At 33.2% G+C, this 140796-nt stretch overlaps 15 protein-coding genes, 3 long non-coding RNA genes and 2 pseudogenes across 34 annotated transcripts; 12 read left to right on the forward strand and 8 right to left on the reverse strand.

Annotated features, from left to right (window-relative positions):
• The first annotated feature begins 711 nt into the window (after positions 1–711).
• LOC118051254 (probable sucrose-phosphate synthase 1) lies at positions 712–7397 on the forward strand. Its single transcript, XM_035061880.2, has 13 exons — positions 712–1211; positions 1314–1403; positions 2529–2770; positions 2956–3019; positions 3145–3843; positions 3999–4115; positions 4253–4384; positions 4531–4707; positions 4890–4943; positions 5028–5090; positions 5209–6150; positions 6292–6419; positions 6701–7397. Exons 1-13 carry the CDS (start codon positions 1029–1031, stop codon positions 6972–6974), a joined length of 3165 nt encoding a protein of 1054 aa, XP_034917771.1. The 5' UTR covers positions 712–1028; the 3' UTR covers positions 6975–7397.
• Positions 7398–8997: 1600 nt separating this feature from the next.
• Positions 8998–12001, forward strand: LOC118051253 (probable glycosyltransferase At5g11130). Its single transcript, XM_035061879.2, has 4 exons — positions 8998–9304; positions 9399–9568; positions 10462–10816; positions 11176–12001. Exons 1-4 carry the CDS (start codon positions 9101–9103, stop codon positions 11839–11841), a joined length of 1395 nt encoding a protein of 464 aa, XP_034917770.1. The 5' UTR covers positions 8998–9100; the 3' UTR covers positions 11842–12001.
• Positions 12002–14507: 2506 nt separating this feature from the next.
• On the forward strand, positions 14508–18569 carry LOC118051251 (probable glycosyltransferase At5g25310). The gene is made up of 4 exons (XM_035061877.2): positions 14508–14945; positions 15024–15217; positions 17291–17642; positions 17754–18569. The coding sequence occupies exons 1-4, from the start codon at positions 14682–14684 to the stop codon at positions 18417–18419; spliced, it is 1476 nt and encodes a 491-aa protein (XP_034917768.1). The 5' UTR covers positions 14508–14681; the 3' UTR covers positions 18420–18569.
• A 375-nt stretch (positions 18570–18944) lies between these two features.
• LOC118051252 (ACT domain-containing protein ACR2) lies at positions 18945–21890 on the reverse strand. Its single transcript, XM_035061878.2, has 7 exons — positions 21653–21890; positions 20913–20984; positions 20634–20800; positions 20476–20543; positions 19698–20381; positions 19501–19605; positions 18945–19396 (listed from the first exon to the last, which is right to left on the reverse strand). The coding sequence occupies exons 2-7, from the start codon at positions 20981–20983 to the stop codon at positions 19031–19033; spliced, it is 1461 nt and encodes a 486-aa protein (XP_034917769.1). The 5' UTR covers position 20984; positions 21653–21890; the 3' UTR covers positions 18945–19030.
• A 1365-nt stretch (positions 21891–23255) lies between these two features.
• LOC118051250 (uncharacterized) lies at positions 23256–31955 on the reverse strand. 3 transcript variants are annotated; one of them, XM_035061876.2, is made up of 10 exons: positions 30338–31955; positions 29289–29762; positions 28894–29195; positions 27528–28253; positions 27164–27442; positions 26873–27034; positions 25846–26784; positions 25545–25760; positions 24451–24711; positions 23256–23888 (listed from the first exon to the last, which is right to left on the reverse strand). In XM_035061876.2, exons 1-10 carry the CDS (start codon positions 31752–31754, stop codon positions 23550–23552), a joined length of 5115 nt encoding a protein of 1704 aa, XP_034917767.1. In that variant the 5' UTR covers positions 31755–31955; the 3' UTR covers positions 23256–23549. The 3 variants fall into 3 exon arrangements, with proteins under 3 accessions (XP_034917767.1, XP_034917766.1, XP_034917765.1); XM_035061875.2 differs by having other exon boundaries at positions 27164–27454; XM_035061874.2 differs by having other exon boundaries at positions 28894–29762.
• Positions 31956–39080: 7125 nt separating this feature from the next.
• Positions 39081–41019, forward strand: LOC118051249 (uncharacterized). Its single transcript, XR_004688011.2, has 2 exons — positions 39081–39275; positions 40162–41019. It is a non-coding gene; the product is annotated as an uncharacterized lncRNA (long non-coding RNA).
• A 1180-nt stretch (positions 41020–42199) lies between these two features.
• On the reverse strand, positions 42200–44497 carry LOC118051248 (vesicle-associated membrane protein 711). The gene is made up of 4 exons (XM_035061873.2): positions 44124–44497; positions 43251–43441; positions 42702–42865; positions 42200–42562 (listed from the first exon to the last, which is right to left on the reverse strand). Exons 1-4 carry the CDS (start codon positions 44338–44340, stop codon positions 42472–42474), a joined length of 663 nt encoding a protein of 220 aa, XP_034917764.1. The 5' UTR covers positions 44341–44497; the 3' UTR covers positions 42200–42471.
• Positions 44498–52696: 8199 nt separating this feature from the next.
• LOC118051247 (14 kDa proline-rich protein DC2.15) lies at positions 52697–53497 on the forward strand. The gene has a single exon (XM_035061872.2). It carries the CDS (start codon positions 52854–52856, stop codon positions 53223–53225), a length of 372 nt encoding a protein of 123 aa, XP_034917763.1. The 5' UTR covers positions 52697–52853; the 3' UTR covers positions 53226–53497.
• An 8636-nt stretch (positions 53498–62133) lies between these two features.
• LOC118051245 (PX domain-containing protein EREL1) lies at positions 62134–68185 on the forward strand. Of its 3 annotated transcripts, XM_035061866.2 has the most exons (10): positions 62134–62617; positions 63581–63691; positions 64233–64331; positions 64495–64581; positions 65051–65159; positions 65295–66097; positions 66315–66479; positions 66624–66866; positions 67297–67506; positions 67760–68185. In XM_035061866.2, exons 1-10 carry the CDS (start codon positions 62525–62527, stop codon positions 67976–67978), a joined length of 2139 nt encoding a protein of 712 aa, XP_034917757.1. In that variant the 5' UTR covers positions 62134–62524; the 3' UTR covers positions 67979–68185. The 3 variants fall into 3 exon arrangements, with proteins under 3 accessions (XP_034917757.1, XP_034917759.1, XP_034917758.1); XM_035061868.2 differs by lacking the exon at positions 62134–62617 and having other exon boundaries at positions 64241–64331; XM_035061867.2 differs by lacking the exon at positions 62134–62617 and having other exon boundaries at positions 63595–63734.
• Positions 68186–68908: 723 nt separating this feature from the next.
• Positions 68909–71538, reverse strand: LOC118051246 (adenine phosphoribosyltransferase 5). The gene is made up of 7 exons (XM_035061871.2): positions 71173–71538; positions 70978–71088; positions 70453–70545; positions 69925–70074; positions 69748–69806; positions 69529–69606; positions 68909–69190 (listed from the first exon to the last, which is right to left on the reverse strand). Exons 1-6 carry the CDS (start codon positions 71324–71326, stop codon positions 69535–69537), a joined length of 639 nt encoding a protein of 212 aa, XP_034917762.1. The 5' UTR covers positions 71327–71538; the 3' UTR covers positions 68909–69190; positions 69529–69534.
• A 12557-nt stretch (positions 71539–84095) lies between these two features.
• LOC118051286 (uncharacterized) lies at positions 84096–85489 on the forward strand (annotated as a pseudogene).
• Positions 85490–86013: 524 nt separating this feature from the next.
• Positions 86014–90079, reverse strand: LOC118051243 (protein KINASE OF THE OUTER CHLOROPLAST MEMBRANE 1). Of its 9 annotated transcripts, none has more exons than XM_035061859.2 (7): positions 89942–90079; positions 89767–89851; positions 89564–89604; positions 88828–89198; positions 88638–88729; positions 88083–88556; positions 86014–87156 (listed from the first exon to the last, which is right to left on the reverse strand). In XM_035061859.2, exons 4-7 carry the CDS (start codon positions 89188–89190, stop codon positions 86193–86195), a joined length of 1893 nt encoding a protein of 630 aa, XP_034917750.1. In that variant the 5' UTR covers positions 89191–89198; positions 89564–89604; positions 89767–89851; positions 89942–90079; the 3' UTR covers positions 86014–86192. The 9 variants fall into 9 exon arrangements, with proteins under 9 accessions (XP_034917750.1, XP_034917753.1, XP_034917751.1 ...); XM_035061862.2 differs by having other exon boundaries at positions 89767–89825; positions 89942–90024; XM_035061860.2 differs by having other exon boundaries at positions 89959–90018.
• A 7632-nt stretch (positions 90080–97711) lies between these two features.
• Positions 97712–98669, reverse strand: LOC118051242 (ATP synthase subunit b', chloroplastic). Its single transcript, XM_035061856.2, has one exon. It carries the CDS (start codon positions 98512–98514, stop codon positions 97852–97854), a length of 663 nt encoding a protein of 220 aa, XP_034917747.1. The 5' UTR covers positions 98515–98669; the 3' UTR covers positions 97712–97851.
• A 1199-nt stretch (positions 98670–99868) lies between these two features.
• LOC118051241 (UDP-N-acetylglucosamine transporter UGNT1) lies at positions 99869–104903 on the reverse strand. The gene is made up of 10 exons (XM_035061855.2): positions 104540–104903; positions 103797–103873; positions 103473–103634; positions 103245–103378; positions 102439–102569; positions 102302–102346; positions 102057–102154; positions 101414–101521; positions 100478–100534; positions 99869–100310 (listed from the first exon to the last, which is right to left on the reverse strand). Exons 1-10 carry the CDS (start codon positions 104724–104726, stop codon positions 100236–100238), a joined length of 1074 nt encoding a protein of 357 aa, XP_034917746.1. The 5' UTR covers positions 104727–104903; the 3' UTR covers positions 99869–100235.
• Positions 104904–106414: 1511 nt separating this feature from the next.
• On the forward strand, positions 106415–111072 carry LOC118051240 (uncharacterized). Of its 5 annotated transcripts, none has more exons than XR_012168618.1 (9): positions 106415–106698; positions 106771–106979; positions 107142–107364; positions 108001–108085; positions 108240–108294; positions 108902–109040; positions 109601–109890; positions 110248–110261; positions 110303–111072. XR_012168618.1 is itself a non-coding variant. In XM_035061854.2 (7 exons), the coding sequence occupies exons 3-7, from the start codon at positions 107188–107190 to the stop codon at positions 109700–109702; spliced, it is 558 nt and encodes a 185-aa protein (XP_034917745.1). In that variant the 5' UTR covers positions 106415–106698; positions 106771–106979; positions 107142–107187; the 3' UTR covers positions 109703–109960. The 5 variants fall into 5 exon arrangements, 1 of the variants encoding a protein (XP_034917745.1); XR_012168619.1 differs by having other exon boundaries at positions 109601–109753; positions 109797–109890; positions 110248–111072; XR_012168617.1 differs by having other exon boundaries at positions 110248–111072.
• Positions 111073–113024: 1952 nt separating this feature from the next.
• LOC118051220 (probable LRR receptor-like serine/threonine-protein kinase At1g53430) lies at positions 113025–118741 on the forward strand. The gene is made up of 19 exons (XM_035061826.2): positions 113025–113557; positions 113661–113817; positions 113919–113990; positions 114075–114146; positions 114285–114356; positions 114466–114537; positions 114738–114809; positions 114906–114977; positions 115073–115144; positions 115723–115794; positions 115907–115978; positions 116055–116126; positions 116366–116434; positions 116708–116773; positions 116890–116931; positions 117140–117204; positions 117321–117697; positions 117830–118025; positions 118112–118741. The coding sequence occupies exons 1-19, from the start codon at positions 113476–113478 to the stop codon at positions 118288–118290; spliced, it is 1953 nt and encodes a 650-aa protein (XP_034917717.1). The 5' UTR covers positions 113025–113475; the 3' UTR covers positions 118291–118741.
• LOC140955002 (uncharacterized) lies at positions 116957–119297 on the reverse strand. The gene is made up of 2 exons (XR_012168716.1): positions 118997–119297; positions 116957–118221 (listed from the first exon to the last, which is right to left on the reverse strand). It is a non-coding gene; the product is annotated as an uncharacterized lncRNA (long non-coding RNA).
• A 5744-nt stretch (positions 119298–125041) lies between these two features.
• LOC118051219 (probable clathrin assembly protein At4g32285) lies at positions 125042–127736 on the forward strand. The gene has a single exon (XM_035061824.2). The coding sequence runs from the start codon at positions 125462–125464 to the stop codon at positions 127475–127477; it is 2016 nt and encodes a 671-aa protein (XP_034917715.1). The 5' UTR covers positions 125042–125461; the 3' UTR covers positions 127478–127736.
• Positions 127737–128832: 1096 nt separating this feature from the next.
• LOC118051239 (uncharacterized) lies at positions 128833–131582 on the forward strand (annotated as a pseudogene).
• Positions 131583–132734: 1152 nt separating this feature from the next.
• On the forward strand, positions 132735–134841 carry LOC140955001 (uncharacterized). Its single transcript, XR_012168715.1, has 2 exons — positions 132735–133840; positions 134260–134841. It is a non-coding gene; the product is annotated as an uncharacterized lncRNA (long non-coding RNA).
• The last annotated feature ends 5955 nt before the right edge of the window (positions 134842–140796 follow it).

Here is a 140796-nt window from a genome sequence, read left to right on the forward strand (position 1 = left end):
TAAAATAGAATAATTTTTTTATTTTTTTTTTTTTAGTTTATATACAGTCTCTTTATATATATAGTTAAGTTAATTTTTTTAAAGTAAATTGTTACATTATATTATACAGAATGAATGAAACCCTCATCTCTTCTTTTTATTTATTTTTTATTATTTAACAAGCTCTACCATCAATCTTGTTATTTAAGTAATCATTATTTTATTAATATTGACACCATTATTATCAACTAATATACTATTAATTCATAAATATTTATCATAACAACTATCATTATTAGCTTTTTTTGGATCGAGAAGCGCGTATTTTATGGGTCCATCCAGACTCTCACAAGAGGTAACTCGAGACCTGCTGTGTATCTCAAGCTCTTTGCTCCTTTTTTGTTGTATTACTACTATATCTAAAAAGCCACGAATAAAAAATAATTTATTTGACATAAAAATATTTTTATTTATACATTCAAATAATAAAAATAAATCATTTCTCTTAAAAATATTTTTTTCCAGACAAACATACCCTTCATAACACAACACAATGTAAATGGAAACTTTATTGTTGGAACATGGATCCTTAAATGGTAAAATTGCAAGAGAATATACTTCGAGGAGTGATGTAAAATACCCATCATATCAAGAGGACGAACTTTGTGGTACCTAATTTCATAAAGCTTAAAATCGAACAAGTTCCAAACCGACGCGACCTTTTTCCAGAGACCTCGCCAACTCTCTCAAACAACGCCACCTCATAGCCTCACGCCCGGGTCTCTCTCTCTCTTAAATCTGAAAAAGCTTTTATCAGAATTAAGAAATTCTCTTTATTACTCCATTAATTATTCCTTTTTTTTATAAATAAAAATTAAAATCAAACACTATAAAAATCGCACCACCATATTACTTCCTTCCTCTCTCCACAAAACACCATTACTTCCTTCCTCTCTCCACAGAACACACACAAAAGTGATGATAACCGTTTCCTTTTGATCTCTCAAGAAAAATAAGAATCACCTTCTTCTTCTTCGGTTTGTGCGGAAATGGCGGGAAATGACTGGATAAATAGTTACTTAGAAGCGATACTGGACGTTGATCCAGGAATCGACGATGCAAAATCGTCATTGTTGCTTAGGGAGCGAGGTCGTTTTAGTCCTACTCGGTATTTTGTTGAGGAGGTTATTACTGGCTTCGATGAGACTGATCTCCATCGTTCCTGGCTTCGTGTAAGACGATCGAGGCGACACGACACCGTGTTTTTTATTTCATTTGATTGGGTGAATTCAATGTTCTTTTTGTAATTTTGAATGTGAATTGATTTTTGATAGGCTGCGGCGATGAAGAGCACGCAAGAGAGAAATACTAGATTGGAAAATATGTGCTGGAGGATTTGGAATTTGGCTCGCAAGAAGAAGCAGGTTTTTTACACACACACACGCACACACACAATTTTAGTTAGAGAAAAAGTGTTTAATTATTAGTTTATGGTATTTAATTTGTTTATGATAATTATCATTCAGTAATCTAATTGATGGACTAAAAAGACAAATCAAACCCGGTCCAGCATGTGTCAATCATATTTTGGTTGTGGATCCCACTTAGAGAAGTTTCAACATTAAATGTTGTTTGTACTTTTTGGATCGTTTTGATGTGTTGATGTCAAAAATGATTTTTAAAAAATAAAAAAACATCATTGACATCTATTTCGGCACGAAAAGCTATTTGAAAAGCAACCGCTATCACACTGCCAAACACGCTCTTAAACATGCACAGTTGAGATATGTAAATTTTTTTATTTTTTTTATTTAGAAATATATTAAATTAATATTTTTTTTATTTTAAAATTTATTTTTAATATCATTCCATCAAAATAATTTCAGAAACATAAAAAAATTAAAATTAATGTTTTTTAAAAAAAAAACAATTGAATTGCAATCACAAACAAGGCCAAAAACTTTGCTGACTGATTGGAATATCCATAATTACTAGCTAAGATTCTGTTCGGAAGTATGATGCAGAGTTATTAAAATTATAATTTGTTTTAATTGTAGTTTTAAAATGTTTAATTAATCATACACACCATATTGCATAAAAAAAGCATTATAATTTATAGTTTTTTAAACTTGCTTTTACAAACTATAATTATAAAAATTATCACAATTTTAAACACAAACTAAGTCCAATAAGAAAAAATCGTTGCCACGCATGGGATTGTGTGTTGTGCCTGAACTCATGTTCGATTGACTTGCACTATTGGGATTTGTGATTTCGTACAATAGCGACTGCATTTTGCGGATCTTTAACAACAATAGAATGTATGACACGGACTTTTATTTTTTTTTTTGTTTATTTGTTTTAATATGTTTAGCTGGAAACATGGTTCATAATGGGGATGCTTTTTAAGTTGTAACTGGTTAGCAGTTAATTGTTTGAATTTTGTATGACTAAGGTTCAAATCATGCTATGGGGGCAAGAATGTTTAGTTATATTTGGACTGTATGTTTTCCCATTTCTTTACATTTTTACTTGCACTTTTTTATTAGCTTGAGGGCGAGGAAGCTCAAAGGATAGCGAAACGCCACCTTGAACGTGAAAGAGGTCGCAAAGAGGCAACTGCTGATATGTCGGAAGATCTGTCAGAAGGAGAGAAAGGAGATGTCCCTGGTGACCTTTCAGCACATGGTGGGAGTGTTAAAGGAAGAATGCCTAGAATAAGTTCTGTTGATGTGATGGAGAATTGGGCTAACCAGCACAAAGAAAAGAAACTTTACATTGTGCTCATAAGGTATGGCCAAAATTTTTATTATTGACCTGACATTATAATGGGTTATTTGCATGCTTATTATTCATATTGACTTTGTTTATACCTGTGAACTAAAAGTTGATCTCAATATTTGAATATATAGAATTTACAACTTGCTTGAAATTCATAATGGTTCATAAAATTATTTCTAACAAGCGGTTTTGCAGTCTTCATGGCTTGATACGCGGTGAAAACATGGAGCTTGGTCGTGATTCAGATACAGGTGGCCAGGTAACTCTTTGCATTTCTGTTCAAATTCTTATTGTTATGTGGCAAGTACTTATTCTAGACCATCATTTCAATCATGAAGCACCACTTTACTTATGGGGAGGTCTTGAAGTTACCTTTTTATGCAGGTCAAGTATGTAGTGGAGCTTGCAAGGGCCCTGGGTACAATGCCAGGGGTTTATCGGGTTGATTTGCTGACAAGACAAGTATCGGCTCCAGATGTGGATTGGAGTTATGGTGAACCAACAGAGATGCTGAATCTAATAAGCTCTGAGAATTCAACAGGGGAGCTCGGGGAGAGTAGCGGTGCTTACATTATTCGAATACCATTTGGCCCGAAGGACAAGTACATAAGAAAGGAACTCCTTTGGCCTTACATTCCAGAATTTGTAGATGGTGCACTAGGTCATATTATGCAGATGTCTAAAGTTTTGGGAGAGCAAATTGGTGGTGGAAATCCAGTCTGGCCTGTTGCAATACATGGACATTATGCTGATGCTGGTGACTCTGCTGCTCTTCTCTCTGGAGCTCTAAATGTTCCTATGGTTTTTACTGGACACTCACTTGGACGAGACAAGCTTGAACAACTTATGAAACAGGGACGGCAGTCGAGGGAAGAAGTAAATGCAACATACAAAATAATGCGGCGGATAGAGGCTGAAGAGTTAACTCTTGATGCCTCTGAGATTATTATAACTAGCACTAAACAGGAGATAGAAGAGCAATGGCGCCTGTATGATGGCTTTGATCCAGTACTAGAGCGCAAACTTAGAGCAAGGATCAAACGAGGAGTGAGCTGTCATGGCAGGTTCATGCCTCGAACTGTTGTAAGCATCAACATGTTGTTATTAATTCCTTCATTAAACCTGTGAGGCTCCCATTAGCCTCAAATCAAAATCGAAGTTGGTTGTTGTGATATCTTTATGCTAACAGTATTTTGTAGCAAAACTAATCCATATCTTAATATGTCAATGATGTCCAGGTGATTCCTCCTGGAATGGAGTTTCATCATATCACTCCACACGATGGAGATTCTGATGGAGAAGAAGAAAAAAACAAAGATCATCCTGCGTCTCCTGATCCACCAATTTGGTCAGAGGTGATAGTTATTCTTTTCTTATATTTGCTTTGGTTTTTGACAGTTGAATGATTTTACGTGTTTCTGATTGATTATTCCTTGTATTCATTCTAGTAGGGATTTTAAACTTGATACTGACTGCAGTTTCAAATCACCAGATAATGCGTTTCTTTTCCAATCCCCGGAAGCCTATGATACTAGCTCTTGCAAGGCCAGACCCAAAAAAGAATATTACTACTTTAGTCAAAGCATTTGGAGAATGCCGCCCGCTAAGGGAGCTTGCCAACCTAGTAAGCTAGTCTTTGAACTTCTATGTCTAGTGCATGCATTTCAGTAACCGGACTCTGTTGAAATGGTTCTTGATTCTCTTCTTTCTTTTCAAAATTTGTTTTGTATGAAGTTGTAAATAATCTGTTGTTGTTTTCTGTTTTTGCAGACGTTAATAATGGGAAACCGTGATGATATTGATGAAATGTCAGGCGCAAATGCCTCTTATCTTCTTTCCGTTATCAAGCTTGTTGATAAATATGATCTATATGGTCAAGTGGCTTACCCTAAACACCATAGGCAATCTGATGTTCCTGACATTTACCGTCTTGCAGCCAAAACAAAGGTATAATTATAAATCATATTTTACCAAATTGATCTTGCAATAGGATGTCACATTTCATGAAATGGAATTGTGTTGAAATGACACCGTAGTTTGCATTTAACAATATGGCTGATTTCAGTCTGTCAAGAAAGTTCTGATCCTTTTCTCGACTTCTTATCCTGGCAATTCTTTTTCCCTTTCAGGGTGTGTTCATTAATCCAGCTTTCATTGAGCCATTTGGACTTACTTTGATAGAGGTGTTTCTCTTTATTTATCACCTCCTATCTTCATTTTAGAATACATTTGTTCTTGAAAATTTAACGTGTCTCCTTGCTGAACAGGCAGCAGCTTATGGTTTGCCTATGGTTGCCACAAAAAATGGTGGTCCTGTGGACATTCATCGGGTGTGTTCATAGTTGAATCCTTCCAATCTTAGGATGATTTTCTTGGCTACTCATCAAAACTGCTGTGAGTTTGAAGATTCCTGCTAGCTTATGGATACTGACAACAAATTTATTACAGGTGCTTGACAATGGACTGCTTGTTGATCCTCACGACCAAAAGTCCATTGCTGATGCTCTTCTCAAGCTTGTTTCGGATAAGCAGCTGTGGGCAAGATGTAGACAGAACGGACTGAAAAATATCCACCTTTTCTCATGGCCAGAGCATTGTAAAGCATACCTAGCTCGGATAGCCAGTTGCAAACCCAGACAGCCTCAGTGGAAGCAAATTGAAGAAGGATTTCAAAATTCAGAATCAGATTCACCTGGCGATTCTTTGAGAGACATACAGGATTTATCTTTAAACTTGAAGCTATCATTGGACGGGGAAAGAACTGAAAGTGGCAATCTTGATAATTCTTTAGATAACGAGGACAATGCTGTTGATGGAAAGTACAAGTTAGAAAACGCGGTTTTGACAATATCAAAAGGTGCCGTAGGAGGCTTACGGAAGGATGGAGCTAAAGAGAGAGCAGATAACAATACTAGCAGTAGTAAATTTCCATCTCTGAGGAGGAGGAAGCACATTTTTGTCATTGCTGTTGATTGCGATACAACTTCAGATTTTCTTGAAATCCTCAAGATGGTTGTTGAGGTGGCAAATAAAAATTCTGCTGGGTTGATAGGATTTATTTTATCAACAGCCATGACCATATCTGAGATAAATTCTCTTCTGAATTCAGGGGGCTTGAACCCATTGGATTTTGATGCATTTATTTGTAACAGTGGTAGCAATCTCTACTATCCATCTTCAAGCTCTGATGATTCTGGACTTCCATTTGTACTGGACTTGGACTATCATTCACAGATTGAATACCGTTGGGGCGCAGAAGGTTTGAGGAAGACTCTGGTTCGTTGGGCTATTTCTGTTAACGATAAAAATGGACAAGGAAAGATTGTTGAGGAAGATGAACCCAGGTCGTCTTCATATTGCTTTGCATTGAAAGTGAAAGACTTATCATTGGTAATTATGTTTTGAAATCCGAGGACTCCTTTGCCTAATGCCCCTGATTATGATTTGACTCTGCATTCAAGTTCTGCTTTGCTTTTTTGTGTGTTTGTATTCCTCGTCAACTATTACTTAGAACATACTCTGTCTTCACAGATTCCCCCTGTTAAGGAACTTCGGAAATTGATGAGAATTCAGGCTCTTCGATGCAATGTAATTTATTGTCAACAAGGTGCCCAAATAAACGTGATCCCTGTGCTGGCTTCTAGATCCCAGGCGCTGAGGTATGCCTTCTATTTTCTATATATATATATATTTCTGTCAACTCTTTTGGTTGCCAGAGCTGCAGTTGAATTGGTGAAATGAATGTCTAGAAATAATAATGCTCTCTTATTTCTGAGTTACAGTGATGCCTGATAATTTCTTTTTATTCCACGAGCTTGTGATCGAGACTTTTAACCTATGTTAAGCCAAATATGGTGGTAAAATGAAGCTTGGTGTAAACTTCCGAACTTCTTGCAACACATAGGGCAAATTACCATATAAGATCTCGATTATTCTTCAGGTACCTCTATGTTCGATGGGGCACGGACTTGTCAAATATTGTGCTCTTCACCGGAGAATGTGGAGACACGGATTATGAAGGGTTGCTAGGTGGGCTCCACAAGACTGTTGTACTGAAGGGAGTTGGCAGCAGTTCTCTCAAGCTCCATGCTAATAGAGGCTATCCTCTCGAAGATGTTGCTCCGTTTGACAATCCCAACTTTGTCCAAGCCGGGGGTAGCAACGCCGAGGATATAAAGGAATCTTTGGAGAAACTAGGGATTCTTAAGGGTTAGAAAAATTGTCTTTCTCCGATCTGCCGAGATAGAGGCTTTTCCTCCGGTGGCTTTCTCTCCGTAATCCGGCCCCCCCAGCCACCCTCCTCCCTTCGAAGCTTCATTTCACCGAAATTGCCTATAGCTTCGGTCCAAGAGTGTGAACCCCCAACTTCAATTTTGTTTTCCTTAATTCTGAGAAACAGTTGTAGTCTGCAGCCTCATTGCACTTCACTGATTCTCTTCGCTAGCTTTGGCGTCCTCCTAACCTAGTTCTTTTTGGCTCACCCTATACCACCCCCACAACTAGAGTTTTGTGCTATTCTATGTGGTTTGTATAAAGAGAGAGTTATTCTCTCCAGTTGTTTTGTTTAATTCTCATTGGTTTCTCAGCCACACCACGGCGTGTAATATTGGAAAATCGATGCTTGCCTGAGTTCAAAATATGGATACATCACAAATTATGTCTTCTCGTGTTTTCGATCGAAAATAAAAATATATCTAATTAAATAATATTTTTTTATTTTTAATATTAATATATCTGAATCATCTTAAAATATTTTGAGAAAATAACAACCTGGCCACGAAGCATAATGTGCAAGGCTTTTTTGGAAAATTAAAAAAAAGACTGTTACCCATATCAATACAAATACAATTACTAAGCTATGCATCATATTCAATAGAAATATGATTTGAATTCGTGAAAAAAAGAAGAAGGGATCGAGGTGTAGCTCTTTTAAATTAATTTGGTCGATTCTATTTTGAAGTAAATTAGGTTTATAGTTAATTATGTAAAAGGTATAATTAAAATAATACGAGAAAAGTTTAGATGAGCGTTGGTTGGAAGTATGAAATAATAAGAGAAAAACTTTGATTTGGGCAGGTTGTTATAAGATTTTTTAAGGTTAAAATGATATTAATTTAAAAATAACAAAATATATTTTGATCAGAATATGATCCAGGTTTGATTATATTATCTCTTGCATGCTTTTTTTTTTTTTAATTTTAAATAACCATTATTAGAATTCTTATATTTATCAACAGAATTTTCTGTTAATAATTTATATGATAATTAATAGTGTCAAGAAAAAAATAAACAGTTTACCAATGAGTTTATGGATGGATTTTACTGATAATTTCGTTAGTATAAATAACACGTCAGATTTTATTTCAATTGTTTTTTCACTATAATTCTATTGATATATAGTAAGGGAATATTTTTGTTTATACAATTCATTATAATTTATTGACAGAAATATTTTGTCAATATTTTTATTTTTATTTATTAATTTTCTAGTAATAAAGTAACCTAAACTAGATTTCTAATCGAACAAGTATTCAGTTTACCATCAAAATCAAGCCGGATTTAATAAAAATAGATTAGATTCTTGAATTGAGATTACTTTCTAATTTCCATGGCATGTACCACTGGGTTCTCCTTTTTTATTTTATTCCATTGAAAATTATTTATCCCTCAGCACTTACCATTCATGAGCAAAAAAGTCATAAAATACTAGCTATAGGATAATCTTGGACCTTAATAACCACACTCCATGACCACTAGCTCCCCCATAATGATCCGATTTATGATATTTGCAGCTAAATGTAGCCAAGGCATGCAGTGCATTTACTAGATGTATTGGTTTTCAACTCTAGCTAGCTAGTTAATTAACATTACTTTGATCTGTTTCTACTTTTATGATATTTGATTTGATGAATTTTATATCTTTAAGTCCTTTTTGTATAATAATAATAATAATAATAATAATAAGCCAATCCAAATCCTCGAGTGATAATTAATTAGATAAGAATTTTCCTAGATTAAGAGACAAATTAAATTAAAAAAAAAAAGTAGAGGGGCCGGGCCATATTAAAAAAAAAATGAAGAGTAATTAAGGGGCTAATCATACTATTAATCCAGTCCTGGAGAAAAGAAGAGCTAAACACAGCCAACTCTAAAAGCCTATCCTACGCAACTAGCTAGATTGTCGTACGTGAATATAGATCAGGCTCAAAAGACCTCTATCCAGTTCAAATTCTTCATGATCTCGAAAAAATGCCCTCCATCTTCGCTTTTTTTCTCTCCTCCATAGTTTTTGCAAAACCCTAATGAGATGCACTAACCCTACTACGTACCTCCCTCTGCCATGGCTGATCTCGTTTATTCCACCCCTTGCATACTATGCCCTTTAATCCTTCTCGTGCTCCTTTTTTACTCATTCAACAGTTTCTCCACCAAAACTTCTGCTTCTCTACCGAATAATCTCTCAAATACTTCAGAAATGATTTCCCCTATTCCCAGTGCAGTTAAAGATGATCACTTCTACAACACAACTAATTGTAGCAACAGCGTAATTAAGCCAGCCCTTTAACACTTATGAAGGTTATAGAGTAAAATGGGACTTCTGTTTCGATTGTTTGCTGACAGAAAGTTTGATCAAACAGGTGCAAAAGGAGCTGCACAAGAAGAGCAGGATTGAAACAATGGAAGAAGGGCTGGCAAGAGCAAGAGCAGCAATAAGAAAGGCGACTCGAATGCGTAATTACACATCTTATAAGAAAGAGAGCTTTGTCCCTAGAGGATCCATCTACATAAACCCTTACGCCTTTCATCAGTTAAGTTCATCTATATATCGCCATGATTTACAATTTAGACTCATTTTTTGTTCGAAAGGTTGAAATTATATATATACTAGCTAGTAACGCCAAGTCCTTTAAGTTGCGTATTAGCACATGTAATTTTGGTTAGTGATAATAATGGATTTGGTTGGCATTATTTACTTGCCTAAACTCCATGGAAATCAGGATTAACAGGTCATGTTGAACTGAGATCATAAGAATTAATTAGGAGATCATCGTAAATAATCTCCACTTTCAAAATTATACGGCTTTGATTCAGTAAGATTACCATATTAAGGCCTGGATGGAGTGTAACAGCTAGCATGGCATGGTGAATATTAATGTTGTGGTTTGTCTGTGTAATCCTAGGTCATTGTGTTTGCACATTCCAGGAAAGCACTGATCTTCACAGACTGCAATGTGTACTTTTGTGCAGCAACCATACTTAACTTTTTGGTATTTCGCGAGGAGTTTGAAAACTTCTGCTCCATAAGTAATATTTATGAACTTAGAGCAGCTCTCACTCCCCCTATATAATATATCATAATCTTTTGTAGCCTTGTGTATTGATCTTTGAGACGGTCCCCCATTTTAGGATTTAAGAAAAGCAGAAATTAATAAGGAGATAATTGAAGCAGATTTAGTTGACATTAATTAATTGGGTAAAGTAATATAAAGCTTCTTGGGGTATTATTATGTAATTACATAGTTAGAATTCTCTTAATTGTGATTAAAAAATTAATCAAAAACATACAAAAATGGGCATGATTATTTTAGTACAAGAATAATATATAAATATCACGATTTAATCTCAATCAATCATGTGATGAGTTTTTGTTTTTAATATTTCATTTCTTCTATCGATAAAGTTTATTCTTTTATTTATTAGGAGCCACATTGAGATGGAGAAGAGATTTAGAGTATGGACATACAGGGAAGGAGAGCAACCACTTTTTCACAGAGGCCCGATGAATGATATTTACTCCATCGAGGGGCAAATCATTGACGAACTGGGCAGTGGCGAGAGCCCATTTTCAGCTAAAAATCCTGACGAGGCGCTTGCATTCTTCGTCCCTGTTAGCATCGCCAGTATCCTTCATTTCATCTACAGACCTTATGTCACCTTCTCTCGTAAGCAAATCCAGGACATTGCTGAGGACTACATTGGCCTCATTTCCAGCAAGTATCCGTACTGGAATAGAAGCAGTGGAGCTGACCATTTTATGATTTCCTGTCACGATTGGGTATCCCTGTTCTTTCTTAAGTACTCTTAATTTTTTAGAGTTTTGCGATAATTAGTTAAAACCCAGCATTTAGAATAACTTGGTATCTGGGTTAGTGAAGTTTAAGAGCTTTAATATGGATTTTGTTAGGAAGAAATATACGAAAATTATATATTTTAATTATGCTAAAAAATTACTGTTTGGGAGATATTGAGCTTAGTGTTTCAATTTAATCCATGCCCTAATAGCTATGCACAAACTGTTAATGGTAACCCCTCACTCGCTGCAAGGATCTATCTACTTTAAAAAAGAGGGGGGAGAAGAAGAATTATGCTGACAACTTCAACTTCTTAACTTATCTCTTTCATTTGATCTATCAGGCACCAGATGTTTCGGCTGCAAACCCTGATCTGTACAAGAACTTCATTAGAGTTCTATGCAATGCCAATTCCTCCGAAGGGTTCAGACCGGCGAGGGATGTCTCCTTGCCTGAATTTAAGCTCCCGCGTGGAAAGTTAGAACCAGAACACATCCTCCAGCCTTGTGATAACAATCGTTCGATCCTTGCCTTCTTTGCCGGGGGTAGCCATGGGAGTGTAAGAAAGATATTATTCAAACATTGGAGAGAAAAGGACAATGACATTCAAGTTTACCAATACCTCCCTGAAACCCTAAATTACACCGAGCAAATGAGTAAGAGCAGGTATTGCCTGTGCCCTAGTGGATGGGAAGTTGCAAGCCCTAGGGTAGTCGAGGCAATCTATTCAGGCTGTGTTCCAGTGATCATTTCAGACTATTATGTTCTACCTTTTAGTGATGTTCTTGACTGGAGCAAGTTTTCCGTTCATATCCCGGTTTCAGGGATCCCAGAAATCAAGACAATTTTACAAAGCATTCCCGTGGAGGAGTATTTGGAGAAGCAAAAGAGGGTTGTTCAAGTGCAGAAACATTTCAAGCTCCATCGACCAGCTAAGCCCTTCGATGTGGTCCATATGGTGATGCATTCTGTGTGGCTCCGGAGGCTTAATATCAGGCTTCCAAGATAAGAAATTTCATGATTTAGATCATAGCTTCATATACACACAAATATATATATATATATATATATATATATATATATATAATGCTATTGTATAATGTAGAAAGTACAATGTCCATGGCTCGTACTCTTGTATACCTAGCCAAATTAATTACTATATACGCATAATTAATGCCCTTATTTATTAATTCTCTAATTATTTCAGTAATTCTTTGGGGCCATGGTTTACTGTTCTGTAGATTTTCCTATGATTAATTTTTATTCTCTTTGATTCACAATATTGTGTAATTACCCATCAAAAGCAAATTATGTGGGAGGAAATGCACGATAACTTTTTTCTTTTCAGTGCCTAACATGGGATAAAATTGCATAGCCTTATATTCTAGAAAATCATTAATTTTAACCCAAAAACTTAAGTTATTAGATAAAATTTCAGGATATGATTTATATTATTCTCTAACACACTCCCTAAAAAAAAAAACTTTTTAGGCTTGAAACTTGTACAGGCTCATATTACTATGTGCTTGATTTTTTTAATCAAATAAATAAGTGATGCATTTCGAATTCATGACCGTTTAGTTATAAGTTCTGATATCATATTCAAATAATCATCTCAATCCAAAAACTGAAGTTATTAAGTAATATTCAAAGATATAATTTATAGTATTCTCTATCACATATTACCATTAATCTAGTTTTGTATAAGCTAATCTTCAATATGAGTTATGAATTATACCCTATATGAATTTCGAAAGTTTTCGTCCGAAAAAGTCTCACCTTAATTTTGTCCGGTAAAGCCTTTTCCCGATGATAATTTATCAAGCAAAGTTTGTCTTTTCCCGACAAAGGTGGCCATCGTCGAAGATTTTCTTGACTTTTTGTTCGGTAAAGATAATTACTTTATCGACGAGAATTCGTTGTGAAAGAGCAAGTTCATCTCCGGTGCCAGCCTTGAATTATACTTTTCCTGATGACATTTTGTCGCCGTAGACTCTTTCCCAACGAGATTTTATTAGGGAGGCTTCTTTTACCGACTAACTTTTCCTCATCGAAGCATCTTTTTCCGATGAGATTTTGGAGAAATATAAAACAAGAATCTAGCCAAAGGGTTTAACTCTAATTAATTTGGTATAATTAAATAACTACATGTATATTTTGGATTAATTAAAGAAGATATAATAAATACATCTCCCGATTTTTTATATTAGCAAGTGATTGATACAAGACTCAAGCTCGAGACGCATATACTCCCACAAGGAAAAAAACTCACCTCCACCCAATTCATGATAAATAATTTTTACATAAATCTTTTTCATCATGAAATGAATTTCTTTATAAGAGCCAAAGCCCAACCATTTAGAAAGCCACCGCAGAGCAGGTTAAATTAGTGCAAAAGGAACCCAAAAAAAAAAGAGCACAAGGCCAGATTAAAGCCCAGGTCCAAAACCTCTCTATATATTAAAAATTAAATTGAAAAAAATAAAGTTTTTTCACAACAGTCCTTAAAGGAATGTAACATGGATTAGCTCAAAGTTTTCTTTATTTATTTATTTTTAAGATTTTTTTAACATGATCATGCTGCATGTAGTTTATTTAAAATTAAATTTTATAATTTATTTTGGTTAATTTTTAAGGATGTGCTTGATTTTGAAAAATCAAAATCAATTTTTTTTATTAAATATAATTAGAACTTTAAGGATCAAAATTAATACTGAAATAAAATTGATTTGTTTAGATCTTAACCGGGTTTGATTGGATCAATCAAGTAATTAAAAATTTATTCAGATCAGCCGAGTTTCATCGAATTAATATTTGTTTTTTATTTAATTTAAAATATAGTCTAGATCAAATTAATATTTTTTTAGATTGACCCGCTAAATTAGTTTTATTTTTAAAAACTATGATTTCATCAATAATATTAGTTTTATTTATGTTTACACCTTTTTTTTAATAATTAAGAGTCTCTATTTTCTCCTAAATTTGAATATACAAAAATTTCATTTCCAATCCTTTCTTGGCAAACAATTAAGGCAATAATTACCAGCTTTAATTAATCATAATCATACATTAATATTGTGTTTCTCTCCTTGATACCAATCGTATTAATTTAATATTATATTATAGATATGATTAATTTTGTAGATAAATTAAGAAAAATCATTAGATTCCATGATTTGATTAATTATTTGAAAACTGAAACTTCAATGAGGAATTCTTTTCAAGATTAATAACAATATTATTACTATAAGATTGGAGCTTTTTAAGCCTTTTGATCAATTCATATATGCTTTGCTTCTACGGTACGAACTTCTGTGTGTATTTACAATGCGAAAGAATTCTTGTAACTGAAGCATGTTGCAGGTGTGTATACACAAGTGTGTGTCCACTGAGCACTGAAAAATCACTCATTTCTCTCTGGCTCTTTTGACTCTTCTTTTTTTCTGCCTTTATGTAATGTCTTGTAATAACTACTTACCTGTAGAAAAAAAAAATTATATATATTTAAATTGTTTAATATGTTATTATTAAAAATAAGTTTTTTTTATTTTTTTCATTAAAAAAAAAAAAATTTAAAACTATCCTAATATAGAATATTACCATGTCCATATGTATATATATCGTTGCTCACGCTATCATTCACTCTCACTCTGTAAGACACCAAATCCCAAACAAACTCTCTCTGTGTGCACCCCGCATTTTGATTTCTTCTCTCTCTCTCTCTCTCCCTTTCCACAAACCGTTTTTCTCCCTCACGTTTTCTCTCTCTGTTTTTCTGTATACTGCTGTCTATCAGATATGCGGAGGTGAAGAGAGAAATAGAGGAATCAACTCTCATGCTGATTGAAAATGGAAACCAATTCATCTGCATTGATTTCTTTACTGCTATTCCTTTCCGTTTTGCTCCTGTTTGGTTACATAAATAACAATTTCTTCTCTGTTAATTCTTCTCCTAAATTTGAATACACAACAGTTTTCTCAGTTCCAATCGTTGAGTTACAAACAAACGCAATATCAATCAGTACCACCTCTGATCATCATCACGATGATCCAATCCTCGCCGTTCACAATTCTGCTGCTCCATCTAACAGCACCACTGTACTCACTGTAACCGTAAGTACCTCAACGCTCTCTCCCTCCCTCTCTGTTCTCTTAACTGTGCTTGATTGATTAAATGTGCGTGATGATTAGAAAAATGTGAAGAAGAAGAAGAAAAATGTGGAGTTGAGCAAAGAAGAAGAAGAGATGGAGCACGGACTTGCAAGAGCTCGAGCTACGATTAGAAAGGCAGCTTCGTTAACTGGAAATATTTCGAGGATCGTCGCTGACGGTGATGAAAACGACGCCGCCGGTACTATTTATCTTAATGCAAGAGCATTTTATCAGTAAGTCGGTTTAATTACTGTTAGTAGCTTCCAATTATTCAACACAGCCAGAAGAAACAGAATTTTTTTTTTTTGAAAAATGATAAAAATAAAATATTAATCATTATTAGACTTTAAACACCTACCTATTTAAATCACATCAAATTTAACCGGATGAAACCAGACCGTCTAGCATAACTTGAATAAGTTAACTGGACAATAACCATTTTTGCTCTCTCTGTTCAAGCAATGGAGCTTGAAAGAGTTTAATTTTTATGAATCTATTTTACAATAAAATAATAGCATAATTTTATCTTATGTTCAATATTATTCAAAATTTAATAAGTTCCTAACATGTGTATATGATTGTAATAAAAAAAAAAAAAAAAAAGAAGCTATAGGTGAGCTAATGGTTCAACCGATGAACCAAAATCCTTGCTACTTCACCGGTTTATTTCGATCCTAATAACTGTAATATCAATTTATTTAGTTTTTGATAAGGAGGGCATGTTATTCAAATCAGTAATTAATTCATAAATTAAAAACTATATATCATGATGTGCTAAACATGTAAATCGCACGTTTCTATATAGTAGAATGAATTTTCAAACTATAGTTGTTAAATATATGCTGGATTAACTAGTTGATATGCCAAACTTGACATTTGAAAACTAATTTAGGTTGGGGTTTTAGTTAAATTAAATAAGATATTAATCTAGTTAAATATTTTTGACTTGATAAAATGTTATTACTTTAATAAAAATAATTAATTTAATATAATTCAATGAAATGAAAGTCTATATAATGACTGACAACCAAATTCTTGTTTTTTTGTTAAGTCTTGGAGCTTGGTCTTATAACTATACATGAAACTAAAATATGCAAGCTATTGAATATAATTAATGTATGCTGGAAATGAAATCCAAAAAATCTTAATTAATTTACAAAACCTGAAAAAAAAACCTGAATAATAATAAAAATATATAATAAATTAAAGCTTTGAGACTTTATAAACTGCTTGGCTTGTACGAAAACTCTGTTCTTTGTGCGATTGTGGAAAAATGGAGAAAATTCTTATAATTGAAGCATGGTGTGTGTGCACATGTGTCAAAAGCGCACTCAAAATTCACTCATTTCTCTTTGGCATACATAATTGTTCTCAATCGTATGATATAATGTGGATCATAATAACTACTGTTGCACTGGCAAAAAAGCGGCTTTTGTTTCTCTATTGTAATCGACAGTGTCGAGATGGATGCTGCTGCTTTTTATGGTTAGTGGCCTGGTTATGAAAGGGGAAAATTGCCAAGTGGTCCTTTCTTGCTCTTAGCTGAAAAGAACAGACTACTAGGTATACGGCAAGCAGTAGCTAGCAAGCTGAACATACATGACATCCTCAAGTTGTACTCATCATGGTCCCTCTGCATATAATGGTTGAGTGGACTTGAGACCACCAAATAGAAGTATTCTAGCCAATGATCACATTGCTGCTCTCTTTTCTTAGATATAGAAAAAAAATATTAATGTTTTTAAAGAGAATAAAATCATGGTTTGCAGTGTCAAACTCACAAACAATTGTGGGTTGAGATTTTTTTTGCAAAAACCCAGTTTAGGATCGAGACAAGTTTTATTAATTAAGGTCACTCTACATAAAATGAACCTTCTACACCTTCGTCTTTTGTCAACACCAGCTGATAGGGATTTGCTTTTGTTATTCTCAGTTTTAGCGTAATCTTTTCTTTATTTGACCTGTAGCCTCAACCAGTAATATCTAAAATCAGTGCTGTTGTAATTCGTCTGTGATCATTCAAACTCTTAGCTGAGATTTACAGGCGTGTTGAGGTCATGTGTCAGGGTTGCTACTTGATGGTGATTTGCATAATTTAATACATACATACAATTAATTGATATTGATCCAGGTTCTCATTGGCTAGCCAAATATGTGCGATTCTGGGTTCTTTTAATTGCATTATATTGTCAACATCAAGGTCATTATCCTAAGTGTACTATCATAACAGATAACTAAATGGCATATGATTTGTATACATGTGAATATGTACACCTCTCAAACATTAATCATTTCAAACATTGCAGAAGTTACATGGAGATGGAGAAGAGATTCAAGGTCCACGTGTACTCAGAAGGAGAGCTACCAATTGTCCACGACGGGCCATGCAAAGACATATACACAATAGAGGGGAGGTTCATACACGAGATGGAGCATGGAGCCAAGAGGTTTAAAACAAGGGATCCTCGACGAGCTCATGTTTACTTTATGCCTTTCAGTGTCGCATGGATGGTCAAGTATCTCTACAAGCCTCTCACCTACGATCACACTGCAATGAAACAATTTGTGGCTGATTATGTGAGAGTGGTATCGAGCAAATACCCCTTCTGGAATAGAACTCAAGGAGCCGATCACTTCATGCTTTCCTGTCATGATTGGGTGAGTAATTTCACATAAAACGTTGCGTTGCATCTCCAAATTAATTAATGACCAATATATACAAATTAAATGTCTCTGACGTGAAGTAATTGAGTTCTCATGACTTGACAGGGTCCCCATGCTTCCCACGGCAATCCTTTCCTTTACAATACATCAATACGTGTCCTGTGCAATGCCAATAGCTCAGAGGGTTTCAGCCCGCGAAAGGACGTGAGCCTTCCTGAAATCCACCTCTATGGTGGCAACGTACCCCCCCAACTCATCTCGCCTCCACCAGCCACCAGCCCACGCCCCTACCTTGCATTCTTTTCCGGTGGGCTTCATGGCCCAATCCGCCCCATCCTCCTAGACCACTGGAAAGGCCGCGACCCTGATCTTCAGGTCTACGAGTACCTCCCTGAAGACCTGGACTACTATTCATTTATGCTCCGGTCCAAGTTTTGTCTGTGTCCAAGTGGTCATGAAGTGGCGAGTCCAAGAGTTGTTGAGGCCATTTATGCAGAATGTGTGCCTGTTATTTTATCGGACCATTACGTGCTCCCATTCAGTGATGTCTTGAGATGGGAGGCGTTTGCAATACAGGTGAATGTATCAGAGATACCAAGATTGAAGGAGGTGTTGGCTTCTGTTCCAGAAGAGAGATATAGGAGGCTTAAGGAGGGTTTAAGAGCTGTTAGGAAGCATTTTGTGTTGAACCAGCCTGCTAAGAGATTTGATGTGTTCCACATGATTTTACACTCCATTTGGCTTAGGAGATTAAACTTAAGACTTGTTTAGGTATTTTTTAATATCCAATATACGTACACGTGCTAATTAATCCTATACATAAAATAGTAAAAAAAGGGCAAGTGTAAAACAGTACGGTTGAGTTCCCCATTGACAACTGTATTGTAATAGAAAATGAAGTGAAATCTTAATATTTGTTTTTTCATGACCAAATGATGTTAGTGCTGCCCTATATATTTTAAACATGGCTATCCTACCATTAATTTGTACAGGAATGTTAGTGTCATCTAGGATCGATGCGTGATGGTGTTCATAATAGATACTTGAAGTGGACTGATTGTGCTACTTAATTTGAATGGTGAGCTGGGCCCTTATTTTTCCGAGTATTTCATTTAAGGGCTTCAGTCCAGCCCATTATACTCTTTAGAGCCTGCTAGATCTACAGTGACCCGAGCTACGCCGTAAGCCAGCAAAATAAATTAAAGCACACAAAAGAGATGCTTAAACAGATACTATTTATAAAAAAGCAAAAAAATATATGATATTCGAGTTATTAACTTGATTGAATCTAATAATATCAGGTAGTTTAATATTTTTATTTAAACTATAAAATGATGAATTTCATTAATGAACTAAAACGTTAATATTTACATCGTGGTCACTTAATTTATTGCAACAAAGTTGTGAGAGAATCGTTCAATTTGAGATTTGAGCAAGTCTCCAAAAGAGAAACGATGCCTTTCATGGGGGCTGATATTTGGGATCGTCCTCGTCGACGACGACGTCGTTGTGGTATCATTCTTGATCACTTCAAGATCAGTTAGACCCATTTCTTTCTTCATTGACTTGATGAATCCCATATCTACTTCATTCCCTGAGATGTCTCTTACATAGAAAGCATTCACTGCTTTCTCTCCTTGTGTTGCTACATCTGCTCGAACGACGGCCAGTCCATTTTCTCGGAGAACTCGAGTTATGTCCGATAGCAGCCCTACTCTATTTTCTGCACGTAACTTCAGCAGAACTCCCTGCTCCCAAACAGCAAATATAAACAAATTTGACCATTGAAAATCATATGATTCTAGATCCATGTAATAATTTTATTTTATTTTTTTTTTAAATGAGGGCTCACCTCACTAACCCGACGCTCTATGGCGGCCTCTAAGCATTTAATTACTTGCTCTTTCTCACTCTCTGTGTTAAGTGCATATCCATCGTTGTGTCTAATGAAGTATTCCTGTAGCAACAAATATTTGTGGTTGATTAGTTCATTGAGAAAACAGATTGCGGCATAATTATATATTATTTGAATGTTTTATTCCAACTTACTTGAAATGCACGGCCATCGTGATCAGAGCTAACCGAAGCATGGAAAATCACATATTGCATATCGGTAAGTGTGCATATGGTATCGAACATGAGCCTTCGCCGATCCTTGCACTCTATGTTAACAATTGAATACTCCTTCTGGTCACAGTTCTCCATCGAAACCACCATCTTTGACCCTCCTTCGTTGTTATTCAATCCGGTTCCCGTTGAGGATGAGCTTCTAGGGCCATCAAAATCTCCTACCGAAAGCATGAGTTGATGCAACCTCCTCTCTACATTGCTTACGGTGCCTTCCCCTCCAAGAAATCCCCCGGTCTTCACTTCTCGATTGTTGATTTGGGATGGTTCACCAGCGCTTAGCACTGTGTTGGCGCGGAGAACTGTGGTTAGATGATCCTCGATGGAGGCGAGGCGGTGAGGGTCTTCAATCGGTGTGTGGGAGGATGGATCGGAAATATAAGCGACACAAGCTAATCGGGCATTGTGGCTCCAAGCATGGACTTCTACAATGTTGCATTGAAGGTCTGCCAAGGCAGCTGATATCTCGGAGAAGAGGCCAGGCCTGTCGGTTCCTGACATTTCAATGGCCGTGTGCTCGCTTGAATGGTCGGCTTCGACAATATTGTTGGTATATGCTCTTGCATTAGGAGGGCTTGGGGTACTCTCCCTTGTTGTCCCTATAGCCTGCAAATTAAAGTTTTTAGGTTGGGTGTTAAATTAATTACAATAACAATCACGCTAATCGCACTAGCTTGATGAAAGATCAAAGTTTGATTACCTGCTGGATATAGTTAATAACATTTTGATCTCTAAGTTTCTTGCCATGCTCATCTTTAACATGAAAAACTGCATGAATGCGCAAATCAATCGCTCATCAACATGGATTGATCATAAGGCCCAACAAAATGTTGTGAATAGAATGCATAAAATACTTACCATCCATGAACCACCCAGCATCGGAAGAAATATAGCCTTTTGAGATGGTGAGATTCAAGTCTGTCAGAACTTGTACAACCTCCAGGAGGAGGCCCTGCTTATTTACGCTGTCAACCTTCACAACTGTGCAATCTTCCATGCTTTCATTATCAATACAAACTCTACAACTGCAATGCCACGATGAACAATAATGTTGGCTTCAGGAGTCTGCAGCTATGGTGATTATCATAGGTTTGATTATGAATTCAAGGTTTCTATATTGAAAGATAAATCACTTACGTGGGCCCAAATATCCTCTCAGGCAGACTATCAAAATCAGGATCAAAGTAAGGCCAGCAAACATTCTTCATTCTGCATATCAAGATAGATCGAAAACGTAAGAACTAAGACTCCCAAATCATCATAGTTTGAGAGAGTTTACTAGCCTTTGAAAAAACTTGTTTGTTTAGCAATGCATCATAAAACTAGCGAATGATTGCTAATTTAGGCACAGTAACAGTAACAGATCATTTCAGCTGCTTAACAACTCATCAATGCCAGGAAAAAAAGAAAAGACAAAAAAGGATAGTCCAAAAATATGAAGGTAAGATTCTCTTCACCTTCCGTTTTCCAATATTTGATATCTTAAAATGCTTGAATCCATTGCAACCATTTACATAGCTGGTGGAGATCAATACTCTATTAGAGCATACACAGGCTGTTGTTAATTTAGCCTGAAGCCCCCCTTTCTTCTTGGCAAATCTTTATTTTCTGGCAATTACTATGGGCTATATATAGCGAATTACTTCAATTAAATTCGCAATGCAAGTTAATTATGGTAAATATATCAAAAAGCTAGGTTCGCGCACGAACATATAATCAAGCTTTGTCAATGATATTCGTGTGATTTCTTCTCTTGAAAGTCTCGGGTTCAAGTATTTCTTATTTGTAAGAAAAAAAAATATCGTACTATTCCTTAAAATGTAGTTGCAGAAGGAGAAGCTACGAGATCGAATAGGAAGTTAAGTACAGTAGCTTACATTGATATTATATTGTGGTGGTACAGTGGCCGAGCTTGCGAGGCAGATATGCCCAGAAGAGAGAGATAAGATCAAGAAGATGTCAATCTCCCTCTTGAAGAAGAAATTAAGGATGGTATTAAGAAGATTTATATCGAGAAAAAGTGGGATCCCTTCTTCAATATTTATGGGAGAAAAGAGAGGGAAGAAGAATGTTGTTAGTTACTATTTTGAGGTCCGTGAATGAATCTTGATTAGCTTAAATAGAATGTTAAAACACTTGTGGAAGAAATTTATTAGAAGAAAAATCATAGAAAAGGGTAAATGTACAAAAGTCAAATAATATTTATCGGCCACGTTTGTATTGATTTTGTCCTCTTTTCTTCGCCTCCATGTCTCACAATCATATCCACATGCTTCCCTGTGTCTTTGGCGCCATCCTTTATCGAGTGGATAGTAATTAATCCCATTATAATATTACAAGTAAATAGCAAGGAAAATTGCTCCTCCTCTTCGATCTTCTCGCTGGCAAAATGGCAAACACGTCATTCAGATACGTGAGATAGCTGGCTGGCTGGCTATGGCTAGGCACTGCACTGGTAAAACTTGCTTTCAAGATACTCCATAAGCTATGGAGTTATCATTGTTATAGTAACTGCACAGGGATACGTTAGAGCAGCCTGTGAATCAAGAGGTTTGACTAGGGTTTAGAGATAAAGCATGGAAGATTAGGTTCTTGGAAAGATTATTATGTGGACTAGATCCATTATATTGTTATTAATTTGATTTACGCTAACCATGTAGCAATTTATCATCCTAAATATCGAGCTCGTTATACTCACAGATACAAATTGTTTAGCAATTTATCATCCTAAATATCGAGCTCGTTATACTCACAGATACAAATTGTTTTGGTTCCATATTGATTTCTTAGGTTTTGGAGCTTAAATTTAAGAGGAATCTTGCTTGTAAATCCGAGTGAACTTCAAGGAAAGCAAGTTCATGGAAATTGAGCCACCCCAAAAAATGGGGCCTTCGCACCAAGAACAAAATTCTTGGCATGAGTGAAAATGACGTAGCTCTAATTATATGCTTCGGTGACCAATTTGAGGCATTGGATTTTCTCTTTTCAGATGCCGAATCTGCTTAACTCATGTCCAAAAATAGAGAAAGAAATGTCCGCTGCCTGATTTTTCAATCTGCTCTGATGTCACAAGATTTGCACATGTTAGAGAAACAGGTGTCTTGATTGTCGAAGCGTGTTAATTTTCTAGGCTATCTCATCACGGCACGTTGGCAGAGTCAAAGATAACGTTGTTTGATCATTCCTATGATGGTGGTAATCTTATGATGACCTGGCCAAGTCATTTCTTCTAATCGAAGGAAATATCGTTGTCTGGTCTTCTCTACTTGAACGTGCCGGCTGAGGCGGAGAGATTTGGTTTTTGTTTGAAGATTAATATCATGTTTTCTAGGATAAAGACCTAATAGCAGTCCAGATCATGGAACGAAGACTACCCAAAATCAGACTGCTTTGTCGGGCGATTGGACCGTCTCGTTATAGTATATTTTTAAACACGAAAGGGATGGGAGAACGCTCTAATGAGAGGTGAGCACTGAGCACAACCAACAAAACTTTTCAAGAGCTTTGCAATTAACTTTTTTATGGAAAAAGAAGCGAAATAAGTATGGCATTTGCAACTGCCAGTCGTATTGGACTCGCTCCCCGCCGCCGCATGAGATGTAGTGTTTTATTCACCTTTTGTTTTCTTTTCTTTTTCAGTGTTCCAACAGTTGTACCAGTTAAAATGCCAGGAAATAACTCGAAGAGGACATCCCTTCATATAGGGATGTCACCGGGCTCTGTATGGAGAACAAATGCCAACATTTGACAATATCGAGTCTGTGATTGCAAAATTTATGTATGGTTAAACCATGGACCAACTGCTCCATTTATGTGCCCGTTGCTGTGGATCCCAACACCATTTGAAATCAGTGGAGGCAATCCCACCGCCATTGGAGGTGGAGCAGCAGGATACATCCCATGATTGTGGGGTAAGGTGTGGGGGCTCACATGAGGACTGGCTGGACTCCCCTTGCGCTGTTGGAGGACATGAATCTGCCTGAGGCCTTCCTCGTGAATACGTGATATTGTCTCTAACTCTTGCATCGATAGAGCTTCCAATCCGGCTCCATAAAGAGGGGCGTGTCGGGTCATTTCTTCTTGAAGAGAAGCGTCAAGGGTGTGGATATATTGCTGAAAAATGAAAGGAGGGTTGAGAATTAATCTGACTGCTGCTTCTAATTCACACAATGTGGAAAAATAACAAGTCTACCATTAAGATTTCATGTATGCTTGCAAATGATTAATCAATACAGAGCTTATATCATTCCAAGATGTTGCTGCCTGAAGCAGACATACTAGACTTTATTGAAAGAACAAATAAAAGAAAACATAGGCCGACCCTTCATTAGGTTATGTTGCGGCTCTTCTATTGCAGTCGACAAATCATGCACATGTAAAGACCATCCACCAAAAAAGAAATCCCATTTTTAATGAAGTTTACCCAAATTGTTAAAGGAAAAACGAGTCCATCGCCTAAAGCACGGACATTGCATGCAAGAGTTCAAATAGCAAATTAAGACAAGCCTGTTGAAAAAAAAATTAAGGTGATGGTTTTGATACTCAAAAGACAAAAAATGGAACTGCAAGCTTGATCAAGTATCATGACCCAAGGCTTTTGATATGAACACATGATTAGACATGACTGTGATGATAAAATACTCAGAAGAGGCACCGACTATGTAAAAGCACAAACCTGACAGGCCTGCAACTTTGATTCCATCCCATCAATATATGCTTCACACCTAGCAACCTGCTCTTCCTTCTCCCTCTTCTCTCCTTCCGTTTGCCCAACTGTTTGTGTCAACCTCCGAACCTCATCCTCCAATGACTGACGGATTTCTTCCCTGGTCACATTCTCTGTTGCATATCGTTTCAGTTCTTCATCAAATCTTTTTCGTGCAGCTTCAGCACTCTTCAGCCTTTCAGTGAGAGCATTTTTCTCTTTTACTACTCTCTGCATTTCATATATTTGCAGCACAACAGCAGTCAGCATTTAAGGGACAAGAATGTATGTAAACAACTAAAATTGTTTCCATGAATTTTACGCTGCAACCTCAACCAAAAGAATCTTCTTAAAAAATAACATAATCCATCCACCTATCTCAAGGACAGAAGCAAATTCTACAGGAATATCTCAACCATATACATCCACAATGTTGCTTACAAATATCAACCAACTCTATTATTTCCAAAACATTCCTCCATAACAAAGCAATATGATAAGACTTGGCACGGCAGAGGAGTTCCATTTTTTGACTGCAGGAATTGAAATTTACAAAAAAAGATGTTCCAAGATTCTAAGGGAATTGCAGTACATTGCGGAAAGAGGTGAATGGTGGGGCAGGATATTATTAACTGCCACTTTTAAAAAGTCTCTCCCTAATCTGGGAGTAGTGGGAGCGAGGTAATGACTTTAAAACTTTCAGACCCAAACTTCCAATCATAACCTTTTAACTAATTTAGCAAAATATACCCTGCAGACATAAAAGTAATTTGAAAATAGTTACCTTTCTCTCCCATTCTCTAACCAAACAAAGAAAAATTATTTAACTTGCATTTCCATACTGATGAATCAAAACAAGGAAAGAGTATTCTCTTTCGAATCCCTTTCCTTAATCCCCCTCCCTTCCCCTTCTCCCCAGAAATCCCAAACAGTGAGCCAGAAACAACTAGATGAGGTGTTGGCTAAGTTAGTATTTCACCTTTAGATAACAAACAAGAAGTAATGGATTGATGTAGTAAAAAAACGAGAGCATTCATAGAGGAAAACATATCCAATCATCCTACCTTCAATTCATCCCGTTTTCGAGACTTCAATTGGGAGAGTTGTGTCTCGGCATCATGAAGACGGTCTTGAAGAACTTTCTTCTCAACTGTGAGCTTGATAATTTCATCATCTCTCTCTGAACGTACCCATTCAAGCTGACTCTCAACTTCATGTATCTGTTCAAAAAGTTCCTTCTTTTCCCGAGCAAAGCGATCCATCTCAGCCCTCATTTCAGACTGTCATTTCAACAGTGTTATCAACATTAATAAATTCCCACATGAAAAATTCATAAATGTTAACTAACTGGATTATATCTGGTACCTTTAGCCTGTTGTTAGTGGCCTCAGAGTCACTCAATTTTTGAGATAGATTTGCCTTCTCCCGAGCCATATTGGAAATTTCTGCTTTCCTATCATCACGCATACGGATAATTTCATCTTCACTAGCACATAGCTGGTGCCACAGAGCAGCCCGGTCAACATTTGCAAGTTCAGCAACCTCCCGCATCATGCTCAGAACAGGTTTAACTATCTCTTGCTCCTCGCAAGCTAAAATAGCCAATATATCCAAATCTAGATCTACATCACGACTATTCTCTGTAGTACTGGTGGCATGATCGACAAGTCTCTTTAGCATTCTCCCTCGACAGGGCTCATTTGCATACCATTTAAATAGTATCGTGTACAGCATCTTAACAAATCCCTTCACACAAAGGTCTCTAGAAAGGGCCAGTGTCTCAGCAAGACCAAGAACAACAGAGAAATCATCCCGTTGAACTCGCAGCTGTTCACTGGCTTCCCCCTCTATTATAGCATCTTCATGCTGAAAATTTTCAGCAACAAATCTGGCATTAAAATTCAATCTTTGAGCGAGACGCCTTTCCAAGACAATTGCTACAGATTGAGCCATAATTGCTCCTCGACCTACAGCCCTCTCAAATGTTTGAGAAGCTTCAACAGCAAGGCAAGGTATGGATAACATCTCAATCAGAATATAAATGTCAGAAAAATGACTGCTAGAATGGAATGTCTGCTCATCCACCACCTGCAACCTTTCAGCAGCAGATGCATTTTCTCCAAACAAGAAAAGACCGCAAGGCAATGTTGAGCAGCTGTCACCAAGGTCATCATCGCAATCAATATCTCTTAGTATGGTTTCAGCAACATCTCCCCAACTATTCACAGTTTTGCTCAAAAAATCCAGGACAAAAGGGGACACATCAGCCCCCAAAATTTTTAGCCTACTACGAACAGATCTGACCTACAAAAGAAAACAGAGCAATTTAAATAAGCATTAAAGAGATCTTGTTAAACAACAGAGGAAGATATTCTGAGAAAGAAATGTGTACTGCTTCAGGAAGATGTTGGCATTGGGATGCGGCTTTGAATATAAAATCAATGGTAGCAGCAAGAGGTTCATCATTTGAGTCAGCCAAAAGATCAAAAGACTGAAATAGAACACGCTCCCACACATCACTGCCACACTCCAGTTGACTAAGAGCACCAAAAACCTACGAATGACCATCAAAATCACACAATGAAATATCTGGCAATAGACTTAAAGAAGAACAGTATGTGCAGTTGGTCAAAATAGAGAGGGAGTCTTTTATAAAAGTGTATCTATTCAACAGTTATCTTACAGGTATCCGCAATGCAGGTTCTGCATCAGGCTTTTGAAGTCTTTCAAGAAGTGCATAAGCAACCAGAGGATGCTCTGCATGCTCAACCAATTTGGGTACCAAAGAAACCAGGTCAGGCTGCAGATGTTTAGGAGCTTTATCCAACACAAGAGCTATCTTTTGCGCAGACTGCGGTCTTCGTCTTGGCTCTGGGCAGCCTTGTGGAACAGCTCCATCTAGGGCCCTCAGTGAGTTGACAATCAGTCCCAAGAGCTCCTCAGATTGTTCAGGCCACTTGGTCTGAAAGTCCGACTTCTCCAAGTAATTAATATAAAACAAAATATTACACAGGAAAAGTAAACAGTTATGCAGTGGAAATCCATACCTTAGAGCGAAGTGAAGCATTTCCTGAAGCATCCCCTGCTGTTGTTACAGGTGGATAAATAGGCTGTCCTGGAAGAGCTTGTCCAGGCATACCAGTCCCATTTATGTCAGAGCTCTGAACAGCAGATGCTCTAGCAGAATCATCTATACCAGAATCCAATCTTTCATGTACAGGAAACCGAGCGGATTCTGTTGCTCCACTTTCCCTGTCAGATTCCAATGGGCTGGCCGCACCATTGACATGAAGAGAAGGCTTTGAGTGTGCATCAGATGACTCATCATTTGAACTTCCTTCAGAAGGTTGGCAACATTCAACCATTATGTCCAAAAGTAAATCTATAATTGCCTGCTGCAAAACTTTAACTCCCATCAGCAAGTTCATCAAGCTGGGGGAAGATTCATCAGCCTTTGTGGCCTTCTTTGCATCATTGCTACTGGAAAGTTTTGTTGGAAGAAGCAGCCTCTTTACTTTAGCAGGGTCATCAAGATAAACACGTAGCCCAGTCAGAAAACCAGCAATGGCACCAGCATCCATTAAAAGCTTTTCTCTTAAAGTAACCTGTGGCTGCGAAGGATTGTCTCCATATGTGAGGTGAAACCCAGCTCTGGAAAGAAGGTTTCTAAATATATCTTCTTCATCTCCACTTATTCCTTCACTATCATCAGAATCAATGAGTTCATCAGGATCAGTTGTTAAAGCATCCTGATCATCCTCAGATGCCAAAACCTAACAGAAGGCAGAACAAACATAAGCATTCAGCCATCATACGAAGAAGACATGATAACAAAATAAAAAATGCTGCTTCTGATCTCCAACAAATTTGTACAAATGTACTTGTTATTGAAAATAAGATGCATAGGAGTAAATTTTTATAGCACAAAAGTGCATGCAAGAAAGGTACACAAAAAAATCAGAACCATTGAACTGGTGGACTAATTCATGATTGTTTTCGTGCGCTATTCTTACATGCATTTTCCTGATGTGTTGCACCAGAAAAAAGGTGCATGCAAAATTACCAATACTTGGGATAAGCAAGTGGGGTTTAGGGAGTGGAGTGCAACTACCCCCATTATGTAGTTCAAGGCCTAGTGGGCCTCTCAATGAACCAAAACAAATAATGTTCTTATAATTCTGAGATAAATAACTTAAAAAGAGTGTAAAATATAGGACATCTAAAATGCCTGGCTGGTGTAAATAGAAGATTATAAAAACTCGGACACAAAAGTCCTCTCCATTAGCCCATGATGTTGAGGGTTAAAAATCACACAGAAACATGATGCAGACACATGAACCAACATGCATGTCACCATACAAGAATCTCAGTACATAAAAATAGCAGAAAATGATCAAAGACCATAATTCTAACCTCTAAATCTGAAAACTCGAACCATGGGCAGCAATCTAATATTTCACAGACAAAAACAACGGTGTCTCGTACAAGGAACCCTGCATCTGTTTCCAACATATCTGACACCTTCATGAATTGCAGGACAGAATTATTCCATGTCTTTGTACAAATAGATGACTCCTTCCACACAGTCTTGGCAGGATTTTTTTGATTCACTACAGCCATTCTGTATCTGACCCAAAAGTTTTTATCTGGATCACTACCAACTGACTGATCACTCTCTAAGTATATGCATATGGTGTCAAAGGACTCATACACACCTGCATGGGGAAAAATACATACCATCAGTTGAATAAAGAAAGAGAGCAGCTGCAACCAGAACTTCAGTAAAGAGATGACCAAAGATAACTCACCAATCCGAAGCTCACAACCACCAGCTTGGAAGAACTTGCTAAATATTTTTCGAGTTTCCATTATTTCTTTGAAGGACAAGAAGTTCTCCACTTTCCATGTAAATGAACTTCTTTTGCCAACCCCATCAATCTGGGAAGCACCATTAGTTGACTCGGTATCCTGATCAGTAAAATCTTGCATTATGGATGTTTCTTTCAGTATGAGAACCTCTGCAGAGAATACAACAGTATCTTGAACAAGAAACCCAGAATCTTGATCAAACAGGCTTGTAAGTGTCACAAATTCACGCCAACCCCAATCTTTGGCTGCTTTGGAATAGCGATTCTGAGATTCCTTTGTGACAGATTTTTCCTCCATCCTCTGGTTCACAACTGACAATCGATGACTCACAAAACAACTCCAGTCGCTAGAAGTATTCCGTGAATCCGTAACTTCAAGAAACACTGAAAGGTGGCATGGTGGCTGCGACTGCCCTGATACCACCAAGCATACAGGAATTTCAAATCACTTCAGTTTCCTAAAAAAACTTCCAGTTTGGCTTACAAATTAACTTGAAACCATTTTGCATGTGAGCAAAGAGAAGGCGTTAACTGTCAATTTGGTTTACATATCTAGCAATTGTACAATTAGCTTAAATACATGATGCATGCAATCAATGAAAACCTTCTCTTTCCTAGAACAGTCCAAGGACCAAAACTTAACTAGTTAAATTATAAGCGGTAAGCAATGATGCATGGCGTTTTGCAAAACCTTAATCCAGTTAAACGAGTTTATCACTGATATAAAAAAAAAATACGAAGCTACTTCAAATAAATCCAGCATAACAGACCATTATAAAAAGATAGCAAGCAAGCTCTCTGTGTCCACATAAGTAGGAAGAACTACTGCTCAACTATCCATATCGAGACGTGCTGCACTTGTCTTAAAATCATCAATTAGAGCAGGATTTTCATAATAGATTCAAGGCATACTCCAAGTCTGTTAGCATACAAATAAATGAGCAACGGTAAGTTCATAGCCAAATACTACTAATGACAATCTTACATACCTCGAGGATAAACAATGAGTCGGCAATCCCGGTTCCCAATCTGGAACCTCCTGCTCTTGATGCAAAGACCAGTAATCTTCCTCTTCTTCAAAAGATCCTTCAACCTTGTAAAATTCTCAATCCTCCAAGTGAATTTCCCCATATGCCCATCAGACTTCCTTGCTCCACCCCCAATCCTCCCTCCATTTAAACCCCCATTCTTTGAAAAGCTACTGAACTCCTTAATCACATGAAATGAAGTGCTAAAAACGGCAGTATCATCAACCAAAAACCCTGATTCAGCCCCAACAAAATCAGCCATTTTCATATAATCATTCCACCCCAAACTTGTATTGTCCCCGCTTTTATTATCTGCCGCAAACCGTCCATATGAATCCCTATGCACATGATTGCTCCCCCCAGCCTTTTGATTCAAAACAGACATTCTAAACAAACACCAACAACTCCTATCCGAAACACTTGTCTTCTCCGTATCCTTACTCTCCAAACACATAGACAAATAATCCGTACCATTCACTGAACTCTGATACACACTAATCCTTAAATTACATTCCCCAGCAGGAAACACCTGACTCATTATCTTCTGTGTCTTAATCATTTCCTTGAACAAGCTAAAATTATGCACTTTCCACGTAAATTTCCCACTCAACACATCCGATACTGGTCCCACAACAACCGAATTCGACGAAATCGATAAAGAAACCCCCGATTGCACCTCATTATTACTAGTGCTACTACTATTGTCGCGGATAAAACTAACTGACTCATTTAAAATCAAAATATCGGCGGTGATTAAAACGCAATCATTATTAAACAAATAACCTAATTTGGAATCGAAAACGGTAGAAGCCGGGGTAAAATCACACCAACCGTGTGATTTTTTCTTGCTGGAAAACCGATGCCATGAATCACGGTGTATAGTTTTGGAATCATCAAGTGGATTAAAAATTGATAAACGGTAGCTGGCAAAACAATCCCATTTTGAAGATGATGTACCGCGCGGGTCCATGATTTGAAGGTAGATTGAGATGTAGCCAGGCAAAGCTTGAGAGTCACCTTTAGGGTAAATTAATAAACGGCAATCGTAACCGCCTACCTCAAAATATTTACTCCATAATGCCCTAGCTTTGACACGTGGAAAATTCTGTACCGTCCATTTGCAGATTGCCGAATACTCCCCTCGCCGATCGATTGTAACGGCTTCTGCCGCCGCTCCGTTCGTCCCGTCTCGCGTGGTCCCCACGGTGATATCGTCAATTGTTGTGGTGGTTGATGTTGGCGTTGCTGTGGTCGTGGATGATGATGTGGCGAGAGAGGATTGGTCGGAGGGGGAAGGTGTAGGGGCGGATGAGGAGCAGGATGAGGATGTGGCTGCTGCTTCCATTGAAGTGGCGATGGTGGTGGTGTGGTGTTTCATTGTTTGTTAGGGGTTTTTGGTGTTTGGTGTTTGGTGTTATTTAGTATTTATTTTATTTTTACTTTTCTCTCTCTAGAGTTTTGATCAAAAAATTTAGAGAGAAGGAGAAGGAGAAAGAGAGGCCCAGGGGTGTGTGGGCGTGAGGCTAAAGAGAGGAGGCTGTTCTGGACAATGAGCTCCTTGTGGACTTGTAGTTAACCTGCCCTGCCCTCTTTTCTTTTTCTTGTTTTCTCTTTTGGTTTTTTTTTTTTTTTTTGGGTTTTCTTGGGTCAGGATTCGATGTGGCGTGGGTACAAGTTTCGCTGTGTGAGATTGAGGAAAACTTGGAGGTGGGTCCACATCATGGGGCCTGGTTATGATGCACGTACGTGGGAGTAAGGACACGTAGCCCGTAAAAAGAGCTAATTTTATCAAAGTATTTTTTTCGCAAGAGATGGGTATCAATTGCCATTTTCCTTTTTTGTTTTGCCTTGATTTTGAATGCATCCAAAAAAAAAAAAAAACAGCTAAAAAGAGCTTGTATGTTTTGGATTTTCTTATAAAAAATAAAATAAAAGCAAAACCTATTATCATAATTTTTCAACATCACTTTAATTTGTTTTTGAAGAATTACTACAATTAATTTTTTATTTTTAAAAAAAATAATAATAATTAACTACTCTTGTATTAAACATATTTATCAAATCAAAACTCCATATTTAATCCATTTAACCTAGTCTAGCACAAGATTGATATTTTATTGAGAAACTTTGAAATAATATTGTTTTAATTTAAAAATAAAATAAAATAATATCATTTTAATAAAATAAAACTTAAAATAATTCTTAGAATTGATCTAAAGAGTCTAACTCGAGTTTAATCATGTTAATATTCAAGTTTATTCAAGATAAAACCTAATCTAAGTTTAGATCAAAATTAATAAGTTTTTGAGTGAGTTAATTTAGTCCAAATTAAATTTTAAATTAATAAATTAGCATCTTGATTATGTTAAATAATTTTATGATTGTTTTAAAATAACATATAAATAAATATTATTTGAGGTGAGCAAAGTATTTTCATCAAAATTACACATAAAAGATCCCACCATTTATTATTCATTTAAAATGCGCGGGATAATTTTATATTATTAGTTTTCCGGTTCTAATTATAAATTAAAGTGAGCTTGATTGAAGGATCATGGGTGTGGATTTGTTGAGATTAGAAAGGTTTAGGTTTTTATAATCGAAGATTTGCTTTCGAGGGAAATCAACGGGGCCCATTGAGTGGAAGGATCCAGATATTCTATGTTGTTGGCTGTTCAAACTGGCCCACGTGTACGCCTTGTGTTTACGTTAACGGATTCCTGGAAATTATGACAAATCAGTTTTTTCTAATTCTTCTGCATTTACTTACTGGTTTTTTATTGGCTAAGGGTCTAGGGCTAACTTCAGCTAGGATTGTTTTAATTATATTTTAAAATGTTTTTTATTTAAATAATATTTTGAATTTTTTAAAATTTATTTTTACTATTACCTCATCAAAACAATTTATAAATATACAAAACATTTGATAGCAAGCAATCTAGCCATGTTCCTAAATATTTAATTTAGATTTATTTTTGCATTTTAAAAATATTTAAAAAAAAATTATTTTTTTATTTTAAATTATTTTTTTGTGTTTTATATTTTTTTAATGTGTTAATTTTAAAAAATAATTTTATAAAAATAAAAAATAACCGCTAAAAACATTGATAATTACTAATTTTCTTATTACGGCCTACAGCCGCACAAACATCTCGTTGGAGATGAGAATGGAAACCCAATTGACCATAGTTTTAAGACCCGGTCCGGGTTCCGAGTCTTGACCAAATCACCCGATTTTGATTAGGTCGGCTGGGTCAATTTTGTTTAAAAAAAAAATTCAAAATGACGCCGCACAAACATCTCGTTGGAGATGAGAATGGAAACCCAATTGACCATAGTTTTAAGATCCGGCCCGGGTTCCGAGTCTTGACCGGATCACCCGGTTTTGATCAGGGCGGCTGGGTCAATTTTGTTTTTAAAAAAATCAAAATGATATCGTTTTGATAAGAAAAAAAAAATCAACGGGTTTGCGGCCGGATCTTGATAGGTTGTCGAGTCAACCCAACAGGTTAGCCGGGTCACACCGGATTTTTCCTTCTTTTTTTTTTCTTCAACCTGGCCCGGTTTCGAATCGACCTACCGGGCCGGGCTGGTTTCAAAACACTGCAATTGACAATTCACAAAGGCTTATCAACGTTCGGCCTTTGCCATTCCACGCCTTGAGTGCATTGAGAAGTTAATTGATGGAACTCATTTGTCATGGCAGAAGACAATCATCCTTCGTGGCAGATGATCTATTGTTTGCTGGAGATTTTATGATCATTAAAAAAATACTGTCCTAGTTTTGGGGAAAAAAACATTTTTTCAATTTGTTTTTACTTGAAAGCAACTTTTAAATATTAAAGGAACTTTAATAAACACAACCATAAACTAAAAACACCATTTATTCTCTCTAAAATTAAAAATCAAACAAACAAAAAAATTTACAAAGCTCCATCAACTATTTTTGACACAGTTAGACATCTTATGAAATTGCAAAGATACGAAGTTTGGTGATTATTTTTTATTTGACACAGTTAGGAAGTTTGGTGATTATTTTTTATTTGACATAGCTAGACATTTAATGAAATTGCAAAGATACAAAGTTTGGTGATTGTTTTTTATTTGGTTCAGTTTTTAGTTATTAAAATAATTAAACTAAAATTTTATAAAATACAAAATATAAGACCGAAATCGGTTTAAAACCGATCAGTTTTGGTTCAGTTATTTTATATTGAAAACCAAAATTCAACCAACTAGTTTTGGTTCAATTTTGTTTCAGTTGTTCAATTCGATTATTTTTTATTAAAAATAAAAAATTATATTGTTTTTTTTAGGGTTTTTTTGCTTTCTAATGGGCTTAGTTTTGGTTTTTTTGGTTTGATTTTTTTTATTTTTTTCAGTTTGGTTTTTTGGTTTTAGGCTTATAAAACCGAACCAAACTAAATATTTTTTTAAAATATTCTAGGAGGTTATTTTTTATAGTTTGGTTTTCTTTATTATTATTTTTTTACTTTTTCAGTTTAATCGGTACCTCTTAGATGACATGATTAAAAAAATCAGGGATGAAACACAAAAAAGAGGAAAATAGTTGAGTGAATAGAAAAATAATCCTGGCGAATAGTCTATCTGCAATATTCACCGTTCTCTTTTCCGTTTATAGGGTAATATTTCAATGAGTTTATATATATATATATATATATATATATATATATATATATAATTAACAATATCTAAATGGTGTGGGGAATCATTGTTCCCCCACACACAATGTACTGTGGATTACAACAGTAATCCACAGTACATTCCTTCTTTTTTTTTTTTTTGCAGTTTTTTCCAACTTTTCTCTTTATTCTTTTTTTTTCCTTTTTTTCCCTAAAATTACTTCTTCTTTTCAACTTTACTATTTTTTCTTTTTCTTTTTGCATTTATTTTTTATTTTTAAAAAAAATTATTTTTGTTGATTTTACTTTTTAAATATTAACCTGATTAAAAATTTTGTTTTGTAATTTTTTTCTTTAAAATACTGTGGATTGCTGCGGTGTTTTCCCACATAGTTTTTCTATTTTATTTTTTTAATTATATTTTTGATTTTTTTTAATATTGAGCTGATTGAAAATTTAATTTTGTAATTTTTTTCTTTAAAACATTGTTGCTTGCTACAATGTTTCTCTGCATGGTTTTTTTATAATTTTCTCCGAAATTATCTTTTTTTATTTTATTTTTTAATATTAAACGGGTTAAAAATTACAATTACAATATGTGAGGAAAGCACTGTAACTTTTCTCGAAAATTACAGTGGATTGCTATAGTATTTTTTTCCACATTATTTTTTTTCTATTTTTGATATTTTTTTTCTAAAATTGTCTTTGTCAATTTTATTTTTTAAATATTAAGCTGGTTAAGAATTGCAATTACAAGTAAATACAAATTTTTCCTCACAAAACACTATAGATTGATACAGTTTTTCCTCACATGGTTTTTTTCCAGTTTCTTTTGTGTTTTTTTCCCCACACACAATGTACTGTGGATTACAACAGTAATCCACAGTACATTCCTTTTTTTTTTTTTTTGCAGTTTTTTCCAACTTTTCTCTTTATTCTTTTTGTTTTCGTTTTTTTTCCTTTTTTTTTTCCCAAATTACTTCTTCTTTTCAACTTTACTATTTTTTCTTTTTTTTTGCATTTATTTTTTTATTTTTTAAAAAAATTATTTTTGTTGATTTTACTTTTTAAATATTAACCTGATTAAAAATTTTGTTTTGTAATTTTTTTCTTTAAAATACTGTGGATTGCTGCGGTGTTTTCCCACATAGTTTTTCTATTTTATTTTTTTTTAATTATATTTTTTGATTTTTTTTAATATTGAGCTGATTGAAAATTTAATTTTGTAATTTTTTTCTTTAAAACATTGTTGCTTGCTACAATGTTTCTCTGCATGGTTTTTTTATAATTTTCTCCGAAATTATCTTTTTTTATTTTATTTTTTAATATTAAACGGGGTTAAAAATTACAATTACAATATGTGAGGAAAGTACTGTAACTTTCTCGAAAATTACAGTGGATTGCTATAGTTTTTTTCCACATTATTTTTTTTTCTGTTTTTGTTATTTTTTTTTTCTAAAATTGTCTTTGTCAATTTTATTTTTTAAATATTAAGCTGGTTAAAGAATTGCAATTACAAGTAATACAAATTTTTCCTCACAAAACACTATAGATTGATACAGTTTTTCCTCACATGGTTTTTTTCCAGTTTCTTTTGTGTTTTTTTTTTGTAATATTTTTTTTCAAAATTATCTTCGTCGATTTTTTTTTTAATATTGAGTTGGTTAGAATTTAACTTTGTAATAAAGCTTAATCATGTGGGGAAAGCATTGTAGCTTTCCTCATAAAACATTGTGGATTGTTGCAATGTCTCTCCGCATGATTTTTTTTTTCTTATAATTTTTTTTCAAATTATCTTTGTCAATTTTATTTCTTAAATATTGAGTTGTTTTAGAATTATAATTACAAATCATTACAAATAAGGTTAAATCATGTGGGGAAGCACTGTAGCTTTCATCACAAAACACTGTGAATTGCTATAGTGTTTCCAACATGATTTTTTCCCCTTTTTTTGGTGTTTTTTTTTTCTAAAAATTGTCTCTGTTGATTTTTTTTTTTAATATTGAGTTGATTAAGAATTTAGCTTTGTAATATTTTTTTTCTTTAAAACACTATGAATTGCTGCAGTGTTTTCTCATATGATTTTTCTCAAAATTATCTTTGTCAATTTTTTTTTTAATATTGAGTTGGTTAAGAATTATAATTACAATAAAGCTAAATCATACGAGGAAAGTGTTGTAGTTTTTCTCACAAAACACTGTGGATTGCTACAATATTTCTCTAAATGGTTTTATTTTATTTTATTGGGGAAAACACTATAGTTTTCTTCACAAAACATTATCAATTGTTACAATGTTTTTTCTCATGGGTTTTTTTTCCTTCCAAAATTATCTTTGTTGGTTTTTTTTAATATTAAGTTGATAGAGAATTTAACTTTGTAATTTTTTTTGTTTTTTATTAACAAAAAAGCTAAATCATATAGTGAAAGCACTGTATCTTTCCTCACAAAACATTGTAGATTGCTACAAATTATTTTATTCAGTCTATGAGTTTTTGATCACCAACACAACTTTTTTTTTCTCGTTATGAAATATTTGTTCAATCATACCTTTAGTTTCTATTACTTACCTAGCATTGATTTATAATTATAATATTATCAAGTATATTTGTTTTATAAGCCCGCGGCAGCGCGCGGGCATGTTATCTCGTATATATATAGATTAACATTGCATGTAAGATGTATATTGTTTTTTAATCGATTGAAATGTCTAGTCGAAAACCTATATAATCAAACAGCTTACTTCCTTTTATCCATCTCTGTTCTCTGTTGCGTGTGTAATTACAATTATAAATAAATAAATAAAAGGGCTTAGTCATTAATTGTGCATACAATCATATTTATCCGTGAATTCACACATTAAAATAATTCCTTCCCAAACAAAATATCTATCTAATAATTATTAAGGGTAAAATAATTATTTTTACAAGATTCATTTATCATTATTATATCAATTTAAAAATAAATTAGTTTTTTTATATTTTACATACATGAAATAGCTTAAACACCCTTTAAAAAATTAAAAAAATATACCAGGGTCTAAGGGTTTTTTGATAAATTACTATATTACCCTTTAAAAAAATTTAAAAATTGACATCTAAGTGCGTTTTTATATTTTTATTATAATTTTTTAGTAATGATTAATTTTAATGAAGGACAATTTAGTTTTTTAATATATCTAAATATAATTAAAAAAAATGATTGGTATGTGCTAAACGAGTAAGAGGTGTTTATGTTCTTTGGATAACATGTGAAATGTTTTTTTACAGTCATATGTCACCTTTAATAATGGAATTATAGAGTTTTAAAGTATCATGTCATTCTCTTTCTGATGGTCAGTCACATGCGAACACTGAGGCAATGATCGAGTTTCAATGAATTTTTTTTCCTCTCTCTTTTCTTTTTCCTAGTATAGGATTCTGCATCAACCCTTTTAAAAATCAAATATGTCATGTCGATTTGTATTCATATCAATTTTAGTCTTCATTTTCTTTTTTATCAAATTTGATTTTTATTTCTTTATTGCTATTTTTTTAATCAATTCTTGATTTGTTTTTCAATTTCATCTCTTAAAAATATATTTCATTTGATTTTTATATTCAATTTCATCATCATTTTATTATTATTTTTTTTATTTTTAATTATTTTCTAGATTTATTTTTTTAATTCTAATTATCAATATTTTGTTTAATTTATTTTTTTTATCTAACTCGGTTCTCATTTCTTTTATTTTTTAATTTTTTAATTTTGGATGATTAGATATTTTCCTTCATTATTTTTTTATTTGTCTTCTATATTGTAATCTCATTCTCATAATATAAGTCACAAATTTTAAATATGAGCTCAATTTAACTTTTTTTTTTAATTTTATCAGTCAATATTAAATTATTAGAACTTGAGATTCGTGATTGTATTCGCTTTTCTTTCTTTGAAGTTATCCAAATTTTATATTCCAAATTATATGTTAATTAAGTCGACTTCAGTTTTTTTAAATGTTTTTCTAAAAAATAGTTTTTTTTTCATTTTATCCTTTTATCCTTTAGCTTTTTCAAGAATTCAACCTTTATTTTTTTTTATTTAATTTCTTCTATGCGAGTTTATCTCAGTTTTTTTTTTCCATTCATCCTGCAATATTTGCTCTCTATAATTAGCTTTAGATTTCTTCCACGCGCGCTTTTCTTCACTGCCAACTTGGACAGAGCTCACACAGTCCCACGTATGAAATCACTGCCGATTCCTTCCCGACTCAGTAATCATTGTAAGATCCTCTAAAATCCCCAATTCAATTCCAAGTCTTGACTCAATTTTAGCTGCAAGATATTCTTTTTTTCTTTTTCTTTTTTATTTTCCAGGGTTTCAATTGATAATATCGGTTTAACTGCAGAGAAAGTAAAAACTTTGAACCCTGTAAAGCTATGAAATTTTAGAGAGGAAAAAATCAGCCATCATAAATTTTGATTCGAAGATGCCATATCTTGTTATATTGTCGTGCTATTCCGAATTAATTTTTTTGAATAATAAAATTGTAGCCAATTGATAGGTCAGTAAAACCAACCATTTTAAGTGATGAAACTAGTCCATTCAATGCCCAACTCATAAACGAACAGGTTAATCGGGTAATTAAAATAATTTTATTTTTATTTTTATTTTTAAAAAATCAATTAAAGTTTTGATTGGATTGACTAAGTCAATATACTAATCTCGAGTTAATCTTATGGGTCTTATTGGAGATGAATAGGGTTATGTAGTTTATGGTACAAAGTCCCAAACTTTTGAGATATTGAACAAGAATCTTAAAAGTGAAGTGCGTTTCCTTTCTAAGGACTGGATGGTGTGCTTGACATGATTGCTGCTACGCATCTTAAGTGTTAAGGATGTTTTGTAATGTAATCCTTGTAACTTGTGCTACATTTGTTACAAGAGATCGAATGATGTTTGGAAAATGCGCAAGTAAGGGATACTAATAATTCATTATTGGTGGTGGTTAGTTTGCTCAGTCAGATGAACTTACTTGTATGACAGAGTTTGCTTTCTGTAGATTGAGAATTTGGTGGTAGTTCGTATGCTCAGTCAGATGAACTTACTTATATGAAAGAGTTTGCTTTCTGTAGATTGAGAATTTAACTTGAGATGAATCTTATCAGGCGATCGTATTTGTTGCTGAATGGAACGGTTACCGGCGGCATAAAGGGTCCGGCATCCATCCTATTTGTGTTGAAATATTGCAGAAACCGACCACCATTGGAACTTTCTTTTAGCAGTAGTTGATGTTGGCTGGGAGCAGTAGCACTATTTATTGTCCTGTTTGTCTTTCGCTATGGTCTTGGCGATCAAATATGGCTTCAAACATTGTATGCAGAGAGACAGAGGCGGGTTCCGGTCTACTTGAAGGACGTAGTCTTTGCAAGAATGATCCCCATCCAAGAAAATGAGGGCTGTGATGCCTTTTTTTGATGGCTATGTACATAAGCATGCATCGTTTAAGGAATTTGTAGATAAGAATGATCTCTCCCTACACCAAAAAACACTTGAAAGAAGCCATGGCAGATCTGGAGACCAAAGATTCAAGCTTTGAGTTGAAAACAAGATGTAAATTTGAGGCGCGGCTCTCTGAAATGTACAGAAAAGAAATCTTTTAAGAGGTTCCAGTCTGAAGTTGTGGGGATGTATTCTTGTTTTAACACAAAGCAGCTGAATGTTGATGGATAAATAGAGACATACATTGTCTAAGAAGTCCCTTCTCGCTACATTCTACCACGATGGGGCAAAGATTTTAAGCGCCATTCCAGTTGTGGAAGATGGAAGACTCTGCATTGCAGGAATTGGAAGAGTTGACGAACAAATTCGATCATGTAGAGGACAGCTTGGTGTAAATTCTAATGTGGAAAGAAGCTAGAAATTCAAAATGTTTAATTTTTTCTTTTAAAATCTGTTGCTGTGTCTGTTTTACGTCACTGTCTTCTCATGCTACTAATGGAAGAGATGCGTCTTACACGAGGTTTCCCATGTCTTTGGTTTCCTGACCTTGTGGCACTCATTATTTTCCATTTTGGCGTTGGTTGAGCATGGTTGTGTCATGTTCAATAGCCTTGGTTCATAATGCAAACAGCACTACTTGCTCACAGTAAGCAGTAAGGCACGCTGGTCCCTGTCATTTCCAGGACCAGGCTTCTGTACTCGTCCTTCCTATGTAGCCGAGAGGGAAAGGAAAGAAAAAGACAACGTAATAAACATAGCTTTTTCTGCCCCGACAAAATCCGCATGCAGGCAGGACAGAAAATTTACTTGAATTGGGCGAGCAAGGAAACTTCTTGCGACTTGCAAGACACCAAAAGACCTTTTCTTCCTAGTAACTAGGGATTAAGTCGAAGTCGCCTGAGAGGTGAATCCCATGATGGCTGGGTGAAAATGCAAGTAAAGATCACAATATATGCTGCTAAAATGGTTAATAATGAAAGGAAAATGCAAAGTTAGCGCATATACTGTCTGGAAATGCTTGGAAAAAGTAAAATTACCCTATCAGATGTCTTACTTAATGAGGGGACAAATAACTTGGATTTCCAATTTATTATATAGTTTCTTTCTTAGCTGTGACAAAATGTGACAAGCTTCTTTCCGTTTCGAACAGTTTGTTTTTACTCCCAGCATAATTAAACAAACATGCAGCAGCTAGGACCACCTCGGTTCTCTGATTTGCTCTAGAAATTATATTGGACCTTTATCCATTTGCTTGCTTGGGAGGATGCCGACACATCTCCCACCATGATCCTTATCGGACCATGAACAGAAACAAACACGCAGTAGCTAGGACCGCCAGTAGTAAATAGAGAACAAGCAAGTAGAAACCATGAAATATAGAAATTTCTTGCCTTTTTTTAGTGAGGGCACGTATCAAGCTATCATTATCCTTCAAGCATAAGCTACTCCTCGAGATTATGTTATTGGGTATTGGCAAGTGAATGTTGGTGACAATAATGCTATATACAATCCTAAGATTGGTTCTTCTTTCTGAGTGGAATCTGAGAAGAAAAGGTAAACAAAATCCTTGAAACGTAATAGGTCCCCTCCCCTCTCGTTCCCGTCAAGAATATCAAGCACAGCACACACCATGAAGGGCGTTTTTGACAAAGGAACAATTCAGAAACATGTATAGCACCTCAGCAGAAAAGAGAGTCGTCAAAATTGGACACCAAAACATTTGCACTTCATAAATATTAACTCAATCAAACGCTTAAATAGGCATACAACTTGCATCAGTTTGTCTCCACAAGGGCAGTCTGATAAACAGTGTGTGAACACACCCGGATAATTCATGTATTTCACGTTGCTCAAAAGAAGAAAATTTAATACGACTTTGAGAAGAGAAAAAATTCAAACAGAAAATCCCTTGTACTAAGAAAAATAAGCAAAAAATACAAGCACAATGCACATCGGATCTCACTCAACCGCTGCTCTCACTTCAGGCACGTAGGTAGTGCAAGTCCATGGCATACAAAAGCCAGCACAACATAGATGATCACTAGTAGTAATAAAATCAAAGCAACCCTGCAAGATGCAAATGATTTAGTCAGTGGGCAAAGCATTTAAAGATCTCAAGTTTCAAGTAGGCAATGTTGAAAGAAACTTCTTCAGTACACACGTGCATGTATTTATAGATCAAAAAGATTCCATTTAAATAACATACGTAAGCTTAACATTTCTCCACCATACAGTGCTTCTGAAACGACGAGCTTGCTTTCTGAAACGGAAGGTGTTTCCTTGCATGTTAGCTGTTTTATCAACCAGCAATTCCAAGCGATCACCTCTCTCCAAAACTTTGTCAATGTTCTCAATCATGACATTTCTCACCTATTATACAACCACCACAAATTTGGAAATTACAAATCTATTTAAAGCGAATAATTCAGGCAGGACCCCTCAACTGAAAATTCAGAAAAATAATTGTTCAATATTATACCAGGTTTCTGCTCAAACAATGAGGATAATAATGGTTTATATCCTTTATATACCATTAATTCATCATTCAATATCAAAGTAGAACTCAAGCCCACAAATAAGTTATTTCACCAAAACACCACACTTTCACAAAGCAACAAAACAGCAAAATGGATCGAAACCACATTTCACGAAACAAAATCTAAAATAAAACATTATTCCAGACATCAATTATGGATTGAAAACTACATAACAATCACCCTTCAAGAGATAGCAATCATAATGCATTCAAGCTCACCTGACTCATTTCACCTTTCAGTCTATTTATCCTATCTGCATTGGGATCATTAGTATAATACTCCATTTGCTGGCTCAAAACTCTTGAGAACTCGTCATTCATGGCATAAGCTTGAGCTGTAATAACCGCGCGACCATATGTCCTCACAAATCTCTGATGAATGTCCTCGAGAAACGCAAAGGGAATTCTTCCTGCACATAACATCAACAATACCATGACTTTTCCCATACATTCACTTTCTATACTAACACCAAGCATCCTACGACCTGGATGTCCTGGACCCACTTTAAAACCAATCCTAAATCATTCAATTAATTGTCAAAAAATAAACAGGTAATAGATCGAGCACTAAAAATCACATGTTTCCATCTCTCTCTAAAATATCAATACACGGTAATTGTAATCGTGTCCAAGCCACAACAAGGTAATACCACGCGATTACCCCAGTACCAGCATAAATGACTTGCCTTTTGACGGCAACATCATAACTTCTCTACACGCAATTCATTTCCAGTCCTCACCTAAGTTGCAAAGTTTCGCTCATTCTCCAACAATCACAGTAGCGTCAGCTACCATTCTAAAATCCAGTCTTTTCTGCAGCTCTCAAAGATAATTAAATTGCCGTTAGGGCCTAGCCATAGAGAAACTAATTCGTCTGAAATTCCCAGACGATGAGATGAACTCAATTTCAGTTTTGAGTCCTAGAATCCAATGTTTCTTTAAATTCTGGTTCTTTCCGAGACCCGACACCCTCGACTACACAGAGCGTACCAAATAATTTCTCACGCAACATAATTAAAACACTAAAAAACCCTAATCGATCAAAATTTAATCGAAGTTAAAAAAAATAAGGGAAATGAAATAAAATCTTACTGCCGGCGGTTTCATCGGCCATACAGAGAACGGTAAGGCCATCGGTGCGTTTAACGTGAAAAATATAACGATCTTGAGAGTAAGAGACGTTGCTATCATCATTGCCTGGTATCTTGTCCAATATTTGTCGAGCAATCGCGCTTGCGTTTGTCGCCGTCGAGGTAAATTCCGCTAGCACCACAGATCCCCTCGCCACTAGCGCGTACAGGATCGCCATCGGGGATCTAACTAAGGATTTTGAAAAAAGTTTCCTTTTGAATTGATTGACAGAGTGGAAAGAAATAGAAGCGAAAAGTGGTGGGTTTGGTGTAAAAACTGGAGATAGCAGATTGACAGGATGGAGGTTTTGGCGGAAAGGTTAATTAAAAAAATTGGGAGAATTCTTACGATGAGATACTTTTTTAATACCTGTCACAACCGTTCGGAACTTCGGATCAGATTCAGTATAAGTAACTTTATTTTTATGTTTTAAAATGTTTTTAAAAATTTTTAAATTTTTTATTTTAAATTAATATTTTTTTTATTGTTTTTTTATATTTTAATATATTGATATTAAAAAAAAATAAAAAAAAAATTATTTTGATGTATTATCAAGTGAAAAACACTTGAAAAAAACAATCGTAATCACACTTCCAAATACTTTTTTAGATTCATGTTGGAGATTGATTAGGTTAACCCTGTTATTTTTTTTATTTTAATATGTATATATTAAAAATAAATTTTAAAAAATAAACAAAATTATTTTAATTCATCTTCAAGTAAAAAAAAAAAAAAAAAACAAACACTTAACTTGCATATGCATTGTGAATTTGAAAATATTATTTTAGATAAAAAAATTAAAAATAAATAAAATAACATTGAATTGAATAAAAAATTTAAAAATATTATTAAAATTTGACGAAGTCACTAGTTATTTAAATTTAACTGAGTAATGTTTTTCTAAATTAATTAAAAATAAATCTAATTGGGATTATACTCCAAGTTAATGAATTGCTAAGGTAATGAAAAAAAATACTACTTTATTTATTGATAGAGTGGGATTTCATTTGTTTAATATGATAATAAATTTTTAAAAATAAAAAATATATATCATTTTAATATATTTTTAAATAAAAATATTTAAAAAAAATATATATATAAAAAAAAATTTACTAAGGAAAGCTATAGCATTAGTAATTCTTCAATTTTAATATTCGTTTCGATACAAAAGTACATGCAGAAGCAACTGAGAATGTGGTGTCTGCAAGTTAATGTATTATTTGACTTTCATTGGTCTACAATGGAGAATAATATAAACATTTATTAACTAATTAACAAAATAGCATATCGCATTTATGTATTTAATTATTTATGATGCTGGCCTGTGATGATTCATAGCCCACGTCCCGGAGGAGGGGAGGGACACCCAGCAAACATCGTTGCTCTTTTATTGAGACGGGTATCGATCACTGTTTGTGTTTCCTGCAACGGGCATTGAACAAGTTACTAGTACATTCGCATGTGGTACTGGTACGCCGCGGGTTATTGGAAATTAAAAAAAAATAGATATTGCTTTATTTAGAATTCGAAGACTGGAGATCGTATGAAAAATAGGTTTTCTGTTTATTACTTTTACTAAAAAGCTTATTTCCAACTGATTTTTTACTGTAAATATTCAGAAAACACTCAAAATATTGTAAAAAAATCTAACAATTACATCTAAAAACACAAAAAAATAGCTCAAAACACCAAAATCATCCTGAACCCGAAAATATTATCGCAATCAAATTTGTCTCCTCAATCAAGAAGTAAAAAAAAAAACACTTAGGTAAAACTTATCTCGTAAAAAAAAACTCATTATCATTGATATCAACCATTTTAGCTACCAAAATCGTCATAATACACTTGAGATCTTGGCCCAACACTTGAAGGGACTTGTTCCCTTCCTCTGCATCCTGAGTTCAAACTTCACCGTGCACGTCTGTCACCCCCGCGGTGCCTTACATGCTCACTGGGTTTGCAGGATGTTCAGTGAGCCGTGAGATTAGTCGTGGTGCGCGCAAGCTGGCCCGGACACCCACGTAAATCTAGCGAGCCTCTCTCTTCTTTCATAAGAAAAAAATTTGAAAAATAAGGGAAATAAAGTTCGGCATTAAAATTAAATTTCTGACAACTAAATGGACCAGTCACTTATTAACTAAAAAAGATGAGGGACTAAAATAAATTTTTCAAATGAGATTCAAATTCGCCTCATATTTTCATTCTAATCTTCTGTCTTTCAATCTAATTCATTATTCAAAAAAAAAAAAAAGCAATTGAATGGTAATTTGGGTTCAAGAGGGTTCAATTGTGCAAATAAAAGATTAAGGACTTTAATTTAGAAAAACAATGATTTAGGGGAAGTGTGCATTTCAACATTTAAACCACCCTACAACTTAATTTTCTTTGATGATATATTTGTTATTTATCATTTATTTATCAAACATTTATTTTTCTTAATTTGATAGGCTAGGATATGATCAATTTTATTAAAACAAATATTTACACGCAAGGGTTTAATTGCAAAAGGATATTTTGATTTAGGGATTGAATTATATGTACTATATAATTAGAGGACTAAGAAATTCTATCAAAGACTAAATTAAATTATTAAAAAGAATCAAGGACCGGATTGATTTTTTATAAAATCTCACTTGAACTTGTCTGCGTACCAAACACAAGATAACGACAGTCCATTTCCATTTATACTATACCATCCAAATTCCAAACTAGCATGCCAAACGCATCCCTAGTGTCATACCAATTTCCATCACATCTTGTAACGGCAGGGAATTGTTATCTCTGAGTGAATTGTATGTGAATCGTGGAACATTGTGAGGAGAAGGTTTAAAGCTATGAGAAAATTAATACGTGTTTTTCTTATAACAAGTATTTGGAACAGTTCACGAGTTTTTTTTTTAAATGATAAATATGTTTTTTTATTAATATTAATATTTGGATTAACTTGCACGCACTTAGATTAATTCTACGAGCTATAAAGTTAACGATAATGTAAGTCTCCAGTCACCTTAAGACTTGTAAAACTCGAACTGATAATCAACCTAGATTAATTCTACAGGCTATAAAGTTAACGATAATGTAAGTCTTCAGTCACCTTAAGACTTGTAAGACTCGAACTGGTAATCTCTAGAAAACAAACTTGAGATCTAACCAGTTAAGTTACATCCCTCAAGATTAAATATGTTTTAATATTATTTATGTGTCAATCTAGAATATTTATAGATATTTCATTTTAGTCCCAAGAAATTATTTTCATCCTTAATTTAATATTTCTTCCATATAATTCCTCAAATCAAAAGTTTTCTGATTCTTAAAACTCTTTAAAATTGATAGTAATTGATGCTGGCTTATATTCCCCGTTCTTCTTAAACACGTATGATATAACAATCCTTATACCAAAAAGCTCCTAAAAATATAGTATTTTTGGATTAGGTTAACTCATTTTCTAATTAAATCTTAAATACAATAGATTATTTACAAGAATTGTTTTTGTAAAATTATCTAAAAAAAAAAAAAAAGATTTTTCTGAACAAGACCATCTTATGATGGAAACAGGTATTATTGGGTCATAGGAACGGCCATGACTCATCTGGCCCTAACAAAGTTCCAAGTAGGCCATGCCAGACAAGGCTTTCGAGCTTCGATCAATCTTCCAAGTGGGTAGGCTGTCCCAGCCAACATAAATGGGGGTCCGATGACAGCAAATGTACACCGAGGCTTCGGCTTTGGACATGAGAAAATAGCTGCAAATAAAAAAACACTAAGCAATTATTTTTTTATATTAGTGTTGTTATCTGGGCTATTTTCAACTAATTTCATGGATTTTAAAGTTAATAACTATGTAAATTTTTAATAGCCCTAAAATTTATGAAACTTAAACTAATAATCTCCGAGAAGCAAACTCAGTGTCTAACCAATTAAGCTACAATATTAAATATAACATTATGTAATTATTAAATTTTCAGTTTCATACAAACTAGTTTGATTCCTCGTGGTATTTAGAGCATATTTTTTATTGACATTAAAAAAATTATCATTGTTACAAAAAAAAATTAACTAAAATTTAAAAAGTTGATGCATGTATTTAGTAAAATAAACAAAAATTATATGTATTAATAAATAATAATAATAATAACTTTATTAATCCTAACAAAAGTTGGAGTTGGAAAACTGAGATACATATGTTATTTTAAAAAAAAAAAAATAAGTTGGGTATTTGTTTTAGTTTGAAATTGAATTTTAAAATTTTTAATTTATTTGAATAAATAAAATTGAATTTTATTTTGCAAATTGTGTATTAATTTAATATCAAAAAATATTATTAACATCGCCAAAGTACTATTTAAAACCAACTAAAATAAAATATTAAATAAAAAGAAGAAGGGTGTTAAAAAAAATGAGGATGCAAATAAAAAAAAGATTTATATAAATAATATTTTATTTTCATCATGCAGGATGCTGAAAAAAATAAAAGCCTCTTGATTCTGCTAGAAATCACAGGTAATCCATCATTTTCTGAAAAAGCATGTTTCGAAGAAAACAAGGAAGAAAAGCCAATGCCCATCGATGAAGCACGATAAAAATTGGAATCTCTTACCTCACATAAAAGATAGATGAAGGTTCCTCCACCAGACATCAACCATGTCACAGCTATATGCCATTCACACGGAATTCGTGGCTCCACCGTAATCACCACCAGGCACCGGTGGCCAGACAAATACATAAAAAATAATAGTCTTGAGATTGGAGATGATATATGGATGGACAAAATCTAGCACATGAAGGTTACAAATATGATGATCATGTGACATTCTGTGTTCTTCACTATTAAATGATAGATGCTGACATCTCATCCTTTTTTCTTTTTGTTGCTATAACTGCTTTATGCATGCATGTATGTATTTATGTATATATATGTGTATGTATGTGTGTATTTATAGTGCTTAAATAACATCTTGGTACTTATATGGAATTTGTTTTTTAATTAGCTTGGAATAATTCGAGGACATGATGAGCAGGGGCAGGACTAGGGGGAGGCAAGCAGGTGTCCGGATCCCTACAAAATATTTTAATTTTTTATTTAATATTTAAATATAAAATGATATGATATATTTTTTTTAAAATAAATAAATTTTTTAATAATATATTTTATTATATTAATTTTAATCTTTTCTATTAAATGCTACCAGCTCGGCCCGGATAATAAACCTCATTGTGGCAGAGAACTTGGATGCATTCACAGCCCATTAATGGTGATAACTCGAAGTTTCATTTCTTTTATATATATATATATTATTCATTATTCATCAAGTAAATAATTATTTAAAAAATAATTATTCATTCCGATTTTTTTATTGGATTTAAATTAAATTATTATTCTTAAGGCTCAACATATTAAGAGCTTGCTTGATGATGCAGTTATGGTTGTTTTTCAAATAAGTGTCAAAATAAATGTTAATAATATTTTTTTTATTTTTTAAAAATAACTTTTAATAGCAGTATATCAAAATAATTTGAAAACACTAAAAACATATTAATTTGAAGTTAATAAAAAAATAAAAAATATTTAAATATTTTTAAAAATATTTTTAAAACGCAGAAAACAACCGGTTCTAAATCAAGGAATCATCGATTTAAAATCTAATTCAAACTAGGTTAATGAAAAAATCTTTTAAAAAAAATCAAAAATTAAATTAACTTGGATCCGAATGGGTCACACGAATCGGGAAGAGCTAGCTCGGAATAATCCTACAAAGAGTACACGATAAAGGCCTTCAATCAGCATCGACGACAGGGATCTCTGCCGGTCCGGTCCGACAGCAAATTATCGGTTTCACGTGACTTAAAACGGGTATAGTATAGGGCTTCAATTATTGGAAATACTGGACAAAATACTACGGGACACAGACACCCCAAAAAGAGGATTCATTATCACAACCTGGATGCCATTCAGAAAATAACATTGTCTCGATGTACTGCCACTTGCCTAAGTTCATTTGGATTCCTGGTCTCCTTTCAATGTGGTTGGTGAGGTGATAGTTTTGTGGTTATAATTAAAAAAAATAATAGATTGAAAATTATTTTTTATTGTGGTTTTTAAAAAATAAATTTTAGAAAATAGTGTTAGGTTAAAATAGTTGTAAATTGAATTTTATATATATATATATAAATAAATTTTTATTGTTAAAAGTCATCTCAACCCAAAAGTTTAAATTTTTAGGTTACAATAAATGATTTATATTATTTATAACACACCTTTTCAAATAAAAGTTTTTTGAATAAAACTTGAATACACCCACATTATTTCGTGCTTAAAAAATTTGAATTTGTGACCGTTTAGTTATTAAGGTTCTGATACCATGTTAAACAACCATCTTAATCTAATAGTTTAAGCTGCTAAGTAAAGTTTAATATATAATTTTTATTATTTTCTAACCTTCATAAATAAAAATAAATTATTTTGTTGGAACATAGTTATGCCACTACCAGAAAATCAATAAATACAAACAGAAATACCGAGGGAATATTTCCGTCGGTAAATTTCCGAGCGATTTTACCGACGGAAATATTTCCGAGGATTTTACCGACGGAAAAAAAAATAAAGCAAAGCAAAAAAAAAAAAAGATGACGTGTCATTTTTACCAACAGAATTACCGACGAAAAAATTTCGGTAAACTTGAACAATCATGTCAATTATTTACCGACGGAATTTTTCCGTCGGTATTTTACAGAGAGCTCCAGAACTGTTCATCTTCCAATTGCACGTTAATTGTTTTACTTTACGGACAAAATCACCGACGGATTGAAAATTCATCGGCGTGTTTTGGCGGTTTTCTGAAAAAATTCAATTGATTTAAAATTTTCATTTAAATATTACAGACGGAATCACCGACTTGAAAAATCATCGTAATTTTTGGTGGTTTCTGAAAACTTTTTACAAATTGAAAATTTAAATTAAATATTACCGACGGAATAATTAAAAAATATTAATATTCAAATCCGTCGGTAACTCGCCCCAATAAAAAACCTGAATCCGCTTATTTCACAAGAGACAGACTCATTTCTTCTTCTTCTTCTTCTACTACTTCTACTTCTTCTTCTTCTTCACTATATGTAAAAAACATCAATATCTATTTCTTTCTCTTCTTTTCTCTCCTCATCTCCTTCTCTTTCCTCCATGCTCGGGTATGTCTTCTTCTTCTTCTTCTTTTATCCTCTTAGTTTTTTTAAATTAATATGCTTCACGATTTTTTTTTTCCTTAGCTTCACTTGCAAGTATATTAAGGTAAGATCTTTCTTTTTTCTTATTTTTCATGATTTTTCACTATATTTGTTTTTTATTTAATTTTAATTGATTTTGTTCTTAATAATTGTATAAATGTTGTTGTGAGTTTTTTTTTTTTTTTTTTTCATATGAGATCAATTTTTAGTTGATTTATTTATAGGATTTTTAAATTTTTAGCAATTGCAACTTCATTTTTTTCCAAATTTAGTTTTGAGTTGATTCTTTTTTCCAAGCATTTTGAGTATATATTATACAATGTTGATTTATGTTAATTTAATTATTTTATAATTTTATAAAATGAATTTTTTTAAAATGTTTTTAAATTTACCGACGGATTTACCGAGGAAATCTCCGTCGGTAAATCCGTTGGTAAATCCATCGGTAATAAAAAAATTTACCGACGCGTCTGTTCCGCCAGTAAATCTGTCGGTAATATTATTACCGACGGAATTACCGACGGACAAAAAATTACCAACAAAAGATTCACCGACGAAAATTATCCGTCGGTGATTTAGTCGGTAAATTAATTACCGATGAAATATGTGTCTTACGCCGACAAAAAAATTCCGTCGATAAAACTGTTAAATCTTGTAGTGTGCGGGTGGAGCTTTGTATAAAAAAACAAAAATTATTTGATTTTTTTTCCGCTGTAATAGCAAAAAACAAAAGCTACAGCACACTATTTTTGGTTTCTATGTTTAGGCTTCAATGCACTAATACTAATTAAATTATTGGGTTTGTGTATTGTAAACTTGTTGATTAAATTAATTTTCACAGAAACTTTGTAAGGCTTTTGAACTCCAAATGCGAGAGGTTGAGAATATATAATATGAAGTTGAGTCTCTCCAAAATACTTTGGAATGTGATTCCACATTAAATAGAACATATGAAATTCAAATAAATACTTATTACTATAAATCTTTATATGAAAAACCAAGGCTAAATGAGGCATCTATTAAGGAAAAGAAAACCAGTCACTGTTTTTATATATATATATATATATATTTGAATGTGACCTATACAGAATAATTATAAAATGAAAAACCATATACATACATACGTACAGGATAATTAGAAGATAAATAGAGATCCAAATCTCTTTTTAAGGATATTGGAAAAGGAAGATTTGACCCAGGATGGGGCTTGTTCTTTGTTCTTGTAAGAAACGCTTACCAAGGAGTGATAGCGCTGATAATATCTTAGCACTAGCTAGGGCAAAAGCATGCTTCTTCTTTTCCATATGCAAACAAAAATGTAAGCTGTGCAATATCAACCCTTTGTGCCATCTTCCACTCAATCAATCTCACAATTCCCACCTCACAATTCTCCTTTTAAAGAGGCACTCCTCCCCTAAAATCTCACAAATCGTACTTGGTTCAGTAGCAGTAGAAACTCTAGCTGTAGCCATGGCTTCCGAGAAACTCACCGCCACCATTTTGATCCTATCCCTCCTCTTCTTCTCAACATTCTCCAGTGCCTGCGGTCCTTGCCAGCCTAAGAACCAGCCACCGCCTTCTTCCCCAACTTGTCCCAGAGACACATTGAAGTTAGGAGCTTGTGCTGACATCCTTGGACTTGTTAATGTTGTTGTCGGAACCCCGCCTTACAGCAAGTGCTGTCCTCTGCTTGAAGGCTTGGCTGACCTGGAAGTTGCCTTGTGTCTTTGCACTGCCATTAAAGCTAATGTGCTCGGAATTAACTTGAATGTGCCGGTGGCTCTAAGCATACTTGTTAGTGCATGCGGCAAATCTATCCCTCCTGGCTTCAAATGTGAATGAAAAATATTTCCGGCCCCGGCCCCTATTGCATATGTTTTGTGTAGCTTGTCGTCGGAGTATTTGTAAAACGTGATCTTGTTGTTGGGTTTCTAATGCTTTCTTCTTACAGTTAATGTCTCAGAGGAAGGGCAATGTTACATTCTGTGTGATTTGTTCCAATAACCAGGCAAGCTTGTTGCCTAGGTCTTGTGTATTTTTTCATGTTTACTGTAACCCCAATTTCTTTTGTATTACTTTACATTACTTGATCAATTGGGTTTGGATGTGTATTAGACATTTTGTTCTTAATTATTCCTTCTCGTTTTTGTAATTTCTTCATGATAAACGAGACGTACGCCTGATGAACCGATTCATAGGCAGAGAGGAAAGGAAGAGAGTAAAATAAATGCAAGTGGCATCTTGTTGATTATGCCGTCAGGAATTATTCTAGCACAACGGTGGAATGCTTGTGTATTTTTTCTACATCAGAGTTCAAGTCTTGTTTATGTAAGCTTTGTCACCCCCGCGATACCTTACTTATTTGCTGGGCTTGCAGGATGTTCAGTGAGTCCGAAGATTAAGTCGTAGTGCGTGTAAGCTGGTCCGGACACCTCGGTTATCAAAAAAAAAAAAAAAAGGAATATAACTATAACAAAATCCATGATACATGTTGAAGATTATCTTTGGAAAAGTAAACTAGCGGCAGCACAAATTTAATTGGCACAGTAGAAACACAAATGAATGATTATTGCAATATCATGGGATGGTGAAACTTGACAGATTCAGGTGTGTTTAATATCGTGTTTTGAAGATGTTTTTAAAAAAAAAATTTTTTTTATTTTAAATTAATATATTTTTTAATGTTTTTAAATCGTATTAATATAAAAAATAATAAAAAAATATTATTTTAATATATTTTAAAATAAAAAATACTTTAAAACACAACATCCACCTCATTTTCAAATATATTCTTACTCAAAAGCTGCCTCCAATTAAGGCAATATGTGGTTAGTAAAGCTCAAAAGAAAGAAAAAAAAAAAAAAATCTTCCAGCTAACTTTATGCATCTGGTGTACCCTCTCAATCGGAGACCACTAGTTATATAATATAAAAGTAGTGAAAGAATAAACTGCCAATAATTTAATAATTTAAGTTTGAAGTTTAAGATTTGATTAATATTATTATTTAATATATCTTTCAATGTAAAAGGTTTTTAGGCTAGGTATTTTATAATTAATTTTTATTAAATAAATAAAAATAATAAAATTTAAATTTGTAACTAGTTAGTTATCAAAACTATGATATTATATTAAAAAACCAACTCAATCCAATAACTTAAATTTTTAAATGAAATTTCAAAATATAATTTATACTAGTATGTAAATATATGACATGCACGTACAAAAAATCATACTACTTTTTAAATATATTATCAACAAATATCAAAGTATAATAACGATTTGCTAGGAGTTTATGAAGTTAAATAAAATTTTTATAAAAGTAATGACAGAGACATTAAATAAATAAATAACACATACACAAACCTTATTTTTTCTTAGTATCATGCAATTTTTTTTAATTATATTATGAACATGTATGTTTTGGAAATATTTTATTATTTCTCAACCTATTTGGTTATTTTTAATGATATGTTTATATGTTAATAATGTTTTTTTTATATAATCAAATTTATTAAAATTATTGATTTAAAAATTAAAAATTATTCATTCAACTTAAATTATTATATGTCTGAAATTCATAAGATACCATTATCATAAATAATTAAATAGATGTGTATATAGTATTGGAGAGAGGGCTCTTAAGTTATCAAATACTTGCGATCGACCTCCAATTAGTTGCCCTCGAGCACAGTTACTCTGATGGCTAATTATTAAGAGCCAGAATACAATAAGCATTGTTTGTACCAGCTCTCATATTCATATTTAAACATGGATTGTTTCTAGTCCAAATAATTAATTACTAGTACAAGTCTCATGTTGGGAAAAGAAATCTTAACGTTATTAAAAAAGAGTGAAAAGAGGCCGCTGGTGTGCTTTAAGAAAAAGAAGAAAAAAAAAGTTGTGTTTCGAGTTGGCTGCATTAAGTAAGTTTGTTTTATCTAAAGAAAAATGAACAGAGAAAAAAAAAGAATGATCGAAAAGAGTGTTTGTTAAAAGGAAAAAAAAATCAAGGATATATTTCGATTTAATCAAGTGTAGTAAGAGGAGGAAAAAAAAAAACCCAAGTCAATTTAATCCAAATATACTTGCCAAACTACGAACCACGACGATATTATCAAAAATAAAAAGCAAATTGAAAAAACATGTGAGTTCTAATTCCTAACAAGCTCAATATAAAACTAATTTGAAAAAGCAAATCAATTAATAAAATAAAAAAATAAAAAATAAAAAAAGCTACCAAAACCGAGTTAGCTCACTAAATCTTGAAACTTGTATCGTACGAATGGCAAAACAAAATAAAAGACAAGCTAGGAAAAGTTTCGAAGCTAAATGCAAAAGCAAATAATGATGAACAACAAAAGTAGAAAAAAAAAAATCCAATTTAAAAAGATCGAATCCAATAAAAGTCTAGACTAAACCCTGACTAAATAGACAAACTCATGACCACCAAGATAACCTTATAGAAATGAAATTAAAGAAAACATGAACAACAACTTCACAAATCTAAAGTATCAAATGATAAAATTAAAAAAAAATTAGTGTTAAAAAAGAAAAAAAAATTGATATCACCTAGATTAACCTTTCAAACCTGTAACTTGGGTCATAAGCTCGATGTAATCAAACCAGAAAAAATTATGACCCTCAATTCCTAACCAACCCAAGACCGGATGAATAAATTGAGAAAAAATCAATTTGACAAAAAACAAAAAAAAATAGCAATTTAAAAGAATAGAGACCAAATGTTAAACAAAAACATAATACGAATACAAGTAACATTGATTGATTTAAAGGTGAAATTAAAAAAAAATCTTATAGTTTATAAAAGGAATCAAAAAAAAAAATCAGAAATCAAAAGAAAGACAATCAAATTTGAAATAAAAACTAAATATAATAAAAAAAATAATGTTTTCAATGAATGATAAAATTAAAAATAAATTTAAAGTTTAAAAAAAAATCAAGATAAAAATCAAACAATCAAAAGCAAGAGGATTGAATAAAAAGCCTAAACAAACCAAGAGGAAAACATAGATTTTTTTTTATTAATCACCTTGTTTTTTAAGGAGAAGAGAGAGAAAAAGTGAAAAAAATGTTATAAGAGGCACACCTCTACACAAATCACTACATGCATCACTTCATTGAGAAGGGCCACTGTCAGGATTTTAATATTGCTGTAAATGGCCCATTTCTGACATAGTATGTCTTTGTACACGCTACTAAAAGCTGGTGAAACTACTTGACATATAGAGCGTTTAATGTAAGCACCATCAACTTTTCTTTTTTAAAATTTTATTATATTTATTGAAATAGAAAATTACCCTTGACTTGATTTGATTATATATATATATATAAAAAAAAACATAATGAAATTATGACAAAACCTTTCATTTCAAGATTAATTTTTTTTCACTAAGAGCAATCAAGTAAATTCAATGTGCATATAAAAGGGAAAATACGAGATAACTCCTAAGCCCAAATTAGATTTATTTTGATTTTAATAGTATTTCATTTATTATATTATACTCTAAAAAAACAAAAAGAACGCATTATCCCAAATCAATATGATAATGATTTTATCCTAGTAGAATTATAGTATTGCGCTCAATAGCTATCTTGATGATTTTTTGGAAGGGCAAAAAAGTAATTTTATTTTTTTTATCCATAGTACATTATATCTAGGTGTATAATGAATTCACTATAGTAAAAAAAAAATTTAATATAATGTTATTTTTTAGTCTTTATGAATGGTCATAAAAAATTACACCATTTTTTCTATTTAACTGGTCATACCATAAATTGATAGTGATATTAACAAAGAAATCTTCCATGTTCATAAAAAATTGGAAGTATTTTTGCAACATTTGTGTTGAGACCAAAATTTAAAATACACATATATATATATATATATATATATATATATATAGACAAAGATATATTATTTTCCAAAAAAAAAAAAACTAATAATAAGACTCAAATATAAGATCTCACAGGTTTAATGCATTTCTTTCTTTTCTTTTTCTTTTTTATCATAATAGAAATAATCAAACTTGAAATATTATGATGATGAGGGCATTCATGTCATTCTAATAACAAATTAATTTCCAATGTCTTCTTTAACTACTTAAATGAATCTCTTATATTATACATATTTCCTATTTCATGTTCTTAAGGGGACAATCCCCTCTACTGGAACTTGGATTTTTACTAAAATCCTTTTAATCGATAGTCATTAATTAATAAAGATATAACATAAAAAAGACCGAGAACAATAAAAATTTCTATAGAATATTAATTTATGTAAATTAAAGTTGTTTGATTGATTGGTGCAATAAGCACTACTCTTGTAATCAATTCATGTACTTAATTAACATAACTAAAAAATCATTTATTTTTTTATATAAAAAAATCACTTAATCTGCTTAAAAATGTTCTAATAAGGTTGTATTTAGCAATGTGGTTGAAACCACATTTTCCAATAACTTAAATTTTTTATTAAAATTTATTTTTTTTTATTTTTGAATTATTTTAATGTGATAATATTAAAAATAATTTATAAAAGATAAAAAAATATTTTAATATATTTTTAAGCTATATTTCAATTATTCTTTAAATGCACTGGAGAGGTTTGTATAAACTCATTATATTCGTGGATTTCACTATTGCTAAACCCATATATCCTCTGTCCAGGCCTAAAGGGCCCAATCACCTTGTAGTATTATGCTTACCTCGCCTCAAAGCCCAAATCATTTTGCAAAATGTAAGGGTCGGCTCTTTTCGATCCACCGCTGATGTAAGTAGCGTTTGAATATTTGCTCAAAATTTCAAAAAGTTGTTTTTTTTATAAATAATTTATTATAAAAATGAATAAATAAACAATTTTAAGTTAAAAGTTTGTTTAATAAAAATAGCTCAAATTATTTTTAAAAAATATACTGTATAAGTTGGAATATGTGAATTAAAAGTTTAAAACTTTAAATTTTTATTCAATTCTATAACAAATTATAATTTAAGTCAAAATAACTTTAATCAAATATTTTTATGACTCTAGTCCAAACTTAAAAATTAATTTAAATACAATTAAAAATTCATTCTAAATGAAACTTTGAATAAAAATAAAAACTTATAAAATAAATTTTTTATTTTATTTTTTGAATGTGATTGACATAAGAATATTTCAACACTTTCATGGTATTAAACATTTTATTTGTAAAAACACATTAAATTAAATTGTCTTTGAAAAAAACCAATTCTAACATTGGTTGTGCCAAATACGAGTTTTTGTAAATATTACTTTTAAAAATTTTTTTATTTAAAAAATATTAAAATAATAACTTTTTTTACATCAACACGTTAAAATAATATAAAAATTCTAAAAAATAATTTAAAACTTAAAAAAATAAAAAATATATAAATCATCAATACGTTGTTCGAACCTTGGTTTGGTTGGGGAATAGCGCCTTTCCCGGTACAATCCAAAGATTGATTTTGGATAAAAAAAAAATATTACACTTTGAGATTAGCTAGTGTTCGTGCTTTGTCGTGGGTTTGATTATTTTTGCATAAGAAATAACATTCAGCCATAAGCGTGTTTTTTTTTTTAAAAAAACAAAATTTATGACTTTCATAGACTCAATTAGGTTGCATATATTGATTTTTTTTAAATAGATAATAAAAATAACAGGCAATAACAACAAATAGATCAACATTTTTTAAAACAAATGATGCAGCTTAATTTAAAATCTGTTAAATCAATATGATGAAATGGGGTTGAAAAACAACTTAAAGAAATTGATCATAAACAACCCAAATTAGCATAATAAACCTGTAAATCTAGTAATCAGGATTAAGACAATTTAGAATATCTTATTAAACTTGCAACCTAGATTATGATATCAAAATAACCTGTTAAAGAAAAAATAAAAAAAATTATAAAACACATTTTAAAAAAATTTGCTAACTCGTGCTAATTTTTCAAACTCGTGATACGAGTCATTAAACTCAAAACATTCTATTTGAAAAAATCATGAAATTTAATTATCAACCAATTAAATATTAAATGATGAAATTGAAAAAAAAAATTCAATTGTACAAAAATGTTCAAAACAAAAAAATAGAAATTAAAAGATCGATGATCAAAATTAAAATAAAAATATATATTTGATTGAATGGTGAAATTAAAAATAAAAATCAATTTAGCAAGAGGACAAAAAAAAACAAAAAGAATGGGGATCGAAATTGACATAAAAATGAATAAAAAAATTATCAAATAGTGAAATTGAAAAGAAAAATAACTTTATCAAATGAAAAAGTAAAAAAAAAGAATAACAATCAAATTGAATAAAAATTATATATCATAAATATGGATTAAATAATAAAACTAGAAAGAAATAAAACTTTTACAAGTGGGCAAAAAAAAAAAGAAACAAAACAATGATTGAATTGGAAAAAATAATACCATAAATTTAGATTTGAGGATATAATTAAAAACCAATAAATATTTTTTAAAAATGGCTAAGGAAAAAAAATAATTCAAAAAAATAAAATTGAAGTTTAATACTGATGGTAAATAAGGTCAGTTTATAGGTTTTAAAAAAGAAGAAAAAAAATAAAATAAAAGTTCAATGATGATAAATTGTCTCACCACAGCCAACACGCATTGCTCCAATAGGAAAATGACACGTTTATACTTTTGACGACATGGTGTAATAGTATTTTTGGCAATCGGAAGTGTTGCCCACACCACCCAAACTATGCGGGTGCTTTTCACATGTTGGAAGTGTGTCACACAAGCCTATACTTTTTGTTTTTTATTTATATTTAATTAATTATCAAATTGCCCTCGAGTTTTCATGATAATAACAAGAAAAAAAATCATTGTTGAAAAGATGAAAAATTCACTTGACACATGTTTTAATATTTTTTCTTTAAAAGATATTTTAGTTATTTTATTATATTTTTTAATTATTATATATGGTTAGATAATATATTGTCCATCATCTTACATGATAATAAAAAAATCTCTTTATAAAAATACTAAATTGTCTATTGATGATAATTTTAAATTTTAAAATATGTTTTAATCATTTCACTATATTTTTGAAATAAAAAAAAATTCAATTTAATAATAACCGAGGCACCTTATAAAAATACTTTAATGCTTTCAATAGGCAGTTTTAAGATTTTTGGTGTGCAGCGTGAAATCATCGTTATCTGCAAACAGTGTCTCTAAATACGGGTCAACATTAACAGTGTTTAACTACTAACAGCTGAGGGCTTTTTTATATATATACATATATATAGTAATAAATAGTGGACATCTTAATAAATTGTTTTTGTTTTTTATTGAAAGTCAAACTATTATGTTTTAATTTTAAAAGTTAGTAAGAAAATTTGATTTCCAGGTAAATCCATTAAAAAATAGTTTATGGTAAGTCACCACCATGGTTTTAAGAACTATTTTAAATAAATAAATAAAATCCTTTATTTTTTTTTCAAAGCGAGATGCCTTTGCTTTAATTTCCAAAGAAATAAAATTTCTCTTTAAAGAATAACCAGCAAGAGTATAAATGTTTGGTGAACATGTACCGTGCTTCTACTTGTAAAAATAATGGATTTAACAATAAAATGATTTGATTTATATTTTAAAAATAGTAATTGCTTTAGTTTTTAAAGCTGATTTTTCTCATTCAAAAATATATTTTTTAAAAATTTATTTATTTGTTTAAAAGTAATTTTTTTATGTTTTTATATTGTTTTAATATACTGATATTAAAAATAATTTTTTTTAAAATAAAAAAATTATTTTAATATATTTTATAAGTAAAAACAATTTAAAAATTAACCATCACTACATTTTCAAAATCGCTTTTACTGTCACTTGTTTTAAAATAAAACATAGTCTAACAATATATTGCTTTCCGATTAAGATCAATTTAAAAGAATTTTGCTGTAAAACACAACAATACTAAATATACACCTAAAACACTAAATAGATTTTTTTTTTAAAAATTAAAACATATATTTTCATTAATAATTAAAAAAATTAAAAACAAATGCATTAAAACCCCAAAACCCCAACCATCTTACAAACGTGGAAGCTGAGCCAATATAGGACGCGCATTGTTATTAAATTTTTCCTAATTTAACGGATTAATCTAAAAAATTTGGTTATTTTGAATATGATTTGAAGTATATTTAATATTATGATAATAATTATTTTTAAAAATAATTTTTAATTAAAAATAAGTTAAAATAATAATTTTTATTTTATTTTTTTAAAAAGTTATTTTTAAGGTTTGCACAATAAAAAATCTTACAACACTAAAATAAATTAACTTAAAATAAAAAAGTTATTATTCTTAAAATATAAAAACAAACAAACTCTCCATATTAAATAGATTAAAACTGATGTAGTTAAACTTTTTAAATTAATAAATCAACCTGCAATTGATCAATTTGGTTAAAATTCAAATAAAGTATGGTTTGATTTTTTTATTTTAAATTTTTTAAAAACAATAATGTTTCAAATTTTTTTAAAAAACAACTGAAATTAAATTATTTTAGATTAATCTGTGCAATTCATAACCAGGATTTTAAATCATTATAAAGACCAAATTTTATAACCATGAATTAGTGTAACCATGAGACAGTTGAACGGAAAGAAATATAAAAGTATAAATTAGCCCCAACAGAAAAAACAAAAATAAGATGAATAATAAAATAAATGAAATAAATGTATACCATCTGTGTCCTTCCTTTCTTTCTCCACACCGAAACAGAGAGAGAATAAAACAGACGCAACAAACAAAACAAGAATCGAAGCAAGCAAGCCCGCAGGTGTGTGCTTCACACGTCACATTTCACTCTCCGCTCACTCTAGCCAGGTCTATCTTTCCCTTAATTGTCGTGAGCCGTCGTCTTCCTTTACCAATCGGAAGAAAAAAAGGGAAGAAATCCGATTCCTGCAATAAAACTGTACGATCACCATCCGGTGATCTCTCCGTTTAGTGCTCCTCCGGTTTCTCCGATCTTATCCGTAGAGAGAAAGATATTTATCGAACACTGAAATTTTGAGTTTCCACAGCGCCAGTCTTTGTTGATTCTTAGCTGTTAGAGAGAGAACAAATTATAGAGATAGAGAAAGATGCAGAGGGTGCGGAGTCCACCAAAGCACAGGCACGACGGGACTTCGCCGCTGCCGTTAGGGATGGATTGGAGTCCTCCGCCTCGAAAATGGGTAAAATTGTTAATCTAATTTAATTACTTCGTTTAATTTTTTTGTTCCTTAATTAGACTTCCATGGATTTTTTTTTATAATTCTTTGTAATTAAGTATTATCTCAGTGTGAACTGATCAAGCAGTTGCTGAATTGTGATTTGATCGATGGATCTTGTCAACGCTGAGTTTGATTAAGAGGATAATTAAGTTTTCATCAGAACTAGTTTAGCTTTTTTTAAAGTGATGATTCTTGGTATGAAGTTAATTTAGGCGAACAGGACTGGCATTCTATGTGACATCATGCCAAATCATCTCATTAATTGTATCTCAATTGAAACAACTCTGTGATTTAATTCGGCACGTGCTTAATTGGTTGCTTTTATTTGGCATGTGTGTCCTAATTTGGATCGCGCGTGTTTAGTATCGCGATCACTGGAGAACTCTGTAGGCTTAGTATCGCGATCACAGGAGAACTCTGTAGGTTCTAAAGAACCCGGTGCATCTTATTAAGTAAGAGCTGATTTAACAAATATAATGGGATTTCTGGTTGTTTATTTGTTTATTTTTCTTTGATTTTTCATTATTGGAATTGAGAGTCTTGCGTCTGCTGGTAGTACCATGCAGCATGCATTGACAAGTGTAGAGGTTGTAAATGAAAATGGTGTTTTTAACCAGGAACGATGCTTGAAGACTTGATAGGAAATGTGAAAATCTATAGAATGATGGTTGGAAGTTGTTGAATTTGTCATGTTAATTGTGAACAACATAGAGAATGGTATATTTGTATCCCCTGTGTAGCTTTTGTTTTTTGTTTTCATGACTGATGTATTAATTTCCTTTTTTTTTTTAATGAGGTTTTGCATCCGTAACTGGCCTGACATTTTGTGATAACAAAATGCACTTGGCTTTTTATATTCTTCTTCTGCTCAATAAAATTTTCAATGCATGAAAGGATAAGAATTCTTTTTTTTTTTTTTTGCAGAGTGGGCGAGAAACCATTTGGCCTCATGATCCTAGAACGGGATGGAGTTACTGTGTCACTATACCGTCCTGGGTTGTGGTCCCAAAATCAAGAGATTCAGATCCCGTAGTGGTACTCAAATTGAATGATTCTCCCGTGTTTATCTATACCAAGGGTTAGATGTTGTTATTATGCTATCTCCATGGATTTGTTTGTAAAATGATTTAGATTGGTTACTTATTTCTAGGAAGCTTCAAACAATATGGACATCCAATACCATGTTTTACCTTCCTCTAGGGAATAACCAGTTGAAGTTTCCAAAGCATGCTATTGTAGTTAAAGAGGTTAATAGCATTCCTTGTTTTTCTATTTGCATATTTCATTCCATCAGTGCAAGAATTATTTTATTTTCATGTTATATAGGTAGGTTTTAGTTTTTTGGTTAAAAGCATTTTTTGTTACCTTAATATATCCAGTTTTCTTTGTTTGGGAAGTGCGTAATGTGTAATTTGTTGACTTCATTTGCCAAATGTAACTATATTCTTTCCAGAATCTCAGTGAATTCATCTGGGTTTGGATTCTTGTATCTGTATATTGTGCCCACGCTTATGTGTACAAGTTAATGACTATGCACCAGCTTTGAACATCTTATGTTAACATTCTTAAGGGGCAGTTTTACAGGGTTCAGGTGGGTTTACAATCACCAGAAGGGGTTACAACCATGCGTGGGGTGTTGAGAAGATTTAATGATTTTATGAAGTTATTTACTGATGTAAGTACAAAATTTCTATTCCATTTTGCTACATTAGTTATTCCACTTTGTTAAGTCAGGGTACTTGAACAATTGAATTACTTAAGTAGTCAGTGCCATTTGGGATTCTTTACAGGAACTAGGTCTTGCACCTTTTAAATTTGCTATTTGCTATCTTTTGCAGCTTAAGAAGGCATTTCCTAGAAAAAATCTCCCACCAGCTCCACCCAAGGGACTTCTGCGTATGAAAAGCAGGGCACTCTTGGAAGAGGTACATAATGTGTTTTGAACTTTTTTACTATATCTGTTTTTCCTTTTAGTTGGGAAACACAAGAAGGTTATTTTGACTGTCAATTTTTTTTGCTCTACTTATTCTTGATTTTTGCTTTTCACTAATGCCACTTCATTCTACAGCGGCAAATTCCCATAACTGCTGATACAAGCCGATTACATCATTACAAATACTTTTGGAAGAATTAGCTGTGCTTAAGTTGCTGATTATGACAACGTGGAAACCAAAAACTATATTATTTTATATATTTGCAGTTTAGCAATCTAAACACTTATTTTTTAAGCTGGATTTTGGTATAGTTGCAAGATAATGAAAACTTTAGGGAAAAGAGGATTTTGTTCAGACTTGGCTAGTTAGTTTATTTAATTTATTTGGAAGTTAATAAGAAAACTTCATTTCTTTTGCATTTAAGTGACCAATATTCTTAAAGGACTTAGTTTTGTTGCAGAGAAGGTACTCTTTGGAGCAGTGGATGACAAAACTGCTGTCTGACATTGATTTATCAAGAAGTGTTTCAGTGGCATCCTTTCTTGAATTAGAAGCTGCTGCGAGGTCTTGTATGTGTCATTTTACCTTAAAAACATCTTTATTACCTCGCATAACCTACTCGATTCTCAACTTTTTTGAAAATGTAAGGGTTTTTTATTCTTTAAGAGTTAAATCTTGCTTAACATTTCCTGTAATTTTTTCAGCATTCCAAGATGTAAATCAGCAGTCATCAGAAGCAAGTCCCACTGGTGATAGTTCAACTTCCTCACTTCAGATACCTCCAAATTTAAGTTCTCTTGCTACCGGTTCATCAATCGCATCAGATTATGGTAGTGATACTGCTTATGAAACATCTGATCTTGGAACACCTAGGTTAGAAAGAGATGAAAATTTTGGAATTGGCTTGGAGGATCTAGCACTGGATGAAGATCTGACCAGTCCTATGGAAAAACTTATGAAGTATGGCATGTCAAACATTGATGAGGGGCTGTTTATGGGACAGACTATTCTAGAGCAACTAGAAGGTCTTCCTAGGCACAGACCACATGGTGTGCATATAAAAAATGTCACAGCGAAAGATGTATATAATGGAAATGCATCCAAAGCTTCATTTTTTCCTGGAAATGGGATGGAACTTTTCTCTGAGCCAGGGCCTGCTAAGGCATTTGGTCATGTTAGAAAGTTGTCCAGTGAGAGTGTTGGAAGTGATGGAAGTTCTCTACGAGGAAGTGAATTGTCAAACGCTGGGATACCAAATTCATCTGGTGATGGATCTCTTGACCTTCCAGGAATAGCTGAGGTATTGAGCTCCGCAGAAGTTCTTGGTAATGCAGAGCTGCAGTTTTCAGGTGATGCACACATAGTACTTCCTATGGATCAGCGTCATAAAATGAACAGGGTTCTATTATCGATGCAGCGGAGGCTAGTCACAGCTAAAACAGACATGGAAGACCTCATATCAAGATTAAATCAGGAGATAGCCGTAAAAGATTACCTTACAACAAAGGTATGTTGAGCATAATTGTATGAGCTTTGCATATGCCACCTTTCTGTCACATGTTTGTAAACTGTGAACTGAATGGGCCTTCATGCTTCATTGTACACTACAGTTTTAAGGTCTTTACTTTTATGCAAGAGTGTAATAGCTATTGAACTCTCGAAGATTCAACTTTTGGCATGTCTTTTGATGTTATTCTCTTATATTTCTCATTGGGTCTCTTCAGGTCAAGGATCTGGAGGTGGAACTTGAAACTAACAAACAGAAAAATAAAGAAAATATGCAGCAAGCTATTTTGATTGAGAGGGAAAGGCTCACCCAAATGCAGTGGGATATGGAGGAATTGAGACGGAAATCGTTGGAAATGGAATTGAAATTGAAGTCAAAAGAGGTTACCTATTAGCCATCATTCTGGTTTCAAAGTTTCACTTTCGTTTTTTATTTCCTTAGTTTCTTCTGGAGATTCCCGGCATCAAGGGAAAGATGGTACTTTCAATGACTTAAATTCAGATTATGATTCATGTAACCATTACAGGGTGAGCAGTCAAGTACAGAATTTCAAATGGCATCTACCGACTATGAGAAAGACGTGGTAGTTGAGGAGTTGGATGCTACTAGAAAGCTACTTGAGGATCTGTCTAAGCGATATGAAGAACTTGAAGCGAAATCGAAAGCAGATATTAAATTTCTTGCAAAAGAATTTAAATCCCTTAAAAATTCCCAGACAACATTAAAGCAAGAGCTTAGTCAATCACTGAAGGAAAAATCTGAAGTTGAGGTTGTTTATGCACTACTATTGCTGTATCATTGCCCTATATCAAGTTTTTTGAGAAATTCTCATCTTATGAGGAGCTACATTATATAATATTAACTCACACAACTAGCCTCAAGTCCAGGTCAAATTTCAAACACATTGCTTGCTTCTGTCAGTTATCAAGTCCCAAGCCAAATACATTGTTTTGTTTTTATTAAATTATTAACCAATCAATTTAGGAGGTATATCTTGCTTTAAATATTATTTTCCTATGATTTCCTGCCATCAGTTGTCCCAGAAAACTTGCTGTTATGTCTATGCCTTCCAGTCTTATTCCTGTATTTTCATCATTTCAAAACATCTTTTGACTCAGATTGATATTTTGCCTTTGGTCCCAACTACTACAAGTGATTCATATTCCACTGATTCTATGCTATGTTTTTTTTTTTCCCAGAAACTTCTTCACGAGGAAAGAGAAAAGGAGCATGGGAAAATTGCTCGGAAGAAACTGCTACATGATTGTAGGATTCTGTGTGACCAGCTGCAAGAATGCAACGTTAATTTGTTGAGTGAAGATGATAATTTTGTTGTGGACTTTTCACTGGCAGATGCTTTGGATTTGCTGACCACATCTGATGATCAAATTGGCCATCTATTAACGGAGGTACTTTCTATTTCCAATCTGTTTCTCATTACTAAATAAATCTGCTAAAATGGAATCCTCTTTACTGTTGAACCATTAGCTTTAGATTCAGTCATTATTTAAAAGGATACCTAGACTTGATCTCCTCCTACTAACACTATCAAAGCTGTATTTAGTAATTAGAAGCACCTGTTGAATATGAATTTAAAAGTAGGTTTCATCGATTCCTTTTCTGTGTCTTACCTACATTGTTTTTCCCCAAATTATTGGTTAGGCACAACAATTATTTGAAGATGATAAAATCACTGCTCCTGACGACAACTTGAGATCAACCGATGATGAACTGAGGAATATGTTGGCAAATCTCTTCACTGATAATGCCATGTTGAGGAAACAGGTGAACTCTACCATGCGACGTGCTCTTAAAATGGGCAGCATCTCTAGGAGTAGTAATGACGGGGCTCCTTCAAGTAATAATCACGTAGAAAGATAAAAAGTATAGTCGAATATTAAATATTGTAATTTTTTTTAAAAAAAGTAAAAGGCGTCTCTCAAAACTATAATAGGATTAGAGGTAATGGATGACCTGTTTTGCACAGTTCATTTCACTAAACCAGAAATTAACTCGATGTAATTGTGGTTTCACGTATTGAGTTGTCTGAAAGAAATTGCCTTTCCAGAGCTGTATTTTTTTATTATATTTTTTTAACTGGAATGATGAGAATAAACATTAAGTAAATGTAATACATGTCTATCTCAGAACTGTTCAAAGTTTCAAAGTATGAGAGATGGATAATCTGGCTGTGGCATTGATGCAAATGAACCTCGGATTCTTACCATGTCTGGATGTCACCAACCCTATCAGTTTGGCAGGGCACCATACTGAGAACCCGGTCAGGTTCGGAGACATCCATACCTGATGAACCACAAACCAGCGTGTCTTTTCAAAGCCATCTCACAAATCAAAACATTGCGTTGGTCTTCTGCTCATTCCATTTTTTCCCTTTTTAATCATGCGAGGCAATGACCTAAAAATTGGGGAAAATAAAAGGAAAGAATCACAACTTTCGATTCCAAGTTAGAACCCCACAGTGCCCCTTCGGATACATCCTTGTGTTAGCAAGGAACCAGCCTCGAAATCATTATGGAGTCGAAATCATGATAGGTCAGGCTGGCCTGATTTCCTCCTTTGGTGCAAAGAAAACTTGGAAGTCGAAATCATTTGATTACAGAAAGAGGTAAAGTAGCTTTTAGAAGCGAAACCCTTTCTATTTCATTGCATGGGATCACCAAAATGAAGGAACTTGAGACGTCTAATCTAGACCACCATATGAATGGGCTCATATGAGCTAGCCAGGCATATCAAATTTCTCCCGTGAAAAGCCGAGACATATATAGGAGGAGGGTTGGAAAGAGGGGCCAGGACAAGGAATCATTTAATTTAAGCATTAATCAACAATATCTAAACGAGTCTTTTCATTCGTGACTTTCTTTTCTCAAAACTGTCATAACAGCCTAAAAATGATTCAAGATCCCACTAGGAAAAGAATGATACAGGATGACCATCGTGAGCGTCACGCCCAGCAGCAGCAGCCTGAACTCGCCAGAAAAACATATCAACACGTCATCACCGTTGGCTCAAGCGTCATCTTTTTCAGCTAAGCCACCACCAGCCCCAGCCTGAGCATGTTCATACTCAAAAGACCTGTAAATTTCTTATATTAGATCTCATCAAGTTCAAATGCAGACTCAAAATTTGTCCACCCGATAAAAACATAAAGCTAACATCAAGAGCAGCCTGCATGGAACTAAAAATACCATGAGAAAAACAAATTTATTCCTTTCGAGGGGACGACTATGATAGGAGTCGGATCGGAGAATCGGTGTTATTGTCATTCTTAAAGTTTGGAGGCCAAAATAAGAGACTACAGAGTAATTATAGATCAAGCTTTTCCCGTCAATTTATATATGCATTAAAAATGAATTCAGTCTCTTCTAAATTTTGTTAATTAGAATAATTTCAGAGTTACGGAAGAGGAGTACCTGTCCTTAACAACAATTATCAATCTGGCGTGGCTCCACAAGGATATAAAGTGGCTTGCCGTTGAGCCTGCACTGTCCCTGAAAGGCGTTTCATTTGGCAACGAACACAATGTTCAGAAATCAATCTACTTACTATCTTTGCGGGGCAAGAAACAGAACATGGAGGTATTTGTAGGAGAAAAAAAACACACAAAATACAAGGAGAAGACAAGCCACTACCTTGACCTCCCGCAATCCGATCACACATGCACACTCAACCACTTCAGCCTCCATCCGTTCTATGGAAACATTAACACCAAGCGTGAGATAAGTTATGCAAAGAGTAATCGAGGTCCAAGCAAACAAAATCATGGAGGAGAAACAGTTTTGATGGGTCAAGAAGGAGAAAGCCAGTACCCAAGAGTCTTATTGCTGCTGACAAGGTCCCTCCTGTAGCTACAAGATCATCTATTACAATTGCACGCTCGCCAGGCTCAACAGCACCAACATGCATTTCTAGACAATCAGTTCCATATTCCAGCTCGTATGATTCAGCAATCACTTCGCCTGCATATTCAGGATTTTGGAGCACTATTACAACAAGATTCTTCCTTGAACTTCTGCTAGAGCAGAGGGGAATGAATGCAACACAACGCATTAATTGACCAGCCAAAAGAGAATTGATATGGACTGTTCCACAAGGAAATTCCCATATTCAAAACTAGAACTAAGCTGCAGCTTCAAATTGAGATCTACTGTCTATTAAAATACAGTCTCAGGCATGAATACAGAACTTTAAAAGATGATTTAAGATGGGATGAAAACTCAAATGCTCTCCCTAAGGCATTGAAGTTGATGGACCAAAACAGGCTACCCCTTTCCTCAACATTTTAAAAAAAGTGCAGCAGAAGCACAGTTGGAGCTCCGAGCTAAACATGGAATTACCTGGCAACTTTCTGGGTTTTCTTAAAGGAACGAACTTTGCACCAATAGCTAAGGCAATTGCTGGGCCAAACATGAACCCTCTAGCTTCAACTCCTACACGAAACTTGCCAACATGAGAAATTAAAAAAACATTCAACATGAAAAACAATAGAGCCAAATGGAAACATCATTATCGAACAGCTTGTTTCCTAGATGAATAGTCAACAAAAACTTTCATCTAACCAAGAAATCCCGGTGGTACTAGATTTCCTACGTGATAAAGACCCTTCAAAAAAACCACGAAAAACTTTGACTGAGAAATCTTGAAACAGCCTTTTTATTTATGCAATTTGAAACGCCAAAGTCAACACCCCACAGATGAGAAAATTAAATAAGCCAAAATCCAGGCATGAAACACAAGAAAATCACCAATTCGCATAATCCCCTCTTCCTTCGTCCCGGTAATTAACCACTTTTTGAAAACAAGCCCTCACCAAAACAGAAAAAGAAGAGGGAAAGAAAAGGGAGGGTTGGCTAATAAGCTACCAGCAACAACAGAAATGCCCATGTCTCTATAGCGATCAACAAAGATATCCACTGTGTCCTTAAAAGCCTTGTGATCCAGCAACAAAGTTGTTATATCCTGAAACATTATCCCTGTCAAACAACAAAAAACTTAGCCACCAAACACTGATAACAAGAGAAAGAAAACACAGAAAGAAAGAAAGAAAGAAATCAGACCTGGTTTAGGGAAGTGAGGCACCACCCTAATAGCTTCAGAGATGCCTTGTAGTCTTGGGTCGCCCTTGAGTCCATTCTCTGCTGCAAACATTGTTTCTCTGCTCTCTCTCTTTCTCCCTCTTTCCTTAATTCTCGACTGCTCAAATGAGGTCATAGAGCTTGTGAAAGGGTGTGTTAATATAAGCACCTAAACACTTCGAAGAGTCACGGCTTCTCTTCTCTGCTGTCTCTGTATCTGTGAAATGGAATTTTGCTAACCAAATTGGAATTCTTTACAAATTCTTTTTTCCCTCCTAAACTGAGCTAAAGATCAAATCTTTCTCTTATCAATGCAATCTAAGAGAGCAAAAGATGATCAGTGTGTATTAAATACTAACTATTTTGTCTATTTATGTTGGCCAATCCAATGCACTGTTCTTGTGCTAGGCTAGCACGCGTTATTAAAGCACGTGCAAAACACTCTTGGTCACCCTCAACTTGAGCCCACATTTCCAGTTGCTTGCTTGACGCTTCCATCATCTTGTCCCTTCCCTTTTTTTTTTTTTCTTTTTTCCCCTGGGATGCCTCATAGAGTAGATTTTTTTCGAAAGTATTTAATGATTTCACGATGAAAATAAAGACTTAACGTTATTATATATACGAAATAATTTTTCAACACGTATAAAATGTAATGAAATTTGTATAAGCATTCAATGATTCAACTTCTTGAGATTCTTTGAAACATATCAATTGGTGGTTATTCAGGTAACATTTTTTTTTCCATGGCGAAGGATGAAGATGGATTCGTATCCTAAGTTATGATTCAGGAATCAATTTTCTTCTATAAATGATGTCTTCTTGCTTATCTTAAGGCAGAAGCAAGGGGAAAAGAATAATTATTTGAAGCATTGACATGTTACTCCCCATTATTATCAAGCATGTCCTGGCTTATGTTGGTTCATCTAGGATCTAATTGACTCGTTTTTATTACAAATTGGGTTTCAAAAAAAAAAGTTAATTTGAAGTTAATATGATCAAAAACTATTTGATGTTTTTCTGATAAATTTATAAAAATATTATTTTAATTAAAAAAACTCTTATCGACAACCCATTACACGTGAAACAAGCCTTGCTCAAGTCATTCTAGATTCGTAATTAAAGAATATTCTACCTCCTTGAAAGAGTGTGAAACGAATGGTTTTCATGAGAAGGAAAATCTAGGTTAATTAGTGCATCAATCTCGAATTCATAATAGGTAGCAAACCCATCAAGAAATTCAGACATCAAAAAAGTCCCTTTTGCGTGTAAACGAAATCTAATAAATCTATATAGATTTATTGGTTGTAATCTGCTTTTCCCATGATGATTTGTTTCCTTGTGTGAAGTCAAAAAAAACACCTTCGTTGCGCTTTAAAGACGTCAACTATCCACAGTTATTCCCCGGATTTTCTTTGTGACTGGCAATGCTGCTGCAACAAGGAAACAAAAAAACGTCGGAGAAGAATATCAAAATAGATCTCTTTTTTTGACCTGAATCACAGCAAATCATTGAATTAATGTCTTTCAATCCTGTAGTCAACCAATGATAGATCAGCAATCTGAAAAGCTTGCATGATTGTTGAAGGGTTGTTAACTTGTTTCATTCACGGATATCGAAGTTCAAATCTGTCATGGTTAGAAAAAATAAAATCTTAAAAAACACACAGTTCATGTATAGAAAATGTATTTCGGATCTAGTGAAATGAATCATCTTTTAACAAGGTCTGAGATGCTGGATGGCTTTAAATCTAACTAATTATCTAACCCGTGCTCTGCCATGGGTTGTAAATATTTTTAACATTTTAATTGAAAAATTAAAGAGAAAACAAACAAAACTATTATAAAAAGAATAAGAACAAAATAAAAAATCAAAATAACAAGAATTGAAATTGAAAAGTAAAAGATAAAGAATTTTTGTTGAATGATAAAATTAAAAGCTAATAAAACTTTAATAAGAAGGCCAAGAAAATAAATTAATAAAAAATAAAGAACTTTCGTTGAATAATAAAATTGAAAATTAATAAAACTTTAACAAGAAGGCCAAGAAAATAAATTAAAAATTGGACATGAATGAAAAAAAATACATATGAGAAATTATAATTGAAAAACTGAATTGAAAATAAATAAAATTTTATAAAAAAAGTGAGAACTAAATAAGAAATCAAAAGAACGATGATTGAAACTGAAAAAGCAAAAACAAAAAGGATAATCATGTATTTTATCTGACATAAAAGAGAAAAAAAAAAAAAACAAAAGAAATGACAATTCAACCATCATATTTTGTCATGTGCCGCACCATGAGGAAAAAAAACACAGTGGGGCTTCCAAAAACATGGCAAAAGGTCATGTTTGGACACTTGGTTGCATTGCATGCGCCATCCACAGTGTGTGATCGCCATCCACTAGCCGCCCTACAACAAGAACACACCAACAACTTTCTTAAATAAAAAATTAAAAAGTAAATATGAAAATACCAAAATACCCCTAACCTTACTAATTAAGAAAAGAAATTGTATGAAAGTGCCTCCAAATGTAAACCTTTTTTTTTTTTAATCTTTTTCAAGTTCAATAAAGTATTTTAACCATATGAAGAAAAGGAGAAAGAAAAAACCCTTTTGCCAAAACAGCCTAAATTTTTTCTATCCTCAAGGTAAAGAAGTATTTTTACTATGTAAGAAACCTATAAAAAATAATAATAAAAAAAAAACTCTTAGTCAACAACCGTAAACTTTGTTGACATTAAGAGTAAAAATGTGTTTTTACAGTATAGAACATCTGAAAAAACTAACATACCACGTAACACTCTTATAATAATCAATGAACTAGTAAAAGAGACCAAAGCACCTCTCTCACCCTCAGGATTCTTCTTCTTCTTCTTTTTTTCATTCAAGGGCAAAGAGGTAATTTTACTATGCAATCAATAATAAATTATATCCAATGCTATACTAAAATACCCACACATTATTTTTTTTTATATAAATGTTAAAATAATCATCACGGTTTTGCCTATAAAAATATCATACGCTTGTTCAACCTAGAAAATACTTGAAGCCATATCCCAAATATGTAAGTGCATGTTTAAGATTATGGTATAAAGTGTAATTTTAAAGGGATTTTTGTTTAAAAATATATTAAAATAAAATTTTTTTAGATTTTTTTTAATTTTTAACTTTAGTACATTAGAATTATAAAAAAATCCTAAAAAAACATTATTATTTTTTTTTTTTTAGTGAGACACTTTAAAAACACACTTAAAAATAGAAAGTATTACACTCCTAAACACCTTTTTAAAGTTGAATTAGAAAATATATTTACACAGTAAAATCCATCACAACTTGGTTAACGGATAAAACCAGATTACAACCTAGCTATGATCAACCGTTAACAAGATTTAGAAATAAAATAAAATGGCACTGCTTTAATAATAATAATAATAAAAAAAAAAACATGATAATCTAATGATCCACGGGCACGACAAGCAACACGCGCAATAAAATGTGAGTAGAACTTAGGAGGGGCAAAGAACAGAGACATCCTTCAACATAATCTTATAAAATACTCTCCTCCTCGATGATTACACTGTTTCAGTATATCTAGTATCTATCTCTACGTACCTAGCCTCTAGAAAACCTACGATTTCTTCAAATCTATAAAGGAAGATTCTATGGTGCAGGAGCCATTGTATTAAAAGCAACAATCCTCGCTGTTAACCAATCACCAGTTTCCCAAAAATCTCACTAATCACACCGCCTATCATCACCGTCTCATTGCCATGCACGGTGAGTTTTCTGCAAATAGTATTCCCCACAGGGAGCTTTCCTCTGCTCTGGTGAGAAAAATAAGAACAAAACTGCAAACCCTTTTCTCAAAACCGAGGCCGGGGGCCATTCTCGTCATTTACAGGAAATTGACGGCTACTAAATTTTAGCAGAGAATCAAGTTGCAGGAGATTTGGGAGATTTCAGAGGCCATGGTCCCGAGTGGGGTGGTTTGAGTTCCTTTAATGTTTTCCCCCTTCATGGCCATGGGCGCCCTCTTGATCTGCTCGGATCTAGCCCTACAGGTGGAGTGATGAGTGGAGGGATTTGAATCGGGTTCTGGGTCTCCAGACAAAATTGATACATCATCGAGGAGTGGATGATGATGTGCCATGTATATATTTAGATGTGTGATGAAGATCTGTAAAATTGTCTTTTCCCATATCGACCATATATTGATACTTTATTGCTATGGACCCCAGAGGTAGATATGAGTGAGGTCACCTTGCAAGACAAGGCAAACCCTCCTGCACTTTCACCTCCGAGTGTGAAGATCACACCCAATAGTTAACATTCTTTTGTTTTCCTTCCTCCCCTCTTTCTTTTTCTTTCTTTTTTTAGTTTAATATAGGTGTCCGGGTTACCTTGCGCGTACCTTCAACTAATTCTATAGACCCTGAAATTAACGACCTATATAAGCCTCCAATGACCATCATATAAACAACCTAGAGCTTCGAACCTGAAATCCAGACCTGTTTCTTTTTCTTGATTATGTGGGAATTGTTTGTGATTATTCTGGCTTTTAAACAAGACCTGAAACGCAATTATACGTTAAACAGAGCCTGAGTTGCTGCCTTTTTCAGTGTTAGAACTTCAGAGTTGTTTAGCTTTTCGTGTCCTCTTCCCCTGGGATAAAACTAGGGACAAGCTAGCTCTTCCTGGATACTTGTTTTTGTCACTTTTACGAGTGTTTTATTTAATAAATAATGGAGAGAAATTTGTATTTGGATTTTGCATATTTGCCGTCGATAAGACACCATGTCGACGGTATTAATTTACCTATCCTTGAAAAGGGTTGATGTTGATTGAAAGAGATGCAATTTCTTTGCTTTGCGCATATGCATTCCAGAACAACATTCATCATTTAAAACTGTGTACAAACAATATATTTTTAAATAAAATAAAATGCATTTAAAAAACACCGTTGAACACAATCTTCAATACCCTCCGAGTTCTTATGAATAATCACACTCTCGAAGCACAAGATTTTTATCTCGGGTAAAATTCAATCTCGTTTTTCACTAGATGAGTAAAAAGAAAAAAATCTCATGCTTATGATTTATCAACTTATTATTTCAGATTTCGAGAGATTCGATTGTACTATTATTTGAGAGATCAATCACACACCACGATTTTTTAAAATTTTCTTAATCATGATGATGGACATTGTAGCTCTAATAAAACGACAGTATATATATATATTGTGGAAATTAACTAAATTTAAGTCCCATCTAATAAAATCAGTGTGAGATATCCGACAAATGTACTGTGCATGTTCGGTGAATTATTTTCTGCTGTAGTGATTGGAATTCCTGCATGTCAAGCCAAATCCTGTGCTCTCCGAATTATCTTACAATCATCTGACCAGGCTAGGAGCCACGTCATGATAATTATAGTTTAATTACAGTAAAATTAATTTAATATCCTCTCACCTGGTATAAAATAATACTTCAAAAAACAACGTGAGAACTCAGAACCAGAGGTAGAAAAGGTGGGAGTGGCTGGAAACAGGAGGGAGGGAGGCTAAAAAAGCAAGCCATGAACGCGTGGAGGCGCAGACATGGAGGATGGACCTACAAAATAAAATCCAAGGTACCAGATTACTGTTCATGTGCACGCCTGTTGTACTAAGAAAACCCATTATAGCATGATCATTAACAACACCCTTTACCTCTCACATCTCCTGGATTTACAATATCCTCGTGGTTCTTTCTTTCTTTTTTTGTGTCTGGACGGCTCGTATCAGCGGCCATGATCGGAAAAAGCCAAGCACAGCTCAAGATCCCGACCCTTCAGTCCTCATGTCTCCGAGAGATTATGAAAGATTTTTGCCTTTTTTATTTATGGATGTAAGGTCAAAGGCATGTGTGTGTGAGAGAGAGAGAGAGAGAGAGAGAGGAGAGAGAGAGAGCCATCACTCTATCATTCTCGTGCTACGTGTCGAGAGCTGCAAAATCTTGAGCGTGGAAATGAGAGTTGTTTAGGAGAATGAAAGGAACAGAACGTTCCATGTAATCTTCGAGTGCTGTACTGTTGTTCTTGAGATTTAGGCTTTGTATTAAATATAATGTTTAGAGATTAGAACGTCGGAGCCGTGAAGATCTTGGTGGTCCAAGCTTTGTAGTCACGGATCTTCTGTGATGGAAATAAGGAAAGGAAAAGAATATGATGCTTGTGAGCAGATGGTCCAGTGAATCAAGTTCTCGGATTTTTAAAATCGATGCGGGTTGGAGCAGGTTATTAAACTCGATATAACCTATGACCCGATTTAATACATAGGTTATAAGTTAATTCAGAATGATATTTTAAAAAAAATAAATTAAAGCAACATCAACTTTTTTTAAAAAAATCAAATTAAATTTTAATTGATTCACGTGAAGAAATATCTTTCATTCCAGGAGTGAAGGCTCTTTTTGACCTTTTAATGGGAAAAAAAAATCGTAATAAAGGTGGTGAGAGGTTTTTTTTTTTTTTTTTTAAGAGTAATTATATTTATTATATAGCTTTTTTTTTAAAAAAAAAATGATATTCATTTATTTATTATATTAAAGTATAAAAGACAAGTAGATTGTTTTAAACTCTAATAGAGTGTATCACATGTATATCATTGATCATCAACCCATGCCAAAAGCACTTGCCATTTCGATGTAGTAGTGAACTTTGAAATTAATGTAAGGGTTTTTTTTTTTTTTTTTTATTTTAATTTAAATATTTTATTTTGATTTTATATTTTAACATTGGAATTTATTAGGATACTGGACTTTCATAATTTGATTTGTTTTTATTTACTTCTTACGAAGTTACTAGTTTTATAATATGAGATGCGAGTTTTGCGGGTTAGCCGTGCTAATTTTGGTTTTTTTTTTTTATCATTTTTAATTATTGTTTTTTGTAACTTCACATCTTGACATTGAGTTAGTTGGGAAGTGATTTTTATATTTTTTATTTATTTATTTTATACGAGGTTATCAAAGTCTCATGATATAAGTCACGAGTTTTACAAGTTTGTCAGGTTGACTCAAGTTTTTATTTTTTTATTTTTTTCATTGAATTTTTTTAATCTCATTATTTCAACATTGAGTTGATTGAGAATTGAACTTTATAATTTTTTTTACTTGTATTCTATGAGGTTATTATGGTCTTATGCCCTGAGTCACGGGTTAGGCTGGTTGACTAAGGGTTTTTTGTTATTTTCTTAGTTAATGTTTATTTCAATTTCATCTTTAAATATTGGGTTGATTGTTAATCATACTTCACTATTTTTTATGGTTTGTATTTTACGAGGTTATCCAAATTTTATGACCTAGGTCATGAATTTGGTCAGTTGATTAGGGAGATTTTTTATTATTTTTTTAATTTTATCCTTCAACATTAGATTGATTAGAAATTGAGTTTCATAATTATTTTGATTTGCTTTTTATGGGATTATCCTGATTTCAAGACCCTAGTTTGACAAGTTACTGGGTTGACTTTGCTTATTTTCTTAGTTGAATTTTGTTTTCAATTTCATCATTCAATATTGCGTTGATTGAGAATTATGTTTAATAATTATTTTTTTTATTTTCTTTCTACAAGGTTATCGGGGTCTCATGAGTTACATAGTAAATTTAGAAAGTGAGCCCGAGTTTATCTGAAATAATCTAATATGTTACTGTTTTAATATTTTAAAAAAGATGTTTTGATTTTTTTAGTTAGATTATATTTTTATCGGTCGTGTATACTTTTTTAAAAATTTTATAAGTCAACCAAGTTGCATTAGGTCAATCCCTATATAGTTTGATTTTTTCTGCTACAAAAACTTTAACACTTGGATAGGTTTTTTTACATTAAAAAAATTCCGATCCACAGCGTAGTGCGAATAATGATCTAGTCTATTGGCTTCAAGTAGATGCAATCACGTCTTATACATTGGAGAACAAAAATAACATAATTAACCCGATTGACAACAAATTGAGATAAATACTAGTATATTGGCCCATGCTTCGCAGCGAGTCAATATGAGTTTTTAAAAATATATATAAAAAGAATATTAAGTGTACAAACATCCCAGGTCAAGCATTCATGCTAGACCTAAGAGTCTTGGACTTGACAGTTATGCAAGACCCAAGTGAAGCGAATTAAACCAGACCACGCCTGGGTTTGGCATCAAACATGGTTACCAGACCCAAAACCCCTGAGCTTGACATTATTGCCAGACCCAAGGTACTTAAGTCTGACAACCCATGCAAGACCTAAGCAAACAACAAACAAACAAAGAACAATTATGCACTATAGTTGTTAAAAGGAAAAAAAAAACACAAACAATTGATCACTCACGGCAATTCAATCATGACATGTCTACATGTGCTGCACAACGTGGAAGAGGATACTTTTTCGCATCGAATGATACGAAAAAGGGCCATATTTGGCCATAGAAAAGCATCTTACTTGACTCTTTAATAGCGCGGGTGCTGCTAGTTGTTGGGGCGTGTGGAACACATTCCCGTAATTTTTTTATTAAAATATAAAAAATAAAATGTGAAAGTACTAAAACACCCTCCCTCCATGGTCATCTTAATTAAACAATATACCCATATGAATTTTATTATTACAATCCACAATAATTTATATTTAGAGCTACAATAAAATCCGTGCCATTTATCTTCCTTTATAATTTTAGCTGCAATGATCGATAATAATTTTTCTATCATTAGTTTATTGGGACTTTGAATTGAAAAATATCAAAAGACTGATGTTGCAAGTTGCAACAAATCATCATCCATGATCCATTCATTATGCAAAAAATAATTAAAAAAAAATGTTGCCACAAGCCTACTCTTCTCCCCAGCACCTTCAAACGTCACCCGCTCATCCAACTTCCTATGGCTTTGCCTCTCTCCCATCAAATCTCCATCTGCCACTATAAAACAAGTCGCCACCAGCCACCCACAACCGTCGTCCCCTTCCTCTCTCCCCACCTAAAACGCAACAGCCCCCCACTACACAACCAAGAGCATCCATCACTTTCTCCAGCACATCACCATCCTCAAGTCACCACCAGCCACCGACTTCTTTCTCACATTTGTTTATCTTTTGATTCTTTCATAGGAGGGTTGCGTTTTGAATTACAATCTAGAAATCTTCTACATTACAAAGAAGAAACTTGAATTGAAGTGTTAAAAAAACCTAAACTGGGTCTTACCGAGTTATTTAAGTTTAAAGATTTTTTTTTAGATCGATTTAAATTTTGAGTTTATCAAATACTGCATAGGACAATCGGATAATACCTAATTTAAAACTACTATTTTTAGACATATTGAGGGCGCAAGCAAGGAACTATTGATTGTTTCTTATGAAAAGAGAACTACCTATATATCATGAGTAGTATTTACTAAAATTATACAAAAGATACACGAGAGCAGATCTGTCCATCTTCTCAACCTTTTGACAAATGTGGGGAGATCAAAACCAAAATCTTTCTACAGCTGGGACCCAAGTAGAAAAGCAGCAAGTTTTTTCTTTGTTTTTTTTTATTACTATAATCTTTATTTGCCATGGACCTCGTACCATCATGCTATCGTTGATGACATCTGTGCATGGTCACATCCTGCTCGAACCTGGCCTCTATTGCCACTTTATCCTTCACTTTACAGCTTATGATCACCAGACAGGTACTTTAGCTGTTGTTTTCACTAATTATTTCTCTCTATCCACTGCTCATATTATACTAGATTCGTTAATGATTAAGCTGTTAGGGAAGAAATTAAAAAGAAATAATTGGTCCCTTGTGTGCTAGGTCACCACTTGTTTATATATCGGATGAGAGCGAGGGAGACTGTTGCTTTTTTAACCCTCCCTTCTCATGACAAGACAGGGATCGAGGCATTAATTAAGAAGGAGATTAACGCCTAGTTTATCACTGTAAAACGCAGTTGAGGTCATAAAAACGGGTGGATTTGGCCTCTGGATTATAATCCCTGTGGTTAACTTGCAATCAGACATTTGATTGTGCCTCCCTTTGATTTGATAGAGAAGATTAATTGTCAAAAACCAGGGGCACAAACGGGGTGCTGTGTTGGCTGGGAGATCAACTCATGAGCAATCTCTGTGTTAAAGGATAGACTCTCCATAAGAAGGAAAAGGACAAAAACTCCAAATCTATACGAACTCAGTTTTCATCAAATCAAGAAATTCGAACTCAGTTTTTTCAGAAATGTGATGCTTTTGGACAAGAAATTCTATATGCTATAGACAAAGTATGCAAGGTTTTTATGCAAATATACATAAAAATAGAAATCTTATCGAACAGCGTCACCTGATCTAACTAGATTGAGTTTTTATCTAATATAATTATAATAAAAACAGATAAATACTGTCCACCCTAAGTTTTTATAAGGAAAAAACCTAACTAAACTTTACTAAGATTAGGTCAGGGTTCATTCAATCGATATCCAATCTTGTATTCTTACTTTTTTTTTCCTTAATGCATGTATGATTTTTTATGTTTTTATTTTGGAGTTTTTATTTTTATTTTTTTGTTATATTTTTTTGGGGGTTTTATCTTATGATATTGTGATTTATGAATGAATTTTTTTTTTTAATTTTTCACACTTTAATATCTTGGTATGTGATTTTCAATAATGATTAAAATATATATATATATATAAATATATATATATATGAAATTATATATTTAATGAGTGGACACAAGCTGTTCATATTATCAAACCCAATAACAATAACATAGAATAAAAGATTGCTCCCACTTAGAACTACAAATAACTTAAGTTGAACCGAACCGAGTTTTTGTGTGATCATATTTGCTCATCTAATTTTAACAGAGATTCAAGCTCGAGTTTAATTCATTTAAAATTTACTAGTCTCGTACTTGGTATTTCATCTCGAATATGGTTTGTTTAAGTTGTTTGATGAGTCTATAAACAAGCTAGATTTTATTTTTAACAAAGTATGATATATATATTGTTTTTTTTGGGTTCTTTCTTTTGAATAAAGTTTAGGATGATAACTTATTATTTCTGGACTCCGCCAAGCGCCAAGTTTAGATTTACCGGACTCAATATTTCCAAGCTCAGCTAAGTGTCGAGTCCATGATTATATTTTCACTCTAATAAGTAATATATTTTTTACTCAACTATTAGGGTAATATTATATCTTTAGCCCCTCTTATCCATAAAAAAACTTTTAGGTTATATATAGACCATGAATTTTTATGCAGAGCAGGATCGATTCTCAACTGCATATTTTATTTTCAAACCAAGGGAGACCTTTTTAATGTATCAGACACCTCAAAGAAAGATTAAATTAGATTTTCAGAACCAAGAGATTAATTAATTATTCAAGAAATAAATCTTGCCCCAATTAACTTCGATGTTTTGGGACCGCATCAATAATTAAATTTTTATTAAAAAAGAATATATTTTTTATTAAATATTTAATTAATTTAGTTTATGAAATCAAATTCTAGTTGTTTATCCTTTAAATCTTTGCTAGATTATAAACAAGTTTATCTGCAAGTTTGCTCATAAATCTAATTTACGAGCTTATTTGATTAGGTGATCGGATTATTGACTTCCAGGCTGAGAAAAAGTCTCAGTTTAGGCTCTAAAGAAGGTGGCATATCCATCACACCGTGGCCCATTTACTGCTGTATTCTTACGTGGGTTGAGGCATTCCTTTTTTTTTTTTTTTCTAAGCCTAGGTCTTAGGCTCTCATTTCGGCCTCCATCCAGTGCATTCATGGAATTTCAATTTAGGGTAAGTTTGTTTTGCATAAATATTTTATAAAATGAAAATTATTTTACACATTAAATATTTTTTTTATAAAATGCTATCCCATAAGATATTTTTATATATAATTTTTTTTTAATAGTAATAGTAAAATGGTGATGGAAAGAAGATGAGAATAAAAATGATTACGGTCACGATGATAATACTTTCTTTAATTAATGGCATTTAAAAATTAAAAATATAAAACATAGGATACCTTAGGGACTATTCATGCATGGTTTTTCAGAAAAGATCCCATTTTTAACAAATCTAACATGGACTGGGCAGTCTACAACATGTTTAGGTATATATTCCATCTATATTAACCCTACTTTTAACCTGATTAATTCAATAATATTGGTTTATTGGTGGTGGAATTCTCTCATACAAAAGGGAGATTAACCTGTAAATAAAAACATTAATTTAAATTATAATATTAACCTTGAGATGATTTCTTCCAAGCTAAAATCGCAGGATTATTGATGAACAAGTCGAGATGATGTTTTCCTTCCATCACTATAAGAATTTCAAGGCATTTGTATACATACAGGGGAGGTTTATCAGTGGAAAGCCGAGGGTGATCCCTCTTGAATCTTGATCTTGTTGAGAATAATTAAGGGAGAAAAATACAAGTGGAAATATATCTCGTTCATGTCATATTATATTATTTTTCTAATTGAAGAAGTTTTACCGGCTTGTACATAGATTACAATACTATGTGTGACAATAATAATGAATAGTATGAAAAAAAAAAAAAAAAAAACACACACACACAGATTTAGATTTAACATGGTTGGGTGTTGGAGCTGAATTTTCATCAAGTATCAAATAATTTATAATTAATTCAAGTTGTATAAGAGATATTAAAAAATTTCAATAGTAACTCTTTATCGCATGGTGCTACCCGACATCTTATTTGTTTTTATGTTTCAAAACGTTTTTAAAAATATTTATTTATTTTTTTCTTTGTTTCAAATTAATTTTTTTTAGTATTTTTAGATTATTTTAATATGCTGGATGTTAAAAATAATTTTTTTAAAAATAAAAAAATATATTATTTTAATATATTTTTAAATTAAAAATATTTTTTAAAAAAATCACACGTACGCTCGGGACAAGCATGTACCAGAGGGCAGTTTGGGGAACCGGACAAGGGAATGGTTTCTAATGCTGGAAGAACTGAATGAATTGGCGAAGGAAGCATCTAAACAAGCTGTAGAAACTAACAAGGCTTTAGAGGATCTTAGAAGAGTGAATTATAAGCTTCTTGCAGATGTGAGATCTGAACTGATTTCTTCACAAAAATCTCTAACAGAACTTGAAGAACAGAGGAAAAGTATCATGTCTTACATGACTAGTTGGACCAATGCCGAAATAGAAGTGGAGAGTGAGACTCAAGCTTAGGGCCATAGAGGCTCGACATAAGGAGCTTGGACGAGAATTATCCACGGAGAAGGAGCTCATAAAAGAGTTACAAAAGGAGTTAGAGAAGGAGAGATTGTCTCTGGAGCGGGCTATCGAGAGGACGTTTTTTCTACAGCAGGAATCGCATCAGAAAAATACTGAGTTTGGAGAAATGCAGCATCTTCTTCATGTTAAAGAATCAGAATTGGTGGAAGCTAAACTAGATATCCAGAAGTTAAAATCTGAGCATGCTTCTCTTCAGCTTGTCCTGGAGAACAAAGATTTGCAACTCATTAATGCGAGGAAGAATTTGGGGGATGAAGTAAACCAAGAGGTCGCCTAGCTGAAGACGCTAACGAGCAGTAACGAAGAACTTGTCCGAGCCGCTGCCGCCACCACGCTAAGGGATAAAGAGGAGCATGTTCAGATTATGCAAGATGAATTGAACAATACAAGGGTTAAGGTCTGAAGCAGAATCTATAGTGGAGAGGATCGCACAGCTTACAAACAAATTGGTTATCTCCATTAAAGATGAGAATGAACCAAGGCAATCTGACAACATGACCTTCGAATTAATTCAACAACCATTGGGTGAACCATGTGATGATTTTAGGTTGCAGTTTAAGTAGCTTGAAACTGAACTCAAGTTTACCAGAGAGCTTAAGAGTGAAAGAAATGGAAGTTCTAGCTGCACAGAGAGCTCTCGCAATCAAAGACGAGGAGCTTAAACTAGTTCTTGAGAGATTGGATACAAAAGAAAATGAACTGAAAAACTTGAAGGAAGCAGCAGCAGTAGATGCTAACGATCCGTGGAAGCTTTATTCTTTAGCACGAGAGAGAATTGGTGAGAGAAGTACTGGAAACTTGGCTATAAAGAAACTCAAACTAGAGGCCGTTCAACTTGAAGTTGAAGCTGCCACCGGTGATCCTCAAAACTTGCAGAAACAAGTCGAGAACTTTTAAATAAAGCAAGCTTGAGCATTGAGGCTAATGTTGATAGTAGTACTTCCATGAAAAACTGCTCTGATCCTGACCTTGTTCTCTTAGAGAACAACTATGTTTCAAGGAGGTTAAAACAGAGTCATCCTTGACGAACAGCTGTTGAAAGATGCTGGTATTACTGCTGGTGCAGACTGAAAGATTGTAAAGCTAGTGAGAAGATTGATAAATAGGCATCTAACTAGATTTTGTGTAGAGAACACTGAGAGCGTGTTTCCGATACAAAGTTTTTGACACGATAAATAGGAGATTGCCTCTATAATTCGCTGCATATTAAATCTGGGCAACATGTCTTAGCTTGGTAACCAGCCTCTATTGGACAACATAGTAATTGCAAGCATGTACGGTTTTGGCTCATGCCATCAACATGATCCTAATTTGGGTTTTCTATGTTTCGAGTTCTTTTTTAAATTCTATATTTGGGATCAAATGGCTGGCATGGTCACCGACTTCTTCCATGAATGGGTGTCCTAATTGTGTTTCCATTAGCTTGCAAGCCAAACGGAGAAAACACAGGGATAGTGAGCAAAGACAGGTCCTTTTGATCCTCTTCGTGAAGGAGTTTCTTAAGTTCAAACAGATATTCAAGTCCAGAAGTAAATGCTGCACAAGTATATACGCACCTTTGCATTACATTCATCAAGAACCGGCTTTACTCCATTGAAAGTAAATAACCACCAGCAGCAGTGCCAGGTCCTATTACAACTTGGAAGAGAACGTTAAAAAGGTTCTATACAGGCTATAGATTAGTTAAGATGAATATGTACAGGTTTTTGTGAACTTAAAAAAGCTCGACTACCGGGCAGCAGCAGGGCTAACACCGAGGATATTTTTCACCGATGGTGGAAACCATGCTTGGTTGCTACCATCGCCGCTGGTCTGACCATCCATGTATTGGCCTTTACTTTGCACCGCATTACCCTGCGGCCTGTTCACTCTTGATCTCTGTATTTTCTTCCCAGTGAAAAATCCAACCTTCATGGCTGTAAATATACCCAATGCTATCACAAGAGGTCTTACAGCCCAGTGAAAATCCTCAAGGTGTTGATATTTTTTGAAGACGCCAGGACAAGTATTAAAAGAAACTACTTCCACTTCATCTGGATCAGCCAAGAAACTGCTATTTTCTTGTCCAATTGTAAATCTTCCAGGGAACTTGACAATGAGGCAACCATTAGGTAGGATCCACCAAATCTTCCCAGAAGCCCAGGACCCACCTGTTTTACGAGGCCATTCAAATCGAGGGCTAAGAACATTAGTTTTCAGTCTCACAAACTGACCAACAAAGTATGATTCAGCCATTTGAAGCTCTGAAGATTTTCCTTTCCACAGAGTTTCCACACCTATAAATCCAACAGCCACACTTCCATCACGATTTATGGAATGAAGAATGCCAACTGGTGAGTGCTTATTGTTTTCCTCCTTCAGGTGTACCCAATCCCCAGCTGCAAGACCGAAAGAGACTTTTTCCAAGGTTGAGACAGGAAGTCTTAATGGGTCATGGATGCCATGAACACTCACCAAAACAAAACCATCTCGATCAGGGTTGTGTTCTAGACCCACTACAGTTCCTTCTGGGACATCCATATTTTCAGGTTTGCATGAATTTGGTGGCCTCCTGGAACGCACCATGTCTCCCACTTGCAGATGATCCTTTGACAGAAACCACTCTGTGTAACCAGCACCACTGGATTTCTCCGGGATTGTTCTGCTGCCAAACCCTGTCCAGCCTCCATCTACGAAAACTGCATTCTGTGAGCTGCAATTTGTGTTGCAACGAAACACACATAAGTACAAGGTGTGAACAAGGGAGGGAGCTTCCATTCCAGTAACCAAAATAGCAAGCAGATAATCATCCTTAAAACTGAAGGAGAAAATAGCAATTCAAAGGGGAAAGAAAACTCAAACAGGATGTAAGACCAGACACAGTGGTGCAATATCCACTAGAACAATATGCGAATATCTATGAAGGTTGAGCAAGAAAGTAATAGTCATGTGGAAACCATAGCATGTATAAAGTAAATTTGTGGAAAAGGGGTGTCTAAGCAAAACAAAAGCAAAGGTCAACTGACTTGGAAAAAAATCTGCTCCTTCAAGCATAAATTGGTCTCTGAAACTTGATCACTTTGATGAGCGTGCAAACATATAAAATAAACAGCATGAGGGAGGGGGTGAGGGAGTGGCATCAGAGATTGTCCAATCCAAAGGTGTGAGAACAAGAAAAATCAGAATCCCACAGAAACTGTCTCCTCTTCATATCAGAGTGATGGAAATTTATGAAAAAACAGATTCTGTCAACACAGAAATTTGCTATCCTAAACACGGTGCCATCTAAACTGTGGCAAGGGAAGCAAAATTTTCCGTACAAACAGAAAATTGAAAATATTTGAGGATGAAAGGTAAATTAAAAAAAAAAGAAGAACTAAGAGACATATAAAATCGTAGTTTGATGTCCAACAGGCTGCTAATCCAGACAGGGCATTTGTAAATCTAAAAATTAATGACAAACATATCACACGGCCCCATTACTCAATTGATCACATTCAACAGCATTTTCAAAGTAAGTGATATCTAGAAGCAAGTAATGAAAGATAGTGTTTTCATTTTACAAAAGATATCAAAATATGTGTTCCAACCCCCAACAGGATTTAAGTGCCAAAGAATAACATACAACATAAGACCAACCTTTTGAATACACGTAATATGTCTGTCATCAAGGGGCGGCTCCTCAAGTCATATTCAAAGCAGCCAAGAAGAATATTTTCAATTGGAGGAGGGAGGCCCTCAGGAATATGTGGTTTCTCTTGTTTCCTAACCACCAAGTCATAAATTTCTTCAATTGACTTCCCACACCAAGGCAGAACACCAGTCAACATCTCCACAAAGCTGCACCCAAATCCCCACGAATCAGTCTCAAAGGTTATTGGACCTCTTATTTCTGGCTGCCACTGTTCTGGAGCCATGTAGTTTGGGGTTCCAAGCCTCCGAGGCATATCTGAGCTTGTCAATGGAATTCCAAATAGAAGGTAAGGAATACCAATATCTCCCAGAACTGCTTGATCATTTTCATTAAGAAGGAAGCTACAAGGTTTAAGGTTAAGAACTAGGATTTCTTTTGCATGCAACCCTGCAATTCCCTGTGCCAACTCTATCCCATACCTGGAAATAAGTAAGCACTGAGGCTAGCCTGCCTTCGCCAATTCAATCACTTGGATTTTAATGAAAAATTAATAAATTCACCTCAAAACATCGGGTAATGTGAGCTTCCCTCCTTTCAGGAGAGCCATTTTGTCCCCAATTGATCCCTCATAAAACTTCATAACAATGCATATCTACAATGACATATAGGCATTAAACTTTCAAGATCGAAGGATTATTGAGAAAACGTATCCTCATTATACTATATATCAAGCATAAAGGCACCACTCACCTTTCCATTCATAACTGAGATTCCATGTAGAAAACACACATTTTCTACACCTTGACACTTTGAGAACAAACCATCAAACTTATCCAACACAAGCCTCATATGTTCCTCCTTAAGAGGTTGCAACATCTTGACAGCCACTTCATGATACTCATCGTAATCTTCAGTGGATTGATGATGAGTAGCCAACCAAACATCACCAAAAGGTCCCCTCCCAATTCTATGTCTAAGTTTCAATTTCGCAGGATCAATCCTGTGAGTTGACTGGTTCGACGAGGCAATCACAGTTCTAAGGTGATCAGGATCCTCATAAAGCTCAAACTCGAAAGGAGTCACGGGTTGAGCAGGAACAACTTTGCTGGCCATTCTATCCCCTACAGAAAAAAAACATCAGGTTGATTTAAAAAAGAAGGCATCTTGACAAAAACCCATCAAATAAAAATAATTGAACTGCAATAGTATGAACTCAAAGCAATAGTCTTTGATATTCCTACATACAAAACAGCTAAAGGCAACAAACATCTCATCAAACAATTACCACAAGAAGATTTAGGATCATAAATTATATCTTTGATTACGCAACCAGTAGCTGACTTTATACGAAATTCACAAACTTTATGCTGTCTATGATTGCTAGCAAATTGATCACTAAAACAAATACCTCTTTTTTCTCAGAATCAAAACAGTTTCTTAAGGACCCTTTTGGCTTCCATTAAAGGAAAGGCAAAAAAGTTCTAACCTTTGAATATCCTGCTTTCACCCTTTTACTTTTTGCTTCACCTGACCAACAAAAGAACATAAAAAACCCCGAAACCCAGAACTCATACTTTGACTCTCTCATTAATTCTTAACAGTTTCCAAGCAACCAAGCAAAGTTTCTAGCTTTAACAAAATTACTCTTAAATTTAAAAACATATGAGGAAGAAGAAGAAGAGTACTTACTCTTGAGGAACTGATTAAAGAGAGGCCTGAAGAGAATATATAGAGAAGCTTAAAAAACCCTAAGAAATTCGACGAATTGATCAAACTGAATTAGAAAAAGGTAAACTTGTTAACAAGAACAACAACAATAATATTGACAATCTAGTAGAGAAAAAGAAAGAAATATCGAAAGTACTCTGAGAGCACCAGCACCAGAGAAACAAAGTTGCTGTCTGCAAAGAGAAGTAAATTATGAGACCACCAACAGACATAAGAGAGACTAGACTCTGTCTACGTCCTAGTTGATGTTGTGGAGATATTATAGTGGGAGAAGATCCACTGGTAATGCTATCTATTCTATGTGGGGCCTGGATTTGAGTACTGTTGATTATGATTGTGATAAATATTGCCCCTTTAGAATGACCATTCAGTCCCACATCTGGGGCAACCGCCAAATCCCCCCCCCCTCCTTTTTTTTGGCCCTGTTTATTTAATGAAAAATAATTTTTTTGAATAATAAATTTTAAAAAATAAATTATTTTTTGATGTTTGATAATATAATAAAAAATAAATTAAAAAATAATTTCTAATGTTTGGTTATATCATGTAAAACAAGCTAGAAAATAACTTATTAATATTTTATTTTTCTCAAGTTTATTAAAATAATGAGGAACAAATCTTACAAATTAAAAGGTTGAATGTGAATGAAATTAAAAAAAAATATATAATTTTATAAATTATCTTGAATAAAATAATCAAAATAATAGAGATCAAATCTAAAAAATAAAAGATGAATAAAATTAAAATAATAATAATTAACCTTTCATAAATTATTTCAAATAAAATAAGTAACAATAAAAAAAATGAGGATAAAATTTGATAGATAAAAAAATTTCAATAAAACAATGATAAAGAAAAAGTAAATAACAATTATAAAAATTTGGACCATATATAAAAATTAAATTTTAAAAGATGAAATTGAAAAATAAATATTAAAAAAAAATGTATATATCAATAAAAAATTTGAGGATCAAATTTAATATAATCAGCAAATACTATAATATTTCTACATTTTTCACAACTTCTGAAAAGTATTTTCCACCCAAATTTTTCAGGAAAACACTTTCTTGGAAACCAAGCTAAATTTTTCTTTGATTGGAAAGTGTTTTTCGTTAATCAACTTTTCTAATGACAAATAAATACAAAAAAAATTGAAAAGTAATTTCCCAAAAATTATTTTCTGAAAAATAAACATATCCTTAATATATTTTTTAGTTGATTCATCTTTGAGTTATAATGAATTATAGGCATATTTTTTATATGGCATTGAATTATGATCGAGTTTAAAATAAGTATTTTGGATCAAATTCGTAATTGTGTCATGGGTTTTTCCTTTCAAATAAATAAATAATGTTGAATTCATTAAAAAGTATTTTGGAAGTTTGTCGCCACATTTTTTTAGATAATTTTTGTGATTGTTTGAAAAATAATTTTTTTTAAAAAAATATGGTTGTGTAGTTAGTTAAATTTAGATATGTATTTAGTAAAAATTGTGATTGAGATCTATATGCAATAAAAAACATGTAAAAAATATTTGGTAATTGTGTAGTTGTGGTTGTTTTTCAAAATGTTTTTTACTTGGAAATACATCAAAATAATTTTTTTTTAATTAATTTTGATATTAGTGCATCAAAATGATCTGAAAACATAAAAAAAATATTAATTTGAGGGCATGTTTGTTTTTGGTAATTGTGTAATTACCAAAAAATACATCAAAGTGTTTGGTGTTGGTAATTGTGTGGTTGTAGTTGTTTTTTAAAGTGTTTTTTACTTGAAAATACATCAAAATAGTTTTTTTAATTAATTTTGATATTAAGTGCATCAAAATGATCTGAAAACATAAAAAAAAATATTAATTTGAGGGCATGTTTGTTTTTGCGTTTCAAAAGCACTTTGAAAAAATTAATTTTTTTTCTTTGCTTTAAATTAATATTTTTTTGATGTTTTCAGATCATTTTAATGTGCTGATGTTAAAAATAATTTTAAAAAATAAAAAATATTATTTTGATGCATTTCCTACTAAAAAACACTTTGAAAAACAACCACACTTCAAATAAGCACAAGTAATTTTTTTTTTAAAAGCGCTTTTAAAACGTAAAAATAAACAGAGTTTTATGAAATTCAGTTATAAATGCATGTAAAAACTTCTTCTCAAAAACTACGTTTCAAAATTAATTTTTTAATGGCCCCATAATAATAATAATAATAAAAAAAAGCATAGTTGGATGTGTTACCAAACACCTTACTATATTTTTTGCATTGGAAACACAAAATCTATAAATACATAAACACAACCTTAATCAAGTTATTTTTTATTTTGACTTTGCATTGAAGGCTTTTTCATACTTCTCCTATGACACAAGATATTTTTCATCCTCATTATTTTCTCATCCAGGATATCCTCTTTTTATGTTCAGGTTGGACGAACTATTTAGTTTATTCATATCATTTGGAAAGAAAATTAGTGTGCAGATTTCATGGCCAAGTTGGGTTCTTCTCAAAGAGGCAGATCGGAACTAGGATAATTTTTTAAGGGAGGTAAAACTAATATAATAAAAAATATTTTTTTTTCCTTCTAATCTAACATACATTAAATGTAAACATAAAAACATTATATAATTTAGTTTTATACAAAGAAGACAGGTCTATTCTGCTTTTCCAAGCGAGGCGGGTCGCTCATTCTTCATCTCTCAATATGAGGAGGGCAAAGGCTAGACATGTGTTCTATCTACTTTTCTGGATTTGTCAGGTTATTTATCGATATTTGGGTAAGCTCAAGCAGTCACAATGTAGAATAAATCTTCTGTATCTGTTAAAATCCTTGTTGTTATAAACATAAAACAACTTTGTATGGGTTATGAGGCTTAGAGCAATGCCAAATTAAATCAAAACTATAAAATTAATTTCATTTTCATAATAGATTTATTTATCAAATATAAATATACAAAGCTTAAAAAACATTAGCTAAAACAAAGTATTATTTTTGTTTTAACAAAAAAAATCAACCTCCATTTAATTGCGAGATCTTGTTTTAATAATTTTCATTGCTAAAAACGCTCGTTTAGTGGTTGCAATTGAAACAAATAGAGTCAAAACAAGTCTAATCAATATATTAATTAGTGGACAAATTGTTGATTTTCCAGTTTCTATCAATCCTTGGCATAAATCAGTGATCAATGATAATATTTTTAACTCTGGATGATTCAGTAGATTAATCTCATAATGCTGCAACTAGAATCTTAATTGAATTTTTTCCTGGTAAGAAAAATCTTGAGGATAAATGTTATCAACAAGCCTACATATATCTTTAACACTTAATAACATGTAGGTAGTTTTTGGATCCAAAGTTGTGCTTAACATAAAAAGCTCAATTGCCTGCTCATTAAATCTATTATTTAACTCTTGCAATTATTGATTAATGGTAGCTGTAAATGTCAACTTGGTAATGATACTCAACTATTACTTCTTTTTTTTTTTTTCTAGTGAGATCATCCCACATTATAAAAAAACAAACTTTCATATTAGGAACTTCAATGTCTTGATACTTACAAAATAATATCATTTTTTCTAAAAGAGTTTTTTAATCATCATCTCTTAACTTTTGAATCAATGTCTTTGTGGTAGACACCAAATGTATAGCATTTAAAATATCTTGAGATTTTTGTTGCAAGGCTTGACAAAATATATCAGTAATTAAATAACATTAGCAACTTAATTGCAAAAGCTGCATCACCACATTAAAAATAAGTAGATACATCTTAAGCAATTTTCTAAAGAACTAAGCAAGTAACCTCATACATTTTTATCATTCTAGAAATTGATTTGAAGTGTAAACTTTATCTACTATTTTCGAGTTACAAGAAACCACCTACTTAATTAGCTTATTTACTCGTTTTAATGTCATCAATCACAATTAAATGTTCAAGCTTGAAAAACCTACAATTCATCATAATATTGTCAAGTCTACAAAACTAAAAATAAAAAGAATCAATTATTTTTGTCTCGATTCAACTTGAAATCAAAATAGATGAAATAAGCAAACCTTAATTAAGAGAATTTAAGACCCAAAATTAGAAACAACAATGAAGATCAAGACCATAAATTGATAAAATGAGTATTATTGATTGCACTCAAATTCATAAAAAACTCAAATAAAATTTAAAATTAATGACAACCCCCATAAGTGTAAGAACAAAACAGAACACCAATAAAGCAACACAAAAGTAAGAAGAGATAGTGAAAACAAGGAAAAAAAAAAGGGGGTTTTGAGTTTGGGTTGCCTTGTTTTGATGGAAGAAAGGGAGGGATAAAAAGCTTTTGATATGGGAAGTGTAAAGAAAGAGAGCAGGATGGTTAGGTTTTTTTCTATAATATATATTTAAGATAGGTTGTGTATATAAAAATATATTCGAGCTTTGCAGTGCTTAGCCTTTCTAGTTTCGTCACTGCAAAGAGATATTTAAGAGTGTAATGATAATTGTTTTTTAAAGTATTTTTTATTTAAAAAAATATTAAAATATAATTAAAAAAATTATTTTTAATATCAACACATCAAAATAATTAACAAATATAAAAAAATAAATTTTTTTAAAAACACCGTTTGAAATACTAAATAATCTAAAAAGGCAATCATCTTCAGACGGGGTGTTCTCCACCTCCAGGAATCCGATTGTTCTCGGAGGCTGATAATTTAAGCGTTGTTTTTGTTCTTTGCGATGATTCGAAGTCTCTTAAATGGGTTATTGTGGTGTTCCTTAATAGTCAAGGCATGGTAGGAGGTGACCACGAGATTATAAGCTCTAACCTATTTATTAATTACCCAAATTAGTTCTAACACAACTTGATTAAAAAAATAAATGGCGACGCTACGAAGCTAAAATATTTGAATTTATTGCAAGACATTACTAAAAGATGCAAATTAACTTTAAACAAGTTCAAGAAACCTAGCAACAAGGCCATAGACATGTGCAAGCAGCCTCTAACCTTGGTTTTTACCGTTTTATCAGCTTCTGTTTTTTTTGTTTAATTTATAAAATTTTTGTTTGGTTGACTAAATTTTTTTGTTTTTTTATTTGATTTGTAAATAATTACATTTTAAATCTTGATTTTATAAAAGCTAAAATAACCTGATTTTTATTTATAAAAACTTGTTTTTTTTTAATGTATTTTGCATGTAAAAATTCATTTTATAATAGTTTTAATCAAACATATATTTTTCAAAAACCACAATTAAAAATATTTTTTTAAACCTATTTTTTAAAATAATATAGAATTAAATTGAATTTATTGATTATAATATAGAATTCCAAAATATTTCTTTTATTAGCTGATAATTAAGGGATTTTTTGTTTGATGATTTTAAAGTTTTTTTTTTCTACTTAACTCTATTTTATATCAATTAACATTCATTTTTATCTGAAATATAATAACTCAATTAAATATAATTATCTTTATGAATAAAAACCACTATGTTGAACACACAAACATAACCGTTATAAGGAATATTTGAAATGATAATAAATATTATTTTTTAAAATATTTTTATTTAAAAATATATTAAAATATTTTTTTATTTTTAAAATTTATTTAATACCAACATATCAAAACAATAAAAAAAATAATAATTTACAATAATTTTTTAAAAAATATATAACGAAACAGTGATTGTACTGCTTAAAACAGACCCAAAGTCCAACAAGCAATCCTTGTCCAAATTCCGATCCTCTCGAAGAATGAAAGCAACCCTTGTTGAGAAAATGAAATGTTAAGCAGTCCAACTTTTGCTCCCCTTACTTATTAGCCCTCAATTATTGGCAATGGCAAACTTATTCAAGCAAGCTCTTGCTGTGAACCACAAGTAACCATGGCCGTCATGGCTAATTCTACACAAGGGTTTCGTCACCATAGCGGGAGTTCCAAACCCCTTTCTCTTTCGGAGCTTGAATAAGTTTGCTACTTGCAGTTCTCAACCACATGTTTATGAACACTTCCACAACTTGGGTGCATCCACGTGGCTGGCTGACTGCTTTGAATGTTTGGTTTAGATGATGGTGACCCTTGGCTTCAAGTTCTGGATTTCACTGATGACTTTTTAGCATATTCCCAAAGGCACAGCCACCGTGCCTGGTGCATGCAACCGGATCCATTCATAGTTTAATTGGCTGCTGATGAAATCCACTTATGATCCAGAGTCGACCATGGTGGATGCACACTTCTAGATCATTCTCCATCGTCACAGTACAGTTAGGGTGAGGTGAAGGGAACAACAACAACAGGAGGAGAATCCAACATGACAGGGCCCAGAATCAGCAGACAGGTAAGAAGATGGGCAAAAGATATTCTTCGGGGGCATTACTTTTCCATTTCCGATAAAGAAAACTGAATAGATTTTGAGTCCCATTGGTTTTAAATTGGTGACAAGAAAAGGGCATGAAAGAAACGAAAGCAGATATTATAGACAAATTCACCACGCTCTTAGAAGTCCTGTGACACCTGAACTAAAGATCAATATTTCCAAATTACCTTTTATATTTGTTTCAGTTTCACCATTGGCAATCAGCATATAGCCAAATAAATGTTGGTTTAATGGTGTGAAATTCACACCATAAAAGAAAATCACAGGCATCGTATCATCATCTTAAGAGGCCGAGGCACCAAAACAGATACAGATGATCACAAGAAGCTGCCAGATACTTGTATCCTTTTAAGTTTCATGAATGACATACCTATGCTTTAAGTTCTGAAGATCTCTCTACCCCTGTAAAAACAAATTAGCACGGCCAGCTTGCTTTGAATTCCAGTTCTCAAGGGAAGTTAAATTTTTCCGTTGTTCACCTACCCTCTTCACTGAAATCTGTTATGTACTAAACGCCGGATTTTTCTTCATCACTTCAACCCACATCACTCTAGGTTTACCTCTCCCAGTTCTTAAAAGCCCCAAGTTTTCATTAACTTACATATTTGCTTAAGAATAGCTGCGGCATTCCACATAATGTCAGATAAAATTATGGGTTAACAGTGGCAAATGGCAACAAAGCACAAGAAGAAATCGCAAGCATCCCTTTAGACTTGGAGGCCAAGTGACAAAAACATGATGGTCAAAAGAGGCTACAATACAGTTTATATCCTTCTGTGAATGATAGCACACCTATTCCTTGTGTGTTGAAGATCTCTATAAACTTCAATTCTAATATCTGAAACACAACTTTATACTGCAAGTTGGGTACAAATTCAAGTCTACAGAGCAATTCAACCCGGTCACCAGATTTTCATTGAAACATGATCAAGAACAAACCTAAGAAACATTGCATTAAGGGATTCAGCAAGTTAACCCAGTTTTCATTGCCTGATCTTGCCTCAATCCTAAGCTAGCCAGCTTGTTTACAAGAACCTACATTCTTCATTAATACTGGTACCAATTAAACTCTTTTTTTTTTTTTGTGATGCCTGGATCTTTCTTTATAATTTCAACTAATGTCATCTTTATGTACCTCTCCCCTCCCATTCCTACAAACTATAAGTTGTGATCACCTTCTCAAGTTTAGCAATGGCAGTTCACATATTGCCAGATGACCCTTGGGGTTGAATGGTTGAAATAAGGCTCCACAGAAATCCACAGGCATCAGTTTTGGAGGCAAACTGACCAGAACAGGGTGGTCACGGGAGGGGAAAAGAGCTCTCTAAACTCTATCCTAATCTCTAAAACAGAGCTGCATACTTTTGTGAATGATAGCACACCTATGCTTTTAGAGTTAAAGATCTCTCTAACCTCGATCCTAATCTCTGAAACACAACTTTATACTGCTATTTCACAAAGAATTCCAGTTTACAAAGCAACTTGACCCAGTATTTCCATAAAATAAGGAGGGTGAAAAGAGCAACAGAAACTATGCAACAAGAAAGAAAGGAGAGGGAAATTTTTTTCTACAATTCACTCCTTTCATTGCATAACATCAGTATATTTCAGAAAATATAGACATTAATAAATGGAATTCATTTCCAATTTCACAAAATATAAGAAGATACTAAACCATCAAGATAACAACTTTATTGAACGGGAAGAACCTTCTTAACAATCTCATCGCTAAGAGCAGCAATTTGTGAATCAAGTGCTTTAATAGTCTCTTCTTTCTGAGTATCCAATTTAGCCAATGCTTCTTGCAACTCAGCCTCAATTTTCTTCCTTCCTTCAGCCAACTTCTGCTCCACTTCAACCTGTGTTTCCTTCTTCATTTTATTCAATGCAGCCGATATCTCAGCCCTTGCTGCTCTCATAACAGCAGCAGCCTGTTCTTCAAGTTGCTTAACTTCTTCTGAAGTATCTTTAACACTGCTTAGCTTCTCCTTTATAGCTGCATCCCTTTCATCCATGAAATTACCAAGTGGGCTGAACCAGATTTTGTCCAAGGCAACCATGAGGACCAAGAACTCAACCATGATTATTGGAAGTGTTAAGTTGAAGTCAAAGAGTGCAGCTTTTTCTATTTCTTCAGCTAAAGAAGGTGGGGCGAAGGTTAAAGAAGTGGCTGCAATGAGAGAGAGGGACTTGAGAGTGGAAGTGGAGAGAGACAGGAGTTGGGGTTTGGTGATTTTGAGGAGTTTAGGGAAGGAAAGTCGTGGGATTTGGAGTTTGGGCTTGGAGTTGGCGGGGAGGGAAGAGGATGAGAGGGTGATGAGAGGTTTGGAGGTGCCCATGATCATGTTGGCCATGGCTGATGACTGAAGACTCGAAATTTGGAGTCGTAGTGTCCTTAGGAGTGTGAGAGGTGATGACTGTTGATGGTGGAATTGGCAGATTTTGTGTGGAAATGGAGAGGGGTTTTTGGGAAGAGGGGTTATCTCTTTCTTTGCCACTCAAATTGATGAGGTTTATAATGGGCAAGAGGAAGTAGTGGAGGGGAGAGGCATCGCATTACAATGTTTTTTTTTATTAAAAAAAAAAAAAAAGTTTAACCGGTTATTAATTGGGTTTTAACCGAGTTGCCGTACCATCAAGTTAAGCTTTATTAAAAAAATTAAATACAATTCTTAATTAATTTAAAATTATAAAGATTAAATTATAAAAAATTAATTATAAAAACAAAAAAATATTTCAAGATAACTTTGGATAATATATATATATATATATATTGAATTAATTAAAAATTATATTTAATTTTTTTTTTTATAAAAAATTATTATAATCTCATAACTCAAATCTCGAATTAATCTAATTTCTTTAGTTTTTGTTTTTAACGTGTGACATTAAAAGACATATTAAAATATTTGGTATCTAATTTTATAAGACGTGTTTAAAACTCTGAGGGAAATTTAGGTGAAAGCCCTAAGAATGGATAAATTGGGAAGTCTAGAAGGGACAATATCCGACAGGGTTAGTGCGCTGCGTTAAGGACATGTTTTAGGATATGTGGGCTGCAAGTAACAGAACTATGAAGTGTGGAAGCCGGATTAAGCTAAACCATAGCAAACAATAATATTCTTCAAAGGAGGTGGGTCGGGTCTTATATTTTTTATTTGTTTTATTTTAACTAATTTTTTTTAAAAAAATTATTCTTCAAGAGTTGATTGAAAATTTCAAAATTTATTTTAGTTTTTTTATGAGATTATTAGAGCAGTCTAGGCACATATAATTAGCTGTGCTTGCACAACTAGTTTTTTTCCATGAGAAATTAATCAGAGCAGAAGTTTACAAGTCTGGTCTTATCCCACGTCCCTCCGAAAGTGCTACCTGGTTTTTGCTTCAACGCTGCTCCAGTGAACTGCAAAATTGCCAATGGACATAATGGAATTCACTGACACAAGGCATTCTCTGAAGTCAACAACCACCACATTTTGCAATCATATACACTGCATTTTCTACAGGTTGAAGTCACTGAAACATGCATGTCTTTTACAAGGAAAAATGGCTAGTTAGGACAGTAATTTATTCATATTCTAATGTAATACAACAAATTGCTTGCAATGCTACCGAAAAAAGAAAAGATAGAACTCCGAAAATTGTAGTCAGTTTCCCTAAGATGAATACAAAAAAACCATGGTAGCTTCTGTTTTTTTACCCATCACAGAGAAAAAAACCATTTGGTTAATCATATAGCTTCAGCTTTTTGCACCGCACATACAATTACATTTCAAATCTTGGTTATGTAGAAGCTAAAACCTGGTTTTCATTTATTTTACATGTAAAAATCCATCTCATCACTAAAATAAAATATTTTTTTTAAATCATAAATACAAGTATTTTTCTTAAACCATAACCATCAAAACTAATGAAATGCCATGAAGTGCAATCAAGTTGGGAGCTGGTGGTTCCCGGAATATGCATATATTGTGAGCCTGTGACCTTCCACCAAACAAAAATCTCCTCAACATTGTTAAATCTCTTCCAAGAACCTGCAAAAGGCTGGAACATCCTGGGAAGTAAGTCTCTATCGTTACCTCCCTATGAGCTTATAGTACGCATACAAACCGGAGCCAACAAAACCAAGGGATTGCCCAATGACATTGAACTGTAAGGAAGCAAAATAATATTCAATAAGAGAGTGAAATAACAGATGCAGAAGAGATGTTAGTAGTACATGTAGAGAACAGTTGATAAAAAAAAAAGTACATGTAGAGAATAGTAGATAAAAAAAAAGTTTATGTAGAGAACAAATATAAGAAGATTTTGACTCACAATATCAAAAGGAAGCCCACCAAAAATAGTCCAGCCAAGTGCAATGGTAAATAGATCCTACAACATAATAACCAAAAGATGTAAAAAAAGTATACATAATGGATGTTGCAAGGATGGAATCTTCAGTGACAGATCCCTTGAAGTGTTTCATCAACTCAGGAATTATACCAAAGAACTAATGAAGTTAATCTAGTTGATGTTCCTCGTTGCTACTTCTTTAACTCATTATATGGCAACATTATTGCCATTTCAAAGCAATTCAAAATGACAAAATTTCCAGCAGCTGACAATATTTGAAAATTTCCAACCTCCTCAAAATTAATGCAAAATCTGTAATGATGTTAACAGGGGCTGAAATACCCTTCATTTTTGCACATTTATCATCAGGGATGGAAATTTCATTAGAATCCGGTGGATAGCGATCCAAACCGACCCAGGTGAGTTGATTTTTTTTTTTTATAATTACTTTACTAATGAGAAATGAGTACGATATGGATATTGTCAAATTCAACCTCAAACTAACCCAACATATTACACACACACACAGACATATATTTTATTTTATTGAATAATAAATAATACTAAGATAATGAACATCCATATAGATACCCAAAACCAGATGGATAGGGCATGGATATCTAAATTTCATATCTGTTAGGTAACGGGTAGAGTATGGATATAGTAGAAACCCGGCCCATGTATCCCCCTTTTCATCTCTATTTATCATACACAAATTTAAATGGCCACAGAAAAACTTTTCCAGAACTTGAAAATGTGCCAAAGATGGCCAAATATTCAACTCTCATCAATATTTGAAACATGGTATCTTCAGCGCACTAGAATATAACCAAGAAAGGAACAACTGTTATCATCATCAAGTTGCTCAATTCCATGCATAAAGAATAACAAGACATGAAGAGTGGTTAGTTAACTGACCTTCAGGTTACCACAAATGGTCTGTGTCAGTGCTGAATTGAGAGTTGTGTTCAGGAAGATACTGTAATTCAAGAAGAAAGCCAGGATACATGAACAAAGCAATACAGCCTGCACAAGAGAGAAACAGAGACATTGCCGCTTATGTCAAATCCCTCTACAAATAAGTGCACTGAAACAAGAAAGGAACAGAATAAAACAGCTTTATGCTTCAAATGATTCATGATGGCAGAAAGACAAGATTCTATAATGCTTGGAAAACCATTGTTATACTTTGATAAGCTTGGCCAAAGGGGAGAGCTTTAAACCTCATTAACACCCAAATAAAATGTAAGAACTAAATTGCAGTGGGTTGTCAAAACATCCCCATCAATACTAAAAAGAAATTTTAAAACAGGCTCATGAAAAGACACGCATGACCATTGGTTCCTAAAAAAGTGTAGACCTTTTCCCCTCATTTCCTAACTTATTCAGTATAGATTTCTACAGAAACATATCAAGCCAATTCCTATTTTTTACAGGGAATTAGGTGTCATAACAGAAGGGAAGTTACACTAAATGTACATTTAAGAATTACAAAATGCCAGTGGACTAAACTACCATACTTGGTTAAAAAAAGGAAAAAAAATGGAACTTTAAGAATTACCAAGAAACCTGGGGAAAACAAATAAGGGAAATTCATGGTCATCTGCAAATCACCACGAATAAAGGTCCAAAACAACAAAACCGGTCCGCATATAATTCCTGTAAAAGGAAAAGCAACACAATGTACAACTTAAGGTAAAGGAAAAAAATTTCCAGAGCAAGTAAAATTAATTTCAATGAGTAGTAGTTCAGGCAAACATTGGAACAGTCAACAGATAATGAATTAATTTAAATATCTTCACATACCATTGCACCACATAAGGCCAAAGCTATTAAGGCCACTGGATTTCCCTGAGGAAAAGAACATGTTAGCCACTATAAAATGAGAAATGTCATGCTAATGAAGAGGAATTCCAAAAGGAAAAAACAAGTGTGAGTACTACCAATACGGCTTATGGTTGCCAGGTATATAGCCGTTGTAAAATTGGCTGCGAAGACAACAGCATAGCCATAGAAGTCAAATGACAAGTCCCGTGCTCCAGCAACAAATGCACCAAGAACTATCAAGCCAACACTGATAACATCCTTAACCTTTTCAGTTAAATGAAGAAATAAAAAAATTACAATGCAATAATGGCTTTCTAGTAGCAAAATCTACATTGACGTTTCTTGAGGACTATCAAATTAGATTTTCAATATAGTAACAAGACCATCAAAATGAATGAAGAAGTTAAGATGAAAAAAAAGAAGTCATTTTAAGCTGATGATATTCACTTCTGATATAATAAGTTTTTCAAGAATTCCAATTTCATGTTGCACAACAGTGTCAATGGTTGTTCTATTCCTTAAAGCTATTTCTTCTTCTTTGAGGACATTTGGGGGTATGGTAGCAGTTGTTTTTCAAAGTGCTTTTCATTCCAAAACACATTAAAATAATTTTTTTTTATTTTTTTAAAATTATTTTTGACATCAGCACATCAAAATGATCTGAAAACATAAAAAATATACTAATTTAAAGTACAAAAAATAAAAAAAAATAAAATTTTTAAAAGCGCTTTCCGATTCTTCACGAAATACACCCATTAATCAAGCTGATGCAAGTCCATGGAGATTTTGTAGGTGTAAACAACCTTAATGGAGAAATCAGCTTAAATTTTTGGCAAAGTCATAGGATTGGATGCAGAATATAACCATTTAAATTTCCCACAAATAATATTTGCTGGAATAGCTACAAAAAAGGACCAATTACCTTCCAAAAATTGGCGGTGCATATCTCTGCCCTGCCAGAATGTACTCCACGATCATTGTAAATACCACTGTTGTCCGTCTTAGGGTGGTATACATGGGAACATTTACCCCACGGACAGACTCCATTGTAACTAGCTTCCAAGAGGAAACATCAGAAGGGGTAGAAATTAATTACAAGTGAAAATTCAATAAGGAAAGAAAACCTATTCAACGTTATGCACTAGCATACCATGTAAAGCAAATAAGTAAATGCAAGAGGTAGGGTGTGAATCAATGTCTCCAGTGGTACAAAAGTAGCTTTGACATCAGAAGTAATTGGGGATCCACCATCAGTGAAAGAGATAATCCTCCAGCGTCTCAATACGTACAAAAAAGAGCACGAGCACATCATCTGTGAAGAATCAAAACAATAGTGTGAAATGTGAATATAACATTGCCAAGACAGCCATTGAAAATAATGGACTTTCCACAAGTAGGAAAGACATAAATACATAACAATGCCAACTAAAATGGTGAATAATAAAAGGCAGCATATTGGCTCAGGAAGATCTACCTGAAATAAAGTTATGACATTTGCACTAGGGAAGCTATAAGAAGAAAGAGCTGCTTTATTGAACAATATCAAAAGCACTGCAAAAGAGATACAACAGAAACTGTAAAGAGCTGAACTTAATGTAAAACAAAAAAAAATTCACAAATGGCTGTCTATTAAACTATCATTCTTCTGTTCTATAAATTTCATTTCCTTTTCTTTTCCTTTTTTCCTTTTCAATTACTCATTTCCTCCTTATTTAAAAAAAAATCCCCCCCCCCCATCATCCTTGCGCTTTTCAAGTGGAACAAAGCCAAAAAAAAGGCATGATATTAAATGAATTTCACATTATGCAGACATATCAGTGTGACTTTTGCCATTACTTATATTTAAATCTCCAAAATAATCAACACATAATACGCCATCCAAATTTCGGAATAGCATCTATAAATTACACACAATCCGGTAAAATATCAGTTTTAATCACTCCAATAAACCTCAAATTAACACAATTAATCACATCCCTGATCACCAAAAAAAATCCACAATTCACAAAATTTAATAACACAATCCTCTCTATAACAAAAACCTAAAAATAATTCAGCTTTAAATCACAATTAGAGAAATGCTTTCCAAAGAAAAAAGAAAAAACACATGTAATTAATTTAATAATAAAATTCAAACGAATCGAATAACAAAAAATAATAATAAAAAAAGATAAAAAAAAACTGATCGCTGTAAATTGTTTGATAATTGGTTTATACCAGCACAAGACATGTAAGAGATGGCGGCATAAGCTCCTCTCTTAGTCATTGAAGATCCTCTGAAGACCTTATCATCTCCTTTAACTAATCTCTCTTTCTCTCTTTGCCTCTCTTCGCTGATTGAAGATACGAAGACTGGTAGGATTGGATTGGAAGAGGAGCTTGACGCCGCCATTGAAGTCATCATCAATTAGAGAGAGAAATGGTGATTAATGAGGATTCACGGTCAACTCCACCAGGTGATTGAGTGAGTCGTCGACTCCAAGTCGGACTGGACGCGGTACGCGAGAGGGAAGACGAGGTTTTTTTGGGCTTGCAGGAGGAATATTTAAAAACGTTGGGTTTCCTTAATTTCAATTTTTCAAATTTCTTACTGTATTTAGATTTGTCAACGACTCAATGGCTCCCGGGCAGACGGTTCAAAAGTGTTAATCAAAAGCTAATCGGACCGGATGCTTCAACCAGTGAGCCAGACATTAGCGTTTAATTATTATCTCTGCGGTTAGTCATGTTTTAAAAATTTTCTAAATTTCTTTTAGTTTTAAAATTTTTTATATTTTTTTTAAAAATAAAAAATATATTATTTTAATATATTTTTAAATAAAAAATATTTTAAAAAACAATATCTATCATATTTCCAAACATGCTCTAAATATGTATTTGGTATTGTAGTGTAGAGTGCTTTTCAAATATATTTTTCTTTTAAAAACATATCAAAATATTTATTTATTTATTTTTGACATAGCACATTAAAATTATAAAAAAAACAATAAAAAATTAATTATTTTCAAAAACATCAATTATTTTCAAAAATATTTTTCCTTTAAAAACATATTAAATATTTTTATTTTTATTTTTAACATGGTAAATTAAAATTATTAAAAAAACACTAAAAAAACATTAATTATTTTTAAAACAAATTTGTTTTATATATTTATCTTAATCAATTTAACTAAATACTCAGTATCTCTTTTATATTTATTTTTCCGACCAAACACTCTATGTTTCAAAGCTAAAATGGAAAAAAAATATCAGTTAATGTTAGTCTGTGCCCATAAAACCATGACATTGATTTTCTAGATAAGAAATATAGTTAAACTAAAACAATAATTTATTAACCCCTAATTGTTGGAATTTTCAGCCTGACTTTTGTAAGGTAGGCTATAATTTTGACGAGTTATGGCATCCTCGTCACACTTTATACCTGCCTACTTGCTCCTGTCTTGGATTTTGATAAGTTTCGTGATGGTTTTAAGGTAGTGTTTGTATTACAGTAATAATTATTTTTTTAGTTAAAAATATATAAAAATAATAAATATTTTTTTTATTTTTTAAAATTTATTTTTAACATCAATAAATATAATTAAAAAAAAAAAAAAAAAAAAACAGTGTTTGCGGTCGTCCTACGCTGTCACCAAGGTGAACATATGATGGGGGCATGGAAGAAATCAAGCATCCTGGGAAGGCTAATACCACAAACACCGTATGGATAGCTATTTCTCAGGACTTGAATTTCGTTTAAATAATAATATAATTTATAATTTTTTTTCCATCGAACTTATATAGCACCTGTCATTCCTAATAAAATATTAGTTTAGTTGTTAAGATATTATTATATTTTTATAAAATAAAAACATAAATTTGATATTCAAAAAAAGTATATTTATTGAAAAGGGAATACTATAAACCTAAATAAGACTAGTATCATTTATTTTTTAAAATAGTATAAGGATACTATAAAATCAAAAAAATATAATACCTACCATAAAATTTATTTTATTTTATTTTATTAGTTCGAGATGAGTAGGGACTTGGGTGTCATGGTTTATATATTTTTAAGATTCCAGATGGGCCTGGATTAGTTAAGCCTGCTCTGAATGCAAATTCATTTTCTCTCCAGCAAAAGAAAACTAATTCTAAAGCGACGACTACTCATCCAGTAACGACTCGTCAGCTAATTGACAGTCACAGGAAAGGGATTGTTATCAGAACTGGACCGGACGTTTCGGTTAAACCGAAGAACCTGCGAACCGAGCAAGTAACCGGACCGGTTTGATTTTGTTTGCCAGCGCATCGCACCCAATCCAATTCCTTTCCCTTTTTCGTCTTTGATTCTTCATCAAAATCACACTTGAACATCTTCTTCTTGTCAAATCGAGGTAATACCGCTAACCAGGCTTCTGTTTCTTTTATTTTTAGTTTTATTAAGGCATCATATGCTGGAAATGCAGAGAACAAAGTTTGCACAGGTGCAGTGAACCGCCGGTTTAACCACTGACCCTGCACCTCAGGTGACTCACTGTCCGATAACACTGGTCGTCACAGCACTTCAATTCATCGGCAATGACGCATCCTTTCCGACCGAGGAGGCATGACATGACGTCGTTTTGAATTTCAGCCATTGCTCAACTCCATTGATAACCACTTCTCTTCACAAAAAGTAAAGTTCAGTCTCTTAAATTTCCTTTCTTCACCTTAAAGAATGAGAAATTAATTTTTATTTGCTTCTATTTTTCAATTTTTTAAAAAAGTGACTGAAAATGCCTCATTTTCGCTCTGTTTGTTTGTTTGGCTGGTTGTTGATGTGTTGTCGTAAATGCAGGTGTAACTGTGTATCTAATCATGATTTAAATCACAAATATAAAAAAATGACCGAGTTTTCGATTGGTAATCGGAGATATGGTTACGTACATGAACGGAAGTGGCCTTCGGAAGCAATTGATATGCACCATGTTGTGGTGAGGAAGAGGAATGGCAAGGGTTTCCTCGTGTTTTTTTCAGCTCTCATCGTTCTCGCAAATGCATCATATCTCTTCCTAGTCAAGGTAAATGATTGTCTTTCTTGCAGTTTAATTTTTCAAGGTCTAATGTAATAGATAGTCTTGCTTTGTTGGTTTTGATTAACATCCATGCTTTTGTCGAGACAGCTTAATGTTTCGAGCTTTAATGGATACATGATGTCTTGATTTGTTGGTTTTAATTAATATCCATGCTTCCGTCAAGGCAGCTTAATGTTTCAAGCTTTAATGTGATACATGAAGTCTTGATTTGTTGGTTTTAGTTAATATCCATGCTTTGGTTAAGACAACATGATTCTTGTAATGTTGAAGGAATGAATTAGTTGGTTGTTTTTAGTTCTTGTAAATTGTTATCATGTTTTAGCAAATGCAAGGATACTCTTCCTGGTCGAGGTAAAGAATTGTCACAAAATTTTTGAGTTCTAGTGTGATAAGACTGATTTGCTGGTATGGAATGTTTGCATTTGTAACCTTATATAAAACCATTGGATTACTGTGAGAAAGGATACCAGGTTCTTTTTAGTCATTGTAATCCTGGTCCTTCTCTTGATATCTTTGCTGGAGAGGTACATTTGGTTTCATTTATTGAGTAGATTCACTGGTTTATTGTAGTGTTTTGAGTAATTTGTGAGGTGAACTGATGTGATGGCTGTCAATTAACAGAATAAATCAATCAGCGTTCTTTTGTGGAGCTTTTGTTTGAGTGTGTTCCTTGTCAAACTAATGTTTTGGAGGCGTGTCATGAAAGGTAAGAGCTACTGAAGTTGGGTTCTTGATTTTTTTTTAAGAGCATTATAGTTTTCCAACTTCCAATGGTAGAATATGATAGATTGTGTTATGTGCTTTCTAGTTGGATAATTATGTTTGCTTTCTGTACTTGTTTATATCCTCGAATGACACAGAGTCTGTCATGGTTATGCCAACTTTTGGAGTTCAACTTGAAACACACTATTTGAGGTATATTTCTTCTTCTTTTATTTGAATTTTAGTATGCTGGATTGTGTGTCCATACATGTGCCTATAAATTCCATCGCTGAAGCATATATGAATACACAAAAAAAAATTCTAATTTTGTCTAATGTAGCAATATTAAAATTTATTACTGCTATGATTTTTATAAGGTGCAGTTATATATGCTGCCTGTGTTCATAAGCATCCAATTGAACAGTGTTATGAAGTCTGAACAGATGGTTGTACTGAAAGGAGAGGATTGTTTTCTGTAGCAATTTGTTCTGACAGTTGGTAATATAATTGAAGAATATGCCGTGAGCTATCATCTTGATGTGATTCGAATGGGATTTTAGTGTTATATTTAGGTTCTCAATTCAAGCTTCCTGATTTTTTCCATTTTTCATTCTCTTGGACCAAATTTCTCAAGCAGTTCTTTCTCTCTAGGACCATCTATATTTCTGTGTTTCTATCATAGAAAAAAATGTTTGTTGGCCAACCTATCCTTTTCCAATCGAATGCCAATTTGCAAAGTGGTTTTTTAAGATTGAGTTCTGCAGTTGAGAAATTTTACCTTCATTTTTCTCTTCTTCAAAACATTTTCTTGTCTATGCAGTGGAAGAATTGTCCGTCGCTTTGTTCCTATTGGCAAGATTTTGAAACCTGTGTTGCTGGAATGTGTGTCGCCAATTACTTGTTACTGGAGCTTGTCTCTGCTTCTGCGTGGCGAAGCAGAACTAATGTTGGTTTTTAAGGTACACTAATATCTCTCATTTGAGACTTGAATTTCGAAGAAAAAATCTGACTAGTTAAATGGCTTTAGGAGGCCTGAATTACATGAAATTGCAAAATGTTGGGTCTTACAAATAAAAAAGGATGAAGCCTATTATTAACAAATCACTAAAGGGTGTGGCTAAATCATTGGAGCCACATCCACAAAATACTTCACTTTTTTATTATTATTTTACCATTCAACAACTCAATTTTTTTAGTTTCTTTTTTCTTTCAATTTTATCATTTAATATTATGTTATGTTGAAAATTGTGCTTCATAATTTTTCTTGATTTTTTTTTGTTAGGTTATATATCAATATCAAAGATTTAGTTTTTTTTTTTCTCGATTTCAATCCTCAAATTAGATATGTTAGAAGTGGAGTTTCATAATTTTTTTCCAATTGCTTTTTAATGATTTGGCTTGCGGTGCAGCACAGGCTAATGATCTTAGTAAGAACTAAAGGTAGTTGATGATTGATGGTTTTGTGGCACAATCTCTTAATTATGGTTGTGCACTTAACTAGTATGATTTCCATGTTCAGGAATTACGACCTCCTGTGAAGATGTTGATCCCTATCTGGAAGGCCTTGTGTAATGCTTCTGGCATTAAAGAAGGCTCAGACCCCTTGAAGGGTGTCAACTAAAAAGATGAGATGCACCTAGAAGTGATCGGAGGACCATTTGCAGAAAAGCAGGTCTTATACACCATCATTTCACGAGGGCCATTTTTCACTGCAGGGAACAGATTGGTGCCCACGTTTTTAAGCTGCCTCAAGGAATTCTGTACATGGAGATATCATCAGGTTCAATAGAGCATACTCTTTCATACTGGGTAAAGGAACATAAATTACCAAGTTTGATTGCTGATTAATTTTAATGCTAAACAAAATCATGATGTTTCACTGGTGTCTCAACACTCATCCTTATAGGCTGTGTTTGTTTTTGTATTCAAAAGGTGTTTTTGAACATTTTTGAAAATATTTCTGTTTAAATTATTTGATATATTTCCAAGTAAAAAACATTTTAAAAAGCAATCATTATTACAATCTCAAACACTGTCATATAAAACAACCTTTTGCGGCTGGTTGCGATGGATTGAAACCTAGTTATTAAACATGATTATGATGGAGCATATTAACCTTGACTTTGAATCGAACATAATCTATAGCAAGCTCGAATCTTTGCACAGGATCCACGAAAATGGTGGGTCTTCTCCTTAGACTCTTCCGATCTTTGATCGTAAGTTGAGGAAGCATATGGCTGGACATCAATATGAACATAGATGACAAACTTGTCTTGGTACGATTACCATAGAATAGACCCATCGGACGGGCAGTACTGACCTAATATCAGAGATAATGTCCTTCAGGTGATCCCCGCTCTCTCACGTTTGCCTTGCAGATAAACACACCAAGGAAATTTACAGGCATCTTCCCATCAATGTCCAGGCATGAGTGTTATCTCATTTTGTGAGAATTTAGTGTTGAACTGCAGATCTTTGAGTTAATGTGACGTGAAACCACAGGGTACTTTGAACAGAAACATGGCACTCTCCATCTATCAACGATGTTGCCAAGGGAGAAGACGAGGCCTCCTTAAAGAGCTCTAGATGCTTAGTACGCTTTCCATATCTCCCTCTATAGGAGACCTCATCGGGAGATGAGAACAATTTGTCCAAGTGTTAAATGGCCTAGAATAATGGAGTTTCTTTTTCACTAACATGCACCGTTTCGATGTTTGGGACACGACAGCCAATGCCGGCCGAAGATTTGCTGACGACGATCATCTCTCTTGTAACTTGGAAGCTTGCATTGGCTGGCTAGGATGCTTCTGCAGTTCATTTTCTTATATATTTCAGTTTCAACTTGGCCACGACATGCTCGTGTTCCCTTGCCCAACTTGCTAGCCAAATCTCATTTGCCTTGATCATCCCCCCCTTACATATGACGAACACACCAGTCCAAAAGGGATTGTTTATTTAGTTTGATTCATTAATTACTGGAATTGTTTGGAATCGTTTTCTTGGAAAGAAGACTTTGTAGAATAGTAATTAATTCCAGCTGGACACATGATCCTGGTTGAGCGAATTAACTTAAATTAATTAAAATCATATTATTTTATTTTTTTAATTAAAATAATATTATTTAAAAAATAAATAAAATAAAAAGTCAATATTAGATTTTGATGAGGTCAACTCCAACTTAACTTTTCTTGAACAACCAGCTCAGGTCAAGGGATATGCAGCTCAGCTCAAGAGATAAGTTAACCAGGTCTCAAATGGATTTGTTGGGCCAAATTTCAAGAAAAAAAAAAATTATGTTTGGTCAATGCAAGTGCATTTCAAAGAAAAAAAAATCAATGTTAAATAATGAAAATAAATAAATAAATAAATAAAAACAATGGCAATTCATGTTTTCTCATCATTTGACCAAAAGTTATAAATTTTTTTTAAAAAAAAACTTGAAGCTTAGTTTTTAACCAATCAAATGTTAAAGGATGAATATTTTTTTAAAAAAACAAATATACAAAAGGATAAAAAACAATAGCAATTGCAAGCACAAAGAAAAAAGAAGAAGCTTGAGCCCGCTCAGGTTAATCCACCAAACCCACGGGTCAGGCTATGAAATAGGAAAAATCATATAAAAAGAAAAACAAGGAAAACCACGAGGTCCATTTTTGTTTAAAAAATCAATGTTGAATTATGAGATGAAAAAAATAAGCTAAAAAAAATGTTGATGCAACCCTTGATGAGAAACATCAAATACAGAAAATCATGAAGGCCAATCGTTAACAAATCAAATATTGAAGGATGAAATAAAAAAATCAATCACACAAAAATAATGATTAAGATAGCCCAATAAAAAGAAAAACGAAGAAAATCATGAAGCTTTTTTTAAAAAAATATATATATATATACACACACATCAAACAATGAAATTGAAAAAAAAATAAGTAAAAAAAAAATATGAACCTTTGATCTGGGCCATTTGATTAGAAGTACCAAACTTGAAAAAACGATGAATCTCAAATTTCAATAAATAAAATGTCAAAGGTTGAAATTAAAAAAAAAATAACAAATTAAAAAAAAAATAAGGATCAAATTTTTTTAAAAAAAACAAATTTGAAGATGACTAATTTTTTATTAAAGGAGTAAATTGAAAAAAAAAACAATTTCATGAAATAATTAAAGAATAAACCATGAAGAGAATAAGGACCTTATATAAAAAAATCAGTAAATTTAAAATTTTGATTAAAAAATTAAATTGAAAACAATTGAAAGTTCACAAAATAGATAAGAAAAAAATAAAGAAAAAAAATCAGGATCAAATTTGAAAAATTAAAAAAGTTAGATTTAAGGATTCAATTAAAAAAAAACTTACAAAAGGGAATATGATATAAATTCTAAATTCAAAAGAATGAAGATTGATAATTAAATATTGCAAACCGAGGGGCTGCCATGAAATTTTCAATGTCACACTTGAATTTTGAGGGAGGAGAGAGAAAAAAAAGAGAGAAAAAACATCTCTAGCAACAATATATCCATCACATACCAGCACGCGCTGCCTCTAGAAGGGGAGGATGTTACGGGAAATCGACTGACACGGTGGAAAAAAGTTCGACCCCTGAGCTTAAACTTTTTTATCATTTCAATATTACAATGCAGAGTAAACTCTAGTGCTGCCGTGAGTTTTCCTCGCCCGGTAATTTTTTTTCCTTTCTTCGGGGAGCGGATAATTAGATAGGTTGAGAGGAGGATTTCTAAATTTATTTCATGTATGACGATTGTCCGAAATCTTCATCTCTTCTGACATTTATGTTGGCAATATGACCGATGCCTTAATGGCCTAATCTACTAGTTTAATGTCTTCTAATTGACTGATTCAACCTGTTGCATGCTGTCATTCTTATCATTCCATTAAATCTAAATCATATTTAAACAAGGGACATGATGCCCAAGAAACAACCTCGCTGTGCAAATATCTAGCTTTGATCATGTTCGACCAAGAAATGGACAGAGAGAGGAGACAACGAAGTCATTGTCTCTTCTATATAAATGTCATTAGCAAAGTGATTATTGAAGAACGAGTAAATGAGTTTACTTTTGGTTGGCAATGGGGAAAACCCCTCGGAGGCTTAAAAAAGTCCGTGCATGATGCTACCTGTGTATGTTTGAATATGTAGCAGAGTCAAGAGTATACACCTCAGAATATTCTAACATGTTTAAGATATAAATTTTGATTATTTGACCCTCATGCCTTTACTTTCTGTTCTTGTTGTTACACTAGCTGGTGAATCTTTAGGGAAACAATACCTAAAATTCTCTATATGTGGGTTTACCAAATACTTTTGAATTCTGTAGCCTGTGTAGTCCCTCTCTCACTATCCCTTCCTGTGTGTGCTTTGTAGTTGCTTTGTAATGGGGGTCTTGAGCTTCTGTCTCTTTGTTTTTTGGGTGTCTCAGGTTGTTTTTGCACAACAAACTACTGATCCTAATGAAGGTCTTCATCGCTTCATTTCTGTACCTACCTGGATAGGATTATGATTTTGAAAGAAAGTTAATTTTTGTTTCTGTTATGTGATAATTGTGCTTTTGTTGTTCAGTGGATGCTCTTAACAGATTGATAGATTACTGGAATTTGAGAGACAACTTGAATATTACTAATGACCCTTGCATCCAGAATGCAGCCTGGGCTAATAAACAAGCAAACCCTAGAGTTGCTTGTGATTGCAGCAACAACACCTGCCATATCACTCATCTGTCAGTATATAATCATCATTGCTATGTCAATCACCCTCAATTCTTAGCTATAGTGGTTGCTTACTGTTGAGGGTTTTGTTTTCATTTGTATTGTGGTTCAGGAAGATTCATGCTTTGGACATTTCTGGTGAGTTACCAAGTGAATTGTTTGTTCTGAAGGAACTGATGAACTTGTAAGAAAGTCAAATTTTATTAGAACTTCCACTTCTCTATCCTGTTGTGGATTTAAATAGCCTGAATTATTTATTATGATGCAGGGATTTTGGTAAGAATGTACTAAATGGTGCAATCCCAGCAGAAATTGAACGGTTATCAAACATGCAACACCTGTAATTGCCTAACAAGCTCTAAAGATCTTATATTTGCAGAGCTGTTGATTTTTCTTTTAATGAAAAAAAAAAAAAAAACTGAATTCTCTTTGTTGAGATACTCATAATTGTTATCCCTTGTGTTTGACAATGAACCAGTAATCTAGGCATCAACAATTTCACAGGTGCAGTGCCTCAAGAACTTGGAAATCTAACCAAGTTGATTACTCTGTTAAGTAGTATCGGCAAGTTTTTACATGTTTTTGTTGTTTTCATGTCATGACTTCTTCTCGATTTACTGAAGCTGATACTGACTGTATGAGTTTATATCATGTCACAGAGATTTTGGCTCCAACAATTTCATTGGACCACTACCCACATCCCTTGGAAAGTTGACATCCTTGCAGGAGCTGTAAGTTGTTCGTAACTAATTGATCAGAATACTTGTGGAAGGACTTTAGGCCAGTTCTTCTGATAGCATGGTGGATGTACATGTTTAATTGATAGGGATCATTGGACCAGCTGAGTTAGGGTGCTCTCAATTGGGAACTGCATGTTGCCTTATCTTGCCTGCTAGCTGCACAATCTGATTAAAAATTGCTCTTTTTTCAGGTATATTAATAGCAGTGGAGTCAGTGGACGGATTCCGCAAGAACTTGCAAATCTGAAATCTCTCCGAACTCTGTAACTCTCTCAGTTTCTGTGTGCTGTAGTGGAGTGTTTTTAGATTCACATGATGGATTGCAAGGTAATTCTTGGATTTTGTACCCTTCATTTCAGCTGGGCATCTGATAACTTGTTCACTGGAAAGCTTCCGGACTTCTTCGGAACTCTGACAAAACTCAGGAACCTGTATGCATGGTTTTCCTTCTTCTATAATGCTAATGCTTTGAAAAAAGATCTTAACTAGTTAAAAGTTTTCGTTCTTCACATTTCATCATCTACAGGCGGCTTCAAGGGACATTGCTTGAAGGTCCAATTCCAAGCAGTTTTAGTGCTCTAAAGAAGCTGGGAGACCTGTAAGGCCATCAAATAGGAGTTAAAATATCTTGCATCATCAAACATGCTGTTGTTTTCTAACTCTCAGAACAAGAATGTTCAGCGAAAAATGTAGATATACTAGCAGCAGCTGAATGTTTGCAGATCCTCATGTTTTTTTCCTGCCCTCACTATGATGCGGGACAACAGAGATTTGAAGATAGAAGTAATAAGCTAAGAAGAGAAAAAGAAAAAGCAACAGAAAGAGAAGAAAAAAATGCTGAAGAAGAGAAGAATGGGTTGGAAAAGTTAGCAACTTTGCAATTTTTATTCAATTCATTAACAACTCCCTAACATTTTAAAAAAAATAGAATAGTATAAATATTAAAACCCTAATTAGAATAAGCAATTCAGCCACTAAATAAAATATTCAACAATAACTAAATTAAGCCCAATAAATAAACCTAAATAAAATCTAATAACACAAGGGTCGGATCATCCTAGATCATATAGACATGTAAACCATATCTCGGGTTCGATGTCCCCATCACACTGTTTGTGGATTACTTATCAATCACTATGTAGTAAATCAGAATGTTTTATATTAGTATGTTCTCAGGAGAATCGGTGATCTTAATGGTGAAGATTCTTCTCTTGAGTTCTTGCGAGACCAGAAAAGTTTGACTATATTGTGAGTTACTGTAAATCTCAAGTAAGAGTTTTTTTTCATCAGTTTCTTACCCCGTCCTTTTGTTTTATTTTATATTCTCTAATAAGTGCATTGCCTATTATGTTTTTTGCAGGATTTTGAGAAACTGTCTACTCTCGGGACAAATTCCAGACCAACTGGGAAACTTCTCCCAGTTGCAAGAACTGTAAGTCACTTAGACATCAAAATTTGTGCATTAGGAGCTTCATTTTAACCTATGCAAAACAAATTTGTCATGACAGGGATTTGAGTTTCAACAAATTAACAGGTCAAATTCCAGACTCATTTCAAGATTTAGCTTCATTACAATATCTGTAAGTTCTATACTCTACCACTTCGGTCTCCGTTTTATTATGATGGGATCAGTGAAGCTGATTCTTGTTCATCAGAACCATTCCACTTTCATACCTATGATGAATCATGTTCAGGTCATAAGATTGGAAAAAATGGAACCTATTTTATCTGATAAGTGTATTTTGGCCAGCTGAAAAATGTGTTTGTTTCAGTTAGTCTATTTGGTTTTACTCGAAGAAGTGTTGGCTATATATGTCAGGTATCTTGGAAGTAACAACTTGAATGGGCAACTCCCTGCAAATATCATAGGTCCAAATCTAATTGCAATGTGAGTGCCACCCTGAATTTATATACAAGGAAATTAGAACACTTATATCATAATAACACAATTAAATCATAATTTAATGCCATGATAAGTTCATCCTCTCTTTCATCCTTCATCTGCTACAATCCGAAAACTTGCAGCAGATGAGACTGAGGAAAGGAAAGGCTCAACGAATGTCAATTAATAGGAGCATTTATCGTTTTTGTACTGTGGATACTGAAAAATTGGATCATGCCTCTAGCCAAGACTAAGTTTTTAATGGACACTTCATGGCAGAGATGTCTCATTCAATCCCCTTTCTGGAAATTTGCCACAAAACTCTATGAGGGTTGGATTATCAATGTAAGTTAAACTTTGTTCCTTCTCATTCAATCATTTCTGGAAGTAATCTTTACAATTTTTTGTCAAGTGGTCATGCTGAAGTTAAACAAGATGAAACATTTTTTTTTCTTTTTCAGGAATGCTGTTGGAACTTCCATTAATGCAAACAATTTACAGGGGTAAGCTTTTCTGGAGATTACTATGTCATTCAAAATCTTTTGCTCTATGTAAAACAGTACCTTAAGGTTTCACTTTCAGAATCGCACTCATAGGTCACATCAGATTCTGATTAAAAATATTTACAATAGGAAAACATCTATTGCCACAGTTTTTTGTTGAGAAACCCTCATGAATTTTCTCTAATCAAGTGAACAAAAATGAACACAGAAAAGCTTCTGGGATGTTGCAGTGCCTCAAAGCTGATTTCAAGTGCAGCAACAAAGTTCCATCAAGTACAGCTTTCGAATTTCAGCATGCTTAAAACTGCTTTGTACTTCATAGATTTTTGAGGATTGTTTATGACACAAGTTCATCTTCCAAACCTACTTGCATTCTATTTCCATTGCAGAAACATTTTCTGTCAAATGTGGAGGTACGGACCAGACATCTGCATCTGGGATAGAATATGAGGGTGATCTTGAATCAATGGGGGCTGCTTCACTGTACACAAGCTCAGACAATCTGTGGGCAGTAAGCAATACTGGGAATTTCATTTCGAACCCAAACGGACAACAATATTTAACACAAACAGGTTCTCAAATCACTGGAACTTTGGACTCTGAGCTATATAAGACAGCAAGGATTTCACCGAGCTCGCTGAGGTACTATGGCCTTGGTCTACAGAATGGAAGATACAGTGTTGAGCTTCACTTTGCAGAGATAGGAATGGATGACTCTCATTCTTGGAAAGGCCTCGGAAGGCGCTTATTCGACGTTTACATACAGGTATGCTGAAAAGGTCCCATTTACACGTAGAAATATCGATAAACCTATACAGGAGAAAGAGACAGAGACAGCTTTCGCTGTAAGACATCTATGTGCATGCTTGATGATCATTAATGTCATGACTGGCTTTAGGGAGAAATAGTTCTCAAGGACTTCAACATTAAAAACGAAGCTGGTGGATCCAAAAAAGCGTTGATTAAAACATTTGAAGCAAATGTGACCAACACAATCATGGACATTCACTTCTTCTGGGCTGGAAAAGGCACTTGCTGCATTCCATATCAAGGAACATATGGACCTTTAGTATCAGCCATTCATGTTTCTCAAGGTAGATCCCTCCTTACATTTTCTTTCTCAAGCATGCAAATGCCCATTTGCATTTCTAACTTGCTCTACCGTGCTTAATTTCTGTAGTATCTGATGGTGCTGGCTCTTCCAAGAAGGACAAGAAACGTGTAGGAAAACTTGTTGGGATATCAATGGCATGTGTAGCTGGGCTTGTGATCATCTCTTCTGTATTTTATCTATGGTGGATAAAAGAGGATTCATCTCAGCACATGAGAATTTACACTGGTCACCCAGGTAATGATTAATGAGAGAAACTTGATGACCCCACAAGGGTTGCTGCAAAAATACTATGTGGCTAATTACCTTTCCGGTAAACGTTCCTCTGTAATTTTGTAAAATAACTGTAAAATAGCCGACTGTTTTCCAACAAGAAAGAATTTATCTCTACATGCAAAAAACAGCAACAGGAATTAGGTTCCCCTTTCGATGAAAATGGGAAACAGGGAATCAGTCATCGTGTGATTGTTTTTTTTTCTTTTCTTTTTGCACCACATGTTTAGTACTGTGGATGGGCCTAGAAAGAATGGTGATTCAAGGGAAAGAACCCTAAATGGGGTTTTATTGCTCTGAAAGTGAAAGCACTATTATATGCTTGTCGGTCGAGAAATCTGAAGATTGTATTCAAAAAAGATTATCAATCATTTCATGCTTGAAATTATGCAAATTCGACATGAACAGTAACTAAAGATTTGCCAACTTCTGAGTGCTCTAACCCCTCCATTACAGGGTAACCCTCGAAAAGTAATAAAATAAAAGGAGGGATCTAGTGGATGCTTCTGTGCTCTAGACTTGTTTAATCATCTTCAACAAGAAGGAATGAATTATTAATTGTCAATCAAACAAGAACACATTTGGGGAAAAACACATTTTTTAGGCATCCAATGTTAAAAAGAGAACCAAATTGATCAGCTCCACCATCCCAAGGAGACCCAGCCCTACTTTAATGCATACCTTTTGCTAGTTCCCTTTCATCTTTCACTTTGAAAGGGCTTGTTTGGATGTAGTCGTGAGATTCACAACAAATCAAATCGACTAGTTGACATGATTGAAAAGAAGTATAATGCTTCAAACACTTCCTCATCGAAAAGGGTTCCTTGATGTTATGGCATCTTTCACCTTCGTTGCTTTTGTTGGATCATATGAGTAATCTGCGTTGAAATCTCATGTATAGAGACGCATCGAAAGTGTTTTGTATTGTTTATATAGAAAGTCTCCGTAGATGTTACTGTTATTGTTATCTTATGAGCAGCCCTTTCTGGTTTGGTTTTTAGTGGAGGTTTGTGGTTGCAGTTTAATCTGTTTTTTATTAAAAAAATAATTTTAAATTATTTTTTATTTTTACTTCATTTTGATATATTAATATAAAAAATATATATATATATTACCTTAATATTATCCCCTCACAAACACTTCTAGAAAGTGTTCTGAAAATTAAATAGGATTCATTCTCTTAAAAGAAAAAACAAACTTTAAGAAAAAAAATATATAAAATAAAAGACTCCTGCTTACAATCTTCCGAGTAATGTGAAGTACTAATAAAATACTAAAAAATTAAAATAAAAAATAATATTATTATTAATAGTAATTAGTGATCATGGTAGTAGTTAAGATATTAATAATAAACAAAATAGTTTATATACCATAAATAAAAATAATATATTATTATTTTATAAAAATCTATTATCATTCCTTTTTTTATTTTATATTTTATTAACGAGGGTGTCCAGGCCAACTTGTGTCCACCTTAACTAATTCCACGGGCCTTGAAGTTAACGATCATGTAAGACTCCAGTAACCATTATATTAGCAACTAAAAGGTTCGAACTTAAGGTTACAGGAAAAGCAAACTTTATAATCTCAAGCTTTTATTAGTGGCCACTTGCTAGAAGGTTTATCATTTTTTATTTTTATTCTAACATTCTGTAGCAATGAAACTATGTTTAATTTTCATTTTTATTCCCACTCTTCTTTTTTAGTACAATTTTAATTTAGTTAATTTCAACTAAATAAATGCCTACAAAGTAACAATAATTTTTTTATTCGCAGTCACATTATTCCATTCTTTATTCTCAAACAATAACTAAGAGTATTTCATCAAGTTACATACCTTAGTGGTACAATAATTGATTATTAAAAAAATTGATACAAAAAAAATTAATTTTCCAGACATGGAATATGTTCTTCAACTTTTCCCGTAGAAAAAGTTTTTTACCATAAAAATTTGGTTGTTGGCAAGAGCAAATGGAACCTTATATGAAAATGAAAGGTTTTGTAGTTGTGAGAGGACAGAATTGAGACGAGAGAGGCGTAATCAGTAGAGCCTCAATTATAAGTGTTTGATTTTAAGTTATAATTTATTTTTTAAAATGTTTTTTAATTTTTTTATTTAAAAAGATATTCTTAAATGATTTTAATGTGTTAATATTAAAAAAATATTATTTTAATAAATTTTTAAAAAACATCATAAACAATAATATAAAACACACACAATCTCCATAGCTAACTCTTATATTCTAGCAATTGAGATTACTTAAAACATGTGGATTTAAATCTCGTTTGAGATTTTGATGAAAATTAATTTTTAAAGTTTTTTTTATTTAAAAAATTTATTAAAATAAAATTTATTAAAAAAATTATTTTTGATATTAGTACATTAAAATAATTTTAAAATACATAAAAATAAATTAAAACTAAAAAAAATAAAAATCTTTAAAAATATAATTAGACTACAATGTTAAACAATACCAATCATCAACTCATATGTTAGAAATTATTAATTTAAAGCAAAGATTTTTAAAAACATTTTTGAAATAAAAAAACAAACAATAATTAATTTCACGTTTTCTATGCTTAAATCAAAAGGTTTGAGAGAAAAAAAGTTCACGAATTAAGTGGACTTGTTTTTTTAATCATTTTTCTTAATTTGCCACTCATCTTTTATCACTTTACTCTCCCCCCCCCCCACATTAATTTCTTTAATATAAAGCAACTAAAGTTAGTAGTGACCGTATGCTTTTCATCTTTATATATATCCCTTTTCTTTTTGCCTGCATCTCGTTATCCCACCCAAAAATGTACAGCCATTGAGTAGCTTTGACTTAGAGCGTATTTGAAAGTGTAGTGGTTGCTTTTTCAAATAGTTTTTTTGTGCTGAAATACATGCCAATGATGTTTTTTTATTTTTTAAAAAATCATTTTTTACATCAGCACATCAAAACGATCTAAAAAAGTACAAACCGCACTCAATTTTAGTAAAAAATAATAATTTAATTTGATGAAACATGTTTGGAACGCAATGCCAAACGATGTCTTAGTTATTTTACTTGTGATTCGTATTTTACTTTTGATTCATTTTGGATAATTTTTTAGTTAAAAATATTAAATACATAGATTTATTCCCCTGTTTATAGATAAAAAAATGCAAAAAAAAAATAAAATAAAGGATAAAAATAGAAATAAAAACACTCAATTTAAAAAAAACATAAAAAAACTTGAGAATTATAAGTTAACCCGTTAAACTTGTAAATTAGATTATGAATCCTATTAAATTTAATAATTTTTTATTTTTAAAATGATCTTTCACTTAATTATACATTCAATCAAGTACATGAGACTTTTTTTTTATATCAAACACCAATTTGTTTTTTTTTTTTTAAATATATTGGTGATTCGCATGACTAAAATAATAAATAGTCTGGTTTTTTTAAAAGTTTGATAACAAAACAAGATTTTTAAAAAATAAAATAAAAAATCTTAAAAAACAAACAAATGGTAAAGTGATTTTTTTTTTAATTTTAAGGGGTTAAAATATATCAATTTTTTTTTAAAAAAAAACAGGTTATATACTAAATTAAATAATATTCTATAAGAAAATCATTAAAAAATTGTTGATTTAAAAAATACCAAACAAAAAAAATCAATAAGAAATTGAATGGACAAAGAAAAAAATTTAAAACTATAACCTAAGAAAAGATGCCTAGGCACCCGGGCCTGGCCTTGTTGGCCTAATATGTTTGGTCAAATGACTTGTCTTTCCACATTAATTGTTCTTAAAAAAAAAAAAAAATAGCAGGTGACATTTTAGACACTTGAAAAGATATTTTTGATACCTTGATAAACCAGTTTATAATCTCAAAAATCCAAAAAACAAATTTAAAAAATTAAAATTAATTTAAATAAAAAATCTTTCTAACCTCATATAAGTTTTTAAAAGTAATTTAAAGGTGAGAAAACTCCTTTTAGAACTTGTTGGCATCAGAACAAGGTTTTTGATTGAAATTTATTTGTTTTTTATTTAAAAAAATTAGAGGAACTTGATTTTTATATTTTAAAAAATACAATGATTAAATTAAACAATTCAATAAAACGTTAGTAATCCTTTCCTTTTCTTGAAGTTGGTGGCCCAATCAGATCCGACAATTATGCTACAAACCAAGAAATTCAAAATGGAATATAGTTATATTTATTCATCCGGAAAACTCACTTTCTAAATTAATTTTCCTAACATGATCATTTATCGATGGATTAATCTTATCAATAGATAAACAAGCAACTAATAACAATTATTCCAAAGTCCGTCTATCTGTTGGTTTGATTTTGAATCTTAAATTCCTTCACTTTTTTTGTGCACGATTTTAATTGGTAATAATCATTGATATCATAGTGTAGAATATTTTTTAATTGATAATATATCTAAAAAATATATTTTATTTTTATTTTTAACTTTAATATATTAAAATTATCTAAAAATATCTCATAAAAAATAATTCAAAAAAATATTAAAATGAAAAAAAACACTTAGAGAAAATATATTTGGGTGCCATCGAGCCAAAACTAAGGCACAATACCTTGTCGTGCTATACGCAGCATTATCTGCTTGTACTTATCCCCTTGTTTGGACATAGGCAACCCTTTAATGGCGAGCTGGCAACCAAATTCTCCATTACATAAATTACCACTCGCCTAATCCCGCCCCTAATCCTAAAAATATTTAGTTATTCACCGCCAGCAATTTATCTTCTTGGACCTTCTTGGCCTTTAGACCCCGTACATTAAATTGTTAATTAATACTTTAATCACAGTTAGAATCTAATTAGTACTTCCAAAGGCAAATGTCTCCAAACTTGACATCAATCATCAATGAGCAGTTATTGTGGGACCAAGCAACCGGATCAGCCGCCACGTCAATAATCCCGAAACGGTAAAATCCACAAAATGAGAAAATCGACATCACCGTTTACCGTACGCGTAGTCTTTGGTGTTAACAAATTATGTTTCTATATATATATATATATATATATATATATTCTCCATCTGCAAATTTATTTTCTTGTACTTAAGATTTAGTCCCTAAAATCTCAAAACCTACTATTTTACCCCTCTTATCTTATGATGTTAGAGAATTTTACTTCCTGTATTTGTTAACAACACGCCCTTCAAGTACCAGGGATGCGTTTTTTGGTTGTAGCTTGTGGTATAAAAAAATGTAATTAAGTATTTAGTAAATACATCAAGCTATATTTTATATTATGGAGTCCTATTAAAAAATTAAATTTGAAATACGTAGTTTGTATGAAGTAGTTTTTACATGTTTTTTCAATTAACTTTCATAAAAATCTATTTATTTTTGCTTTTTAAAAATTTAATTTTTTTTTATTTTTTTATTTACTTTAAAATATTTTTTTTTGTATTATCAAATCATTTTGATACGTTGATATCAAAAATAATTTTTAAAAATTAAAAAAAAATATTATAATGTATTTTCAAGTAAAAAACACTTTTGAAAATCAACTACAATCAAATATTTTATATATATTTTTTTACTACACATAAATCTCAATTATAATTTTAATTAACACAGGTATCTAAATCTAAATAATTATATTTTTTTAAAATTTACTTTTTAAAAAAATTATAATTACAAAAATTACCTAAAAATAACCGCACTTAAATAGTTACTTTTTAAAGATTCAAGCAGTAAAAGCCTTTTTTCCACCAAAAACTCGCGAGAGAAAAACGTATTTTTAAAATTTATTATGAAAACATATCAATTAAACAATCAATCAATGGAAAGTGGCCTAAATATCAAATCATTTCTTTAAACAAATGCGTTTTATATGCTGGATCACATTAGTTGAGCTCACACAATGGTGGACCTTTTTTTTCGTTGTTTTTTTCTTTTTTGTATAAAGAAACAAACCAATAATAATTACTAACTTGATATAAATTCTCTCTATTTCCTGAGTTTTTTCTATCTATATTATCTATATACTCTGCCAATAAAAATATTTTTTAAAAAATTAAAGTTTAGATGAATCATCCACACACTTGAACGAATGATATCCTATTTGTTTTTTTATTTATATTTAAATTCAAATCCAAATAATAATTAGTAAACTGTAAATTCTAAAATAAATTACAATAACCCTCTTCACGCATCATAAAATCATATAGACCACTCAAGATTTTTGAAAAAATTGACAAAAAACTCTTCTTCATCCTTAAAAAAACACTCCAAAAATCTTTCTTTTGTTTTACCCAAAATGCATATTAGAAAAACTATAGAATGAGATGCTAAAAAATTAGGAAAATAATCCTAATAATAGGCATGATTATTGTTTTATATATTAAGAAATTTAATTTAATTATTTATTATTTATTTTTTAAACATTTTCTCTAATTACTCAGGATTTTTTAATCTAACTACCTTTTCTTTAAAATGATAATTAAAGATATCTTGGACATCAAAAGAGTTTTAAGTCGAATCCTAATATTTTATATATACATAAAAAAGAGTTACTGTAATTCCTCCTAAATTACACACAACAAAAAAAATCATTACATAAATATTATTAATGCTAGTAAGAATTTCTTTATATAATTTTTCTATAAGTATATATTGAAAGTCCATTAAATCTTCAAAAAAAAAAAAAAAAAAAAAAACCTCTTTAAACAGAAGAAAACAAATCAATCGAGTAGCCTCTTCTATTCTCCTTTCTTCAAGTATTTATTTACTCCGTTCCGACAAACAAACACACACACAGCCCAGAGACATGCTTCTTTCAGACAAAAGCTCCCCCACCCTCAAGACACTTCCGCTACTATAGCTGTCCTCCTCCACATCTTTGATCAAATCAACGCCTCTCCTTCCTCCACGTCCTCTCCGGACCCCAACTTCCTCTTTAAATCTACCTTCTTTTTTTTTATTATTATTACAGCTAATTGCAAAATCACACCCAAAAACACTTTCCATCCCCCCCCTCCCCCCCGGCACAGGGATTGTCATTAGATCCGACGCCGTTTCCAACAGATCCCAGATCCAACAACCTCAAAATTCGACACACCGGTAATCGCTTCTATTAACCAAAGAAACTAAATCCTCATTTATAGTCTACTTCTGCCAGCTCAACGGTCAAGATGGCGCCGAGCACGATCCGAAAAGCGATTGGGACCGTTAAAGATCAAACAAGCATAGGTATAGCGAAAGTAGCGAGTAACATGGCGCCAGAGCTTGAAGTGGCAATCGTGAAAGCAACGAGCCACGACGACGATCCGCCGAATCAGAAATATATTCACGAGATCTTGAATCTAACTTCGTATTCTCGCGGTTACGTTCATGCTTGTGTGTCTTTCGTTTCGAAAAGGTTAGGGAAAACGCGGGATTGGATCGTGGCGTTGAAAACATTGATGCTTATTCATAGGTTATTGAACGAAGGAGACCCGTTATTTCAAGAGGAGATTTTGTATGCTACTAGGAAAGGTACCCGGCTGTTGAATATGAGTGATTTTAGAGATGAAGCGCATTCGAGTTCCTGGGACCATTCGGCTTTTGTTAGGACTTTCGCGATGTATTTGGATCAAAGACTTGAATTGATCTTGTTTGAACGGAAAGGAGGTGATGGTAGCCGTGTTGGTGGGAGTCGTGGTGCGGGGAGTGCTCATGGTGGTGAAATTGAGAAATATTATGGAGGCAGGGGTGGTTTTGGCAGGGAAGATTTCGGTAGAGGTGATTTTAGGTCGCCGCCGCCAAGAGCTTATGAGTATAGTGATCAGTATAATGGGGATTATAATAGGGGGGAGAGTGGGTATGGGATGCCGAGGAGGACAAGGTCGTATGGGGATATGAGTGAGATGGGGGGCGGAGAAGGAAGGGAAGAGAAGAAGACAGCAACGCCGTTGAGGGAAATGAAGCCGGAGAGGATTTTTGGGAAGATGGGACATTTACAGAGGTTGCTGGATAGGTTCTTGTCATGTAGGCCGACGGGGTTGGCCAAGAATAATAGGATGATATTGATTGCGTTGTATCCGGTTGTGAAAGAGAGTTTTCAGTTATACGCGGATATATGTGAGGTTTTGGCTGTTTTGCTCGATAAGTTTTTTGATATGGAGTATCCGGATTGTGTTAAGGCCTTTGATGCTTATGCTAGTGCGGCGAAGCAGATTGACGAGCTGATTGCGTTTTATAATTGGTGTAAGGATACTGGAGTGGCGAGATCGTCCGAGTACCCTGAAGTGCAGAGGATTACAGGCAAGTTGTTGGAGACTTTGGAGGAGTTTGTGAGGGATAGAGCTAAGAGACCTAAGAGTCCGGAGAGGAAAGAGGAGGCACCCCCTGTGCCTCAAGAGGAGGAGCCTGTGCCTGATATGAATGAAATTAAGGCCCTGCCTGCACCGGAGGATTTTACTCCTCCCCCACCTCCGGAGATGGAGCCCGGGCCTCAGAAACCACAGGTTACTGAGGATTTGGTGAATTTGAGGGATGATGATGTCACGGCTGACGATCAAGGGAATAGGTTGGCTTTGGCTTTGTTTGCTGGTCCAGCAGCCAATAGTGGGAACGGATCATGGGAAGCATTCCATTCTAACGGAGAACCCCAAGTGACCTCAGCATGGCAGACTCCAGCTGCTGAAGCTGGCAAGGCAGATTGGGAATTGGCATTGGTTGAGACAGCTAGTAATTTATCGAAGCAGAAAGCAACTTTGGGAGGTGGGTTTGATCCATTGTTGTTAAATGGAATGTATGATCAGGGAATGGTGAGGCAACATGTTGGCACTGCTCAACTTAGTGGAGGTAGTGCTAGTAGCGTGGCGTTACCAGGGACTGGGAATAGTACAACACCTGTTTTAGCTCTGCCAGCTCCAGATGGAACAGTCCAGGCAGTTAATCAGGACCCTTTCGCCGCATCTCTGTGTGTTCCACCTCCCTCATACGTCCAAATGGCAGATATGGAGAAGAAACAACAGTTGCTTGTTCAGGAGCAGGTGACATGGCAGCAGTATGCCAGGGATGGGATGCAAGGTCAAGCTAGTTTGGCCAAGATCAGCGGCGGTGGTTACTACAATGCAGGTCCTATGCCAACGATGCCTTATGGAATGCCACCTGTCAATGGAATGGGGCCACCACCGGCCGGGTATTACTACACTCCTTACTGATTTGAATGTCATTTATCTATAGATTTTGTTCATGTTCCCGTCTATCGTGTTAGTGTTTTGTTTCTCATAAAAATACATGATGTCATGTTGTTCCTGCAATCTGTGCGCAAAATGGGAGTGACTGGGAGAGGGGGGGGGACGCCGAGCTCAAGAGATTAATGATGCTGGGGAATTTTGATGTTTGGGAGACCTGTAATTGGAACTGCGATGTCTCTTTGTGCTTTGTAATATTAGAATCTTCTGACGTTTTTATTCTTTATTTCTTTACTTTTTATCATTGGTTTGAAACAGCAGAAAACTACTTTTAACACAATCTAAACCGCTGCTTCTTGCTATTGATTGTAAAAACTGTTCTTTTTTATTGCTGGTCGTGATGAACCATGTATCTGCATCGTTGCCAGCTAGCTTTTTGGCATGGAGGCTTCCGCATTACCTGTCGTTTATTCTATATCAAAGATTAAAACTTTAGTCCCTAAGTTCCTAGCAGTGCTTGTCCCCTTTCTCCCTTGTAACTTTAAGAGCTGGGAAAATGATCGATGTTTATTCTGGAAGAATAGTTGCTCCACCAAATTTGGTGAGGAGAGGTTTTCCCCCACCAGATGATTGGTCCATATTTTCTGTAAGCTGATATGACTTTGATTACTTGACCCACTGCCGTGATTTTAGCTCGGGAGATGACTGTAGCATTTCCATCAACTTAATATCGTATCAGTCACAGTTATCGATGCATCCCATAATGGTAACATTTTGCTGAAATCTATCTTTTTTATCAACTCGGAGAACTATATCTACTATGAAGCAGTACTTTGTTATCATCTAAAAGGTAGATAATGACCTGCTTAATACGACAATTAATCAAGTCATGCATTCTTGACAGAGTGCCTTGAATTCTAATTCTTCCTTGGATTTGGATGTTTAGCGAGGTAAATGGTCTGTGTCAGGAGGCCCAGTGGCGGAGCCACAGTGGATCAAAAGGAGGTAAATGGTCTGTGTCAGGAGGCCAATCCTTAATTTACTGTTAAATTTTGAGAGGATTCTGTGTCTTTGACAACGCGGCTTGATGAAATTGAATCCAAGCTTGGACACAATATCCCCGATATTCCACGTCATTTGTGATGGAGTGTAATTCAATGCATGTTGAAAGGTTCAACGTTGACAAGTTAGCTAACCCAAAATATGATATGTATTCGATAATTTATTTGCTTTTCCTATTAAGGTTCCTATAATTATACAAATTCGAGTCAAATTACAGTAGTTACCCGAGAAAAAATGACTTTGTCAATCTAAAGTTAAAAATTCCAGCTGTTCAGGATCTGTTAGCGTCGAGCTAGGAACCAAGAATCCATGGTCCTGAAATGACTTCACCTTGCTGGTATCAAGAGATTGGTATTAGATTCCATGTTCCTTTAAACCCTGCCTGCAATTTCTTATTCCTTGTCATGATCAAGCACTCATATTCTGTGGTGGTTTACCTGGAAATGGGTGGCCGCATGGACCACCGCCATCAAGATTCAAGGCCATGGTTTCTACTGGTAACATGAGAGCCAAGAGATCCATGGAGTGGTGGTGCGTAGATCATAAATCCACTGTTTGGTTGAAATTAAAGGTTTAATATCAACCCTAGCATATGATATGATTAATGGCAAGTCGGTTTCTAGTGGTGGTCAATTTATGTTTGCCGGGGGCATGGATCCCACTGAAAAGAACTTTATTGTCTTCTTTAAGCGAGTGTGTGTGTGCCTGTGTGGGCTCGTTGATAGCAACTTTACATGAAACTGTATCCACAGATTCCTCACAGGGAGTTCTCGACACCATGCCCCGCATCTCTTTTTGCGTTGCCGGAGTACAAAGCTAAAGTTTTTGCACCATATTCTTGCCATCGTTTTCTTTTGTTTTTATTGGGTGGACCTACTAGACAGTCACCACCACTCATGTCCTGGCATCGCAGTCCGAGGCAGAATTATGGGAGAGCTCCGTCTCCCTTTACCATGCCAAGACTGTTTCAGAAACTGAAGGACATGACAACCTCACACCCATGGTGTCCTCTGCCTCACTGGTCTGTTGCTGCCAGAGCCACCGTTGTCGTTGACTCTTTTCGCCAGTCCTGGGTGGTTTGGGTGGGTGGGTTAATTAAGCTGTTAATACAACATCATTAGCAGAAGATCAGCAATAATCTAGTTTAATAAGGCGGTAGGCTGGCAACATCAAGGACAGATTGGGTGATAATTAGGCATATAGTCTCATGTACATTAAGGGGGAACTGTAATGAAGATCACCTAACACGTTTGTTGAAATGAGAATTGAGATGCCAACCGCTGCCATGCCATGCCAGGCTAGCTGTGTGTGTGCAAGAAAAAACTACCACCGGTGTGGGTCCTTCTGGACGGAGGCAGGTCATCAATCCCACCGTTCCACTTGGTGTTCCGACTTGCAACATTTTCAATCTTTCTTGTTACACACACAAACATATACATAAGAAAATGAACAAATATACGATTTTTGTAAGAAAATTAACACTGCATTAATGGGTTTGTACTCGCAATTGATCTCAAACTGAGTATTAAAAAATAATGTGAAAAATAAAATTAATACAGATACAATAATTTAAGGATAAATGATCTGTTTAAGATCAATCTGAAAAATATTATAATCTTATTGCTTAAAAACTAATATAAAAAAATACTATGATCATTATAAAAGAAAATTATAAGCTTCACATAAGAAATTTTATTGATACATTCGAATAGTTTGGTTTTTGTCTTGAAACATCAACTCCATGAATTAAGAGATTGCAAGGAAAACCCTTCAGTTTATAAAACTTTCTTTTTCAGTCAAGCTCAAGCGTCTCCTTTGAATAAACAATGAATCTTGAAAAAACATAAAGGGACTATTTAATTAATTCTTATAATATAGGGACCAATTAATATGTTTCGATAAACTAGAGCTACTAATTTATAATTAACTCAACGAGACAAAAGTACAATGAACTGAAGTCACCGAACCATTGACAAAAACCCAAAACCCCGAAAAAAGTGGATAGAGGAGCGAAAACAGTCAGATAGCCAAAATCTTCAGTTTCAGTTTGGAAAAAAACAATAAATGGAGACTGTGCGAAGCTTATAATGAGCTACACGGGCTAGCACCGGAGATGAAGACTCCATTTGACGCACCGGCGGTGTTACTGGGTTGGCCAGCAGACCAATGGAAAGAGGTCACGCACGGTTTCATGAGTTGGCGGTGGCACCAAATCTCGTCGCCCCATTATTCTCCACATGAAATATGATCCTGAATGCGAGGTCCCTTCTTGCTATCTTGTCTCTGATGACGACGCCACTTTTGCCCAGGAGAAATTTCTCCATGAAATTCAGGTTTTACATTTAACTTCGATTTTTTTAATATTTTTTTGGAATTTTCTTATCAAGGTAGGAATGATAAATTTGTCTAGGCATACATTGAATATGAAAATATGAGGTTGGAGAAGGAGTCGTTTCAATTTTCATCTAAGGAATTAATCATAAGAGTAGAATACAAGCATTACCTAATCTCACTATTATTGATGCTCCTGGACCTATTGCTGCTGCACCAGGTCGAAAAATCATGCATTACAGGTTTGAAAAGGGAGTTTAACAATTTGGCTTTGATATTGTGATGTGGGCTTCTGATGATGAGATGTATGCATGTTTATTTGTTTATTCAGAGTCAAGCTCGGGCAGTGGAGGCGCTTGTGCTAGCAAAAATGCAGCATAAAGAATTTATCATATAGCGTCTTGAAGATTGTAGTGACCGGAGTACTGAAACTACTCGGAGACTTGTGATGCAAGTTTTTTTTTTTTTTACTTGAGTGTGTTAGTGTTTTTGTTGGATTTAAGGAACTATAGTGCTTCTTTTTGTGGGAAAAGTAGGAGGGAAATGGTCTTACTTGAGATTGCAGTTGGGGTAAATTTTAGGAGAAGCTTTGGATAGCATCAAAGCTAATTTATTTTTGTTTGATGCTCCAGGTGTTTGATAAATTTCTATACTTGGGAACAAATATTTTTGCTTTAATTATCCTTACAAACTGGAGTGAAGTTTCAAGTTATTTGATTCATAGTGATTGGAAGTCTGTCTTCTGGAAGAGGAATGACTGTTTGCTTTTAAATCTTTACTGCTATCTGTAAAACATCAATACCTTTTTGATTACTAACAGATTGATCCTGAGCTCTCAAAGACTGTTGTTGGCTCAACAAAGCGGGACACGAGAATACCCTAGTTTGCTCGCTCATCTGATGTTGAAGTATTCCTTTCTCTGCCAGTTCATACACTTGATGGTTTCATGGGGGGCGGGTCTCCCTTATTTACAACTGTCCCTTATTTACCACTTGGTGCTTTCAAGCTATGAACAAAAGTTTTAACTGAAAATCTGGCATTCCTAGAATGAATGAGAATCAATTCAACATATTTCAATTTAAGATATTAATGCTAAATGTATCTCATGATAATGTCAGTGATTATCTCATAATTTTAGAAACATAATTTTGGAAAACAGGTTGCTATATGTTTGCTAAAATTTTTAGGGATTGTATAGTTATTGTCCCACTCAAGAAGAAATCTAGAAGGGAAGTTACAAGAAAATATACTTTAAAGTTACTAGTTTGTTTATGAAAAATGAAATCTGAATGATATTTTGCAAGAGAAATGATGAATGTTATATCATGTTCTTAATGATAAAGCTGTCCCATTTCTTAAACATGGGGAGAATGATGAGCTTTTCAGAAAATTCTGGCTGTTTGTCTTATTGTAATTTATTTTTTTCCTATCATTCTATCTTTTCAGACGTTTTAGAGAAGTCTGAGCACTATAATGTATGCTCTTTCTCTTTCCCTGCATCAACTGAATGGAATTATGCAATAGCGGTTTAGAATCTTGCTCATGTAATTAGTTTTAGTTGGATTCATTCTCATAACTTCAATCAATATATTTGATCATTCTGTAAAAGTATGATTTTTGTGTACATAAATTTTCGACTCTGAAAGCAGTCCTGTTTTTGGTTTGCTTTCAACATGTATGTTGTAAAATTTGAACACTTCTTTCTGGTACAGTTGACTTTTTATTTCAAAACTAATATCCATCCTCCTTCGATACAGTTAGGTTGTAGGCTTTTGTGTGTCTTGAATAGATGACTTCCAATCTCTGTCTATCTTCTTCAGGTGTGTTGGTCTTTTCTATGTTGAATTGTCTTTTTCGCATCTGAACTTGTTTTAACTGGCTTTACATTTTTCTGCTTGTTCCTTTTACAACAGTTCTGTTTTCTATATATATATAATAAAAAACTGCTAACCCTTGATTTAGTTCTCTGAGATATTTTTTTCTACCATGGCGGGCTGAAGGCAAGTGAACTTTGAAATTCAAAATTTCCAATGTACTGAGTGCCTAAGGAGCATTGTAAGAATAGATAAAAAAAAAAAAAAGGTAAGAGAATAGCATACACAAAACAATACTTGAAATGGTATCGTATAAATCCATGGTTGCAGGAAGCCCAACCATGTCTTTTAGGTTGTAACCCCCCCTCCCCTGAGTTTACCTAGACAAAGCATGACACTTTGTAGCTGGTGTTCATCAGAGTTTGTTTTGTACTTGCTGTTTTTGTTTAATATTTGCTGCAGATGCATGGAAGATTTAGGAAGCACCACACGTAATGTAACACCACAAAAAGGTTAGTCATAGCTGAATAACAAGGGATGCCTCTGAAACTCAATAGATTCTTAAGTATCACTTTGTTCATGAATGTTTATTTTAAAAATCATGATGCTTTTCATAGTAATACTATTATTTTGAGAACAGTGATGCTTTTCATATCAGTGCTATTGTTAAAAATCAGTAGCTGCTCCTTCAGGAGCCCGCAAAATAAGTACTTTGCTATTGATAACAATTGCATTAGCTATAAACTTTCTATCCGCTCATAATATATATATATATATGTGAACTTGTGGATGTGCTATTCAGATTGTTTGTGATTTAAGTTCTTATTTTTTATGTTCAACGTATAGAATCAGGCTAGGCTACGTCAATTCTGAGACTCCTTCGGTGAAACAGAGCAGTCTGCTATGGGAGGTAATCCTATATCTGCTGTTCTACAGTCCTCCATGGGTCAGCTGCCAATGAGAAGCATGGCAATCAACCAAATGCAGATGTCAAGCTCAGTCGTTTGGCTTCAGGCATTGACTCAAGCTCAGCAGTTCAGATAACAGAGACGCGCCTTGCAGATCTTCTAGACCGCACCCTTTGGAATCGGAGACCTGCCCTTTCATCTGAAAGAATTGTTTGTGCCCTGGTTCAACAGATATTCCTTGGCATAAGAGAGTATTTCTTAGCCTCTGCTTGAAGGTTTGACATCCTCTCCATTTTCAGTTTGGTCGAAAATGATGTTATGTGGTTGATAGGCTCCACCTGCATTTTCCATACTCCCTCCAAGAAATTTGGAAAGGAAAAGAACAAAACTTACTGCGAACATCAACTTCAATAATTTTTTTTTTTAAAAAAAAACAGCAAGTGAATAATATATTTCGAATTCTAAATTCAAAAAAAAAAAAAATCTGTTTTTTGAACATAAACATATTTTGACATGGAGGGAATAGCAAATACTCTATTATCTATTTCATACCACAACATTGTTTCCCCCTTTTTAATCAAAATCTTTGTTTCTATTGCTTTGACAAAATTGTTCCAACTTTGTTGGCAGTAGCTTTTTGTCTGTGAGTTTTTCCACAGTTGTTTGCATGTGTCCCGATACAAGTTGCCAGCAGTTCTCCGGCAGGACATAGATTTGGCATTTGTAGATGAAACGTTTTTTGACAGCATCAACTTACGACACTCATTCAGCCAACGGAAGCTAGAAAAAGAGATGGGCCTATAAAGGGTTTTTATTTTATTTATTTCCATTTCTTCTTTTTTTTTTTATGTAAGAAAACTCATCTTGACATTCTCCGGTTTGCTTGTTTAACCTGGTGACATTTTTTTGCAGATCAAGACTTAAGAGGCTCAAAGAGAAATTTAGGCTGATAAATGAGCACCTTGCTTTGAATCAATTCCAGCAATCGTGTGGATGTATGAACTAATTAAGTTATTTTTCCCCATGGAATGAGCACCTTGCATTTCTTTTCTTTCTACAGACCCGTTTTACCAGCACGTTACTCTTGTGCTGCACAGTGAATCTTGGGTGTGATTGCATTATAATAACTATAGAAGATACAGCGTAACTTTCTTTGTTTAATATTTCATATCAGTTGTGCATTGTAATCCAATTTATTTTGTGTTTATAGTCTTTTGTTTCTTATGATTGATGACAATGAGAGAATTTATTCTAATTACTGAATTCTTGTTTCCCATTTGCCCATGACAAATTCAAACCTCTCGATCTCCTGCATGGATACCTAAGAGTTCATCCAAAATCTTTTATGTGATTTTTGGAGAAGGAGAGAGTATGAAGAATGCTAACATTTAGCTTCAAAAATGGGGTTAGTGTTTGGTATTGTTGTAGTTTTTGTGGCCGTGGTTTAAAAAAAATTATGCACTTTTGGTTGAGGTTGATTTGGTATTTAAGTATTGTGATAGCTTTTGTGGTTGTGGTTTGAAAAAAGTTGTTTTTAGTATTTTTAGTTTGAATTTAGTTTGAAAAAATATATATTTGGTTGAAATTGAGGTTGAACAAAACGTTGTTTAATGTATTTGGTTAAGAATGTTTTTTAAATTAAGATTATAAAATAACTAAAACAGACATTAATATTGATGGTTTTTAATTGAAATATTATAAATTTAACTACTGCTATTACATCATGAAATAAACAATACTTAAAATAAAGTATTTTTTATTGTTTCATTAAACTATCTGCAATTCCATCACATACGAAATCCATTTGACAAGGATTACAATTTTCATAGCTTCCTAAGCATGCAACAATATTAGGTAAAATATCATCAGAAATAAAATTAGGATTGCGATTAAATTCTGCAAATGTTACGTCATCATGAGATCTTTTTTTAATGTAATTATATAGTGTCATTGAATAATGTTAAACATTAGTTTTTTTTTTTAATAAAACACGATACCTGAGAAATTTTGTTGGATTTTTTTATCTTACTAGGTCGAATCCAGTCAATTGAATTTAGGTTTGGGTCAGAACCTATCCAGCCCAAAATAGTAGAAACCCCTCCACTGTTCATATGAACAGTGGAGGCTCGGCTGTTATTTGCAAAGCATAGAAATTGTGTTTTTGTTAAACTTGAGGCACAACCGCAATTTATGGTGGGTCCCACAAAAAAAACTTTGTTTTTAACTTAACCAAACATTAATATATGCAGTTGATTATCAACCTCACCCGCAGCCACAGTGTCAAGCGGGCACTTAGTATGTGTTTGGCGTTGTGGTTGTTTTTACTGTAAAACGCAGTTGATAAGTGTTTGGTTATATATTAACCATACTTTTATTATTGTGGGTCCCACCCGAAACTGAGGTTGGAACTTCAGTTTCTTGAAAAGCAATTTGGAATTTCTTTTTGATGGCGTGTTCTCCTCTCTCCTTCACCGTTCTTCTTTCTCCTTCACTAACAGTGCACTAGCTGATCATCGCCATTTTGCTTTAGTTAAAACACTTCCTAGAATCGCGGCGCAAGGTAGCCTCCTTCTTCTACATGGAAGTTTTCTCCATTGTTCATGGTCGGAACTAGGTCCAGCCCAAACCAAAATGTATTGGATTGGGTCCGACCTAGTAAAATTAAAAAAAAAATCTCAAAAATTTTAAATTAATTTTTCTTTTTTAAAAAAAAATTGTTTTCATGCACATGGACAAATCCTAAAAAGTTTTTAATTATGCACACTCATCGCTACGTAATGTGATAGAATGTTTTTTTGGAGTATGGAAATAGAGGTAGAGGATTTTACAGAACAAGTCTGCTTATCTATACAAAACGTAAGTTGAAATTGTAGTAACATCAATGGCACTATATAATTATATTAAAAGAAAATCACATGATGACGATGACGAAGCATTTGAAGAATTTGATCACAATTTCAATTTTGTTTTTAGTGATATTTTACATGATGTTGTTGTCCACTCAGGAAGTCATGGAAATTGAAGTCCTTGTTAGATGGATTTCGTACGTAATAGAATTGCAGATAGTTTAATGAACAATAAAAAATAATTTATATAAATATTATTTATTTCATGATGTAATAACAGTAGTTAAATCTATAATATCTCAATTAAAAACTATCAATATTAATATATATTTTTTTAATTATTTTATAATCTCAATTTAAAAAATATTTTTAACTAAATATATTAAATTATTTTTTGTTCAACCTTAATTTTAATAATATTTTTAATTAAAAATATATATTTTATCAAATTAATCTCAACTAAAAAATATTTTATTATAAATAATATTTTTTAAATTACAACCATAAAAACTATTATAGCAGTGATCCCACTTTTACGCAGGATGATATCCAGCAGTCAGTCGATGCAATCGAAACATAAATCTGGTAAAAAAGCCCACGCTGACTTGTGTTCCTTTGTTTATATTTGTAAACTAGGCCCGTAAGATCAGCTGCAAAAATTCTCATCTTTTCAACAACTCTGTTCATGACGTATTTATAAAAAAGTTATATATATATATATATCAAGAATTATATATATTAATAAATAAATAAATAATAACTAAAAATAAAACTTAAAAATCAAAAAACAAATATAAATCAAGATATTTAATTTATAAAATATGATATTTATCCTGTTATATTTTTTTCAAAATTTTCTTATTGAAAATAATTTTTTTATTCAATCAAATAATAATATAAATGAAAGCATATTACATTGATTAAATAAAAAAAATTATGCAAGTCCATATATATAAGAAATATTATCTAAAATAAATATTTTTATTTTAAAAACAAATTTTATCTATACAAAAAATAAAAACTATAGAAAAATTAGAAAAACATTTTCAAAAATTAAATACATATAAAATAACCAAAAAATAATGTTATTTAAAATAGATTCTCTAAATAAAATAAAAGATAAGGAATGTTAATCTAAATATAAATAAAAAATAATTATAAAAAAAACATATAAAAATGCATTAATTTAAAAAAGATATTAGGTATTGTTGGTCTAACAAGTCAGGACACCTCATCTAACTTATTTTAATAATACCAACTGCCTAAGCTTTTTTTTTTTTAATGTTTTTATGCTTGTCTGTTCCAGTTGTTTTTTTTTTTTTTAAAAAAAAAACAATGTATTATCTCATTTATGACCATTATGATATAATAATGTTTTTAGTGTTATAATATAAAAAAAAAATTTTAAAAAATAAAAAATATATATTTTAATAAATTTGTTTTTAAAAAAATATTTACAAACAATCTCGAACACGCTGATATTGTAAAAAATTTTTAAAAACCACTGGTAAAAAAAAAAAATTTGAAATTGGGCAAAAAGCCGTTTCCCAAACGGCTTATCTTCATACAATTGCCTGTAAAAACAGAAAGTTTTACAACACTGCCATCACTAATCTTGAAAGATGACAGCCTTAGCTATACTGATCAACGGCTGGATTGAATCGGGTGAAAAATTGACGTGAACACGAAGGGGTCATTTAGTTACATCACAGACATATCAGAGCCCTTTCCTGGTAACCATACCCAGGCCTTTTTTAATCAAAACCCCTGACAAGATCCGGGCCCGCCTTAGACGCACCTGGGTGACACCTGTACTTAAACTCCAGTCAATGCTTGTCAGGGTAGCAGAAACTGACCACCATGGGTCCCGCAATGAATAAGGGTTGGAATTTAAATTCTCTACAGTTTGAAAACTGCCGTCCCTCGAGCAAATTTCTGGTGGAGCGCACTTAACCATACCGTCAAGTTAGATTGTAATGTGTTTCCATGCGCCCGACCTTTTTTTTTTTTTTTTTTTTTTTCTTATATGTCATAACACTGATAAATTTATTTGATATCCCACTATTAATATATTGATATAAAAAAAGTATTTTTTATCAATAAAAAACTTTCTTATATTATAAAAGATTATTAAAATTTGAAACCAAAGTAAAAATTAAATGATATTTGATAAATAACATCTAAAATATATTATTAACTAATTTAATAAATTAATATACTAATTATATTTTAAATTAATTTATTTTAAAAAAATGTAAATTTAAATGAATTAAAAACAAACAAAAAATAAAAACATGTTAGGTACATGAGTCTAACCTGAATTAAAAGGCCCAAACATAAATTCTTAACTTAAACACATGTAAGTAGTACTTAATAATTTTTAATTCTCATATTGTTTATTGTCTTTACGCATTTCTTTTTAATTGTTAATGATTATAATCTTGTATCGGGTTTATCAAATGAAAAGTAATATTAATGTAGTTTGAATTTACTATGTTTTTGGTCATGCAAGAAAGGTTAAGTTTTATAATAAATATTTCATCAATGAACATGCCTCTCATATCGAAGAATATGATCATGATAGACAAAATTATAATACTGTAGTTTATGTTAAGGGATAAACTTCTAATGAGTTTGAAGTTGATTATTATTGAAAGTTAGAAGAGGTGATTGAATTATAATATCATAGCGAATATAATAACATCTTTTTATTCAAATATTATTGGCAAGTACCATCAATGGAGGAATCAAAGTAGATCTATGCCATGATTTTGTCAAAATTAATATAAAAGCTAGACTTCGTAATGTCAATGAAGTCTTTGTTTTTGTCAAGTAATGACAACAAGTTTGTTACATATATACTCCTTCATTTAGAAAAGATTGTTATAGGGTTGATTGATTATCTATTGTGAAAACCAACCCTTGAGTCATGTCTAAGTTGTTCAGGACGGTAACAATAAAGTAACTATGCGAGATGATATATTTCAACTTGATAAGTTAGTTGATCCATATCAAATTGCTCCATTTACCAACTAGAAAAAAATTCAAATTTTTATGCAACTAAAAATATTTTTTTTTATTTTGATGTTGAGAGGTTAATTGATATATTAAGAACTGATGGAGTTACAAAAGTCGATGAAGATTATGAGATCGACAAGCTTCAATTTAATGAAGAAGATTATGATGGATATGACGGTGATAAAATTGAAGAAGAAGAAGACAATCTTCATTACAAGGATTTTGAACAGATTTTATACGTAAAACATCAATATGTAATGAAATTGACTTTAGTGTAATTTTCTTATGTTGTTTCTTTACAATGATCTTTTGTTAACAGAATTATAATGTTTGTTGTTGTGATTTTATTATCATGATATTGAAAATAATTGGTGTTATTATGTTGTAATTTTACTGTATTTAAAGGTTGGATAGATATGGAATACAAAAAAATTAGGGGAAAAGATATTGTTTTATAATGGTGGAATGTTGAATACCAACAGAATTACTTACGGACTAATTCTCTCAAAAAGTTATAAAGTGTTGAAAAAAAAACTACATGACTTTATCACTAAACATTACTAACAAAATTATCGACGGACTAATTCCCTTGAAGAGTTCCAGGGAGTTGAAAAAACTGACATGACTTTGCCATTGAAAACTATAGACAAAATCACCAATAAACTAATTCTCTCGGAGAGTTCCGAAGAGTTCTAAAAAAAACCTACATGACTTTGTCATCAAAAATTAATGACGGACTATGTCCCTCAAAGAGTTTCGAAGAGTTAAGAAAAAATTACAAGACTTTACCATTGAAAATTACAAATAGAATTACCACTAGAACAAAATTTTGTCAGAAAAATTTAGGGGGTTTTGGTAAATCTTAGGGGTTTTTAAAAAAAAATCAGTGTTAATTACCAATGTAATTATCTATGGTCTTTAAAAATTAATAAATATTTAATTATTTATTGGTAATTTTATGTGTAAAAAAACACTTTAATAGAAGAACAAAATCCCTAATTCCTAAAAAAATATCATCTTCCTCTCTCTCATACTAATCTCCTAATCCATCATCCTTTCTCTCTTCTTTGTAGACTAATCTCATCATCCTCTCTCCTTCTCTTTCCCTAACCCTTCATTGTCCTACCTCTTTCTCTTTTCCTCTCTCTTCAAGACTGTAACTTTCCTTTTCAGGTATGTATTTTGCTTCCATCTATTAGTTTTTTTTTTGTTGTTATTTTATTTGTTGTGCGAGATTAGTGTTGGTTGTTGGGTTGCTTGCAATTATAGTTCTTTAAAATGAATGTTTTTTATGTTGTTAATGTTTGTTTTTGTCCATAGATGTGTGTGATTTAAATTGGAGTGTGATTTAACTTCTTTGATTTTGA

This window comes from Populus alba, chromosome 18 (assembly GCF_005239225.2).
Source record: "Populus alba chromosome 18, ASM523922v2, whole genome shotgun sequence".
NCBI classification, from domain to species: domain Eukaryota; kingdom Viridiplantae; phylum Streptophyta; class Magnoliopsida; order Malpighiales; family Salicaceae; genus Populus; species Populus alba.

Excerpts from the sequence above, each read along its gene's own strand:
- LOC118051240 (XM_035061854.2), top strand. The coding sequence starts at position 107,188 with ATGACCGAGTTTTCGATTGGTAATCGGAGATATGGTTACGTACATGAA. Across the intron at positions 108,086-108,239 it reads TTGGAGGCGTGTCATGAAAG|AGTCTGTCATGGTTATGCCA; the intron begins GTAAGAGCTACT and ends CGAATGACACAG. Across the intron at positions 109,041-109,600 it reads AACTAATGTTGGTTTTTAAG|GAATTACGACCTCCTGTGAA; the intron begins GTACACTAATAT and ends TTCCATGTTCAG.
- LOC118051243 (XM_035061858.2), bottom strand. The coding sequence starts at position 89,190 with ATGGCCAGCAAAGTTGTTCCTGCTCAACCCGTGACTCCTTTCGAGTTT. Across the intron at positions 88,557-88,637 it reads ACATTACCCGATGTTTTGAG|GTATGGGATAGAGTTGGCAC; the intron begins GTGAATTTATTA and ends ACTTATTTCCAG. Across the intron at positions 87,157-88,082 it reads ATATTACGTGTATTCAAAAG|CTCACAGAATGCAGTTTTCG; the intron begins GTTGGTCTTATG and ends CACAAATTGCAG.
- LOC118051220 (XM_035061826.2), top strand. The coding sequence starts at position 113,476 with ATGGGGGTCTTGAGCTTCTGTCTCTTTGTTTTTTGGGTGTCTCAGGTT. Across the intron at positions 113,991-114,074 it reads CTGAAGGAACTGATGAACTT|GGATTTTGGTAAGAATGTAC; the intron begins GTAAGAAAGTCA and ends ATTATGATGCAG. Across the intron at positions 114,978-115,072 it reads CTGACAAAACTCAGGAACCT|GCGGCTTCAAGGGACATTGC; the intron begins GTATGCATGGTT and ends CATCATCTACAG.
- LOC118051247 (XM_035061872.2), top strand. The coding sequence starts at position 52,854 with ATGGCTTCCGAGAAACTCACCGCCACCATTTTGATCCTATCCCTCCTC.
- LOC118051248 (XM_035061873.2), bottom strand. The coding sequence starts at position 44,340 with ATGGCGATCCTGTACGCGCTAGTGGCGAGGGGATCTGTGGTGCTAGCG. Across the intron at positions 43,442-44,123 it reads GGCCGATGAAACCGCCGGCA|GAAGAATTCCCTTTGCGTTT; the intron begins GTAAGATTTTAT and ends TGTTATGTGCAG. Across the intron at positions 42,866-43,250 it reads TGAAAGGTGAAATGAGTCAG|GTGAGAAATGTCATGATTGA; the intron begins GTGAGCTTGAAT and ends GTTGTATAATAG.
- LOC118051245 (XM_035061866.2), top strand. The coding sequence starts at position 62,525 with ATGCAGAGGGTGCGGAGTCCACCAAAGCACAGGCACGACGGGACTTCG. Across the intron at positions 65,160-65,294 it reads AGAAGCTGCTGCGAGGTCTT|CATTCCAAGATGTAAATCAG; the intron begins GTATGTGTCATT and ends TAATTTTTTCAG. Across the intron at positions 66,480-66,623 it reads TGAAATTGAAGTCAAAAGAG|GGTGAGCAGTCAAGTACAGA; the intron begins GTTACCTATTAG and ends TAACCATTACAG.
- LOC118051246 (XM_035061871.2), bottom strand. The coding sequence starts at position 71,326 with ATGACCTCATTTGAGCAGTCGAGAATTAAGGAAAGAGGGAGAAAGAGA. Across the intron at positions 70,075-70,452 it reads AAAACCCAGAAAGTTGCCAG|GCGAAGTGATTGCTGAATCA; the intron begins GTAATTCCATGT and ends CTGAATATGCAG. Across the intron at positions 69,807-69,924 it reads AGCAGCAATAAGACTCTTGG|AACGGATGGAGGCTGAAGTG; the intron begins GTACTGGCTTTC and ends ATGTTTCCATAG.
- LOC118051253 (XM_035061879.2), top strand. The coding sequence starts at position 9,101 with ATGGCTGATCTCGTTTATTCCACCCCTTGCATACTATGCCCTTTAATC. Across the intron at positions 9,305-9,398 it reads CAACTAATTGTAGCAACAGC|GTGCAAAAGGAGCTGCACAA; the intron begins GTAATTAAGCCA and ends TTGATCAAACAG. Across the intron at positions 9,569-10,461 it reads AACCCTTACGCCTTTCATCA|GAGCCACATTGAGATGGAGA; the intron begins GTTAAGTTCATC and ends TTTATTTATTAG.
- LOC118051219 (XM_035061824.2), top strand. The coding sequence starts at position 125,462 with ATGGCGCCGAGCACGATCCGAAAAGCGATTGGGACCGTTAAAGATCAA.
- LOC118051250 (XM_035061874.2), bottom strand. The coding sequence starts at position 31,754 with ATGAAACACCACACCACCACCATCGCCACTTCAATGGAAGCAGCAGCC. Across the intron at positions 27,035-27,163 it reads AACCTGCATTGCGGATACCT|GTTTTTGGTGCTCTTAGTCA; the intron begins GTAAGATAACTG and ends GGTCATTCGTAG. Across the intron at positions 25,761-25,845 it reads CCACTAACAACAGGCTAAAG|TCTGAAATGAGGGCTGAGAT; the intron begins GTACCAGATATA and ends TTGAAATGACAG.
- LOC118051241 (XM_035061855.2), bottom strand. The coding sequence starts at position 104,726 with ATGATGACTTCAATGGCGGCGTCAAGCTCCTCTTCCAATCCAATCCTA. Across the intron at positions 103,874-104,539 it reads CTCTTACATGTCTTGTGCTG|TGCTTTTGATATTGTTCAAT; the intron begins GTATAAACCAAT and ends TCTCTTTTGCAG. Across the intron at positions 100,311-100,477 it reads GTGGGCTTCCTTTTGATATT|TTCAATGTCATTGGGCAATC; the intron begins GTGAGTCAAAAT and ends GCTTCCTTACAG.
- LOC118051254 (XM_035061880.2), top strand. The coding sequence starts at position 1,029 with ATGGCGGGAAATGACTGGATAAATAGTTACTTAGAAGCGATACTGGAC. Across the intron at positions 3,020-3,144 it reads ATTCAGATACAGGTGGCCAG|GTCAAGTATGTAGTGGAGCT; the intron begins GTAACTCTTTGC and ends CTTTTTATGCAG. Across the intron at positions 6,420-6,700 it reads TCTAGATCCCAGGCGCTGAG|GTACCTCTATGTTCGATGGG; the intron begins GTATGCCTTCTA and ends ATTATTCTTCAG.
- LOC118051252 (XM_035061878.2), bottom strand. The coding sequence starts at position 20,983 with ATGAAGAATGTTTGCTGGCCTTACTTTGATCCTGATTTTGATAGTCTG. Across the intron at positions 20,801-20,912 it reads GAGAGGATATTTGGGCCCAC|TTGTAGAGTTTGTATTGATA; the intron begins GTAAGTGATTTA and ends GTGGCATTGCAG. Across the intron at positions 19,606-19,697 it reads ACGATGGCCGTGCATTTCAA|GAATACTTCATTAGACACAA; the intron begins GTAAGTTGGAAT and ends TTGTTGCTACAG.
- LOC118051242 (XM_035061856.2), bottom strand. The coding sequence starts at position 98,514 with ATGGCCAACATGATCATGGGCACCTCCAAACCTCTCATCACCCTCTCA.
- LOC118051251 (XM_035061877.2), top strand. The coding sequence starts at position 14,682 with ATGGAAACCAATTCATCTGCATTGATTTCTTTACTGCTATTCCTTTCC. Across the intron at positions 14,946-15,023 it reads CCACTGTACTCACTGTAACC|AAAAATGTGAAGAAGAAGAA; the intron begins GTAAGTACCTCA and ends CGTGATGATTAG. Across the intron at positions 17,643-17,753 it reads TGCTTTCCTGTCATGATTGG|GGTCCCCATGCTTCCCACGG; the intron begins GTGAGTAATTTC and ends ATGACTTGACAG.